This window comes from Balaenoptera ricei, chromosome 15, assembly GCF_028023285.1.
Source record: "Balaenoptera ricei isolate mBalRic1 chromosome 15, mBalRic1.hap2, whole genome shotgun sequence".
NCBI classification, from domain to species: domain Eukaryota; kingdom Metazoa; phylum Chordata; class Mammalia; order Artiodactyla; family Balaenopteridae; genus Balaenoptera; species Balaenoptera ricei.
Window position 1 is genome coordinate 65,293,954 of NC_082653.1, and position 144,179 is coordinate 65,438,132.

A 144,179-nucleotide genomic window follows, 5' to 3' on the forward strand; every position below is an offset into this window, starting at 1 on the left:
GAGATGGTGATACTCTTACCCAGGCATAAAAAAAAAGCAGGAAAAGTGCAATAAACCCTTCGGGTTCATAATACAGTGAATTTCCTTCCCCAGTGTTTGGAAAATTTATAATGCTAGCTCTTCCCCATAGGAGGAATATTTCTAATACAACCCAAATAATGAAAAAATCTGTCACTTCTTTAAATGACCCTTACATTAACATAGTCTACCTCCTAGATTTAAGGGGAGGGGGAAAGTCCTAGCTCTAAATTACTGGCATTTTACAATCTCAAGATACAGAATGGAAGGTCATTGGTTTTCATATTTATCTGGTTTTATGTAAAACAAAGGTACTTAAATGTGCTAACAGAAAAGCGTTCGCTGATTTTTGATGTATACGAACAGAAGCTAACAAGGCTAATTGTAGATGCTTTCTTTAATATGAAAAGAATTGGGAGAAAAGAAGAACCAGCTTCTTTGATTTTAGTACTGCCAAAACAAGTAAGCCCCCAGAGTAATCACAAATATGTGGAGGAAAATAGGCCAGGAAGACTTTTCAATTCAAAGTACTGCCTATATCACCCCAAATTTAAAAGGACCTAAGATTGCACATCAACTCTAATATTTGGCTGCACTTGCATTGCCCTGCTTGGAATTTTTTAATGGCTCTTTCCTTAAATTTCACACATCAGAACCACCACAGTTAAAAACAAAAGCAATGCAGATAACATCAAACACTGGACAATATAAAGAACACTACATACTAAGTTTAGGTAATAGAGGCAAGTGTTAAGGGCAGAAGTGATGGAAGTTTTTCTTTGTATTATAAACCCTCACCCTGAACCTGGGGTTTGGGCTCTAAGAAAGCAATTTAGGGAAGCAGATCAAGAGCTTGATTCTCAGTTCTCACACAGAAACCTCACATATCTCAAACAACTCACAAGTGTCAGACACAAAAGAATCTTAATAATCATCTAGCAAACTATGTGAAGAATTCATGACCAGAAATAATGAAATACTGCAAGACACACCAAAGAAACGGAGTAAAAGAGAAATACAGACAGCACCATAAACTACTAAGCCTCCACAGCTTTACAGATAAATCAACTAAAACTCAGGCAATTCTAGAAAATTAAAGACAGCAAAACACTTAAGATAAACTTCAATTTCCAAGGGTCATAAGTTATTGTGTACCCCCTGAATCTTAGAGAGGGGAAAAGAGAGAGAGCGCACAAGAGAGACAGGGGAAGGGCGTGGGGCGGGAGGGAGAGAGAGCAAGAGGAAGGGGAAGGGGAGGGAGAGGGTGAGAGGGAGGGAGAGAAAGAGAGGAGCAGAGCCCTGGTTTTCCACAGGTGTTTTTGTATAATCAAAAATGCATGACTTCATAACCACAGCACTCTGAACTTTACATTATTTTACAAGATAATCACCAAAATATAGCCTTGTCTTCTCAATTTGCTGTTATCACCAAGGCCTTTTACCTCTGATTAAATCTGACTGTTGAGTTCTCTTACAACAGGTCAAAATGATAAGGCTACTTGCCAAATGACCGCCCAGAAGAAGCCAAACTGTACAGACTGGGGGTCTTGCTGTCCAGAGTGCGGTGAAGAGCAAGCTTTGAAGTCACCAGTTATTCCTATCTGCCCTACAACCAAGCATGGATATGCCACACTATTCTCTGAGGGACCATTTTAAAGTAAAAGTGATGGATAATTTAGCAGAGACACATGTTTTTTACGTAAAGCTGTTTTATTTTCGCTAGGATAAGGTGCCAGGTACCTCTGAAGCCTGAAATTCACAGGCAATAAAATTAACCTATTTCATTTCTCTTCTTTACCAAAGAAGAAGCAATTTCTGAATACTACCTATGGGGACAAACTAGTGTGAACTGGTTTTATCACTGTGATAAAAGTTTTTCCTTGTGACAAAGAATGTTGTTGAAAGACTGTTTAATCTTGAGAGAGAGTAGAGGTAATCAAGTGATGAGTGCAATAGCCTCTAGGAAATAAAGCAGTGTGCAAAACACAATATGGCATTATTATTCCAGATAGGTTGTTTTGATTGTGAAAATAAGGTTCAAGATAAATGAAGAAAATAAAATTTGATGCACTAGGTTCCTTAACTTGCTATTAGACACATGGGGGTATTCAAAGATACCACCTTTCTTGTAATACCTGTCAAAGTATTAAAAGAGCACTGATACTGAAATGCATTCTCCCATGAGTATTTAAAGATTATATATTAACGTGGCAATGAAAATACAGGAAAGGCCAGAGCTATGTGGAATTTTTCCTTAATACCTTTCAAGTTTGTCTGTGAAGACTGGCAACTAGAAAGTGATCACAGTGCTAATCTCTAAAATGCAGGAAAAATGTACTCAAGATTTTAATCATGTTCTACTTTGTGTTGATATGTGATTTTAGGAATCCTATTCTAGTCTGTATTTTGGATCAACTATTGAGCTTACACAGTCAGTCAGTACTGAAATGCAATGCTAAATTTAAGGAAACCCTGATCATGAATTCACTACTGAACAGGAAACTTAAAATTGTGGAAAAAGTAAAGTACTTCACACATTAATAACTGAACTTAATAAAAGATGTTGGTGGTTCTCACTTTTGCTGATGTTTCATGTATATGTCCTAAAATGCCAGGTAAACTAAAGCACTTTTAATTTACATCTTGTAAATTGTAAATTAAAAGTATCAAATGAGAAAACTGAATTAAAAAAACATTTCACTCTACCTCCACCAGAACATCACTTTATTGTTAATCTGTCATCAACAATGTAAAACTCTAATAGGTACTCTATCCTGGTTTTTAAAAAGGTAAAAGATTACATTGGATTAGCTACTTTCTATGAAAGAAACTACAGCAATCACAGAAGAGGGAAAATTTGAACGACCTCCCAAAAATGTACACTATAAGCGAAGGGGAGTGTACATTAAATCAAATGTCTGTTAGATTCATTACTTTTGAATGCACAGTGACAATTCTAGAAACTGTACATGATAGAATCACAGAAATGACTTAAATTATCAGAATTACATTTTGTATGTGATCACCAGACCTTTAAACAATCCTTGCATTTTCCATGTTATTGGTGGTTTTGGAAAAATTTGTTTATCACTCCAAATATTAAGTTGTTAACAGCACTGAGATGGAAGAATATGAAATATAAGGATTGAAATAAAAGTGAATGTGAAAGATGGCTGGCTAATCTACTAGATCAAGTAAAGGGGGATGGGCAGATGGTGAGGGTTGGGGAGGAGGAGGATGGGGTGGGTTTTTTTCCCTTCATTTCAGAAGTTCTTCCAATGTAGTGTTATCTGTTACATAGCTCTCCTTCTTCAGTCCATTTCTGAAATTCATATCGCATACCCTTTTTGTACTTACTGGTCAACCCAACCAGTACTGTTGCCAAGCAACAAGTGTTATGCAAGAATCTGAACGCATCAAATCTTCCTTGGCTGTGTCGCGGCCCCAGTTTTCTCTGTTTCTGAGCGGGGTTTGATTTTTCCTGGATTGTGCACACAGGGTCAGGTGGAATGGAGTTCCAAATCACTCTGTGCTCCGCGGCATCCCGATTTCTTTCTGCAGCTAACCTCCTGACACGTTTGCAGCTGTTCTGTGGCAGAAAGACAATCTCCGTGTTCAGGCGGTGAGCTTTCTTTCTTTCACCCTTGACCCTGGGGTTGCAGGCCATGGTGTTGGGCGTATCCCTGAGTGCAGCTGTCCTGCAGGATTCACTTCCTAGCGCACCGAGATTTCCTAGGTTTCCTCAGAATAAGCCCCCAGTTGCATCACCACCGACTGTGGTGTGGCTTTGGATGCCTGAGGCTGAGTTGATTCTGGTGGATGTCTGACCTCGCTTAACCAGACTCATCTACTGTCTTGCCATTCATACCCAGGCTGTCCAACCTTCATACAGCTGAGCCAAGTTATCTAGATTAGTTGCTTCCTTAATGACATAGTCAACCTGTAAAAATAGGCAGGATAGAATTAAAGCCATTTAAAACTTGAAAGAACATGGCTCATATATGAGTTATATGAACTGTTTAGGAATAAGTTCCCAAATTAATTACCCAAAGATGTGTAGTTGTCATGGTGGGAAGAGAAGTTAAGTAATCTGAGCTTCCTTCATAATTCCATAACTTACAAATGTGTGTCTTGGGAAAGTCACAATCCCCTTTGAGCCTTATGAATCCTTAGATGAAGAGAGAGCGCCACTGACCCCACAGGTGCCCTTGGGATTAAACATGTGAATTCACTGGGCAAATGCTTAGGTGTATTAAAAAGTGCCCAGCAGATTCTGAAACAGTTTGGTACTCAGCAAATATCTATTGATTCTTCTTTTTTTTTTTTTTTTGGTGGGGCCGCACTGTGCGGCATGTGGGATCTTAGTTCCCCAACCAGGGATCGAACCCACAGCCCCTGCAGTGGAAGCACAGAGCCTTAACCACTGGACTGCCAGGGAAGTCCCCATATCTGTTGATTCTGACTCAGCTAAATTTTCTTTTATAGTAAGAGATATAATCGTTATCTCTATCCAGAGCACCCATCAGGGTCCAATTATATCATAAATGCGCAATATAAGGCTGCTGAATTGTAACCTACACCAAAAGTTGTATGCAAAGAACTCTATACTTACCCCACTCCTGTGAGCCCCTTAACTTTTGCATATAACATTTAATAACTATCAGAATAAAAAGCACAATAGCCAAGCATTCTTTAAAAAGATGGACAGAGACCTAAGATGCACAGTCATGAAAGCACACAACCCATTAACCTACCAAAAAGTTTCTGAAGTAAGGATACCCATGGATCCAGAACACCATCCATGGTTTTTGACAAACTTGACAAACTCTCTCTAAAGAATGAGTCTTAACCAAGAAGAGCTTAAGCTTAGATCCTATACAGAGATGTAACAGTGTTTAAAAAAAAAAAAAAAAAAAAACTTTCCTTGCTGATATTAAATTTGAATTGTGGATGCCCAACCATTAAAAAATAGGACATTCACAAGTCTCAAATTTTTACCCCACAGAAGAAAAGGCATATGTGTAATGGAGAATTCAGGAGAACACTACCCTTGACCAAGTGATCTAACTTAACAACAAAGATAACACAAACAGACACATGCCCCTTGATGTAAGATTCTAAGAACACATCATTGGCAAAGTATTCTTGCGAAAAATGTTGATTCTGAATCTAATTATGAAGAAAATATCAGACAAATGCAAACTGAGACACATTCTGCAAACCAAGTAGTCTGGACACATCAAAAATATAAGTGTCATAAAAAAAAAGAAAGAAAAAGCTCTGGGAACTGTTCTAGACATTAAAGGAGACTAAAAGTAGAACAAGTATATGAAATTCAAGATAAGCCTTGACTAAATCTTGTATGAGTTGGCTGGGGGAGTTGGGTTGGTGGTTAAGGAGAGGCGGGCTAAGTAATAAAGGACATTTGAAGATAACTGGAGAAATCTGAATATGGACTCAATGTTGGATAGAAGTCAATGTTAACATCAATGTTAAGTTTCCTGAGTTGATAATTACATAATTATATCATAGCTATATATTATTAAAATGTTTTGGTTAGGAGACAAAGTATTTAGGCATGAAGTGTTACAATGTCTGCAACTAACTCTCAAATGTGGTTCTGAATATCTGTGTGTATGAACACACATACACAGAAAGATAAGGCAAATGTTAAGAAAGCATCAACAATTGGTCTACCAATTCTAGGTAAAGAGTATATGAGCATTCCTATATTTCTATATGTTTGAAACTTTTCAAAATAAACAGCTATAGGGAAAAGAATTCATTCTTGAATTTATATATACAATTTTAGAAAGACTAATGATAAAATTTCAGAGTAATAACTTCAGACAAACTGACACCCAAGAACACTTTATAGATACTACTTATTTATACATACTATGACACCCAAAATGTCATCCTCATTTCATTCAAAACCTTCACACAGCCCTCTCTAAAATGCAAATTAACTGTCTTCTGTTGGAGGAGAGAGGGTCAAGCCACACCCCAAATTTTTGTTAAAAGAGAACTGGGAAGAAAGGAAAGTGCTAATAGGGTAGAGTCAGAGTCAAATGCTGAATGTTTGACAATCCTAGAACTGTGTCACTCAAAATCTTCTGAAGCCTATAAAATCGATTTAAGTTCCTTATTTCTTGATATATCACCAAAGGATAGGGGTGAGAGGATCTTTAAACCTATACTGTTTCAGCAGCATTAAAATGTGTAGCTCAAGTTTAAAAAAATGGTCACCTGTTCAGCAACTGACATCCTCCTATTCGGATCAACATCTCGGCCCTCTAACTTGGCTTTCACTCTCTTCCACACGCTCACTGCATATGAGTTTCTCTCCTGCACAGCTATGAAGCAATGGAAACGTGTAAGTCAAACCACCACTTGGTATTAATATTTAAGGTATCCTTATTCTGACTAATTACCTTTTCCAGTTTTAGGGTCTCTGACAGCCTTTTTAGGACTACAAGCAACACTCTTGCCAGTTCCTGGAACAGTGCTTGGTGGAGTATCTGCTGATGTAGCTAGATTTTTCTGAACCAGCTTTCTAGCATTCTGTGACATGACATCAGGCTGAGTCTTCTGGCCAGTGTTGCTCCGGACTGCTACAGAGAGAGAATTGGTAGCTCAATTTACATGTACACAGAAAATGAAGGAGCAGGGCAGTGCTCTCTCAATCATCACCTACAAATGGACAGCCCTGATACCAGATGTGATTTTACAACCTTAAAGTCCTTATCCCTTAAAATAAAAACTCTCCTCCTAAAAATACAGCCTAAACAGCTAGATATTCAGATATAAATTTGTACAATGATGCTCACGAGTTTGTTGTGGCATTAAAAAACTACAAATATCTTAACTGTCCAACAATTAATACGGTAAAGTCATAGAATGGCACATTAAATCTTGCCATTAAGTCATTTTTTAAAAGATTACTTAATGATAGGGAAATTATCAATTTAATATTAAGTGGGAAAAGGCAACAAAAGTTGCATTTACAGAATGATCCAACTTGTATATGTGTGTGCATGCATATAGAGAATTCAACAAATACATAGTGGTTTTACCTCTAATTGTAATGGAACTATAGATTTTCCTATTAATTATTTTTCTGTATTTTCCTAACAGAATATATTTTATAATCATAAAATAAATTATTTAGAGAGTATCTGAACACATGATATTTTTACTCTCCAACAATAAGTACTTTTAAAATTAAGCCAGAATTTGTTCAGTTTGAGATATGGCAAGAGTTTAGGGAAACACTTTATTTATTTATTTTAAATAATTAATTTTTTTAAATTGGAGTATAGTTATTTATAATGTTGTGTTAGTTTCTGTTGTACAGCAAAGTGAATCAGTTACACATATACATATATCCACTCTTTTTTAGATTCTATTCCCATATAGGTCATTACGGAGTACTGAGTAGCGTTCCCTGTGCTATACAGTAGGTCCCCATTAGTTATCTATTTTGTATACAGTATTATGTATATGTCTATCCCAGTCTCCCAATTTACCCTTCCTCCCGCTCTCCCCCTTTCTACATCTGTGACTCAATTTGTTTTGTAAATAGGTTCATTAGGGAAACCCTTTAAAAAGGTGATGACTAGAAACATATTAGACACTCATTAAACATCTTAGCATCTATGTGTAGATTATTAACAGGTCAAGATTCAGGTTCTTCTGAAGTAGGGGACTCTTACCTGCAGCAAAGGATGGCTGATAAGTAGCAGATGACGTTGGACTCGAACATTCATTTGTTGCATCGGTGACTAAGGGTGATGCAAAACTCACTAAATTATTATAGACACTGAAATATAAAATAAAATGGCTCATTTATGAAATGCTTTAGCAAATAGCTACTTATAAATATGAACAAAACTGAAAAAAAATTAAATGAATTAAATAAACAAAACTTACTCTACCAGATGTTTTGCTTATATTTTAAATTCAGGCCGGAAGGCATTCTTACCTCTGACTTTGTGTTTTCAGTTCTTTCAAGGTGGGAGTTATTTCCTGGAGCATTTCAACATGTTCTTGACTTCGAACCTGACCCATAGCTTGGACTAATGTAAACAGCACTGTCTGAATGTTGTCTTGCCATGATTTATATTCACCCAAGAACTGCCTAACACTGTTCTCATAGGGAACATCTTCACCATCTGCCAGAGCAGCTTCTTCATCCTAGAATCAGTATGTTAATGATCAAGAAAAACGGTATTTGCTTCAGCAATTACTCTTAAGACCATCACCTTTTGGATAACAGGTAATAAGTGTTTTTCAAATACCAATGTGTTTATAATATGCTTATTACAATTTAACTCCTTTTCTACAGGAATCTTGTTTCCAGCACAAATAAAAACTCCAATTAAAAACAAATCCAGGGAATGCCTTGGCGGTCCAGTGGTTAGGACTACACACTTCCACTGCAGGGGGCACGGGTTCGATCCCTGGTGGAGATCCCGCAAGCCACGTGATGTGGGCAAAAAAAAAAAAGAAATCCAAAAAGTAAATGATTTACTGTTTTGTGATGATGAAGTAATGCAGCATTTTCTGGGGATTCAGTTTCCTTACTGTCTAGATTCTGTACGATACTGGAGGGAAGATATTTCATTTATTTTGGAAGCAAGCTATACAAGTTTGGGCAGGGAGGCGGAAGAGAGGTCGGAAATCTAAATACCCTGTGAGACTAGGCTCAAGTTTCAGCTCTACTATAAATTATATGACTTTGGATAAATCAATTTCTCTAAGCCCCGGTTTCTCTGTGAACAAAATGAGAATACTATTTATACTTACTACCTGCTTAAAAAAAAATAGTTGATGAAAATACAAATTAACTCAGTGACAAACAAACTGGAAATATGACCTGAGAGAAATTAGGGTTTTTTCTCATAAATAAAACTATTTGTAATTTTATAAAAGGGGGGAGTAATTATGTGTCAACAGTATTAGTCTTACCTTGGCCATTGCTTTCAGGAGATGTTTGACGTCTCCAAGCTGCCGGTTATGACCAGTGAGCACAGTCTTTATATTATCAACCAAATTCTGAATTGTTTCACAGACCGTTTCTATCTGTTGCTCTTTCTCTGTCTGAATTGCTCTCTGAGTAGACATATCCTGGGTCAGTTGTTTGTGTGCTGACAAAAGCCATTCAGAGCTGCCAATAGGATGTTCAAGACTCGTGTCCTAAATAGAATAAGCATTTGTTTGATTTTAAGTATCAGCCAGAATAATATAAGGTTCTTTTCTTCATCATCATCTCAGAAGACATTCGCAACTCAAGCCTCGACACAAAGAACCTCAGTTGCTGAGTCATGAATTAATTATCTACAAAAGAGTACTTGACGATAATTTAAACAATCTATAAAATACAGACTAAGATTTTTATCTTTTCTGCATAATCATACAGGGCATAAATGTTTAAAGTTTAAAACCTAAGACAATGTATCTGGAATAACAAAGGTGATCCATATCCAGGAACCTAAACCCACTGTAAACCACTCTTTAAAATGAAACCAGAGTCTCCTAATACATAGTCTAAAGCCTTCCCACAAAGTAGAAATGCCGAATTTATCAACTTGATAATCCAGCATTCATCTTCCACTAGCCCTCTGTCTGCTACCCTACTTTCAGTGCATCTAAGTCATTTGCTACACACTGTCTTTCTCCTCCCCTCCGAACCTCCACAGTACTTCCAGTTGTAACTGAGAGTTCTTTTCACTTCTTCATTCAGTGTATTATTTGTGTAAATCAGTTCCTTGGGGGCTAAAAGCAAGATTTAATCATCACGGTATCCCTCATAACATCTCATATACAGTACATGCTCAATAAATGTAAACTAGTGAGTGAATGTATTAAATTGATTTTAATCACCCAATCTCTTCAGTCCCACCAAGATTCAAGACTTACCACTCTCTGTAATAAACGAAGCTCTAACTCAGAGACCGAACTGTTAAACTGTGATGCAAATGAACACATTTGCTGACACCGTTTGATTAGTTCAAATAATGAGGCATCCAGGTTTAAGGCTTCTGCAGTTCTAGTTCGTAAACTTTCAAAATGAATGATATTGCTGCAGAGGAAAGTGACCTGTGAAGATGAAAAAGAAGAGTGGAACCATCACAATGAGGAAAAAATTTGCAATTAATGAAACAAAAAAATACGACCTATTGATTTCCAGAATTCAGGACCAGGTCCTGAAAACGTATGAATGTATGACTCTTGTGGGAAACAGACCTACTCCTTATAAAAGCTAAATAAATGAACATTTTTTGGTTGATGCTGTTAAGACTGAGATGGCCAAAAGCACCTGAGTACAATTAGGTAAACATTATCTTCTGCACGATGGTTTTTTAACAGAAATTTTACTCCATAATAAAACTGTTATCATATTCAGCTGCAATTTGTTCGTGCTGTGTCTGAATTCCAATCTGAAATGGTCGCCTTCTGCTTCTACTCCTGCCTAACTTTACCATAAAGATCAGAAAACACTAACTGGATATTTGACAATATTAAGCACATCTTTAAAGGTACAATAATAGTATTGTGACTGTGTTCCTAAATAGTTCTCATTTTTTTAAAAAAATAAATTTATTTATTTTTGGCTGCATTGGGTCTTCGTTGCTGAGTATGGGCTTTCTCTAGCTGCGGTGAGCGGGGGCTACTCTTCGTTGCGGTGCACGGGCTTCTCACTGCAGTGGCTTCTCTTGTTGTGGAGCACGGGCTGGTTCTAGGCGTGCAGGCTTCAGTAGTTGTGGCTCACGGGCTCTAGAGCATAGGCTCAGCAGTTGTGGCGCATGGACTTAGTTGCTCCGCAGCATGTGGGATCTTCCCGGACCAGGGCTCAAACCCATGTCCCCTGCACTGGCAGGCAGATTCTTAACCACTGCGCCACCAGGGAAGTCCCAATAGTTCTCATTTTTATAGATACCTATTGAAATACTTACAGATAAAATGATATAATATTTGGGATTTCCTTAAATATGGGATGTGAAGGAGGAGTAGGAAGTATAGAGAAAATAAAGTAGGACTTAAGTTGATAATTATTAAATTTTGGTAATGGGTATATGGGAATCATATTAGTCCAATTTTGCACCTGATTAAAAAGTACATAGTAGTTTCTGTTTGTTTGTTTTTTGCTCCCAATCACAACAAAGTTAATCCACAACCTCTTGGCAGTACCCAAGGTCCTAAGACATTTTATTGCCATGTGGAAAAAATAACATTCAAATCTTTATAGTTGCATATAAAGAAAATCTTAGATAAATATGGAATTAAACTCTTTATTTTCCAAGAGGCTGGATCCACCTTCTATTTAACTGGGAGGTAATAAGGGTCTAGGGAAATAACTGGCTGTGAGCTCAGCCTAAGGACGCCCCCTCTTTCTCCCTCAAGGCCTATCAGTCCTTCTTCCCAGTGCTGTGAACTAGACGGTGGCTCTCAAGCTACTCCTAATTATCCCACATGTAACTTCCAATCAGTTATATAACCCTGTAACAGAAAACAAAATGGCGCACATGAGTGCCTATACCTGACTTGCTCTTTGGCTCTCTTTAAGGACAAGATTTCTTCTTTCAGCTATTGTTGCTTCAAAATCTTGTAGTACAGGTGTCAGTGCAGGGTTGGCACCACCTGCCCACTTGAGTCGCTGTTCAATACTTGCTTCAAGTGCTGCCAGTTTCTCCTATAAAAGCCAGCAGAATCTCAGTGAAAACGACACTCTTCACTTCCTGTCTGTTGAGCATTTTATATAAATACAAGAGATTCAAAAGAAGTAGGATGGGGCATAAGTAAATTAGAAAACATCTTTAACAAACTGTCACCTTTTGGAATTAATCTTGATTTCACGCTGAATATTTAAGGCTAACATGTTTCGGATAGGTAAGGATTGGCTTTCAGTTTATTGTCTTAAAATTTGCAGAAAGAAGTTTCATTTTCATATAAAACAGTCCTTAAAACAAAACACCTGCTACACCACTGCACTATATGTGCTATCTACAAGAAAATCCATTTATACTTTTGATTGTGAAAGATGAAAATCAGATTCCCACAAATGCAAAAATTTATGAATAATGGTAAAAATACAGCCAGGTTATCATGACGAGGAAGATTTTATATAACAAAGTTGCTTCATTATTTATTCAACGTTTTGAGCGGAGGAATTCACATTCATAGTCTCTCTCTCGCTCTCGCTCTCCCCTCCCTCCCCTATTTCTTTCTCTCACACATATACACTCTAAAATCAGAAAGGGCATGAGTTCATTCTCCTAAATTGAAAACTAGGACTAACATGCTGTAGAGAAAAGGTATTTCAATCCTCAAAGAAGTGAGCTCCAGAAAAGTTTTATAAAAAAATTTTAAAATATTATAAAAGTGATTATACTTGATTTTATACTAATATTAATCTATAAAAAGAACAGAAATATGTCAGTTACTACTGAGTGTATGAGATATAGGAATACTCAACTATAGAGAGATACATAAAGCCATCATCAAACCAGTTTCTCTTATTTAAAAAAGGAAAGCGAGATTAAATATTTTGCTGAAATGACCAAAAAATAGTCAATAAAAATGGTTTGGAAAAATGTTCTGCTGCCTTTGACATCACAAAATTCCATTAACTAACTGCACAATAGAAGTAAGAAATGCCTAAGCTTCTTGGATATTAATAATAAGCCAAATATAACTGCTTTATATACATTTCAGAAAACAAATTTGGTATTCAAGTTTTTCCCATTACCAAGGTCCCCTTAATGTGTAAAAGCATGGTAATATCAAATTCATTAAAAACTTGAAATATTTAGTATGTCTCTATTCTTGGTTCAAAATATACTGCTAAGATTCAGTTACTTTGGAGGGTAAGAAAAAAAGATATAAATTAAAAATAAAAGTGAAAAGGTATTATGTTCCTGTGGCTTAGAAGCCAAGGACAGAATGAACAACAGAGCACTAACACTTCACCACAGTGGAGGTCATTTCTAAAAGTAAGATGTGCCAGAAGGAGGATCCGACAAAACACACCTGAACTGTTGCAATTGAAGTTTCAATCTGGCTCAGAGTATGGAGTTTCTTTTTCATGCTGGTTAAGATGGCAGAACGAGGGGGAGGAGTGACCGACATGGCTTGTGGTCTGTTGATAAGGAGATCTTCATGCTGCCACTGTTCAAAGAAAAAGAAATGTAATAAAATAAGCAGGAAAAAGGCCTTTAGATAAACAAGGGAGGGGAGGTGTGATTTAGGACTGGGGGAAGAGGGAAAAAACCCAGCTGCAGCAAGGTGGGGTGAGCAGGGAAGAATAACAGAAACACAATAAAAGAATCAACCAGGTGGAAAATTTCCTGAGGTAGAGAATGGCTGATAAATTTCTTGGATCACTGATATGCAAGATTTAAATAGTAATTCTGAAGATGTTTCCTAGTCTAAGTAAAAATCTGCTATACAATCCCCCTAAAATATAATCTCCAGTTAAGAGGTTGGAACAGGCATGGTAGGGGAAGAGTTCCCCAGCACGGAATTAAGCAAGTAACTGAAAGAAGCAATGGCAGCAGTCACAGAAGAAAGAATTCTCCAGAGAACCTACAAGCGACAGAAAGGCATAGGTAACTACTGACAGAGGATCAAGCCATCCTGTATGCTGTAAGGTGGCCCCAGAAGGCCCAAGGGACATTTGGGTTAAAATTTAAAAGTTACATTGTGCTTACAGCTTAAAATATGTTCAGATGAACAAAACTGGAAGGATTTTGATAATGTTTTCCATATAGTTGTCAATTTTTTAAGGGAATAAACTCTAAAATGTATTAAATAATAAACCTTTTCAACATTGTATTTTTTAGAAGTAAAATAAATACCAAAAAATCCCAATGTGCTAGAAGGACTGTTAATATATAATAAAGCAACTTCAGAATTTGAATAAATTACTTTTCTTGTGAGGTAAGAAAACAGCTAATGATAAAACTGCAAAGAGAAGGAAATACACTGGTTCCATGCCCCACCAATTCCACTCTTGGGAAGTAGCTTCAATATAAATGATACAAAGTAACCAGAGTTTGTGCCAAAACAGATCCCAGGATGATGTAGTCCCCCAATATTACTCCACGAGTTACAACTTGTCTGAAGCTACTGACAATATTGAAGCCTATATTTGAAATAAAGAAGAAAAATAGCTATAATTTATACTGTGCTTAGTGTCTTACACAAATCATCATTTTTAACCCGCATAGTCATCAACATTTTAGAGAGCATACTGTCCCCATTCTACAAGTAAGGAAATCAGATCTTAAGGGAAGTTAAACTTAAGTTCATATACCTGAATCCAAATCCATCTCACTCCCCCAAAGCCTGTCATACTGCCTCTAAACAAACAAGGACAAAAACAGGCTTCTAAAAAACAGTTCCCAAGTGATGACCAATGTATGCACAGAGCTTAGAGAATCAGGGAAACAGAAGTCACTTTAGAAATAATTATGTTAGACAGTACAGAAGGCATATCCACCTAACGAATAAATTCAACTGTTAGAAATTACATTTACAAGTAATACTTAATGATAACACTAACCATACAACTCTGTTGGAAACTAATTCAAAGGACACAAACCATGAACACAAAATGATCTCAACTACGTAAAAGAGAAACAAGGAATAATTGGAAAGACAGCACCGAAATGCTAAAGCATTTCGGTGTTTGATCTGGGCTGGCACAATTCAGGAAGTTTAAAATTTTCTCTTCTTTATACTGTTCTGTATTAATTCCCCCAGTTTTTCAAATTCCTACATTGAGGAAAAACCCCTTTATAAAGAGAAATACTAACTTGAAACATGGCGATATGCAGCTGAACGCGCTGTAGGCTTGTCTTACAGGAGGAGATGCTGGTCTCCAGCCTGCGCACCAAGTCGTGCTTCTTCCAGGCAGTGTCGTAGGAGCTCGCCAGCACGGTCGCCCTGTTCATGACCAGCTGAGAGAACTTCCCGATCTGGATGTTGTGCTCCACTGCTTTTTTACACAGATCATCAACTGAAACTTTGCTTTCAGCACCAAAATCCTTTGCCTCCACTTGAGCAATAATGTCTACCCCTAGAGCACTGATGAAGCTGCAGAGCGTGAGGCCCAAGGCTTGGTTCGGGAGTCCAATCAGGAGCTGCCGCACAAAGTCAGCTGTGAATGCTTTTATCGGTTTGGCCATCTGGTCTTCACTGAAACAAGAGTTTCTAAAAAGGGTTTTCACATTGACAATCTGTACAGGCCCATTTACAGTACTCGGATCTTCAAGTGAACTTGATCCTAAAAAAGGAAATTTTTCTTTCAGTATTTCATGCAACACTAAAATAAGGTAATAATGCTGCTTATTTAAAAATCTGAAGATTGCGTGAACTTAGTATTTTAATTTAATTTACAATTAAATTAAGCCTACTCTATCCTGTCCCCCTCCAAAGTACTACACAACTAAACCCAGCTTGTTTAAGAGTGAAATATTTATTACCTGACAAAGTTTTAGAAAAGGTACCACAGAGCCTGAAGAACTCCTTAATTGTCTGTAGTCGTTTTAGAAAGAAAATCTCTTCTAGCACCTGTCGGTGATTATCATCATCAAAAAAATTGACTTGGGTGCTCCTGGCTTCCCTTATAATGTCAATCTTTCGCCAAGCTATAGGGATTTCCATCTTATTTAGCTATGTAAATGAAAGAAAAGCAAGTTCACTTCTCCACACACTGAACAACTACTTTCCTACACTTGCATTATTCATAAAACCAGGTCAATATTTACCTTTTCAACTAATAAGCCAAAAGCAGTCTCAACTTGGGCAAACATGCCATCAAATGCTACCAAAAGCATCTGGCCAGCTGACATTTTTGGTGTTTCATCAACTGAACCATTTCTTGGTTGGATTAATTCACCATATTGAGCGTGAAGTATTCTAGTGGAAAAGAAAAGGGAGTTAAAACCCTTGCTGAAGAGTATTAAATTTTGGGGAAAACGTAATATCAACAAGTCTTACAGCTAGTGTGTGGAGTCTAGAGAAAAAGTCTCTGTATGAAGGAAGGAGTGTTATTAGCCATCATTAATGTGAGTAAATTTTATGCAAATTTGAACTACCACATTTTTAAAAGAACTATATAAAATATTACAGTCTCACTTTATACACAGAATGTAAAATAATATAAAATGCCAATATTTTTTTAAAAACGTCGAGAATCACACAATTCTAAAGCTGGTGGACCTAGCAAAAGTTGTCAAGTATGTTCACACTACTGTCACATGGCAGAGCCAGCTACAGACAGTAAATGAAAATACCTATCAGTTTTGGCATGCTGAGTTTCGAATAATGCACAGTTTGAAGGTAGGTCTTCAGAAATTTGCCTTTCACATTATCATTAAATTAAGAACTTGCGTAGTGTTTACATATCAAAGCACTATTCTAAACATTTTATATAAAAAAGCAAAAATACAATTCCCAGTACCTATGACTACTATCAGTAAAACTAATGTTAACTAGATTTTCAACTTTATCACACACACATAAATAGCTATAAAACTATTAGGAATTATTAAGAGAATTTAAAATTTAGGCTACCCGAGAAATTTCTAATGGAAAAAGAGCTGCATGATGGTGTAAAGTTTTCCTTGAGATTACCAAAAAGTTTCTCTAACACAAGATACACACAGGCTGTAACAGAATCAAACATGAAGTCTGTAACCCAATGCATACATGGAAGTAAACATTCCTCCATTTGACAGTAAAGGGAATCTAGATTAGATATTAAGGGAAAATAAGGGCTAAAATTTTGTGAGGAAGAAAAGTGTATAGATTTAGCATCTAAGTTTTAAAATAATGTTAGAAATTTTATGATAAAGCTCTTGTGCAAACAATCTAAATCACTATTTAGCTTACATTTATGTTTATGCTATACTGATTACAGTTATTTTTTAAATTTTATGGTAAAACAACTACAAAGAAACAAGAAAATAGGAAAATTCTGAATGCAACATAAAAGAAAACATTAAGGAGTTGTTACCTTTTTTGGTGAAATAAGGGCACCATAAATTAAGAAAAATAAGTTTACATTTTAGATATATACTTCCTGCAGTTTAAGAATGAAAAGGTATTTGCTTCAAAATAACTGGAGCAGTACAATTTAAACAAGATTAAACAGGTGCAAAAAAAAAGAGAGAGAGATTAACCAGGTACAGATAATTACTGAAGTTGGTAAAATGGAGGTTCATTATATACTATTCTCTCTACTTTCTTGTATCTTGGAATTTTCCCATGGGAGGAAGTATGGTGGGTCAATTCATTTCTACTCTCTCAATTATACCTTCTGAAGGGAACTGGACATCAGAATGCCAAAGAAAGAGGTCTTGAGTCATGAAGCACAAAGGGTAGGGCTTAGCTTTGGGTACAGTGCATGGCTGGAGAAACTGCCCAACCTCTACAGGTTCCAAAGTCAAATTGTTACCCTAGATTTTAAGAGTCGAGAAATACAATGTTCAATACCTAAAACAAACTTATAAAACTTAAGCTAACTTAAAAGTGTTCATCTGAAATGAGGTGTATACTCCAGATGTTTCCATGGAGTTCCAAGGGCTGGCTTAAAAAATACCACACTCTACTTTGTGTGTGTGCACATGTATGGTGAAACTACAGCCCTAAAATAATACATATATGTATGTGATAAAACTACACACACAGACACACAAACAAGTGCATGTGTAACTGGTGAAATCTGAGTAAGCTCTGTGGGCTGTACCGATGCCAATTTCACAGTGTTGCTACTGTGCCATAGGTATGCAAGATGCTACACTGAAGGAGGAATGAAGGCTACACAAGACCTCCCTGCACACTTTTTTTTTTAACACAACTTCCTATGAGTCTGTAATTATTTCCAAATAAAAGGGTTTTTTGTTTTTTGTTTGTTTGTTTTGGCCATGCCTCAAGGCTCGCAGGGTCTTAGCTCCCAACCAGGGATTGAACCCGTGCCCTCAGCACTGAAAGCGCAGAGTCCTAACCACTGGATCACCAGGGAATTCCCCCAAATAAAAGGTTTTTTTTAAAAAGACATTACTTATAAATGCTTATATATATATATCTGCTCTGAAAATTAAAAGTAAGCTTACAGGGCTTCCCTGGTGGCGCAGTAGTTGAGAATCTGCCTGCCAATGCAGGGCACACGGGTTCGAGCCCTGGTCTGGGAAGATCCCACATGCCGCAGAGCAACTAGGCCCGTGAGACACAATTACTGAGCCTGTGCGTCTGGAGCCTGTGCTCCGCAAGAAGAGAGGCCGCGATAGTGAGAGGCCCGCGCACCGCGATGAGGAGTGTCCCCCGCTTGCCGCAACTAGAGAAAGCCCATGCACAGCAATGAAGACCCAACACAGCTATAAATAAATAAATAAAATAAAATAAATAAAAATTAAAAAAAAAAAAAAAGTAAGCTTACAGTAAAATAAGAACTCAGAAAACTTTTATCTGGCTACCCATCTCTTTCACAAGAAAAGAGAACACAGCTTAGCATTCACTTGCCTGGCAACATCGATGTAATGAGCATGTGTTTCTTCCTCAAGTCCCATAGCTGCATTTCTTAAATAGGCTTGAAGAGATTCAACTAGAGTCTGCAGAGGAACACCATCAGTTGTCTGCTCAATAAGACTGTCCAGTTCATGAAGCATACTTTCTAAGGTGTATTCTCCTTTCATTAAACATCTCAGTGCTTCTGGAAATATGATTTGCCGGAAATTTGAATTCAATTCCTATAAATATGTGAGAAACATATTTTAATGCTTTCTGAGTTTAGAGAAAGCAGCATTAAAAGGGAGGAAGTCAAATCACTTTTTGGACCCAGAGATGAAAAATAAAACGTTCAATATCTAAAACAAACTTCTAAAATTTAAGCTAATTTAGAAGTACTCACCTGAAGTGAGGTGTATACACCATTAGCTAAGTGAACTGCCTCAGATGCTTCCATGGGGTTAGGAATGTCTAAGTCTTGTGGCACTAGGTGACACTGCTTCAGTAACTGAACAAGGCACGTGACATTTCCACTCATACTGCAGAGCTCCTCCAAGAACCAGGCTCCATCCCGAGAAGTCAGATCAACCAGCTGCTCTCCAGCACTCGAAGCTGCACCTTCCATCATTAGGTTACGCCTAAAAAACGAGATAAATATTTGTACAGTGAAACTGACTTAGCTAAACACACATAAATGGGATACCTCAAAATCTGAAAGGAAATAAAGCAGTCTTACACCGAGCAAGACTAATGAAAGAAAAAGGATATCTTAAGTTTGGGATCAAACAAAAGACACATGAACTCTCCATAAGCATCAATGTTCGCAAGACAATGAAATGGTCTCACTATGTGGTCAGCTAACTCACCTTGTGAGGGTACAAAGGGCAGAAATAATAACACTTGCTAGACTCAAAGATCCTTCCTCTCCATTCTCGTGAAGGAAAACTTTGATACAACGTTCAATTTCTTTCAACTGATCTTCACAAACAGGTACGGTGACAGCTTCCTGTTTCAAGCGTTCCACCTGTCTAATTAGACGGCTGTTTATGTCTGTTGCGTACCGCTGCAGGGTCATCTCAGTGGCAGTGATGAACTGACACACTGTTGGGGGTGGCTGGGGCGCATACTGCACTTCGTATCTGTAAACAGAGAAAGAGGTGCTTGTAAAGAAAGTTCACGCCTTACAAAATACGAAAAAAGACAATATGGAATACTGCATTTGATCTTCAAACCTTGAAGAGTAGAAATCATTATTTCCATTTTACAGAAAAGGTCTCGAAAGCGAAAGTAACTTCCTAAGGAAAGTAACTTCCTAAGGTAACTTGTTAGTGAGCGATAGAATCAGTATTTGACTTCAGCTCTCTTTACCCTGATCCGACCATGCTTACACTGGGATACATTTTAATCAATTAGGAAAAATACTGTCTTTTAAAGGAAAACATGAGCTCAAACCCTCTTAAAACCAAGAGAAAAGTGACTCCATTCAAATTCCATCAACCATTTCTTTCAGAAAAATAAAATACTATGCAATTAAAAACATGAACACAACTTTGCTTCTAGTCCCAATGAGAAGTAAAGAAAATTGAGAGTGATCAAACTTACTTCCTGTAGAGTTCCTGACAGCGCTCTACTGTAGTGTTACAGATGAGCTCTTCCATCCAGGTTTTCCATTGCTCAATTCGATGTTTCTGAAATATAGCCTTTGGATACTGCAGAGCTACGGTTGCGTAGTGATGCAGCTGCTCCAGACAGCCTCGCAGCACCGAGCGCCTCTGCTGCAGGAGGGTACCGACTTCCCCCTCCAGCTGCTCACACTGGCTAATCAAGTGGGCCTGGCCAGCATTCTGCAGAAAGGCTGTTGCTGGCACATAGCTTGGAGGACCTTTGGGTAAAAGATAATTATTGATCACAATGAAACCATTTCAAATCAGCAGTCACTGAAAGGGAGTACAAACCAGAACTCCACACATGAAAACAACAACAACAAAACCCACATGCTCACATGTATATCTAAAATAAGTCAACCCATACCAAGGTCCATTTGTGTGCTTATCTCCTGAAGCAAACTTGCCAGCTGTGTTGCTTCTAAATTACTGAATGCAGCCTGATAATGTGTTATCCACTGTTCAAATTCATTCAGCTTCACCTGGATTGCTTCCTGAACAGCTCTTTGCTGAGTCTGTAGTTGAGTGTGTTCAGAATACCTAATGGAAGGAAAAATTTTTGATTGCTCTTCTTTCTTCTGTGTACTTTTCATCACCCTGAAAGTACATTTTGCTTATACTTGGACTGGCTGGTAAGCTCCTTTTCAATCTTGAGGGCACTGCTCAAATGTCCTTTCCTTCTCTGGTTTTTCCTGACCCTACAGAGTTCCCTAACTACACTCACAACATTTTAAATAAAATTCTACCACATTTGCCAGGGTTACAAGTTATTTGAAGTATGGAAGACTGAGACTTGATAGGTCTTCGTTATCTCAGCGTCTCCGGCAGTGTTTGGCACTTGTACATTTAACCACCCTTCACTGAGCTGGGCAGCCACTCTGTGCAAGGTTCATTCACTTAGATCACTTTTAGTTTAAGCTCAAAAAATGCCAAGTAGACAAGATCCACTGTACAAATGAATAAGGATTCAGATACAAACTGTAGAGAGAAAACCAAACCCCAGGTTTTCTGAATCCAAGTTCAGTGTTCTAACCCCCATGTCCACCATCTCCCATAGTTACTCAAACATTTAAATTAAATATAATAAAGCAGAAAATTTAACTGAATTCTGCTTTATTAACACTTTGAAACTGCAGTTCTTGGGAGAGCTTTATTTATCTAAGTTGCTGCAATAATTCTAATTCAAGTTGACAATGTTTACACAAAAATACAAAAATTATCCTTAATGGCATGTCTTTAGAAATAAGAGTTCAACATTTGTTTTAAACCTGTGTTGCAGAGTATGAGAAGGATGATCCACTCCTTCAGCTCCTTCTAGAAACTCTATTTCTTCCAACAGTTTGCCCTGCAGTTTTTCCACATCTGTTAGTTGCTCTTGCAAGCTCAGGTATTCATCTAAACTGCTGTCCAGCTTGGGAAGTACAACCAGCATCTCGTCCCTATTCTTAAACCAGTTCACCTGTAAAAAAACATTATTAGGAAGATTCTTATATAGGGCCGACTGTGAGATATGATGATGTCTGTCAGAAGGATCATGTTAGAAGGACATTCTGAACATGTTACTCTACTTAAATCTCAACAAAGCCGGGGTGTGTGTGTGTGATGGCATCAGCCATATTTTTACAAAGATAACTAATGTGGTCAATTCAAACAGCCATAAATGAAGACTCAATTCCACAATAACATGCAGTTACCACCACGCCACACAAAACAAGATGAGCATCACTGGCTACCACGATATTAAAATCAAGAAGGAGGGAGGCTATCCAAGTAAAGAACACTTAAAATCGTCATTGGTAAACACTTTTCAGTCTATTAAAAAAGGTATAATTTTTTCAAATCATTAACCCACCTCCCATGTATGAGAGTGACTGTGTGTCTTTGCATGGGAGTATTTCTTAGTGAAAGATCACAGCAAACTGCGCCTTACTTTGCTGCCATTTCAGTATTATACACTACAGTCGTATAAAACCAATTTTTAGAAAAAGTTTCACTCTTGGACTTCCCTGGGGGCACAGTGGTTAAGAATCCGCCTGCCAATGCAGGGGACACAGGTTCGAGCCCTGGTCTGGGAAGATCCCACATGCCACGGAGCAACTAAGCCCGTGCGCCACAACTACTGAGTCCATGTGCCACAACTACTGAGGCCCATGTGCCTAGAGCCCGTGCTCTGCAACAAGAGAAGCCACCACAATGAGAAGCCCACGCACTGCAACGAAGAGTAGCCCTGTTCGCCGCAACTAGAGAAAGCCCATGCACAGCAACGAAGACCCAATGCAGCCAAAAATTAATTAATTAATTAATTTAAAAAAAAAAAAGAAAAAGTTCCACTCAACTTTTTTATGGACATGTTAACTTTTTTTTTTTTGGCTGTGCCACACAACTTGCAGGATCTTAGTTCCCCGACCAGGGCTGGAACCTAGGCCCCGGCAGTGAAAGCGCCCAGTCTTAACCACTGCACTGCCAGGGAATTCCCTGGACATGTTAACTACTTTTTTTTTTTTTAATTTGGTTGCATCAGGTCTTAGTTGTGGCAGGCGGGCTCCTTATTTGCGGCATGCATGTGGGATCTAGTTCCCGGACCAGGGGTCGAACCTGGGCCCCCTGCATTGGGAGGGCAGAGCCTTAACCACTGTGCCGCCAGGGAAGTCCTGGACACGTTAACTATTAACCAAAAGATGATGATGAATTATTATCATTGGCCTCACCTTAATTTCAGCTACTCTCGAAGAAAAAAGGCTGCGAGTGATCTCTCGTTCCATCTCTCTCTTGCTCTGCTTGCTCTCGGCCTGCTGGCCCCCTCCACCATAGACGGCACCAGCAAACCCGGCCTCACCCCCAGCTGTCCAGTCCACCAGGGGGTCATACACAAAGGCCTCTAGCAGCGTCAGCAGAGTCTCTCTGCCACGCCGCATAATGTGTAGAACCTGTTTTCAGAAGACTTTTAATTAAGTTTTGCCACAAGTTTCCTCATTAAAATGTAGTTTTTCATTCCAAAGGATTTGTTGATTTAAACAAGTACACTAAGAGGTGTAAGAGAAAAAAAACCACATACCTGCTCACATGAAAGCCTAAAAACACCTTCTACTCCAGTTACACCCAGTGCTGTTTCAATGTTCTGTGTCATTCGAAAAGGTACTTTCTCAGGAACTCTAAGGCTTTTTCCTTGAAAAGATAAATCATTATATTTTTGTCCTTTCACCAAAATAAATTCGACCCTCATATAAAAAGTCCACTTTAATTTTACCTTTTTCAAAGCAAACATTGTAATCTATGTGAACAACCTCTCCAGTCGTCATATCTATGAGAACATTATCCAGATGTCTATCTCCAAGGCCAATTATGTATCCGACCATAGACATGACTGCAGTAGATCTGGCATAAGACTGAAGAAGAGGGGATGGGGGAGCAAGTTAAGCATCATTAGCAAATTTCCTTCCAACATGGACTTGATTCTCTAAAATTTACAAACCTCCATAATCCTACTCCCTTATTTCTAAATAAATAGCTAGCACTCTTCAGGGATGCTGCATGTGGTCACAGAAACTCTGCACTGAGCAGCAGCATACGACACTGGTCAGTCCTACTTAATCATTATCAGAATGCAGGATTTAAAAAAACAAAACAACTATTCTTCAGCCTCTCTAGTTTTTCCCTTTCTAAAGTTTTTATTCTCCTTTTCATTTCATCCATAATCCCCTCCATTCTGCCTTCATACAGTCATGGCCATGCCTCATAAAAATAAATGTAATATAAGATTCAAATGCAGGTCTCAAACTACCAAGTCTGGAGGGAGGCAGGAGGAGGGTGAACAAGACAAGACAGGAAGCAGGCAAAGAAACAATAATACTGATGATAGTCTAAAACAAAACACATACCTGTGTGACTCTCCACCATTCATCAGGGGTGGTGCAAGATGACCAAAGCTCTTTAGCAAGGAGATTTGGGGGCGTGGCCTCCATTAACTCTTCTAATACTGCCTTCATCACATGAAGAGGCCAATCCCGTCGGGACACATCCAGACTAAGTCCAACTGCTTTCAAAGCAGGACTAATTTTACTATAATAAAGTTCACTAGGACGGGGTACAATTCCAGGATTCTGAGGAGTTTGGTAGGAATCTTGGGCCTTTAAAAAAATTTTTTTAAAGAAAAGATCAACTTTGTTTAAATAAGGATAAAGATTACCTTGAATATAAAGCAGTATTTTAAAAACTGGTTTTTCAGCGGAACTCTCTACTTAGCTAGCTAAATCTCATCCATCAAATAGCCAAGTTGTCTGGACGAGGCATCTTTCTTACAATCTACATATCATTTTCTTAATTCGGTATTACTACTTTATTGAAAACTGTCTACTGTTATATTTTCTTGAGGTTCAATTCAAGCTCAACATCCAAGTTACATTCTTCTTTGTAACATATAATTCTGTTTAAAATTTATCACTCATTTATTGCACGTATTTTATTCTTCACCAATATGACTTAATCAATGTAAAATTAACAACAGATATTCAGAAACACCTTAGACAAAAATTTAAATAGCCCTTCTCTAATTACATCTCCAATTTACCCCCTCAGTAATTGTTCTGTAGTCTCCTATGCCTACCTAAAAAAATTTGAAGCCTTTCAAACTCTTGCTCCTTCCCATACCTACCCTACTTAGATTCATTTTATTTGTCTAGATGTTGGAACCTGAAGTTGTGACTGTTTAAAAATTTATCTTCTTATCTGTAGTACTTAGTACTACTCCTGTCATATACACTAAGCACTCAGATACTTAGCTAAAATGAATTCTAAAAAACTGTTCTAAATCATAATAAATTTCACGGGTACAAAATAGGATGCCACAGTGATTAACTCCAAATTGAAAGTTGTGTCTACTCCTTCTTTAACTCTTATAAACTTGGAAAAATCCTCAAGGGCAGTAAGACTAGAAATATGTCACATATATCAGAGAACAGACTAATACATATACCTGTTTATTAACATTCAAATAAAAGCACATATTTTAATTTTAATCAACCTTTTGTGCTTGTAAGGCAGCTTCCCGTTGTTGCCATCGTTTGTAAAGACCAAATAAGGGTGTGGCTCCATCCACCCACTGGATTAGGCCTGATCGAGTTCCTAGTGGTGTTACAGAATAGTGTCGAGCATGGAAACGGGGTGTTTCCTGGCGATTGATTGTAGCAAACATAGTATTTACAATAGACAGAAATTGCATTATTCTCTCATCCAGATGTAAATCCTCCAATCCTATGGAAACAAAATTAAAGTAGCTAGAGTAGGTGACCAGATGGGGTGAAGTGCAATGGGATAGGACCGGAAACATACCACTTTTTTGTGTCCCTCTCAATTAGCAACAGCAGTCAAGAACTGACAGCCAAAGAAGCACAATGAGAGCATTAGAGAACATTCTATTCAGTCACAAGGTATTAGATACTAGCATTATTAGCTGTACCTCAGTTGCCCTGCTTGTATAAGTTCATAAGCAAGAAGAGAGGAAGCAATGGAAAATCACACTACACAGCCTCCAACCACTTCTATCAAAATACAGGATACTCCGGGCTATTCACGACATACAGATATTCACCTAAAACAATCCTAACACACACACACACACACACACACACACACACACACAAACACACACACAGTGTTAATAATCAGACTAATGTTCTTCTTTTAAATCCCACCTTTAAAAAGATAAGGATAGCTCTTCCCATCTGATCCGAGAAAGAGAAGTTTCTTTGGCTTCGTTTTGGTAGGTAAGATTGTGATGGTTCCACCCACACTGTGGATTGTGACAGTGTCTCTGGCTGAGACTTCTCCAGGAAGAGCAATTTCAGTGTTAGTCATGGCAGCCAGCCACGGGCTGATTTCTTCAAGACGCAAGATGTAACTTGCACGTTTCTGTGCTCTCTGTTGCAAACTCAGCATTATCTATATTTAAGATAGGAAAAGTTTACAGTACCATTACAACACTTATTTTCTTCTACATTCAATCTGGCTTAAAGATAAATTTAAAATACAAACACCTCTTGTCTAGTTCTTACATTTAATTTGATGTTACATATTTGGGCCATCCTGGGAGGGGAAACACTGGTGTGCTGATATGCTCTAGGTGATTTCTACTTTGTTCAGACCTCTCCCACCTCCTCTGTACAAATATGCAATGAAATCATAGCAGATGGAAAGAAATCACTACTGTGATCACAAAATTCAAGGCTTGTAGCATATTCCCCACTGTTAAGTTATGTCCAATCAATGCCCAAACAAGTCACTTCAGTCCTTGCAATAGAGCAAAAGATATAGCCAGCTATTGGCTGTCAGGTAGACACACCCTTAAGGAAGCCATCTGAAAATGTGGTAACAATTTAGAGCTCTGACTACTTTAAGTATGCAGAAAAACACACAATCTCTTCTAATAACTCACAGGAGTGGATCATGTATAGCTGTATCTCTACTTGTAGCTAACTCAATAATCTATACCTGATTTAATGAACTCTGGGCTCTGCTTTCATGTGAAAATTTTTAAATCAATCTTTAGCAACATTTGTTCATAAAAGGAAAAAGACAACTGGAAACACCTCAAGTATCCACTGACAGGACAAAGGATAAACTGTGGTATTGTCCCATAATCTATCAATGTTCAGCTGTATACAAAATATGGATGACATTAAAAAAAAACAAAAACAAAAACCTAATGCTGATCCATCAATTATGGAAGTGGTAAACACATGCATGTACATACAATATAATCTCATTTATATGAAGCTCAAAAACAGGAGAAGCTAAACAATATACCATTTAGAAATGTATCAATAAAAACTGTTTTTTTAAAGTAAGTAATGATTAATTCAAAATTCAGAGCAGTGGTTGTGGAAAGGGAGATATAATTATGGAGGGACATAGGACTTCTAAAATTTTTCTCTATGACTTATTTCACACACACACACACGGGGTTTTTAAAAAGTATTCCCCCTGGGAAGGGGGTGGGGGTGGGGGAAAGACTGGGATCAGCAGATACAAACTAGTATACATAGGATGGATGAACAAGGCCCTACTGTAGAGCACCGGGAACTGTATTCAGTATCCTGGGATAAACCATAATGGAAAAGAATATGAAAAAGAATGTAAATCTATATATATAAAAGAGTCACTTTGCTGTACAGCAGAAAGTAACGCCACATTATAAATCAACTATACTTCAATTAAAAAAAAAAAAGTATTCTCCCTGTCTCCTCCTCTGGATTTCTTGGTTGATTTACTGAGAAGAACACAAAGAAGCAAGAAACTACTGCTGGAACACGAGGAAACAAGTTTTGGCTAGGCCACACATAATAAACTTCATCCTTCATGTTAGTGCTCTTATCTTGTGCTTCTAAGGCATTTCCCCTGAATTTAGCATTTCCTCTAGTTTCCTCTACTTTGCATTTACTAGTTAAAGTCAGGTGTACTTTTTGTCTCTACACTGTATCTTTTAATAGTTTTTTCATTACTAAAGCTAAGGAAATCAGTTAAGAGCAATATAGGAAAGGGATAGGGAAAGAAGGGATAAGAAAAAAAGCTACAAGGTAGCTTAAATAGGCTCCCCCGGGCTTCCCTGGTGGCGCAGTGGTTAAGAATCCTCCTGCCAATGCAGGGGACACGGGTTCGAGCCCTGGTCCGGGGAGATCCCACGTGCCGCAGATCAACTAAGCCCGTGTGCCACAACTACTGAGCCTGCGCTCTAGAGCCCGCGAGCCACAACTACTGAGCCCACGTGCCACAGCTACTGAGCCCACGTGCCACAACTACTGAAGCCCTCGTGCCTAGAGCCCGTGCTCTGCAACAAGAGAAGCCACTGCAATGAGTAGCCCGCACACCGCAACAAAGACCCAACACAGTGAAAAATAAAATAAATAAATTTAAAATAAATAAATAAACAGGCTCCCCCAACTAGTGGTGCTATTGCTGAAACAGATGAAAACCAAAGAACATACAGAATTAAGGGGACCAAAACATAAAAGATTAAGGATTCCCAAGTATTTAAATACACTAATCATCTCTCAAACAGGCTATGCAGAACTGCTGTCAAAGAATTCCTTATAAAAAATGATGTTGTTACATGTGAATATTTTGTCTGTTAGAAATACTGAATACCACTCCACCAAGAAAAACTACATAGGTCCAAGATTAAATTTCTTAATCTTTTATGAGAAGAATATAGCAGGCAGTCAATATTTAGCTCAAGGCCACAGCTCCTTCCTTGTCTAATTTCTTACAGTATATTCTTCCCTGGAGTGAACCCTCAGTAGATTTAAGTTTGCCACCCTAGGCCCACTCACCCTCAAATTCTCAAAAATGAAGAAAACACCTTTCTCTATATTCTTTACAAGCAACTGACCACTGACTGCCTTCCATGGGCTTAGAAAGTTCTCTTGTGTTCTAAGTAAAAAGAGTCCCCTTACTTAAATTTTTTATCTCAGGGAATTTCCTATTTCAGTAGCATTCTTGAGATTTTTCTGTACCTCTTTAAATGGAATCCAGCTGCTTCCAGGCTTTGCAGGGTTTGATGGTGTCTTCAGTTTTTCTAGGGCATTTTCTATTGCATCACCGTAGTTATCCTGAAACCACTTTTCATGAGGCGTTTCTGCAGGGGCTGCCGTGATGCTCCTCACATGCTCCAAAGCAAACACAATGGGCTTCATCAAAGCCGTGTGCTTCTCCCGCATGATTGCAATTTTCTCTTCTCTGACCAGAAAGATGTAAAGAGTTCAATACAAACAAGGAACAATTTAATTGTCAAGTGTAAGTAAACAGTATCAAAGAATAGTCAAAATAAAGTAATAAAATATTAGCAAAGTAACTGACTAAAAACAGCATTGCAAAAAATCCAGCATATAAAAGGGGCGCCTTCTCTTTTCTACAAGTGGTGCCGGGAAAGCTGGATATCTGCTTACAAAAGAATGAAGCTGAACTCTTACCTTTTACTATGTGTCAAAAAATAAGCCAAAATGGATCAAAGACCTTAACATAAAAGCTAAGGCTTTATTTAAAACTCTTAGAAGAAAACAAAAGAAAAAATTGATAAACTGGGCTACATCAATACTAAAAAATCATGTGCATCAAAAGACATTTTTTTGGACTTCCCTGGTGGCGCAGTGGTTAAGAATCCGCCTGCCAATGCAGGGCACACGGGTTCGATCCCTGGTCCAGGAAGATCCCACATGCCACAGAGCAACTAACCTCGTGTGCCACAACTACTGAGCCCACGTGCCACAACTACTGAAGCCCACGCTCCGCAACAAGACAAGCCACCGTAATGAGAAGCCCGCGCACCACAACGAAGAGTAGCCCCTGCTCTCTGCAACTAGAGAAAGCCCGCGTGCAGCAAAGACCCAACACAGCCAGAAATAGATTTTTTTTTAAAAAAAGACATTTTTTTTCACTCAAGAGAGTGAAAAAGACAATGCATAAAACAGGGGTAAAATATTTGCAAATCATGTGTATGATAAGGGATTAATATCCAGAATATTTAGAGAGCCCCTAAAACTCAACAACAATAAAACAACCCAGTTCAAAAATGGGCAAAGGATTCAAATAGACACTTCTCCAAAGGAGGTATACAAATGCTCAATAAGCACATGAAAATACGCTCAACATTATTAGTCATTAGAGAAATGCAAATCAAAGCCACAAGATACCATTTCACACACAGTAGGATGTTACTATCAAAAAGACAGAAAATAACAAATGTTGGCAAGGATATGGAGAAATTGGAACCCAGTTTACCAGTTCATCTACAAGTTAAACATAGAATTACTATCTGACCCAGCAAATCCATTGGCTCACACACAATTAAAAGCAGGGACTCAAACAGATATTTGTAAAGCAATGCTGACAGAAGCATTGTTTACAACAGCCAAAAGACAAGAGCAACTCAAGTGTCCATTGACAGACGAGTGCATCTCATGCACTCATGAGTGAGCAACTCAAGTGTCCAATGACAGATGAGTGCATAAATAAAACGTGGTATATCCATACGATGGAATGTTATTCAGCAATAAAAAGGAAGGAAATTCTGATACATGCTACAACATGGAATGAACCTTCAAAACATTATGATAAGTGAAATAAACCAGACACAAAAGGACAAATACTGTATGATACCAGTCACACGAGGTACTTAGAATAGTCAAATTCATAAAGACAGAAAGCAAAATAGTGGTAACCAGGGGCTGGGGATAGGGGAGAAGGGAAGTACTATTAAATGGGTACGGAGCTGTTTGGGATGATGGATAAGTTCCAGAATTTGACATAACACTGTGAATGTACTTACTGCAACTGAATTGTACACTTAAAATTAGTTAAAACAGCAAACTTTATATGTATTTTACATTAAAAAAAAAAAAGAGGCAGCTATGTTTTTGGAGTGTAAGTATATGAAAACATACTTGCGTAAGGTATTGTTGTTCTGGACTCTCTTCACCTCATCTTCCAGCTGCTGAATTCGTCTCAGGACATACATGTGTTGCTGTAACAGAACTCCCAACCAGAGCTCATCCCAGAGAACAGTGACCCTGCGCAGCTCAGCCACGAGCATCTGAACCTGCACACACGGCACATCCAAATATGCTCATCTACAAATCTACACACAGCACAGTTCTGCAAACACTGGATATTGCAAGTGAAATGTGTGCATCTTGTTCATTATCCAATTAGAGAACCCTGATCAGTGATTCTATCAGTAAAGATTTATAAAACCAATTTTGGTTATTTTAAAAGCTTTACTCCTTGAATAATATTTCCGTAACAGTTTTATGGGTTTAGTTTTTAGGTGAGTTTTTTTGGGTTTTTTTGGGTAGGGGGGGTGGTTACAATAAAAATTTATTTTAAAACATATGAGTTGGTTTTTTTGTACCTGTAACACCATAGTTGGGTTTGCAGAGGACAGTTTATCTACAATTTTGCTGTAGCAATCCTGCATCATGGCTTGGTCTTCATTCAATCCACTTTTAGGCTCATCCTTATTGCTATCTTGAGAAGCAGGAGGACTTCCTCCCTCACATTCAGAAACCAGCAATTCTTCTCCTTGAATATTGCCAAGTAAAGTTGGAATTGCAGAGGAAAATTTATTTCCTAAAGTGAAATGGGAGAATAAGGTATAATTTGGATACTTCTCCCATGTGCATATGTTGAGTTAGGGAAAACATCAATAATGTATTTGATCCCAGAGCACTCATTTAACTAATTTTGCCTTCTGTGCACTAAGTTGACCAAAGATCATGGATATTCTGCCTTTTTACAAGTTCAGCTTCTAAATTTATTAATATTATAAGCTAATAAAAGATAAATGGGGGAAAATATAATAAATGAGTCTCAACAAATAAAGTGTTCCCCCAGCCAGAGTCCAGAACTTATTTTCAATCCTTGTCTGCCAGTTAATTCAGCTCGGTGAACCTGAGATTTCTCCAAGCCTTGGTGGGTTACTGTGAGACTGAAGATATCGTGTAAAGCACACATCCTACTGCCAGACACGGTAGTTACTCAATAAATGGTGTTATTATTTTTACTATTATTATTATGGAAAAATTACAAACTCTATCAACTCTGGAACATAAAGCTCAAAAAATTTTACCTAACAAACGTTGTTTGCAAACTCATTTATACTTAAAGTAGCAGTATTTAAAATTCCTTACCTGAAGCCTGTGATTCACTACTAAGCGATATGGTGCCCACTATTGCAGGATACAATATGAGATGTGGGGAATCTTGAGCCACACGGCAGAGAAGGTTACAAATACTTTGGCGCACATACACTTCAGGGTGGTTTAAGCGTGAGAAAAGTTGTGGAATAATTCCTTCAGGATAAGAAAGAAAAATACTTTAAAGTTATTAAAAACAGTCAACATGGTGGAGGCAAAAGGATAAAACTTGATATATGTCAGCATTAGTTCTAAGAACCTCCAATTTCTCCCTGTGATAGCAAAGAACCATACACAATAGTTCTTGATTTGCAAGTTTAGTTGGGGTACAGAGCTATAATCAAAATCCTAAGCAATTCAAAAATGTTATAGAGAAATACATTTTCGTGAGTGCCTGTAAAAGAAGGCAGAAACAGACAATATTTTCAAAGGGTATATGAAAGTTTTTGAAACTTATTCTTACCACTCTCTCCAAAATTCCTTTTGTATATAAAAAGCTTCCGCCTCTCAGCCTTCCATTTCTCTGAAAGGTGGGAGGGAAGTGGTATAACAAGCAGTCCAGAGTGTCCTATGAACTAATATAGCTATTTGATAACACATTCAAATAGTAAACATAGAGGAACTTTTTTTTTTTGGCCACACCACTTGGCATGTGTGATCTTAGTTCCCCGACCAGCGATTGAACCCGTGCCCCTCTGCAGTGGAAGCACAGAGTCTTAACCACTGGACCTCCAGGGAAGTCCAAGGAACTATTATTTTTCAACAGTCTTATTATATTCTACCCAGAAATAATTTTTCCTGAAACATTTTATTTAGACTATCACCTCTCCATGGCGCAGTCGGTGTTGTTTCCAAGCCATGTTCCAGATACTGCCTAAGCTCTCCAGCATGCTTCACAAGCAATCTGAGCAATCGCAACGTGGCCATCACAATCACGTCGTCCGTGCTCTGCTCTGCTCTGTGACTTAAATGTAGCCGAGGGTCATCTTCATCTAAAGGAATCTAAGGATGAAAAACAAAAGGGAAAAATAAGACAATTCAGAATACTGTTTTCATCTACTAGAAAAGAAATTTCAAATAAACTTTCCTAACAGAACACTGTGCTACCTACCTGACCAGCATTGAGTTTAAGGAAAGTAAAATATGCACTGCAAGATAGTTTGTACAGGCTGAAGATTCTATCTACAACTTTCCTCCACACTTTAATAACTCCTTCTGTTGCACTTTCATCGAGTTCTGAAAGCCATGGGCAGCTTGATATTAACTGACGCCAGATAACATCAACCATGTCATCTTCCTCATTATCTTCACTTTCTGTTATCTGAAGTGTTATATCTTCATCCTGAAGAAAAATAGGGCAAAAAAATTTGCTATTTCTGGGCACAAATTAAAAAAGGGAAAAAGGTACGTGATTTTCTTAATATATGCAAGCATTTTCTCATTTATGACCAAAATACTCCACATAGTGTTATACATATTAAATCAATGTTACTATGCTTCTCTTTATGATATATTCACTAATGTAGCTAATGATGAAGGATATAAGCATTTAGCAAAGATCAAAGATTTTGATTTGGGGAATTTAAATGCTTCAGAGTTACAACATAATACTCTGCCTGCAGAGAATTACCTTACTCTCTCTACAGTACTGCACATGTACTTAACACCAGCTTTGACAGACACTGATATATGCTGAAGTCTAGAGCAAGAATTAAGTCAACACAGTTTTATCTCAGCAAATAAAATGCAAACTTCTAAAGTCTACAACTAAATACTTAATAGTTATAACATTCTAGAATTCATAGAACTTTGAGAAGGGAGGGAGTAAATCCTACAGACCATCTAGTCTGCTGGTTTTCAGCTATGGCTGTATAATTTAGAATCACCTAGTAAAACTTCAATAAACCCTCCCATCCCCAACACATACACAAACGTTCCATCCAGAATATGTGGAGAAGGGCTTAGACACTGGCATATTTTAAAAGATTCCAAGCCAGTATTAAGAATTTCTGATCAGAAGAGCAATTAAAAGAGAAATCTACATAAAACAAACTTCACCTTTTTTAACAGGACCCTAAGGAAATGACTTGATTTCTCAAGAAATCACATTCTTCTTATTAGAAAAATACTTTAACTCACCTTCATCTTATCAAAGTTTCATTTGAAACAAAACATTTAATCAAGTATATGTGATTTAGAACAGTGAACTTGACACTATTTCCCCCAAACACTGTATCATGTTTTCCTTGCCTGAATCCCCGCTGGCCGACAAACAGCTTGACCAAGAATACCATATATTCTCTCTTTTTCTTCTTCGGTTATAGTGTCTGGGAGCAGATTCTGAACTTCAGATTTTTCTCTAGGCAGCAGACGAACACCTTCTCCCTGACTATAAAAATAAAACAAATCATCAGTATTTCAGCTACCGAAACTTCGCCGTGTCAGCAGAGATTTTAAATCTCTAGTTTGTGGGCTTCCCTGGTGGCGCAGTGGTTAAGAATCCGCCTGCCAATGCAGCGGACATGGGTTCGATCCCTGGTCCAGGAAGATCTCACATGCCGCGGAGCAACTAAGCCCGTGTGCCACAACTACTGAGCCTGCACTCTAGAGCCCACAAGCCACAACTACTAAGCCCATGTGCCACAATTACTGAAGCCCACGCCTAGAGCCCGTGCTCCACAACAAGAGAAGCCACTGCAATGAGAAGCCCGCTCACCGCAACTAGAGAAAGCCCACGCGTAGCAACGAAGACCCAATGCAGCCAAAAATAAATAAATAAAATAAATAAATTTATAAAAAAAAAAATCTCTATTTTGCAATGCATTAAATAAATTACACATTTCAACGTACATACCTAGCATTGTCAACCACCTTTCTGCCCCACCTGTAAGCCCAACTAGCCAACGCTGCCCAAGATTTGGCTACTTCAGGCGCCTGTACTGAAGATAGGTGATACAACTGTCCCAAAATGAAGTCAGGTTCTCCAACTCCAATATGTACTGCCATAGCGGAGAAAAAAATAACAATGTCACATTCATAAATTTCTAATGGCATTCCCATTAACATTTTAGGATTTTACTATCTGCAAATAATAAGTTCTATAACATTATATAGCACATAATTTGATAAAGCACACATTTGTATTATGCTTTTCTAAAAGGCTAATATGTTGAAATGAATCACTCAGCTTCCCAAGTAAGCTTAAATTATCACCCTGTAAAACACATCAATGTCTTTCATGATACTGAACTTTACGAACAGTTCAGGTGTCAGATGTGTTCTAGAATGTCTTGTATTTTGGATTTGACTGGCCATTTCCTCAAAATTAGATTCAGCTTAAACATTCTGGCAAAAATAATAGATAGGTGATGAGTATACAATTTCATTCAATCAAAGATTCATGAGGTAAATATCTTTATTTCCAGTTTAGAAGTGAAGAAATCTCCTGCTATAGTGCCACTTGCCAATATGAAGATTTATAATGATCACAAGACATACCCCTTGTGAATAAAGACCCCTATAGTACATAGATTAGAATTACTTAGTAAGACCAATGTAAGTAACTACAATTCTAGGCTTCACAACAACAAAATGAACGACATGAACAAAATTCTCATGTTTCAGCAAAAAGGTTAGTTATCTCCCAATCTGTAAAACCTGGACAATGGTGCCTACCATAACAGGCACTCAAACACTGCATGAATTAACCACCCTATTTGTCGAGCACCCTTCTGTTACTAGCACTAGTGTCAGGATGTGAAACGTGAACCTTTCTGTAGTTTCTGTGCCCCACCAGTCAACGGGACCAGAGGCCACTATTCTGTATCTTTGTTGTTCCTCCTAGCATGAGGTAGAATTTTAGATATCATGGGCAGGACCTTACTGCCGGGAAAAACATCAAGGTCCATAAAAGCACCATGAACTGGGGAGGTGGGAAGTAAGGACTGGGAGGCGGAGTTCAGTGACTTCCACAGTGGCATCAGATGCTAAAGAAATGTGCTTTAGTCACTTCTGGGCAATATAATATACTAAATTTCCACAGAGACAGTTTTTGTGGCCAATTATAGCCAGCCTAACACTGTAAACTTTAAAATAGGGGGAAATAACTTCTAAAATTAGTATTTTAAAGCTAACCAAACAAATCCTACCTGTAGATTCGCTCTCAATCCGAGGATACTCTTCTTCCATTGTATTAACAGATGGTAGTTCAATTAGAGTGAGTATGTTTTTAGATAAAGTAGAAAGACCTGTCAAGTTCTGCTGCTGCTGAGCTCTGTAAACCTGTTTCAGCTGCCCTGAAATTTCCTTCCATTCTGCCTGGATCCATTTAGCCAATGTCAGAATTGACTTGGCAACAGCATGTTCAGCCTTGGCAGACTTGCAGAAAGATATGGCACAGGAACTCAACATCTCCATTGCATGTGTTGACTGGCCTATAAAAAATCAAAACACCAGCCCTTAGAAGCAAACAAATGACATTCTTTCAGGATAAAGTAATATTGTAAATTCAGTGATAATCAATGATCTCTGCAAACATTTCCTACTTTAATAAATAACAAAATTACCTCTTTTAAAAGCACCAAATTACAGAGGTAAGTCAATTACACATAACTTACTCTTCAGGACCCAAATTTTCTGCAACAGTTGAAAAAAATCAACTTTTCTATTATTGCCTTACACCATACACAGTAACATTCACACACATGATTTTTATTATAGTCGTGTATTAATCATAATTCATTTTACTAACCTGCTGTATATAGCAATTTGGTTTTTTCAATGTCAAGTTCAGGCCCCCATTTTTCATCCATTTGACCTTGAATTGATAGTTTTTTAAAATGCTGGACCAAATCCTGGGCAGTGGTGGTCTTTCCCAGCTGAACCTCACTACACTGTGCCAGCAGTCTTGTTGCAAGTGACACATTCCCCCGTTTTCTAGCAAATTTTGCTGCTGTTAGACCTAATTCCATGAGATGGCTTCTAATTGGAATTGTTTGTTCTGGAGAGAAGAAAATGTTTTATTAGTCCTTGCCTGGTCTAATCCCAGATTGCACAGAAACATGGCCAAAAAATTTCTTCCCCAACTATTCCCTTCCCCACTACCTCCCTAAATAAAGATAATTCGTTTTTCATCATCTTTTAATCCCTAACAGCTAGCATAGTGCTTGGCATACAATAAACAATAAATGTTTGTTAAAATAAATGTATACAATGGAGTAGACAAAAGTAAAAATCGTTCAGTATAAGAAATTTAACTTTTTAGCTTCTGAATTGTTTTAGTAAAGAGCCTAAGCCAAAGGGTGGGGAATGAGGGTAAGGCCAGACCATCCCCCCTTCTTGAGTAAGTACCCTCTGCCCTTCTACCATGCCATTCTCTCCTGGTTTACTCCTACCTTTCTGAAGAACCTTTCTCAGTCTCCTTCTCGTCCACTACCCATCCATTATAATTGGTGTTCCTTGGGGTCAGTCCTAGGCTCTCTACTCTTCTCACTCTGCATACTCTCCCTGGACAGTATCATCTGCTCCTGTGGCTTCCATTACCATACAAATGCTGATGACTCTTGAATCTTTATCTCTAGCCCAGACCTGACATCTGAGTCCCACCTGCCTACCAGTCACCTATACTCAGGTATTTCAAAGGCACTTTAACCTGTGTTACATGGAATCAGTTTTCCACCACCCTCCAAACCTACTTCCGTCTCTGTTTTCTCTTTCTCAGGTAAAGGCACACGATCAACTTGGCTACCTGAGCAGGTGCCTGGCAGTCATCTTAGCCTTTACTTTCAATCCTCATATCACATCTGCTTTTTTCTGTCCCTACTGCTACTACCTTGGTTATCTTTAGCAGGGACTTCAGCCTAACTGGTCCCTCTGCCCCCAGCCTTAGCCTCTTCTAATTCATTCTCCCATCTGCAACTGAACTGATCTTACACAAAGGTAAATCTGAACACTTAACTTCCCTTTCATGCCTTCCCACTGTCCTTCCGATAAAGCCCCAACTCCGAAATTTGGCTTACGAGGCACTGATGCTTACACTGCATTCTAATCTCAATCTCATCCAGCTTCATCTCTTCCCATTCTCCCTTAGGCGAGAATTGAGAATTGAGTCATCTAAAAATCTTTTACTACTGTTGCTGGACTTCGCACGTGATATTTTCTCTAACTAAATTAGTCTGCCTTCTTTCTCATCTCTACCCACCCTTGGTCTCAGCTTAAATGTTACTTCCTCCCCAAGTCCTTTTCTGATTCCTAGGATTAAATCGGTGCCCTTGTGCTATTTTAAGCACCATGCATGTGCACTTCCATTTAGCACACCATATTGCTGCTCCTTGCTTGATGACAATTTTCCCTGCTAGACTCCAGAATCCCTCTGGTCCTAGGAATGCAGAAAAAAGGCTTGTCTTGTTCACCATTACATCCCAACTTATAGCACAGTACCTGGCACAAAGCACATATTTTGATAAACACTTGCTGAATAAAGAAAGAAAAGTAAGGAGGAGTGAAGTTCTGTCTCCAAATGTAACTACTGGGTTACTGACTTTTTCTTCTCAGTTTTAGAACTTATTCAATATGGGAAGGATGGGAAAGGAGATGATATTTGTATTCCTATTATATGCCATGCTCTGTGCTAGGGCTTTTATATACCTTGTCTCATTTCCTATAATCCTTACAAGAATCTCATGAGTGGGGCAACCCCCATAACTGAAAAGCAAAGCGACTCAGGAGTTTAATGACTTGCCCTAAGGTCCCTCAGTTTGCAAGTGTTGGGCTAAGGATCCAAACCCAGGTCTATCTGGCACTGAGGGTCCAAGTGAGTCACAGTTGCCAGTAATCACCCTGCACTACAAGTCCATATCCCAGCATTGGCTTACTTAAAATTTAATACTCAAATTTACTCGGTAACCCTAGCGACCACATTATTGACTAATTCTACAGAATTCTGGCAACTTTTCTGTATTAGAGCGAAAAGGAAATTGCTAACATCCCTTTAACATGACATTTCTTTCTTAAAAATGAGACCTACGAATATTGATACAAATACTAATTCTCTAACTATTCAATTGAAGCATTTAAAACATTCACGGTACATTGTATCTGACAAAGAATTTGAATCCAGAATATTTAAGTCTTATGACTTCATTAAAAATGGGTAAGAGTTGAACACTTATAAAATAAGATATACAATGGCCACTATTCAAATGAAAAGATGCTCAATATCATTAATCATCAGGAAAATACAAATAAAACCACAATGAGATACTACTATACATTCACTCCAGTGACTAAAATTAAAGACCCACTATAGCAAGTATGTAGATGTCAGAAGGAGTGTAAAATGTACAATCACTTTATAAGAAACTGTCGAACTATTTCAAAAGTTAAACCATATGACCCAACAATTCCAATCCTAGGCATTTACTTAAGAGAAAGGCAAATATATATCCACCCAAAGACCTGTACATGAATTTCACAGCAGCTTTAGACATAACAGCCCAAATTTGAAAACAACTCAAATATCCATCAAAGGATCAACAGATAAACAAATTGTGGTATAGTCATACAATGTATATTCATACGATGTATATTCACACAATGGATGCTACTCAACTATAGGAAGGATGGCACTACTGACACATGGAACACAGGGAACCTTAAAAAATAAAATGCTGAGCAAGAGAAGCCAGACACAGAGCATACTGTACCATTTATAAAAAAAACTTTAGTAAAGATGAGTCTAATCTATAGTGATTGGAAGCAAATCAGCAGCTGCCCAAGACAGGACAGATGGGAGAAATGACTGGCAAGAAGCATAAGGAAACCTTTGGGGGTGAGATAAGTATGCTACATCTTGACTGTATTGGTGGCTACACAGGTGAAGAAATGTCAAAAATCATGAACTACACACTCAAAATGCGTAATTATATCTCAACAAAGCCATTTTTTAAAAAAAGCTAATTACCTTTTATTTTCTCCAACAAATGACTCTGATACATGGTATATCTTAATGCCTGCATCCACGGCCTGACATCATGCTGTTTACATGAACGCAAAGCTTCACTGAAGAGTGGGATAAGACAGTCCTGCCAGAGAAAAACCAAAACTACTTAATGTAAACAGGCTCCTTATATGACCCCACAGGTCAGCTACTTCAGATCTACTACAGATTTATCTATTAAACGCTCCCCTTTCTTCACTGTATCTTCTAATCACAAGAGAAAACAACACGCTAAAGAGAAAAACCTTTGTTTTGCCAAAAGAAAAAACTTTTTTCAGAATATTAAGTCCAATTTATCATTGTACTTACCAATAAAGCAGCCACATTTTTATAAAAAAATAAACAGCTCATTTACTATAAAGCAGAAGCTAAGTTACAGAAAAACATAAAACTACTGCTTCATAAACAGATTCTCAAAGATTATTTCCCTTGGGAAGGGCCCATCTTTGGTTAAACTTTACCCTATTTGGAAGGAGGAGGCACAGTCGCTTCTTTTCAGTCAAATCTGAAATTTATATAATCTGGTATACATTTACATAACCAACTCCTCTTCCAAAAATAAGGGAGGGAGGGAGAGAGGGAGGGAGGGAAGGAGGGAGGGAGAGAGGGAGGGAGGGAGGGAGGGAGAAAAAAACCTAAGCAACCAGCCATCCTTGAGATTATATGTCTTAGGCTCCATCTTCCTCACATACTTCTCCAATAAAAATTTGCCTGAAAATGGAATTTTAGATTTCTGGATTTACTTACTAGCTTGTCCAAAAAATGCTACAAATGCTATTTTAAAAATGTGAAAAACAGCCTTTGTTCCACAGTAATGCCTATTAATGTTCAGAAGGATATCCTGGTTAAAAATACACATATACACACCTCTGTTGAAAGTCTGCTAGAAACTGTGTTCTCCAAAGCAGAAGAGCAATATAGCTGTAAGGTACTTAGAACTGGCAGAGACTGTGAAACCGTTAAAGTAGAAAGTCTCAGTGGCCCAATAGCTATGCGGCAGGTTTGCTTCAAGTACTTCACCATGTTTCTGAAAGAAAATATTTACTGCTAATTAATACATAAGATTTTCCAACTTATAACCACTAAAGGGATAATAAGCAGTGTGATAAGATGCTACTATACTGGCATCCAAAGTGGGGGAAGAAAAAGGAACTGCCTGCTCTTAAGTAAAATGACACAAGCAAGTCAAGATATCAATATTAGCTTTTGGGGATATAAAACTTTTAATTTTACTTAGTTTCAACCTCTGTATATTAGCAAGCGACATTCACATATCATACGACTTCTACAACTAAAATGAAGCTATCATGACTAGCGCTGCAGTGATCTGGTAACTGTCTCACTCCCACCAATCTACACACATTTACCATATGGTACACATAATGCATATTTACCTTCTTAGGATTACACTTACTCAGTTATAGACTGCCACTTCTGATCTTGTTCTATGTGGTTTAAAGCAGTTGCCAAACAAACAGAACTTCTCAACAACTGAACTTCAATGGACTTCTGAAGTTCCCTTGGATCTGGACTTAACATGTTAGGAAGCAGTTTTTTCATATCTACAGAAATTGAATAAGTTCCACTAAGTTAATTCGCTTTTAATGTACAAGAGTAACAAGATACCTTGACAATATTAAAAAACAATCACCAATGAATACCTCCTTTCATGTTTAAGTTCATATTTAAGTTCAGGCAGTTTCATATTAAGTTCAGACGCTATGATTAAGCATTTCTGATAGCTATATAAAAATACTTCACATAAAATAATACCTCAGACCTCTCAAAATGAGTTCAAAGACTCAAAAATCAGTAAGTCAATCTACTACTTAAAGGGGCAAACACTGAATTTAGCAAGTCAATGTTAACACACAAAATATTCATAATATTAACTTCAGTATTACATTTTACAAAATGCTCCAGTGTGACATAGAATTTAATTAATGAACCACATCAAGATGTCAAGCAAGAAAAATATTTAAACACGACTTGCACTTTTTCAAAGAAAATGGCTAGATAAATCTCTAAGTGTTACAGTAGCCTTTCTTAGTTTGCTTAATTTGAATTAAACTATTTTTCATTTGCTAAATCAAAGGTAAAGGGAACAGCCGTAATTTTTTGCTTCACACTCTGCCCCCAAAAATGTACAGAAAAACTTCCAGATTTTCCACTAAAATATACTAAGCCAAACATTTTAAACAACTTGTTCATTAAAATACTTAATTTTAAAATTATCTCAAATACCTATTTTTTCTTTTGATCCTCCAGCAAATAGATTGATATTTTCTCCTGGTAACAATTCTAATTGCTCAGTACATTCAACAAACTCTCCAGATTCAAAACTGCTTAGTGATCTGTAATTAAAATATTGGTTAGCTTGTTTTACATTCTATCCAGCCTGTGGAGCCATTCAAAAATATAGAACAAATTCTAGAAAAAGAAAGCAGTTATACAGAATTCCTTTGATGAAAGTTCCTTCCACGTAGGCCACCATTTTATTTTTACTTTGAAGATGTGACTACCATCTTAATTAGAGTGGCAAACTGGAAAGTCATAGCTACAGACATTCAGTTTAGCATACTCAACCCTCCATGTTTCCTTCCTCTTTTTGCAGTCTGTTAGCCTTGGAGGCCCGACCAAAACACTAACAGTAGAGCTCTGCAGGGCAACTTCAACACCTAGTTCTCCCCAAGCTACCACTAAATTCCCTGCATGGCCTCATTGCTCACCTAAAGCGTAAGCCCCAGTAGGTCTCCTATTATCTCAATCTGATATCCTACTCCTGCCTTCTTTCATTGTTGGCCTCCCTCCTTCTCTCCCTTTTCCACTGTTTCCTGGAACCCGTTTCTCTTCTTTCAAAGGATTTTTCCTTCCCTTCTCCTCACCTCACCTGAAAATGGTACACCTCTGGAACTCCTTCCGATAGTCTGTAGCTTCAACACCAGGATGAGGGCCTTACCCTCCTAGCAACCCACTGCTACTTCCAGATCTTTCACTCTGTTCCCATTCCTATTACAGCTGTTCTCCGACCAACAAGATGACTTACAGTTTCTCAATTTCCCTCTTTTCCATTAATCTCTCATCTTTTCCTGTCCCTCTCACTATGTCACCTCCCTTACATTTCCAGCACTGAATACAGCACTGGAAATGTACATCACTTGACTGTACCTGCTTCTACCTTAAAAAACCCCAAGCTGGGATCAACGCAACCACCAGCTTCTCAGGTGAGCCATAATCACTTGGCACTAATGAACTGTCTTGGTGTGGTGACCAACACACTTATCATTCCTGCCACCACAGAAACGGCAGGTCTGCTGTGTCCCCACTATGCTCTACAGTGCCCTTGCACTTTCAGCTAATGACTGACACCTCAGAAAAGAAACAAACACAGACTTTCATTTTCTCTACCTTTACCCCCCAATCCACATGCAGTCCCCAAACTGTATGTATCCAACTTTAACTGCTTTCCTTGAGGTACAGGAAAGGTGGAGTCCAGTTAATCCTTCAATCACTGTTCTTTACCCTGCTTCTTCAACCTGTCTTCTTATGGCTCCTTCCCCTAGGCTTAAAAGAACATTTAATCTCTCCAATATTTACAATAAACACACAGTACTCTGTTCCAGCCACAGCGTTCTTTCCTTGACTTCATTACCCAATTAACCTAACTAAAACTTTTCATTTTCAAGCTTCTCCACCACTCCACAGTATTCAACCTGGCTGCTTCTCCTTCTCTCTCTACAAAGCTCTTCTTGCTCAAAGTCTATGAAGTTCCCGACAAGGATGACTATTCCTGTCTGGTTCTTCTGCATCTCCAACATTGCCTTCCTCAGTGTCCTTGTGTTTTCTTCAGCGGCTTCTTCTCCCATCCCTTAACAAAGATGCTCAAAAGGACTCTGACCATGGCCCTCTTTCTTTTTCACTCACTCTTCTCCAGAGCATTATCTGTGGTTTGGTGGTTTATGAAGGCTCTGGAGTATAAAGAGTGAAAAAGAAAGAGGGCCTGTAATTATCACCTATACACTAATGATTCCCCAAATCTCTCTCAAGCTTAGGGTTTTCACCTTAGTTCCAAATCCAACTCTTAACTGCTTACTGAAACAATCTTGTCTGCATGTTTCACGTACCTTAAACATACTTCATTGTTCTCTGTGTTCCTACTTCAATTAATAGCATCTGTTTTCCTCCCTCTACCTTTGCCCCACAGATAGATGGTCTACGTGCGTCCACCCTGGCCCTTTACCTCCAGTCTCCTGACAACCCAGCAGAGTGAGCCAGTAAGTCCAATCATGATATGCCTCTCTTACTCAAATCCCACCTAAGATTTTCCACCTTATTGGGAGTCAAAGTCTTTTTCAGAGTTCCCACCTACTTCTCTACCCTTATCTCCTATTATTCACTCTGCTCCAACCACAGTGGCTTCCCAGGCATTTCCAGAACACTCCAAGCCTATCATCCTTGCATCAGGTCTGTTTCAAGTCTGTGCTCAAATGACATCCTGATGGCATTCCCCTAGTCTGTGTGCCTCCTCCTCACTAGAAGGTCAGCTCCTCAAGGGTTAGAATTTGTGTCTGTCGTACACAGTGCTACACCCCAGTGGCTGGCACTCAGTACGAGCTCAGTGCAGAAACTACCCACTAATTCATTTACTCACTACAAGCTGAGCTCCTTGATGGTGAGGACAGCTAATGACCCTTATCATCCCAGCCAAGTGTCTGGGACACAGCCTGTACTCAAATTTCGAATTAAGAGATTAATAAATGCACAGAGGAATAAGGGAAAAACAAAAAACAAAAAATGGAGTTTAATTTACAAATGTCATAAACTCTGGCCTCTTTATAATAAATGTTTTTGAGATATTCACACCTAATTTAGAAACAAAGTCATCAAACATTATCCTTTCTAAAGCAGTGACAAATTTCTCTTTATCTTCATTATGATTTTAGAACAGGCTCTGAGAATCAATACCAAATGACTGTTTCAACATAGAAATCTGTCTTCCCATTGCATGAATACCCTCCTCACCTCTAATGTTGGTTTTTCATTGTAGTCATTTTTAGAATGGCAGTATTATTAGAACTATAACCATCTTGCCATAGTAAATACGGACAATTTTAATATTTTTCTGCCATAAAAGAAGACTTTAAAGTTACTGAAAATTTGTTTAATGGGGTAAGAAATCCTTACTTTATGTAGTTGAAATCAGCTTTTAGGTTGAGAGAAGTACTGCTGGTACTCTTTTTCAAGTCATGGATAGCATTCTGCCATTCCTGTACAGCAGCCCAATCAGCAATTGAAATGTAGCACTCACACGCTTTATTTCCCAAATAATTTATAACCTCAGGAGAAGAGTCAGTTGGTTTGGACAGCACAGTTTTTCTGGATTCACCTGAGTGAAAGTATTTCATAAAATAGAGAGAGAGAGACCCAAAGCGGTTATAAATATTTCAAAGAGCAGAGAAATCTAAAAATATACAGTAAGATCATGAGCACAAACTATTTGACTACAACTTTTTATTTAAACCCTGAATGCTCACCATTCAAAGAATGTTTGGGGCTGGCACTGTTACGCCCAGCATTAGCCAATGTGAGAACAGATTTGTCGAAGCTGGAGATGCAGCAATCAACACCAGTCATGGCACACAGGTGCTCCTGGTACTCCACAGAGGCCTTTTCAAACCTTCAACACAAGTTCAAACAGTCTTATTTTTTAATTATCCACATATTTCATTTCTAAAAAAACTGGAAAGAATGAGTTAATCAATTGAGCTGAGACAATGAGTTGATTATTCTGTGTGGGGCTGAGCAGGCACAAAATTAGATCTCTTCCTCACAAAAAATGAAAATAAGTTCAAAAATCGTTAAATGTTTAAGAGACAGTATAAAATAACTAACAGAATATATCAGTATTTAATCTCAATGTGTGCAAAGACTAAATAGAAAAATAAACACAAGAAAAAAAATACATAAAGTTAACAGATCTAATGACATCATAATTTGAAACTTCTGGGCATCCAAAAAAAAAAGGGACTTCCCTGGTGGCACAGTGGTTAAGAATCTGCCTGCCAATGCAAGAGACACAGGTTGGAGCCCTGGTCGGGGAAGATCCCACATGCCGCGGAGCAACTAAGCCCGTGCTCTAGAGCCCGTGAGCCACAACTACTGAGCCTGCGTGCCACAACTACTGAAGCCCGCACACCTAGAGCCCGTGCCCCGCAACAAGAGAAGCCACTGCAATGAGAAGCCCGCGCACTGCAGCGAAGAGTAACCCCCGCTCACCGCAACTAGAAAAAGCCCCCACACAGCAACGAAGACCCAACACAGCCAAAAATAAAAATAAATAAATAAATAAATTTATTTTTTTAAAAACATGAACATTAAAAACAAATTACCAATCAAGAAGTTAGATAGCATCAATAATCTTGATGTATGATAAAATCTCACAGATCAATAACGAAAAAACCGAGAGGCCACAAAGACATAATCTATGTTTTTAAAAATCACAAATGGTCAATAACATATGGGGAAAGTTCTATTATTAATAAAGAAATGTAAATTAAACATTTTCACTAATATGGTGGCAGGGTTCTTGTTTCTCAGCAGCCCTCTATTCACAAACGTGCAGGGAAGGTGTTACTCTATTGTTAGAGATACAAATTGGAACCATCTTTTATGTAGGGTAAATTAGCAATAGTCTGTATCATAAGCCTTATGGTCTATAGCCTTTCTTCTAGTAAATCAACTTGTAGGAATGCATTCAAAGAAAACAATCACAAACATGAGCAAAGAATTAAGTGCCATGGTGCATTAAGATTAGTAAAAACATCATAAATAACCTTGCTGTCCAACAATAAGGAACGTTAAATTATGGTGCATTCCCAAAAAAAAGAAGAAAAAAATGTGTTGTTAAAAATCACATCGTAGAATATTTAACACGGCAAAATATTTTTTAAAATATTGCTGAGTAGGAAAAGCAAAATCATGAGACCAGCAGAAACACTGCTATTTCTGTGAAGAGGATAAAAAACTACATACAAGAGAAAAAAGAACTAGAAAGAAGGCATATATGTACACCAAAACTAACAGTTACCACTAAGAGATGGAATTATGAGCCATTCTTTTATTTTCCCTACATTTTCCAGATTTGGTCAAACTTACATAAGCATACACAGAGGCACTGAATGAGTTTACCTAGAGCAATGAGTTTGAACATTTAGTGCACAGAGCTAATGAGCAAGAACTCTGGCCATAAAGGGCAATTTGTATCAGACTCTGACATGAAAGGTTATCAATTAAGAATCAACATTAAGTGTAATCAACATTTAATTACAATGTTAGTCAGTAATACAAAAAAATTTAAATAGAGAAACCCTATCACCCATTTTCTTCCTTCCAACTTACCTCCCTTCAGCCTGTTGGGCCACTGAATTAATCCAGAGAAGATTTTTTCCAACGACCGAAGATGACCAGGCAGCAATTCCCTGTATAGCTTCAGGACAATGAAGTTCACACAGTGCTTCTACCACCATCATGATAGTTACTTCCAATTCATTCCCCTGAGAGTGGCATTCAGAAAAATCAATCACAGACCTCAATACCTTCAAAATTCAAATCTCTACTAAATTTATAACTACCAATCACATTCTAAAGCCTGAAGTCAAATTTATTTAACAATTATTTTTACAACAATGAAACTGCATTATTGGAATTACCTAAAATGTTACACATAATGTAGATACAAAGGAGGGTGGTGGTGATGGACCTTAACAGCACATGCGTGTTAGTCTTTACAAAACAAACTTACTTAAACATTTAAACTGTGGCGTCTTTGGGAGTAACACGTGAAGTAAATATAAAACAAAAATTAAATAACCATGAATTAAAGAATGCTTAATTTTATGTCTTTGAATATTGATTGCCTACTGACATTACCTTAACTAGTAAACATGTGCAATTTTTGGATTCCACTTATTTAGTGACCCTACTTGAAAGCCAGCACATTTCCCTACATTATAACATTATTAGTATTATACTTTTACATCTATTATAAAATTATTACACTTTCCTATACATTATATAATCATTATAAATTATTATAAAAATTCTTTCTTCCATACACAAATTTCTTAGAATTACCTTTAAAGTTCTAACCCTTAAGCATAAGTAATGAATATTTTCATTCTAAGTAAAAAATATGAATAGGTGACCCTGGAAGTTACTGCCTGTATAAAAACACTGGATCAAAAGCTTTAAAAATGAATAGAATCGGGCTTCCCTGGTGGCGCAGTGGTTGGGAATCCACCTGCCAATGCAGGGGACACAGGTTCGAGCCCTGGTCCGGGAGGATCCCCCATGCTGCGGAGCAGCTAAGCCCATGTGCCACAGCTGCTGAGCCTGCGCTCTGGAGCCCACGAGCCACAACTACTGAAGCCCACGTGCCTAGAGCCCATGCTCCGCAACAGGAGAGGCCACCACAGCGAAGAGTGGTCCCAGCTCTCAGCAACTAGAGAGGACCTGCACGCAGCAGCGAAGACCCAATGCAGCCAAAAATTAAATAAATGAATAAATAAATTTATTTTTTTAAAAGTTCATTAAAAAAAAAATGAATAGAACCTTTAACTTCTTTTATCCATAGATTAGATCATAGCAAAGGAATTAGGCCCAAATTTTTCTAATTAACAGATTTAATTAACTCCACACACACACCACTTTACCTGAGATGAATTTGTCTTCATTTCTGTAAGCAAGTCGAAGCCATGTCTCACTGTCACAGCAGGCTGTCCTGCCAACAATCCAACCCTCATGATGGAGAGTCGGATCCGAGTCAGCCAGTCTTGACAAGTTTGGCGATTGGTATAGAAAAAAGTCCTAATGACCTTTAGACGAGAAAGAAGAGCTCAGGACTGGTTCAAATTACAGGCAGAGATGTCTCAAATACATATAAAGCATATACACAAGTCTACTGATTTCAGCTCTGCACGCACACACTGCCAGGTTTGACCACGAAACTGACCAAGCAACATTCAGCCCACTGAAACCAACCTTGGGAGGTGATGTTAATGCATTGGCACATCCCTCATATGCATTATACATTAACTTCTCCAGGTTTTCCAGATACTGCAGAAGAAGCACAAGTCTAAGCTGGTTGCTACTGTGGCCTTCATCATTGTCTGCAGTTGTCCACTGACTAACATCTTGATCGGGGTTTAATGTGTGAGCTGCAAGACTTCTAATGATACCTGAAACCAAAAACAGCATTCCAAATTTAAAAGGAATCTTCAGAGATTCTAGAAGTTCTTAGAGATAATTTCACAAATACACATTTATCAACTATCCTCTGTATATCCATCATTTAAAAACAAAAGTCCCAACAAGATCTTTTCCATTTTTAGAGGAAAAAAACATCTTCTCCACACAAATCCCCTAAATTTGTGAACAAAAACACATACAACATGATTATTTAGTAAAAGCTTATTCTAACAAACATATCTAAAAGATTAACTGATAAAAGTACTAAAGGAAAAAATCGTATACTCTCAAATTTTTGCTTTAACAAGATAAGAAATCCATTATTTCTTAATGTAAGCTTGAAAGTATTTACATCACAAAGTTTGAAACAATGTAGTCAATTACCTTCAATTGTCTGGAAGGTATCCTGAGCTCTGCCCAGTGGGGTTCTCAACTTAGACAGGACAGTGAACTGTGCTGCTTCCCAAATAGCCCACTGCCAAAGGACAGCATCTGTCTTTAGTAGATTGCGGGGAATTGTTGATTGGTCACGTTTATCCAGTCTCTGGCAGCTACAGAACAATCTTTCTAACCAATTGTCCTTCCTGGGAAAAGTAGTTTCATATTTAACAGACAATGACAATTTCATTTCAAAAAAAGACAAAAACAAAAAACAAACTGCAAGGGAAATGGGAGTAGGGGACTACAATCTTCCCTACTTGAAAAAGGCAAACATGTAAAATTGGGAAGCATTATGTCCCCACCTCTCATTTTAAAGAGGTCTTTTACGGTTGAAATAGGATGGGGTATGGTATGGACAGATTATTAGGGTCAAAGGCTCATGACAATTTGGCTATCAGGATAAAACATTAATTGCAACTAAAAATCTCCAGAATGCCTACGCCCCCAGGCCCCTCCCCAAAGCACTGATGACTAGGTCAGATCAGTTAATTGTCAACTACATTTCACCATCACTGCCAGTTGCAAAGCCCATTTTTATTTCTTCAGATGCCATCTTCAAAGCAATTCCTCCTACTACTGAAAACTTAAGACAACCCATTTGAGAAGAATATTACTTTCTACTCTGCCACCCCTGACATATTTTCTCCTCAAAACTGGGCACAGGGTTAAGATATTCATGTATATTTAAATTACTTTTCCCAGATGAAAGAGTCAAAGACATAATCTTACCCTGTTCTATGAGAGTTCCCATACAAAATAAAACTAATAACATCGGAGAAATCTTGTGGGTGGAATGTGTTACTTGGTGCCTTACTCATGTGACTTCTTAATGCTAAAGAAATTTCTTGAATTTCTGTGTGGTTGTTATTGCTGTAGACAGAAAATAAAGTCATTGTTACGCAAAATGTTTTAGTTAAAAAGTTAGTTCATACTGTAAATGAATCATTTCCCTGCTAACTAAATTTGAAAGTAAAAACTGATAAAATTAAGACTTAAAAAAAATACATACAGAAATGTTACAACTTTGAAATTTAAGGTTCTTAAAGCACCAAAATTGACCTAATTTAAAACTATAAAAGAATACAATTTAGTTTTATGAATAATAACTACTGAGAAACATATTTTGGCATTATAAGTATTATTCTGTAGCAATTATCATCTCTTCAGTCACTGAGAAGTGCCATACAAGATGTGATATTAATTCACTAATAGGCAATTTGTCTTTTCCTGAACTAAACATTGTGGGATGTCTTTGCACCAACATACCTCAAGACAACATCTAAAGGAATTGACTTCAATAGCTTTCCAAATGCTTGTCGAATACGAGTTCCACTATGGACTAGCTGAACACGGCAAACATCAACACACCTACAAAAAAATGAAATAGATAATACAAGTGTGGAATATTTCCAAGGATCAAAAGGGCCAGGGTCAAAATAATGGATCTTTAATCCATACCTCTGTAAAAGATCGTCTGGTAAGGAAGAGGACAAAGCATGTAGACTGCTGCATGCTTGTAGACAGATATTCACATCTTCGACAAGAGCTATTAAAAATTTAAAGACACTTTCAGCTTGCCAGAAGAAATTATATGCCACTATGTCATAATTTTCTGAACCCATTCATTTCAATAAACAATGAGTGCCTACTATGGATGAGGGGCTGCTCCTGCCTGGAACCATCACTGGCAGTAACATTTGGGAAAATGATACTCTCAACAAAACCCACTCAGGGTGACTAGTCTTCACCCCAATCTTTCTCTGAAGGAAACTTTAAAAGTACATGGAATGTATAAACAATTACATAAGCTTAAAAATGTGACAATCACTTAAAAACAACTTGTTTTTCACATATTAAGAATGGCAAAATTAAAACAGATTATGCATTTGTCATTAAAATGGGGATGATACATTTCCAGTCATGAAAAGCACTCAAGTGACTATCTTTCTGCCATTAACAAAGATCTCTTTTAAGCACTGATTAACAAAATTAAATAATGTCAGATTCTTACTGTTGGCTAAAAGGCCTTTGCAAAATTTATGGAAAGATGGAAGAGAGAATAAAGGTGCATATGTTTCAGACTTCCTCATTAAAACAGCCACTTCCAAAGCCCAGGTCATTAATAGTTTCCTGAAACACAAAATATACAGTTTATTTCACATTTTAAAAAAATAGAAAAACAACTTGAAAAACCTATTCTTTTTACATTAGTTTTCTTTTGGTCTTTTAAATACCTCAAGCGATAAGAAACAAATATTAAAACTATGGAAATTCCTTTGGCAAAACTGTCTTTTAAGAAAATCTCCCCAAACTAGCATAAATTGTAGCAAAAATTATTTTTAAATCTCTATAAATACATTCATCTATAAAATATTGCAGGAGGGGGAGGTTTCATGTAATTCTTTCAGGAAAGAACAAGAAATTCTAGATTAAATAATAAAACAAAAATTTAAAGTGTTTCAATAATGAAGAAGTTGCTCTACCCATTCAAATGACAGTCTTCATTTCTTTTTCTCAAATTACGAAGCCAAATTAACAAAAGTTAGAAACAGTATTATAAGTATTAGTTACCTTGTGTCCTGGTTAAGATTATCTTTCTTAAGCAATATTCCCAGGAGATTTAATATAATTGAGAAATGTTTTTTTGTAGCTGTAGTTACAGTACTAATCACCGCTCCATCAAACAAGGATGGGGACGAGGAACTAAGACTACTAGATATAAAGTGGTCATGCCTGGAAGACAAAATTTGGATCATCTTTTCATCTCTCATTTAAAAAAAAAAAAGGCAATTCCAAAGTTAAGTCAATACATATTTTTTAAAATGTACTCTAGGGACTTCCTTGGTGGCGCAGTGGTTAAGAATCCGCCTGCCAATGCAGGGGACACGGGTTCTATCCCTGGTTGGGGAAGATCCCACATGCCACAGAGCAACTAAGCCCTTGCGCCACAACTACTGAGCCTGCACTCTAGAGCCCGCGAGCCGCAACTACTGAGCCCGAGTGCCACAACTTCTGAAGCCCGTGCTCCACAACAAGAGAAGCCACCGCAATAAGAAGCCCACTCACAACAAAGAGTAGCCCCCGCTCGGCACTAGAGAAAGCCCGCACACAGCAACGAAGACACAACACAGCCGAAAATAAATAAATAAATTTATAAAATAAATGTATACTCTAAAGGGCCCATCTTCCCTTTTAAAAAAAAAATTTTTGTTTTCTTAAGAAGTATATGTAAATACATTACCTGGTACAATGAGAATACAATGTGTAGAGCACTGCGTACTGAATGGCAGGGAAGTGAACAGCCAGGTCGCCATGCACAATCATCAGATTCTTACTAAGGAGTGCAAAGACAGTTGGAGACAGCGCCCACATCTGATGACGTACAAAAGAAAGTAAATGTATGGCTCCTCCAAGACATACATGAGCATACAAAAAGTTTATCCTTCAAAATATGTCTACACATTTTTAAAAATTAAAATTGACAGATTTAAATTTGGAAACAAGCTAGTACACTAAACCTGGGATCAGCAAATATTTCTTGTGAAGATGAGAGTTAAATATCTCAGCCTTTGCAGGCCACATGACACCTCTGGTACAACGTCCAACTCCTCAACTCTGCCACTGCAGAGAGAAAAGTTACAGACAAAAAAACAGGAATGAAAGTGGCTATGTTTCAATAAAAATTCTTTACAAAAGAGGTGATGTTTGGTGATGGTTGCACAATTCTGTGAGTATACTAAAAATCATTGAATTGCATACTTTAAATGAGTATAATGTACGTGAATTATATCTCAATATTTTTTTTAAAAAAGAAAGAAAAAAAAAAAACACGTAGTAGGCTAGATTTGGTCCATGGACTGTAATTTGCTGATCCTTGGTCTAAACAAAGCCCTTGCACCCTTCAGTGTAGTAGATCATATTTCCTCAGTTTTCCATGTACTTCAAATGGCAAGTTGCCCTGTCCAGTGAGAAAAAACGCACACCCTGCCACTCTAAGCCTTTTCCATCCTTCCCTTTCTTTCCATTGCTAAGATACTCCTTTCCACCTGACTGCCCTGTCCCCACTCCCTCTCGTTTCCAGAGTGCAGGATGTAAACCTCAAATCTGAGCACAATGCGAATTTCTCAACAACCAAATTTTAGAATGCAAAGAAAGGAAGAATCTACCGTAGCCTAGCAGTGAGGCAAAGAGCAGCTATGGAGGGACACAGGGCAATCTGATCTAACAATATGGAAAGCATGCAAATATAAACATCAAATCTTGACTCTTCCCTCCCTTCTCTCTTAGACTACATTATCCCCTTAATTATATCCCATTACTTTTCATTATAAATGTTTTTCAATCCTGCGAGGTCCAATAGGAGGGAGAAATATACTAACCACAGCAATAATTATAAATGAAAAGCATGGTCACTTCAAATTTCTTACAGGAATAAAATCTTTATTCTTTTTCCAAAAGAATATATGAATGTTCCTAGACAAAAGTAGGTAGTCAAAAAATAAGGACCATATGCAAGCACTAACTCTAGTGGGAAGAAGGAAAAGAGTACCAGGGGAAGAAGGGGTTGCATACTAAAAGAACTATACAAACTTGCCCTGTGGAAAATGTTGACAAATTTTTCTAAAAGCATGCTAGAGTAAATAGGAGAAAGCATTAAAATACATTTTGTAAAAAATAAAACAAATATAAGAAACTTATCAAGGAAAGCAAGAGCTAAACATAATGGCAAGAAAATATTCCTGTCAATTTTAATTATCCAGGCATGTCCAAAATATGGCCGTTTGATCTATGTGATTCTGTAGACACACTGCCTTGATAGGTAAATGAAATATGTAAACATGCAATAAGAAGAGGCTGAAATGGGATAAAACAAAGTCATTACAAGTAAATACTCACCCCAATCAGTGAGTTTTTAGCATTTCCAATTGTAGTCAGAGCACTGAGGTCAAATATAACTACAAATTTTGCATTGTCTACATTGAATACATGATTCTTAAAAGCCTCATGTTTTATTTCGGAACAGGCATCAGGAAGTTGTAGACTATGTAACAGGTTGTTTAGGGCACAAGTCATTTCTCCCAAAATTAATTTATAGGCAGTCTCCAGAACAGGAATATTCTTCAGGCCGAGCACTGCTTGATAAACAGCATGGGCTACAGCAACAACCTTAAAAAAAGAATTCAGGAAAGTGATAATTAAATGGAAAGTATATTACTATCTGCATAATGATGATGATGCAAATCAGTTTAAGACTGATAAATTCACTGTCCAAAACATCAAAGACCTTAATTTTTAAAAAAGCAATTTAGGAAACCTACATAGTATCAGTAAGCATTTAAAATCTATAAAGCTTTATTAAAAAAAAGGGTCCTCTAAATTAAAAATGACAATGTGAAATTTCTTAAAAGTCCTTTTTTTAAAATCTAGGAACAATAAATGCTGGAGAGGGTGTGGAGGAAAGGGAACACTCTTGCACTGTTGGTGGGAATGTAAATTGATACAGCCACTATGGAGAACAGTATGGAGGTTCCTTAAAAAACTACAAATAGAACTACCATACGACCCAGCAATCCCACTACTGGGCATATACCCTGAGAAAACCATAGTTCAAAAAGAGTCATGTACCAAAATGTTCATTGCAGCTCTATTTACAATAGCCAGGACATGGAAGCAACCTAAGTGTCCATCATCGGATGAATGGATAAAGAAGATGTGGCACATATATACAATGGAATATTACTCAGCCATAAAAAGAAATGAAATGGAGGTATTTGTAATGAGGTGGATGGAGTTAGAGTCTGTCATACAGAGTGAAGTAAGTCAGAAAGAGAAAAACAATTACAGTATGCTAACACATATATATGGAATCTAAGGGAAAAAAAAGGCCATGAAGAACCTAGTGGCAAGACAGGAATAAAGACACAGACCTACTAGAGAATGGACTTGAGGATATGGGGAGGGGGAGGGGTGAGAAGTGACAGGGTGAGAGAGTGTCATGGACATATATACACTACCAAATGTAAAATAGATAGCTAGTGGGAAGCAGCCGCATAGCACAGGGAGATCAGCTCGGTGCTTTGTGACCACCTAGAGGGGTGGGATGGGGAGGGTGGGAGGGAGGAAGATGCAAGAGGGAAGAGATATGGGAACATATGTATATGTATAACTGATTCACTTTGTTATAAAGCAGAAACTAACACACCATTGTAAAGCAATTACACTTCAATAAAGATGTATAAAAAAAAAAAGTCCTTTTTTTTTTTCAAGCCAGTATCAAAACACATACAAACAGCATTTTATTAAGATAGGTTTTCCTACATCTACTTAGAAAGTCTGTAGTGGCTTTGACTGGGAGTCGGTTAAGAAGCTAACGATGAAGTTTTATTTACAACATATACACGACATTTTGATAAAACAAATTTAATAAAATCTGAAAAAACTATCTGCATATCACTCATCAAGGTATACAGTATGAAAATCAAATATTAAGTTAAGTGAATCATTATAATTTCTATATTCTAAATCAAATATTTATCATTCTGATTTCATTTATGTAGCTTACTAAGGAACATGAGTCAAACTCTTCAATGATCTAAGTTTATCAAAAGTCTGATCAATGAATCACTTACCTCTTTTTCTTTATGGTAACGCAAAAATAGTAGTTTAGATGATGGTATAAATAGTTTTTCTACAAATGATGATGGCAGTTTTGTATTTATCTGTTCAACAATCTAAAAGAATAAAATAAGAAATGAGCTATCAATTCACAAAAGAACATGGAGGAATCTTAAATGCATATTTCTAAGGGAAAAAAAAAAACAATATGAAAAGGCTGCGTACTGTATGATTCTAACTATATGACACTCTGGAAAAGGCAAAACTATAGGGGCTTCCCTGGTGGCACAGTGGTTAAGAATCCACCTGCCAATGCAGGGGACATGGGTTCGAGCCCTGGTCCGGGAAGATCCCACATGCCGCAGAGCAACTAAGCCCGTGCGTCACAACTACTGAGCCTGCACTCTAGAGCCCGCAAGTCACAACTATTGAGTCCACGTGCCACAACTACTGAAGCCCGCGTGCCTAGAGCCCATGCTCCACAACAGGACAAGTCACCACAATGAGAAGCCCGCGCACAACAACGAAGACCCAGTGCAGCCAAAAATAAATAAATTAAATTTAAAAAAAACAAAAACAAAAAAACTATAGAGACAGTAAAAAGATCAGTGGTTGCCAGCCAGAGAGGGGAGAGAATAGATGGAACACAAGGGATTTTTAGGGCACTGAAACCCTTCTGCATGATACTGTAATGGTGAATACATGGCATTATACATTTGTCAAAACCCATAGAATGTACAATACGGAGAGTGAACCCTAAAGTAAACTATGGACTTTAATTAATAATGATGTGTCAATTTGGCTCATCAGTCGTAATAAAAGTACCACACTAAAACAAGATATTAATAATAGTAATAGAGGAAACTATTGGGGGAAGAGGTTATATGGGAACTCTGTACATTCTGCTTAATTTTTCTGTAAACCTAAAAACTGCTCTGAAAAATAATCTATTAAAGAAAAAAGTAATATATCTAAGCTATATGTTTAGGCCTTAACAGTGACATTAAAATGTTTAGATACCGAAATAGGATACATGTATTTACACTTAAACATGGGGTTTTTTTTCACATTGGCAAAGGGAAGTGTAACTATGGCAGAAATGTTTAGCAGAATGTCATCTAGAATTTGCTTTGAAATAATCCAGTTGGGGATGCAGGGATGGCAAGGAGGAGGCAGAGAGTAGGAGGCTTAGGTGAAACCAGATGGGCCATGTGCTTCTAATTACAGAAACTGAGTATTAAGTATGCAGAGATTCATTATACTACTCTACTTTTTTTTTTAATATACTTCAAAAGGTCCATAATAAAAGGTGGACAGAGGGGGGATATTTATGATTAAGAAAAGAATAAAAACTATCAAAGAAGTTTTCATGTTTCAGAAACAAAACATAACAGGGTCTTTCAAAATAGCTATCAAGTACCTTCTCTACATAGTATTTATCAGGAGTGCTAGATAGTCTCGTGTGAAGGATGGTATTTCATCCAAAAAAAAAGTAAAACTACACTGAGATGAGCTCTCAAATACTAAAAGTACACAGATACTAGAGCAAAAACAAACTAGATTATATAGATAAGACTAATTAATGCAAAAAACCACAAACAAACAAGGGCTTCATTTCTTCCCCATCAATTTAAATTTAAGGGCCTGAATAAACATATTAAACAAAAAAGAATTCACATACCAATGTGAGTAAATTCAAGACTGAGATGATATAATCTGTACCACAAGTCTGGCAATTCTCCAGTTGATCTAGTCCATATGCAATAACCATGTCACAATGTACAGTCATGCTAGGGTCCAAGCTGCCGAGCAAAACACCAACACACTCATTAGCAGCTGTCAACACAGCCTCAGAAAAAAACACCTGGTTTGCAGCCGTCACACATCTCATTACTCTGTACAGAACCTGCAATGGGGAAAACAAGCAGCTTTAAAAAAAACTCATATTCTTTCACAGAACAAGAAATATTTTCTATTTAATGCAGTTTCAATTGAAAATTAACTGCCTGCCTTATCAGTAGTCTCTTAATATTCTAGTTCTCAGTGGCTGAAAAATAAGGGTATCTCTGGTACAATACACAAAAAGGATATTGCCTAAGTATTCTAAAGTACTATTGTGACAGGAATGGAATTTGACATACTCTTGTTTCCCTTATACCCAATTCCTATCCCCCCACCAAAGTCACTAAATGGTTGAAGTTCAGAATCTTCATAATAATCATGAAATACACCAGAACTTAGAACAGTAACAGTATTAACAACATGGGAATAACCTGCCGTGAGAATAACTTTCCGTAATCTAGCACTTGGACTTTTAATCAATCTTTTAAAACTAAATATCCAAGATAGCTTTAGCTTATGAAAGTTCATGTACTGATGGTCTCTATGTAAAGATAAATATAAATATTCTCATTCATGACATATAATACCTATTTGAGGATTATGAAAATCTTATCATTTCCAGCCCCAAAAAACCCCAGTAAACTATAGTAGTCAATGTACTACATTTCTAATAAAAATAACTTAGGAAAAAACAAGTACAGAAAAACAGATACAGAAAAGATTGATACAGAAAAATATTTCTCAAATTTTTCTGTAATATTCAACAACCACTACGTATAGGGTTTTTTTGTAAGCCTGCATATAGATTTAAAAGGCCTAAAAGACCATTTTTGGCAAAGACCTAAAAGACCTTCATAAAAGAGTACATTTAATATAGAACTGTCCTGGAAAATGATACATTCCTGTCCTTTTGTTTTATATCTGAGTTAACTGCTTTTATTTCAACACTGACAAAGTCATCAACCACCCATCTTTTAGACAGTAAAAATAAAGATATTAAACCACTTGGATCAGTTTTAAAATATTAACATGCTGGTTTTAATTATCTTCAGGACATTTCTGCTCAAATACACAATTAACTTACCAAGAATTACATATATAATTAATGTCCTATTTTATCTAGCAAAGTGTTCAACAAAAGTAAATGCTCATAAAAGCTAGAATTTTATACTAGCAGTAAAATTTTAATCATTTAGGTTAAATCTTTTATGACTTTATCACACAGGTTTCTTCTCCCTTCTTATTCAAGCAGAATATAATGATGGGGGTTCATTTCTCACATCCATTACACTGAACCACTCACTGGACTGTAATACAGTGCAGCTGATGTCTGGGGCTGCTGAAATGTGGTAATCTAGCTACCTCTTACAATTGGTCTCAGGCTATTACATAGTTTAAGTTCTTATATCTTTATATCCTTTGATGTCAGGCTATCAAGTTGTTTCATCCTGTCACGCTTACAGAAAATTACTTTTCGAGGCCTTCTCTGTTAAGAGTTACTCTTAGTATGTTGAAAAACTAAAAGGAGACACAATAATTTTAAAGCAAAACTCAGTATTATTAAAAAACTAAAGAATAAGATTTTAAAATTCATATTAAAAACAAGAATAAATGAACCTACAGAGAATTTCCTAAAAGAAAAGTTCATAGGCATTTAAAAATTCAGAGTGGACTTTTTTTCATCAGGTTGGGGGGTGAGGGGAGTGCGATATAGAATTCCCTACTTTTCTGGCTATTTAAGAAAGTGGCCAGACATCTACACACATGCTAAACAAATGAGGGATTAATAACATAGCTCACTAGGTAAACAGAAGCATTTAAAAGAAAAGGCAATTTTTGTTGAATGATACTAAAGACTACTAAAACTTACATCTGTTACGTATGCCTCAGTAATTGGAGGACCCCGAATTGGGCTGAAACGTTCCCCAATGCTCCTCACCACAGTACTGAATACCCGGAGAAGCGCTGCCAACTTTGGTAAGGACACGGATGGAGGTGGAACATCTTCATCCACTGACTCCCCAGAGGCCACATGGCTGAGGTCCTAGATGTGAATTCAACAGCATTCTTATTTAAGTAAGACATTGTTTAAAAAACAAAAAACAACTCCCAATTTTTAAATCAATTAACTTTATAATACATTTTTACAAATAAAGAGGAATTTTGGCTTATGAGAAAAGGAAACATGAATCTAAATATAAAAGTAGATTTTGCTTCTCTAATTATTTAAATAAGCAAATATTAACCTCAATAGATTCTTTGAGCCACTCAAGTCAACAGTATACTAAGCCAATATTATTCACATGAAGAACAAGGGGGATTGGGGGAGTTTAGAGGAGGTTGGTTTAAAAAATTATAAGACCTTAGAAGACCTAGCCTACAGATTCATAAGCTAGCTGAGGAAATTAGACATACTCAAAGGAAAAGATTAGCAAAAAATGGGGTACTAGAACCAACATATACCTACACATAATTAAGCACCAAAATCATCAAAGAGAATTAAATCTTAGGGATAGCAAAGGGAAGTCTCTACAAACTAGAATGGGTGGCTTATCAGAAGCAGATCAACTTTAAAGGCGTGCTAGGAACCAAGACATCCTAGGCGTAGGGGTAAAGAAACACGTGGAAGCAAAATATTCCCTCACTTTTCTCTGAAAAGGGAGCAGATAGATTGGTACAGTTAAAAGTAGTGAAGTAACTGTTTGCTTGAAGTAGAAAAAGTATAAAGAAAAGATGAAGCTAAATCTTTATGGAAGCCTTGACCACCAAACAAGAATCTTGGTAATTACCAACTGAGTAGGGAAGAAACACTAAGATGGCAGGTTTAAGTCAGGACAGTGGCCAGGAAATCCAAGAACCAGTAATAGACACTTCAACAGCAGTATTAAAGGTACCATACTCAAAGGTGGCTGAAGCCAAGCCTTGTCTTCCAAAGCATGATCCAAGATTGCCAATACAAGTAAGAGAAAAGCCTTTAGGGGCTTTTATACAATATCAATTCACCTTTTTCATAACAAAAAAATAAGAAACAACTGAAGAAAATGTCTTCAGGAAACTACCAGCCACCAAGATTATTTCAAGCTTTGGGAAATTAGGCCTGCAATTTTTCTATCTTTCTGGTAATTCTGCTGGCAACTTAAAAACATCTAAAAATAATTAAAATATTGCAATGGTCTCATAATTTTTGCTTAAATGTCAGGTGATCTGAATTGTTTTCAAATAAATCTAGCACTGCTTTAGATTTCTGTTTTTGCTTTTTTCTTACCTGAAATTTTAGGAAATAACTTCATTTTTTTATATACTCACCTCAGCATATGCCTCCATATCCTCTAGAAACTGACCAAGAAGAGTGGTAGAAAATGCAAGATCAGCTACCCAGAATGGCTCCAAACTCTGCAACCACCCTAGGAATCATACAAGAAATTTTGGAAGAGTAAAAAAAAATTTTAAGTCCAAGTTAAAAAAATATTTAAGAGAATTCTTTTAAAAGGTATCTGGTTTTCAAGTTGGCCACTCTTGAAACATGCCCTATATCATAAAATTAGGACTGTAAACTGTTTTTTGTTTGTTTTTGGCCGTGCTGCGTGCTGCGCGGCTTGCGGGATATTATTTCCCCGACCAGGAACTGAACCCGGGCCCCTGCAGTGGAAGCGCAGAGTCCTACGCACTGGACCACCAGGGAATTCCCTGTAAACTGTTTTAACCACTACCTCTTTTAATGCTACAGAAATGAAAATTCTCCAGAAATTAAAATATAAGCTCATGTCCTTTTTTTTTAGTAAGTAGATTCAGCAGTATCCATACTGTCACTACACACAGGACTTAGACTAAAATGTGCCAATCTACGGCCACCTTGGCTTTCTTCTCCAGGGCCACACCTGGCCACCACAAGTGTACACTCATCTCCCCAGGGGAAATGGGACCACTTGCCAGTGGAACTGAGAGAACTACTCTCACCTGTATATCTTAATTTCAGAAGTTTATTTCACCACATAAGCTATGAGAAACTACAGCACCTGGAACAAGCTGAAATGTCCAAGTGAGTCATATTAGTCATTCATTTAACTCAGAAAAAAAATATTTTTTCTTTATCATTTATGACAGTCCTCCAAATTAATCCATTTGTTTATTTGTTTAATCACTAGAAAAACAATAAATCATGAATATCCAGGATCTTCCTTTCTACCCTTCAGGGTACTGCCACTGTGGTATCTCCTACCAGCAGCAAATGACTTGAGATAAAGTCCTTACTCACAGGTGCAACACTACAATCTGTATTTACTCTCCCTACCTACTACGAAAGTACACATTTTTCCTTTTAAAAGATAAATTTAGCTAACAAGTACTCTTCACCAAAATATCCTCTAAAGCAATTATTTTTCTTGCATTATCAAAAAAGTAGTGTTAACAGCTGGTCTTTGAGAAACGAACACTCCTTCCCACAATATTTAAATGACTGGTATATGCTGAGCGACTCACCAGACACCTGCTGTGTAAGCGAAGGTTTCTGAGTATGATCTATATGCCATCCGACTAATATGTCAACTGTATCCTGGATGGAGACAGAGAGAAGGGGACTAATCATTTTAAGGTCTTATTGCTATTCCAACCTGCGGACCATTTCAGAGTAAGAGAACCTAGAACATCTTACGTCCTACCTTCTTGACATTATACATTAAATGGGGGTTGGGAGGGGCAGGGCAGGAGAATAATGGAACTTTCTTTATGACACTGATGAAATATTCCTTTCTTTAAGTATCTTAAGGTATTAGTGTTAGCAAGTACAGATGGTATTTTTTATAAAACTACATTATTGTATCATTCAATCCTGGACCTTAAAACCAATTATACTCGAAGGAGCAGAAACTTTGTTTTCTAATTCCCCAGGTCCTCATACATGCAGCCAATCCCTTACCCCATCATCTGAAAAGAGGGGGCGGGGAACTCACCCTAAAATTAGTGCTGAAAATATGAGGGTAACATCGAGCTACCAAAAGAATGCACTTAACACATTTGCAAAGTAATTCTGGTGTATCCACATTTTCAAGAATGGACTGCAGGCTGGTCATTACAAGCTAAAAAATAAAAGTTACAAACCATGAACATTTAATAAAACAGGGAGAAAACAAACAAATTAGGTTTATTATTTAATAGTGACTATAGCCGAAACTGACTATATCAAAGAAAATAAATTCTATAGTTTTAGTTCCCAAAAAAGTTGAAAACATTTCAATCCACTGTTCTCCCCTCATTTAACGTCTGTTAACATTATTCCTAAGTAACATGTTTACATTGTTCCTAAGTGCTCTCTTCAAAACCATGGGTGTGATTAAAATTTCAAGTACAAAAACTAAGATGTGCTTGGGAAACTTGTCTTTAAAGTACCAGAATTATTTTCCAATTCAAAACATAGAGCAGATGTTGTACGATTTATACTTTAAGATATCAGTACTTGCTTCAAACTGGAATGATTTAAAGAAGGTTAACATGGTCCCAACACAAGACTGACACACAGGCTCATGTTACCACTATATATATTTTTAAAATAAATATATGGCATACTACCTATAGAATATTTTGCAGCTAAAATTTTTTTTTGTTAAAACCAATTTTTTCCCCAAAAGGAAAGCTCTTCTCTACAAAAGAATGATGTTATGAGTATAGAAGAAATGCTAGCATTAGAAAACCACTATTTTGCAACAGCCAATGCTATAATCTATACAATGCACAGAATATGAATGAATGCTAAAAATCAAGTGAAATACTATGAAAAAAACAGGATATTCAGGAGGTCTCACAGTATCATGCCCACATTACTCACTAATTACAAAGGGAGAAAAATAAGCCTTCACAATGGAAAGATCTGGTTGGTCATCACCTTAACCAAGTGATGAAACTCTTCATCTAAGAGTTATGTGAACCTGAAGCTTTATGCCTGCTAGTGTGATACAACACTAAGTATGAACCCATGAAGTATTCGTGACCAAAATATTTGAACTGACTCTAATCAGGAAGGAATAATCAGACAAGCCCAAAACGTAGAACATTCTACAAAATAAGGGGGACAAAAAAGGGTGCAGAGAATTGTTCTATTTAAGAGGTTAAAGAGGCACATCACCACCTTCAAGAGATTAAAGATTCATCAATACATGAACCTTGATGGGATCCTGGGTAAGACAAAAGTTATAGACATCTTAGTGGCAGCTGGAAAATTTGAACATGGATTGTCTTATGTGACAAAATTAATTTTCTTAGGTATGATTATAATGTTGTTATATATGAGATTAGCCTTAATCTTAGGAGAGGCATGCTGAAGTATCACAGGATAAACCATCATTATGTGTGGAATTTATTTTCAAAGAGTTCAACAAAAAATCGTGTCTCTGTGTGTGTCTGTGTCCGTGTCTGTGTGTGTGTAGAAACAAAACAACTGCAGCAAAATGTTAATAAGTGACAGATCTAGGTAAAAGATATAGGGGTGTTTAATATACCAGTCCATCTGTTTTCCTGTGGATTTAAAATTTTTCAAAATAAATACTTGGGGAAATGTTCATAATATGAAAACTGTATGCAGAATAAGCCAAATTTGGTGTTATGCTGGGTAGTTACAAATTATTTTCTGAATCTTTTCCAAAATTTTTTCACAACCTCTATAATCAAATAAAAATAAAAATTTTAAAGACAGAATAGATTTCTCATGTTTTTTAAAAATTATTAACCAAAATAAAACATATCATGAATTGTTTAATAAAAAAAGCAAAATAAATAAAGATATCAAATATTCTAAAGACACCACATCCTAAATTTTTAAAAACATTAGCTCAACAAAAATTGAATTACTTATAACTTTGCTCAAAATTAAATTGGGAATGATCTTTCAATAATTCAGATACAGGGACTTCCCTAGTGGTGTAGTGGTTAAGAATCCGCCTGCCAATGCAGGGAACACAGGTTCGATCCCTGATCCGGGAAATTCCCACGTGCCGCAGAACAACTAAGCCCAGTGCCACAACTACTGAGCTTGCGCTCTAGAGCCCACGCACCACAACTACTGAAGCCCGCGCACCTAGAGCTGGTGCTCCGCAACAAGAGAAGCCACCTCAATGAGAAGCCCGCGCACAGTAACGAAGAGTAGCCCCCGCTCGCCGCAGCTAGAGAAAGCCCGCGTGCAGCAACGAAGACCCAACGCAGCCAAAAAAATAATAATAATAGTAATTCAGACACACAATTATTTATTTTATATCACTAGGAGTAAGAATTTTTGACATATTATCAAAACTTCAGGCCCAAAATAAGTTGTGGTGTTTTAGTTTTTATCTCCCTCAAAAAATGTGAAGCCCCCTTCTACGTGGCTTTCCTCATGGAGCTCCTATTTTCAAATCTGTAAATGATTCTAGTACTACACAAATTCAAAAGAAAGCTTCTAAAAAGCAAAAAGACAAAATTTTTAAAATAACTTATTTTAAATCTACCTTTAATGTGTATCATTTACTCAAATTCAGAAAGAGGAGTTTTATTTACATCATATATCAATCAGTAGATAACTCCTATTCTAAGTTTCCTTTCTTCAAGCTCCCCTTCAAGGATGTGTGTTAAGGACAACTTTCTTCCCAAGCACATCATCATTCCCCCCAACCCTCCATTCTTACCTGCATTACGGATGAAAAGGCTTTCTTTTCTCCTACAGTCTCTAGTGCTTTGTAGGTGGCACATAAGTAGAGGAGTTTAACTTCATCTTTTGCAGATGAGCTAAATTTGCTAAAAATCCATTTGAAGATCTTCTCAGCCTCATAGCTCAGAGAAGCGCAAAGAAGGCCAAGACAGCAAGCTCCCTCCTGTCTCAACTCCTGAAGCAATTTGCTACTGTGTTTATTTTAATGCAAACAAAACAAAATACACAAAAAGCTTAAGCTTTCAAAGATGACAAGAATGACACATCTTACAATAGAATGCCTTAAATAATTTTATAATTTTTATTCAAACTACACAAAAGGTTGAAATTTTATCCACTTTAAATATTCTCTCTATTCTGTCTCCTGCAATGCCAAAAGTATCTTTGTTAAGACTTTAGATTTTCTTTTATAGAATCAATTATTTACAAACAGTAAGGAAAGGCTTAGAAATACTAAAATTCAGACTTCAAATTCCATCTCAAACTACATTAATTGATTCGCAGAAAAGGGCAGCAACAAGTGATCAGATAAAACACACTATATAATTATATACTTGGTAATATTCAATATGTAAGGGCTATAAAATAGGAAATGGTAATAGTTAAATACAGTAAACTTGAAGGACAACACTGATTTAAGTATTATATTAATGAGAAACTATATAAAATAAAACCATCAAAAAGCAGTAAGGTTTGTGACCTGCTGAGATGAGTTTTGGATGCTTTCCAACACTGCAATTCTTTGGGAATCACCATATGAAGAGATGACTGCACACCTTTGGAGAACCCCAGTAGCCTCAGAGAATAGATGGCCTGAATCCACTGTTGCCCAAAGAAGGAAGCTCCCTTTCACATCTACTCTCTAAGCAGTTTCCAAATGCTCTAGTTTACAAAAGTTAATCGCATTCATTCACACTTGCATTAAGAGTTTGTCATTCTACAAGTCAATGCTCAATTATTCAGTCATGTTGACAAATTTAAAAAAAAGAAAAAAAAAGAATGGCTCTCCCTTTCAAGTGGATTCCAATTGTATTCAGTGGTAATTAATGTTTAAATACTTTTACACAAATAAAGATGACAAGAGAACCCACTGAAACATTAAGTAGATGTTCATAAATGAAGCCAATGGGTTTATCTTCTTGTACACTTTTTAATAGTTTCTAAAAATATATTTTAGTCTTTTAGTTACTTACCTTTCATTAAGCACATCATGTACAGCAACCAAGATATTATCCAATTGTTTAACTAGTACCTTAAAAAAAAATTAATAAAAACTTCAGATTCCTATACTTTTAAGAATAACACTGGGTACTTTTTTTTTTTTTTAAACTTGTGTTTCCCTCCAAATTATAACTGGACCACACCTTACTTTTCTTATTATTCCCAGGTCCCAATTGTATCATAAGTTAAGAGTGTCATAAGTTTCCTTTCAGACTCTGAAAGAAATTTACCCATAGGAAATATACAGCCATGATCATCAATGGGGGAAAAAAAAAAAACTCAAAAAGCTTGTTTTATTTACTCTGAAATGCATTTTTAAAACAAAAGATGGACTGATGGATAGAGGAAGAGGTAGAGAGATATATGATAAAGTCATACGATAAAGTGTTAATGACAGAACTTAGACACTATGATATTCACTGTAAAATTCTCTCAATTTGCTGTGTATTTGAAATTTTTCATAATAAAATGGGGAGGGGGGTTGGAGGAAGCTTGCTTTGAACCAAATGTTATTTGACTCACTATACCATTTCATTAATTTTCTCCTGTTCTATATCAAGTTCTTTTTTTAACTATGTATTTATTTATGGCTGTGTTGGGGCTTTGTTGCTGCGTGCGGGCTTTCTCTAGTTGCGGCAAGCGGGGGCTACTTGTCTTTGCTGTGCGCGGGCTTCTCATTGTGGTGGCTTCTCTTGTTGCAAAGCACGGGCTCTAGGCACTCGGGCTTCAGTAGTTGTGGCACACAGGCTCAGTAGTTGTGGCTCGGAGGCTCTAGAGCGCAGGTTCAGTAGCTGTGGCGCATGGGTTTAGTTGCTCCACGGCATGTGGGATGTTCCCGGACCAGGGCTCGAACCCGTGTCCCCTGCATTGGCAGGCAGATTCTTAACCACTGCGCCACCAGGGAAGCCCTATAGCAAGTTCTTAATTTAACATTAGGAGACTTACCTGGAGGGTAAAGAAATTTGTAACTGCTCCTGTACTTTATTATTTTTGTTGGCCGGGCCACACGGCTTGCAGAATCTCAGCTCCATGATCAGGGATTGAACCCGGGCCACGGCAGTGAAAGCCCGGAATCCTAACCACTAGGCAACCAGGGAACTTCCTCTTGTACTTTACTCTTTAAAGCGTTTTTCCATTTATTTAGCCCTGGCCACCAGACCAAACTTACCCATAAACAGAATATGTACCTCCTACCCCAATTTCACATATGAAAAACAAAGAGATATTCTGTCCTGGAACACAGAAAAAAAGTTCCAAGGACAACAGAATAAATGTGTAAAAGGTCAAAAGCACTTTATTGCAGAAGGAACCAATGTGGTTCTAACATTTGTATAGATAAATTACAGATTAAGGGCATTAAGTTCTAGACCATCATAATATAGGCCAAATCAATCTGGAATAAGGAATCCCTATTATTTTTCCTTGGAAGCAAAACTTTTCCCTTCTTAAACCACTCTAGGTAACATTATCTACTGAACTATGGAAAAATGAAACTTATCAACATTTCCAAACATACTATACTGACCAGCTTATTTTCTGGTTGCTGAATAAATTCTTTCAACTGCTTTACAGTAGCCAGTCTTCGGTCTCTGTCGTCTTCCCGGGTGATCCTCCGAAGAAGATTCGACAGTCGAGACTCATCAGAATAAGACATCGATCGCTCTGTGAATATAAACATTGAGTATGAATCAGCACAGAAACTTTACAGCCCAAATATTTTAAAGTATACTAAAAATCACAGTCCACCAGACAATAAAAGCTCAATGAATGTAGGTCCTGTAACACTTCTGTTCATCACTATAAACCCAGCCCCAGCAGACTGCGGGCACACAGCAGACCCTCAAAAAAGATATGCAAACACCTCATTCCAGAGGACCAACTGACAGAGAAAAAAGAAAGGCTTAGAAATTATTCTCTTCAAAACTGTTCCAAACTGTTTTCAACATCTAGGTAAAGAGCATAGGTAAGAAACTTCAACAGGTTACGGATAAAGTCTCTATCAGGCAGAAACAGGTTACATGCTTCTATTTCTCACCTAGGTCTCCCACTGGAGGGGAGCCTCTTGTTCACATCATCATCATTTTCCTAGGACAAAGTTTTGGTGAATTGCAATCACATATTCAGTTCAACAAATGTCTAATTACCACCTACCATGTGCAAGCATGCTGCCACAAGTGGCAAATCAAAACTCTTCTTCCCTTTTTTAATGACAAGAACAAGCAGGAATGCTCAAAATGCTGAACACTACTAATAAAGATGGCTTTAAGTACTAAATTTTTCTTTTTAAGTTTTCAGCTGTGCAATTCATCATAATTAACCCATGTACATTAACACAAACCACATTAAAGGGTCTGACAGTTTCATTTCTAATGAATGAAAGGAAAATTGATCATAAAAGAAATTACAACATCTGAGAGAAGGAATAAGATTTTTAAAAATCCCTAGCCTGTAGAGTATTTTCAGTAAGGATGACTGCTAAAAATGTATTTAGGTTACTAGTCAGGAAATCTAGGTTCTATTTACAATTATGCCCCTAGCAAGCTGCATAACTCTGAGCTTGCAAGGGGGATCTAGACTAAATTAGCTTTAGAGTCACTTTCTAACTCTATCATACCTAAATCTAAGACTTCAAACACGGGTGTTTTTTTTTTTTTTTTTTTTTGGCCACACCACTCGGCATGCAGGATCTTAGTTCCCTGGCCAGGGATTGAACCCGTGCCCCCTGCAATGAAAGCGCAGAGTCCCAACCACTTGACCACGAAGGAAGTCCCTTCAAACACTTTTATGAGACGGTATAGCCTTTGACTAGTCATTTCACTTTAGAAAATTTATCGAAATCATTTTTTTAAAACTGCATGCAAAAAAAAGCTATATACACAAAGATGTTCACCAAGATACACACAACACACACACAAAGCCCTCACTGGGAAAAAATGGTCATAAACTAAATGTCCAAAGAGTAATTATATCCAACAAAGTGTATAAATCAGAAATCTTGATTTCTTAAGCAGCTTTACCAATACAATAAATTTCTCTTTTAGAAAAAAAAAAATGATCATTACCTCTAATCCTATGAATTTTTGAGACACTTTACCTATAGAGTGAGGCTTGTGTTATAAAGCAAGAAGCAGTAACTGTGTATTTAACTTTAGAAAAGGGCCCAGTCCATGTACACCCCTACCCTCACCCTAGAGTTCAAGGACTCGCTGCAGTAAGAGCCCACTATACATTCAGTATCCACTATAATCAGGAAAATCCTTTCTTTAAAATCTTACCCAGTCTTCTAATCTTATTTTAAGAGAATTCTCCTTTAAAAAGTATTAAAAACCTTCTTGTGGGAATTCATGGTAGGGAACAGTTCACAGGAAAAGGAATGCAAACAATTATCACCTGCACATGTTTCTCAACTCAGTAAGCTAACCAACTCACACAGGTGCAAGGCACTGGTACAGAAAGAGGCATTTAGGAGATGTCTCAGCGGAGGCTTGTGTGATTGTCCCCAGTTTACCCAGCCTTACCCTGTGATTTCCTCATGTCTTTGATGGCTAACGCACGACTGCCATGCTGAATACTGGTGAACTCAGGGCTGGTCACATTGTTAACCCTCAGCTCTTGCCCCAACGACTTCCGACCATAAGTATTTTCCCCAGATCCTCCATTGACACTGTAGCCACCTAAAAACAGCAACATTTACATTATTTCAATAGGGCTCTTTGTTTCACTCAATCAATCCTGATAGTTCAGGTTCTTCTGACCCAATCTGCAGGTTCAACCAGCCTTGGCTTCTACTCTTTCCCTGTGATGCATGCATTGATTTCATTTTGTTATCTTCAGTGGAAGATAAGAAGAGAAATGGAAACTAAATTAACTCAGATTTTGCACTTGAAAACTTTTTAGAAGTCTAGAGGAGAGACAGTAGTCAGGAAAGCCTTAGTGATAATATTGTATTTTGGGGGCAAGGAAACTGCATTTATGTATTGTGTGTGTGAAAAGTACATTAAAAATTTTTTTTAATTAAGGGGGTAAACTTAAGAAGTTTCAAGAACAGCACTGTGTGTAACATTTATATTTTAAACATATTAGAAAAGAGAGGTGAGGGAGCGAGAGAGAGGGAGGAGGAAGAAAGGGAGAGGCAGCTAGGTTAAAAAAAACAAACGCACATAAAACATGCCTCTAGCAGCAAGGAAATATATATACCCTTTTCGTCATTGTGTATGTCAGCGTGGATTCTGGTATCATCGTGCCTTTGCCGAGACACCACAGCTGCATTTGAAGGTTGCAGTCCATAAGAGGAAGACCCACCCCTATCTCTGGATGAAGAATATTTTAAATTATCTGGGTCGGCTGATGCACTATCAGTTCTGCAAAGAGAGAAGAGTATAAGGTTACAACTTTAAACAAACATTTTGATAACCCAAATCATAAATTTTTCTTTCATACATGCCTCTCTCTTCTCATTACTATTATACGTAAGCACTCCAATGTGTAATAAGAAGTCTTTCAACTGGGAAAGGATTGTCAATGGATGAAACACCAGCTTTTCAGCCCCTTCTGCTATCTAAAGACCCATACAGAAATATGAGTAACTACCAGGACTAGGTGCTCAACGCAAAACTTAACAGGTTTTAGCGCTGAAAGTTCCACGTCCTAAGAACTCCCTCAGTCCCAGGCAAACTGAGATAGTTGGTCACCCTGGTCCCAGGATTCTTTTCACATGACTTAATAAAAGGAATAGTTCTTCTTAAATCTCCTCCTCCCAGAAGAGGGTTTTAACCAGTGGAAAAATTACAATCTTCCCAGTCATAAAAATAAAAAACACTGGCAACATATCAGGCAGGGGCAATGTGTTACCAAATTATTTTTAAAGTACTGCCTCATGGCAATGTGGCTCTCTCTCTCTCTCACCTAAATTTGTAACTTGACTATTTGGTGGGAAAATAAATTATAGAATGAAATTTGAAAGCAAGCTCAATAGGATATTAGGAAAGAACACATTAGCTGCAAAATTATTTTAATGTATGGCAACACTGAGGACTTCACTGAAGATTCCTCATATAAAGGATATCTATTAAAATTATAAAAAGTGAGGAAAATAAAAGCAAGGTATCAGGAATCCAATAAAGCTGAAGGTTGCAGTCCATAATCTCTTTAAAATTCAAGTACCGCCTAGAATAATCCAAGATACCTGGATATTAACAAGTTGCTCAGCCCCAGGATAAAATTAGTACCCTTATCTAAGGATCATCTCTATGCCTCAATGTCCCCATCAGTAAAATAGGGAGCTAAACTTTATAATTTCTCATGAGCCGTATTCTTCCATCAACCATATGGTATCAAGAAATAAGAAAACAAAACAAAAAAAAAAAAAAAAAAGAAATAAGAAAACACTAACTACCCTATGGCAGCATATGAAAAATACCAAGAAAAAGGTTCCTCTGCTTTGATATTTCTTCTGAGAGGAACAACCTTCTGGAAAAAAATCACTTTCATGATACTTACTAAAACACCTTCTGCACCCATAATTATTTGGAAAAGTTAAGGACGCTGGCAAGAGCAGAAACTAAGTTATTCCTCAACCCCCATGGCCCTCCCCTATGTGTAAAAAAAAGCATCTGTGTATTTCATTTCGAGTTTATCATCCTTTCGTTGCCCCCCCCAAGAACACTAAATATGAAAAGGTGCATAGGCTCAGACACCCTGATCTGTACCTACTGCAACCACTGTTAATATAGAATGTAGACAAATAGGTTCAATTAAACTTGGATACCTACGTGGCACCAATCTAAATTATTCCTAAAGGCTCTCAATCTGAAACTTGATAAAAATCCATAACCCTAGCATACTATGCATATAACTAAGGCTCCATAGTGAAGTATCTTCTTCAAACATTCAGAGTTCATTTGTTGACAAAGCTCAGAACTTCCAACATATGAAAAATAAAATCTATGGAATTTCAAAAAAAAAATGTATTAGGATATTTTCTAAGTATACTAAGTATAAGCATTTAAATACCTTTACCACTAAATGGAGCGTGACAACTTTTTAAAACTAACATAATGATCTACCCCCATGTATCTAAAATAGCACACTAAATGAGCACCTATAATAAACCATAACATACCATTAATTTCTAAAAGGGAACTGAAAAATAAAAGAGAACTGATGAGCTTTTCTGGCAGATTTTGAACCTGTCTATATGTATAGCACCTAACACAACCTAGAAAAGGAAGTTGTTAGTAAATGAATGAATAAAATAATTCTAAAACATCAAGATAACTGAAGTCTACCAATATTTAAATATTTAAATAATCTGAACTTCTAATTTTCATTATGCTTATGTATCACATATACTACTCTTACCACTGAGAGTTAAATGTTTGTATCTTTTTCTGGTGACATACCAGTAAACACAAGGCAATAGAGAATATGGGTTAAAAAAAGATCTGGGCTCAAATCCCAGCTCTAGCACTGAAAAGGTATGTGTGACTTTGCACAAGGAACTTAATTTCCAAGCCTCAGTTGTCTTTTGCATAAAATGGGGATAATACCTATCTATGATGTAATGTTATTGTGAGGCTTAAGAAAGATAAGTTCTTAAGAAATACTTAGCTTACAAGGTACACTTGAAGTTATTATGACCATAATAGTAAATATACTCAAGGTTTTCAGTCTAAACAAATAAATATAAATAGTTCATAAACATATGAATATGATCAAAACAAGTTTTTATACTCAATATACAATAGCTGATTTTAACTTCTTCACTGAAGAAATTAAGCAATCTACTGCTACCAACAAATCCATTTCTAACTAGGAAGCACTGATTTCAAACTAAACTGAAAAAAAAACAGGAACAACCTCCCAATTTGTTAGAAATACACGTTTTTAAATCTCATTAGTTATAAATACCAAGTTTTTTTTCAGAATTTGAGTTTTCAGAAATATAGCAAAAAATTCACTAGGGTAGAACTACTGTCTCAGAACTGTCTAAAAACTCCCTGGTTGCTAAGTTCTTCTAATACAAACTGATCAGAATATTTCTAACCAGAATTCAAGTTACAGGTATTCTGAACCCAAAAGCACAAAATAGTTCAGCATTTACATGAAATCTCTATTTTTATAATATCTAGACAGCTTAGTTCTCAAAAAGTCAATATCAGGCAGTTAGCACCAACAAGATCATCCCGGTCCAATAAACAGAAAACTGTTAAGAACGGAAATGAGCACTTAAAATGAGGCAATCAAAGGCACAAAATAGAAAATGCAGATTTGAACTCAAAGAGGCAGGCATAAATGTTAAGCTAGTTATAAGGGCTGAAAAAGCTATCATCTGCCAGAATTAGTGTCTCAATTTAGTGATAAAAAGAAAATGTATCTGTTAAGACTAAGTATCCTAGCAAGAATCCAAAAATACCTCCACAGCCCCTTTAATACTCTAAAAATATTATGGAGAGAGAGAGGAAAAAAAGAAATGCATAAATTCCCCAAAATGATTAAACTGAAGTTAAAGCCTGATGTACATGCCACATGAGAGGTAAGTTTCTAAAGCTCATACCTCAAAAATCGCATACTGTATAATATGGAGCCTTTGTGATGTTTTTGCATCAAGTCAATCTGTAAGACAGTAGTTACAATATTAGTGAAGACAGTGGATTAAAACATTTGTTGTTCAAACATGAAGCAAATATCATTTATGGGTTAGGTGCTTTTAATTGCACGATGGCCCTCTAGGGTTCATATGTTGAAGCAAAAACTGAGATGGCATGCCACTCTGTGCCTTAGAGAATAGAGGCTTAAGGTGGCAACAAAAAAATTTTTAGTACAAAAGAATTTAAATGTTAACTATAACATACAAATCACATGCAAATATAGTTACCGCTCATTTTAGTCACCTATTCTCAATATACAGAAAATGTAATAAATCTGAGAGGTTATCCATTTTCAATGACCCAAGCCCTCAGACCTCACATCAACAATCTACCACGTGTTAGGGGATAGTTAAGTATCTCCTGGCTAAATGTGGTCTTGTGGTCCAGTTCTTGAGGGGGAAAAGTCAGCCTGGAAATGTGAAGTCAGGGAATTCCCTATCAGAAAACATTTCCATAAAGCACCCCAAAATGACTTGATGCAAACACCACACCTAGTGGTGCCACCGGAATAAGCATCATATTGCTTCAAGTTGTTTTTAACTAGGCTTATTAAAGGATTTCGTTCTCATGGTGAGATCTAATTTGTAATGGATATCAACTAGGAAATGATATTTGCACTAAAGCCAATGAGGTGGGAAAGCATTTATTCTCTAAAGCAATGGTACTCAAAGATAGCATCACTGTCACAAAGCAGTTGTAGGATATGCTGTGAGTTTTTCATACTAACAGTTAATACCACTAAAACTGATTTACTTTTTAAAAATAAATTCAAGGTTATCTCTGTGATATCTCTTACTCACCTGAATTCAGACATACTTTCAAAAAAGTACAAGAGAAAAGGTGAAACTATGCATAACTCTGAGGCTCGTGTACATCACACTTTCACATTAGAGACATTGCTCTAAAGTATGAGTCTATGGCTAAAAAATTCACTTGGGAGGCTCAGGGACTTCATTATATGAAACTGTTTCCACAGGAGAAAACAGTAAGTTCAAACTTAATATAACAGAATTGAACCATCATGCCAAAATTATAAGCTTACCTCAATTTTACTATAAATATTAATGGTTAATATTTCTTAATGAAACTTCCTTAGCTACTTAAGTATTAAGTGTCTACAATACCAAACCCATACAATTTATGGGTTCTTTATTACCAACTTTTAATCATCAATCAAACATCAACTAATTAGTTTCTGCAGCCTCAAAATATAAAAATATATTTAACTATTGTTGTAAAACTGTAAAGAATTTTACCTTGCCCAAAGAGAGATCTGGCCTTAACCCTTGGCTTCTGGAAGGTAATCTCTAAACTCTTGGAATATAATGCCTAATAAGAGTGTCCTTGGGCTTCCCTGGTGGCACAGTGGTTAAGAATCTGCCTGCCAATGCAGGGAACACGGGTTCGAGCCCTGGTCCGGGGAGATCCCATATGCCATGGAGCAACTAAGCCCGTGCGCCACAACTACTGAGCCTGCACTCCAGAGCCCGTGAGCCACAACTACTGAAGCCCGTGCACCTAGAGCCCGTGCTCCGCAGCTAGAGAAACCACTGCAAAGAGAAGCCCGTGCACCCCAACGAAGAGTAGCCCCCATTCGCTGCAACTAGAGAAAGCCCGCGGGCAGCAATGAAGACCCAAAAGAGCCAAAAATAAATAAATAATTTAAAAAGAAAAAAAGAAAAAAAGAGTGCCCTTGTCCACCTGGGAACTTTGGGTCACACTAGAAAGTATAACAATGTGATCTATGTATGGTGGGGCCTTTGAATCACACGGATCAACTCAACCTCTAGTAGGGCTGGAAACTAAGTTCATGCATGTGGGCAGTCAACCATGGAGCCCAAATAAGAACTCTGGACAGGCTGGGCTGGGCGTCCATGGCTGGTAATACTCCATATGTATTATCACACATCAATACCAGGAAAGTAACACTGCTCACTACTCCACGGGGAGAAGCTCCACATTTGGAACTGTCGTAGACTCTGCCCTATGCACCTTTACCCTTGGTTGATTTTAATCTGTATCCTATAGCTGTAATAAACTGTAACCATGAGTATAACAGCTTTCAATGAGTCCTATAAGTCCTTCCAGTGAATTATCCAACCCAGGAATGGTCTTGGGGACCCCCAAACTTGCAACTGCTATCAGTAGTAAGGGTGGTCTTAACAGACATGCTCCCTCTAACTCTGCACCTATATGACTGAATATACTCTAACCCAAAATTTAAAAGGTTGTAAATTTTGTTTTTATGTAATATCTTTAAGCAAAACATAGAAAAGATTCAACTTCAGTATAGTTTATATCCCTCCCAAAGAATCTCAAACAGCCTCTATTGACAGACCTCTAATCATATTAGCCACAAAGGACAAACAAAGTAACTAGGAGGGTACTACATTAGATTTTAACCTTTGCTTCATGTGCACAAGTGTCTTCAGTGTAAAGGCTGGTGAATACACCACTCCCGTGTAGTTCCCTATCACTGAGTCTTCAATGCTGCCCGTGACTCCCTAGCCAGGGTTTTCTGCTTTCCAAAACAGCTTTCAAACTTTCTGCACTTTTCTCCTTTCCCCAGCACTACCACTGATAACCTTACAGATTCTTGCTATATAAGAAATACAAGTTTTTCTACAGCACTCTGAATAGTAAGAGCTAAATTTTGAGCTCATTTTAATAAAGTCTGGTAGGCAACCTCCCCAAGCAGTTTACATACATTTATCACCTCATTTAATCTTCAACATAATCCTATTGTGATTATTGAAGATGGTAAGTTACCTTCTTACAGATGAGGTAACAAAGATTCCATAACTTACCTAAAGCAGCACAGCTAATTAAAGGCAGAGCAAGAACTCAAACTCAGTTCTAACTTTCAAGTTCTTCAACACTCCACCACTGCCTGCCAACCTCCTTCCAGCAATCTACAAATTTACCTATGTCTGCACACAGAACATTTCTTCCCATCACACTCACATAATGGAACAAGTAAACCTCCTATCTGCAGTAACCCTTTGGATTCGTACATGCCCCTACCTTCTGAGGTAAGCCTTGCATCTCTGACTTTCCCACTGCTCATCACAACATCAACATATGAACACATTCAGGTCTTTCCTTTAAGAAAACAAAAACAAAAACCTTAATTCTCTTTCTCCTTCTAAAGTTAATTGTCTAGATAGATTCTTCACAGCCAAACCTCTTGAAAATTTATTTTCCTTGCCTTCACTCACTTTCCAACTCACTGTAACCAGGGTCCCACCCTCAGCACTCCACAGAAACTGCTCCTGCCCAAGTAGCAACTGCCACTGGTGGCCTACTTGTCTCTAAAATCCCACAAGCCCTTTTCAGTTCTTCTTGCTCAATGCCCCCAATGACTTGCTTTGCTTTTGACAACTCTCTACTACTCACACTTTCTCAATACCAATCTAAAGGTTTTTTTTAGTAATTTTAATTCCAGTGATTCTCTCTACTTTTTTCCAGTCCAAGTACTTTCTTTCTTCTTAACTCCCTTCTTTAACCAGTTTAGATTTCATGGTTTATCATTTCAATAACTCTTGCCAATTCCCTTAACCTGCCTTAACATTTCCCTCACACCAATCTGGCAAAATCCCAACCCTGCATAAACCCAATTATCAATTCCATCATCCATCAGTAAGCACCACATTCCCAGGTCCTCCAATGTTCATCTCCCACATGCACTATCCAGACATTCCCCATTCTCTTCAGATTCCAAAATACTCTCCTGAATCCCTGACAAATTCTCTCTCTTTCTTCTTAACCAAGAGGAAAAAAAAAAAAAAAGATACCATAACACACCTGCACCCAACTCTAGGCCTTGATTAGGATTCTATCTATGTCTACCCTCTCGTAACTTTTCACAGTCTTTCTCCTAGGGAGTCTACCTTTCCCACCAAACTGAATGCTCTCCTTAAACATGTAAAATTTTCTAATATCTCCAATGTAAAAATACAAAAACATATTTAAAAAAAACACACAAAAAACAGAAAAACTCCATCAATTCCACGTCCCTCCAACCAACCAATCTGCCTTTGCTCTTTGCAGTCAAACTAAGAATTGTCTCTACTCGCCGTATCATTTCTTTACCTCCACTAGCTCCTCCAGCTACACCAATCCAACTTCTGCCCTATCACTTTTGGCAAAACCAACTAAGACCTCCAGGTTGATAAAAGCAAGATATATTCCAGGCTGCTTCTTACTCATCCTCTCATAGCAGGTTTTCACAGGGCTGCTGAGCAGGGTTGAGCAGGCTGTGGCCTACACAAAGGTGCCTTACAGAGGAATGAGGTGGGCTGAATGAAAACTTCTTTTTAAAATCCTTACAATAACTTGGGCTCAGATCCTGAGAATTCAAAGTAACCAGATTCTTCCCTTCCTTTGGCTTATAGTATGTTATAGTCTGTATTTCTTGCTGCCTCTCCGGTTCTGCTTTTTCAGGAAACTTTGAAGGCTTGCTCAGCCTCCTCTACCAAATCACTAAATCTTGGAGTTTCTCAAAGATTGACCACAGGCCCTCTATGCATCTCACTTTGTACTCTCTCCCGCAATCCATGCCGATGGCAGTACTTACCACCTATGTGACATCGACTCCCAAATCCAGGCCTCCATCATAGATGTCCACTCTGAGGTCCAGACCTATATACCCAACTGTTTAAAAAAACAATCTTAATGTTCTAATGCCTCAAACACAACTGGCTCCTTTCTTCCTGGAACCCCCATTTTAATAAATGGTGCCATCATCAGGTATTTTCCAATAAATGGCACTATTTGGCCAGTCAGACACAGTATGTTTCCCACCTCCAATTCTCACCTCTCTCCCACTTCTCCTCCACAGTGCAACAAAAATAATTCTTATAAAACACAAATCTGATGTCCTCCCACTGCCCTTTATCATCTTATGTACCTTACTTCCCTTTTCAGCTAACTCTCCACACTCTTGTAATCCTTTTACATTCTATGCCCCATCCATCCCAATCTTTCAGTCACCTTGCTCAGCTCGTCTGCCTGAACAGCCTTGTCCTCAGCACTCGCCGACCCTAGCTAATTTTTCAATGTCCTTCAAGCTTCAGCTTTCCTTCGCAAAGTTTCTGATTCCCCTGAGGGTGACTAGGAGTCCCTGCTATATAAGTGCTTCCAGAGAACCTAATAGTTCCCTTAGCTCTTACACCATTTGAGAAGCTTATTTAACTGTGTTCTGCCAGGAGACTGTAAATTCCAAAAGGGCAAGAGCCTGTCAGTGTTGCTTATCATTGTACCCTTATTGCCTTGATGGCACACAAATTACCTGTTGATTAAATGATTACCTATTCTCACAATTGAGGCCTTTCTCTTGACACTGGAATGCAGTCCCCTAACCTAACCCAACACTAATTTTTCTTCAACATTCAACCTAGAACCCATACTCCCTAATCAACAATATTTTCTTGGTTATCTTCTACAACAAGAGCACTAATTAGGAGTAATGACTCCAAAAGGCGAACTAAGTAAAATAGTTCCAACCCTCTAAGAATTTACAATCTAGAAAAAAAAGAACTGTTAGTATAAGTTCCAATTAGGAGTATAAAATGCTCTGTGCTTTCAGAAAAAAAATAAAATAAAAATCCCATCATTCAGCCCCTTCTTCAAACTCTTATAGCACTCAAAGAGAGAACCACACTAGCTTGCACTTTAGTAGTTATATACTAGCTTCAATTTGCCCACTAATTTGAAAAGATGATAGTATTGAAGGCAGAGGTACTGTATTATCTAATACCACACACCTTTCAAAGGGAAAGGAAAACAGTATAGTGGTTGCTGCATGGAGAGGGGTGGGGAACTGACTAGAAGATGACCTTGGATCAAAATCCATTGTGATTATTTAAGTAAAAATTTTGTCTTCTAAGGTAAAACTTTATATAACTAAAATATGGTCTATGCATATGATCTTAAGAATAACTTTTCTGAACACAAAAAAGAAGCCAGTAATAGAAAGGGATGGCTTCAGTAATATATTTAAATGATTCTGAATTTTTAAATTCTACTTAATATGCATTTTAAAAGTCTTATTTATTTTTGTGCAAAGGACACTATCAAGTGAAAAGACCACTCATAAAACCAGAGAAAATACTTGCGAATCATATATCTCATAAGAGAAGAGTCTAGTATCCAAAATATACAAAGAACTCCTATAACTCAACAAAAAGACAAACAATCCAATTTAAAAATGGGCAAAAGACCTGAATTGATACATCTCTCCGAAGACATACAAATGGCCAATTAACACATGAAAAGTTGCTCAACTTCATTAGTGAATAGGAAAATGCAAATCAAAACCACAAACAGAAACCACACCCACTAGAATAGCCAAAAAAAAATTTTTTAATGGAAAATGTTGAGAGAGGTGGAGAATTTGGAACCCTTGTACATCACTGATAAGAATGTAAAATGGTACAAAGGACTTCAGAAAACAGTTTGGCAGTTCCTCAAAAAGTTAAACATAGAATTACCACATGATCCTGCAAATCCACTCCCAGGTATATGCCCAAAAGAACTGAAAACAAATGTTCAAACAAAAACTTATAGGTGAATGTTCACCACAATACTATTCACAATAGCCAAAAGATAGAAACTCAAATGCCCATCAAAGGATGAATGGATAAACAAAATGTGGCACACAACGGATGATTATTCAGCCATACCTACTATAACATGGATGACCCTTGAAAAATGTTATACTAAGTCAAAGAGGTCTGACACAAAAGGCTACATATTACATGATTCCATTTATATGAAATATCCAGAATAGGCAAATCCAGAGAAAATAGATTTGTGGTTGCCAGGTGCTGGGAAGAGGGGAAAATGGGGAGTGACCGCTTAATTGATACTGGGTTTCCACTTGGGGTGATAAAAAGTTCTGGAACTAGATTGTGGTCACCGTTGCACACGTTATGAATGTACGTAATACCACTGAATTGTAAAATGGTAAATTTTACGTGTATTTTACAACAATTTTTTAAAACCTTATTTATGACATTCTTGAAAAGACAAAATTATAGGGGAAAAAAGACCAGTGGTTACCAAGGGCTGGGAGAAGTTGACTACAAAAGGGAGCAAGGAAACTTGGGGTGCGGGGAGGGAAGATATGATGGAACTATTTACAGCTTGATTGTGGTGCTCATGGTTACAATACTATCTGCATTCCTCAAAACTCAAAGAACTCTACAGCATATAAACTAAACCTCAATAAATCTGACATAAAGAAAAGAGTATACTTCTTTACAGTAAAGGTATAAAAGTAAGTAAAAGACCATTGATTTATTTTTTAATAATTCGATATTTCATGTCTTATACTGCCTGCCATATTTTGTAGCCATCCTCAATGGAAAAGCAAAAATGTAGCACTGGATGCTCTCCAATGAAACCAAAGACTGTCAGTGTCTGAATTAATCAGGCATGAGAGCTGGAACTTTTAAGCTAGGGAAGGATCAACCTAGCCAAGGTACAGAAAGAAACAAAACAGTGCACTCATACCAGTAAAAGACAACTGTTACCTAGACTAACAGTAAAAAAGTTCCAAATTTCCAGCAAGATAGTAATTTTACTCTTTAGCAATGCTTGAGAAATGCCTGAGGTAAGTCCTTATAGCACTTTATTTTTTAAAAAAAGAAACACCCTGTAAATTTCTAATATTTTATTGCCTACCCATTTTGATAGCTTTCAAAAAAAATTTAAAGAGTCAAAGCACTGTGGCTGGCAAAATCAGAAGAATCATTGCCTGAGAGAGAGACAGGCAGTCCACTTCTAATTTATTTCACGTATTTAAGTATTATGAGGTTCTGTACCTCATCTGGCATAAATTCATTTCTTACTAGGCATTAAGAATATTGATAGTTATAAAAGGTGGTATGCTTTTAATCTCCAATACGGACGTGAATTCAATTTTCAGCAGTTAACAAAAAAGCCAATTTTGTTAATGCTAAATAATCGTTCACCTGAAGGCTTCCGAATCTAAGGCACCACGTTAACTGGACTCACTTTCTTCTGACCTTTATTTTTAACCCAAGCTAGTTTACAGCCTTAAATAAAACCCGGCTTCAGCTAGCTACCATTTGCATCGCTTATCTTCCTCTTTTGTCAGCAAGTCCTGGAAGTACTTTAGAAACATCCCATTCAGCCTGGGAAATTGCCAAGATTGAAAGGAAATCTCTTACTGCATGACCTCCCTAGCAGAGGAAGGACAGAAAGACTGAAAGTCTACCAAGAAACATGTCCCACCCCCTCCCCTCCACCCAGACTCTCCAGTTATATGCCAAACACAGCCCCTCAGGACAGAGAAGATTAAGAATCACTAAGAGTTAAACACTAAAGAAATCCTAAAACGAAGTCTTCAGACCAGAGGGGGACTCTAATCAAGGATAGGGCAGAGTGTTTTATAATATAAGAAATGTGTGCGACCATCTTTTAAAAAGTCCTGGGGACTTCCCTGATGGTCCAGTGACTAAAGCTCTGCACTCCCAATGCAGGGGGCCAGGGTTCGATCCCTGGTCAGGGAACTAGATTCCACATTCCGCAACTAAGAGCTTGCATGCCGCAACTGAAGATCCTGCATGCCGCAACTAAAAGATTCTGCATGCCGCATCTAAAAGATCCCACACGCTGCAACAAAGATCCCGCCACAACCAAATAAATAAATAAATAAATATTTTTAAAAATAAAAAGTCCAGAAAACTGGGGTGGGGGGGGCCAAAACAAACAAATAAGTAAATAAAAATCAAAAGTCCTGAAAACAGGCAAATAACGACTGTAGAGTTATTCTGATAAAGTTCCTCTAACTAATAGACTCAAGCATATACCCAAGGGACTAACATGCTTGTGAGATTCTCTAACAATTACATATTTAAAATTTTCCCTTTAAAAATAATGCAGAAAAGCACTGTGGTACAAAAATGTACTGTGTAACAGATAACATCATTAACACTTTTTTTTTTACAGGTCAAGAAAAATGATGTGGTTGCCAAAAATCACTTGTAACACATCAAGAAAAAGTAAGTACTAGGCAATTTAGACACAGGTATTTTTAAAGAAAACTATTACCAAGTTAGGCTCTACTGCCACAATGGTATGGTATACCCTACAAATCCTGGGCAGAGTCAAGGATGTGGGCATCGAAAGAGCAATATTCTAACATACACCCCTTAACATGTAACACATCTTAAATATAATGGCAAGTATGGAAAAGACACTGAATTTCATATTCCACATGATTCTCAACAGAGGAAGACATTACCAGAAATATCTTTAGGTCATTCTCAAATCAGACACATGACCCCCAACCCCAACCCTCTTAAAAAAATAAATACACCTTAGAGAGAAATCTAAAACACCTTGGTTCTATCTAACTTTACCAACATAATTATACGAAGACAGCAAGTGGATTTTTAAATGGACTCTGACTCCTTTCAACATGCCCAGTAACTCCTTTAGGACCTATCTCCTTAGGTATCCTGGGGTAGGAAATACACTATTAAACACCAAACTGGTAAAGAAACATACTACCTGTAATCAGTGGTAGCATGGTAAAGTATGTATGGTAAACCCTCCTACTTAAGCATTGGAACCTCTTTTTCAGAGGTGATCTTGAACAGCCATATCCTCCCCTACTTAAACATAAACAAATAAAAATGTCTCATAGATAAATCTCAAAAGACATGGGCTCCTAAATCAAATAGCTGGGAAAGGAAGATACTTTTCACAAAAACCAGATTACTCTTCTAACTGAAGAAGTATTTATTAAATGAAGACAGTCTGGGGTAGTTATTGAAACATACTAGTAAGCAGCAATCCAGAGCCAAGAAACAGTGCTCTCACTGTGCTCAGCAGTGGCCAGAAATACACTGAGGTATTTAAAGTATTTAGCCATAAGTTTGAGAAAGCTATGAAACAGTTCAAAATCATCACTTAAGCCACTTTAAACTCAAAAGGCCTATACAAACTCAAAAGGCCTATACAAACCCTATCTCTTTCTTTTGTTACATTTTACACTGAACACACTTGTATCAGATTGATTTAAGTGGTATAAAATAAGAACTTTACAACGAAAGACAAAAATCAATGTTTCTAGATATGAAGTTCCTTAGGAGACAGCACTTACCCATTCTGAGTAAATTTATACTGCTACAATTTAAAATAGTACCAAAATCTCATGAAAGCTTAATACTGTATATACACTACATAATGATACAAAATTTCATTAATTCCTATCTGTTTAGAAGATACATGTGGTTCTTCTTTTTTTTATGTATTTCAAACTATTACATTGCCAGAGTCTATCCTTTCCATGATTCCATGATTTCCCTACTCCCTTTAAAACAAACATACATACGTACTACAGTAGGGGAGAAAACGCAAAGCAGCATTCAACTGATGTTCTTATAAGAATCGGTTCTTAAATTCCAACTGTATAATGAAAGTTAAGCAAGGTACAAGCTACCTTTTAACCTACCCTGTCTCTATTTAATTCCGTTTGCACCTGCCCTACAATAAGTGCAGTCAGAAAGATTAGATTATTTTTGCTGTCTCACAATTTCAACTAGTATCAAGTTCTTAAAGTGTGAATTATAAGATATACAGAAAAAATAATAAAGAATGATGCAGACCTACAGTCAAATTCCTCTTTGGCCAACTTGAAACAGGATGATAGCCTAATGGAAATTTTCATTCTAGAAGCCTGTAAGTAGAAAATGTAAAAAGAAAAGCCACTACTATACTAAGTATGGCAAATGTCATACCTAACAGAAATTTAACAATTATATGAGCTTCCAGTCATATATCCTCTAAGACACTTGACATAAATGCCCTTCATGAAACTTTTAGAAGTTACCACACACACATACACATACACACACTCTAGTACTTAGAGCACTAGAAGAGAAAAATGAAATTTGAACTAGAGTGTGGGTGCATGTGTGTAGTAAATTCTAACTTTTTGAGGAAGAGATAAAAGAGGGAGGTTCTTTAAAATTCCAAATTTGATTCAGATGTGGCAACATAAATATCATTTGTATAGCATTTTACAGTTTTGAAAGTAATCTCCCAAACTTTATCTTTAACCCTCACAATGCTGCATCTTAGGGAAAGCAAGAATTACCTCCTCAGAGGGACAGCTGGTAACGTCAGTACAAAAGACCTTTGTCTTCCCATTCTTAGTCCATTGCTATTTTCATGACACCAGCCTCTCCTAAGACAAATATTTGTAAAGGATCAAAACTAAAAATGCACACATTCTTAAAAATAAATATACCTTAGAGAAGAATCTAAAACACTCTGGTTCTACTTGTAACTTCTCCAATGTAATTATACTAAGACAACAAGTGGATTTTTAAATGGACTACAAGAGCGGGGAGAAGAGCACTGCAGTGTAATTTTCACATCTTCAATAAGATTACAATAAAAACACAGGGAATACTAGCATTATAGTAATTATACAAGATAGGCCACTTTAATTAAATAAAAGGCTGCTTTTACAAAACTTTGTCTTATAGTCAGTCAATTGATTACCACCCCCCCAACACACTTTCATTAAGCATAAGTTCATCTTTAGTTTCAGTATTTTCAAAAAAGGAACAAGATACCACCTATGAAAATTACATCAATATTTCAAATAATGACAATTAATCACTTATAACAGTCAGAATTCTAACTCAAGTCCTTCAAAAACAATACAAACTGTATCTCAAGGTAGATTCCTCTAAACCAGACTAATGAATAGACACTAAATCTCAAGTTTCATTGTCTTACTTCTGGAAAACCATTTTCATTTTTCTTCACATTTATCAAAAGAATATAAGGACAGGAAGACAAACAATCAATCTTTTTAGGAAAGAAAATCCAGGATGTGTTTTCTTTCCAATTAAATATGCATTAATTCATCTGTACAATACTATGTGATACTGGTGATCATCTTTGGATCTTTTTAATCATCAACTCAGAAGAGAGTCCCATTCTATAGAGGACAAAAAGTCCGACATTTTTCCTCAAATTAATAGATTTTTCTGCCTAATTTCTGGCAAACTGCAGGAAGTCAATATACACTCTGTCATTAGGGCAATGAGTCTGAATTTCCAGTGTCAGAATCAAAGCAAAGAGACTGGAAATAAAGTGATATATTTCAGACAAGGATTCCAGGGTTCATATTACTAGGAATATAAACTAGGGAGACCCTTAAGAGGCAGGATAGCAAGAGTCATGGGTTGCTTCAAAGAACGAAATATTCCAAGACGAAAGTTAAAATTTCAAACACACACACTGACACACACACACCATATACACACATCTTTTTAAATCAGAAGATGAAAATGCTAAAGAGGAGACAGTAAAGATAATTTTTCAATTAAATTTAAATAAGAGGGAAAATTTTAATTCAAAGAACTTCAGTAAAAAACAAGATTGTTGCCAAAGCTGTCATACACAGAGGAAAAACTAATACATGTCACTATATAGTCCAAGACATGCTTATTAGTGAAGTCTTTTGCCTAATCAGCAGAAAAGGTATTAATATATTAGATGCCACCCAAAAATAAAAATCTAGTAAATACTAAGTTCAACAATTTTTTAAAAAAATCTGCAGACATATACATATAATTACCTTAGGCCACTGCAGAGCCTGTAATAATTTTCTGTGGACCTATAAGAGCACTGCTGAGGTGCTTTATTGATGATAAAAAGGGTAAAGGAAAAAAGTAGTGCCTTTCCTTATAAACAAAGAAATAGCATAATTTAGTAAGTTCCATACCAAAAAGCAATCTACAATTCTGATACCAGAAACTCCTCTTTTTTTTTAAATTAATTTATTTTATTTTATTTATTTTTGGCTGCATTGGGGTTTCGTTGCCGTGCGCGGGTTTTTGTCTAGTTGCAGCACGCGGGACTCTCATTGCGGTGGTTTCTCTTGTTGCGGAGCATCGGCTCTAGGCACCACGGCTTCAGTAGTTGTGGCTCACGAGCTCTAGAGCGCAGGCTCAGTAGTTGTGGCACACGGGCTCAGCTGCTCCGCGGCATGTGGGATCTTCCGGGACTGGGCTCGAACCCGTGTCCCCTGCACTGGCAGGCGGATTCTTAACCCACTGTGCCACCAGGGAAGCCCGAAACTCCTCTTTTTTATTGGAGGGGGAGGCAGGGGGGCTGTGTGGTTTGTAGGATCTTAGTTCCCCCACCAGGGATCGAACCCGGGCCCTGGCAGTGAAGCGCCAAGCCCTAACCACTGGCCTGCCAGGGAATTCCCCAGAAACTCCTCTTTTGAAAAAGATTTTAAAGTAATAAACACAAAAAGTCTGTAACAGGTTTTTAAATAATAAACATGAGATCCTACACATACTATGAATAGCAACATTAACTTCCAAAGGAATGATTTCTAACAGGAATACAATCTCCTTTTTTCAAAGGGTATGAAGATTAATATGAAAGAAGTAATTCACTATGAAAGAAACCTGTTGATTCTGGAAAATTTGGATTTCAGTCATTCCCCAATCAGCAGGCATACAACTGGCAAGAGGTTTGTTTCCTCAGGCATTCTAATGGAATGTCAAAAGAGGCTCAACCCACCCAGTGCTTAACTTTTTGGTGATTAGACTGTTTAAATAACGTACAAATAGATACAACAGATATGGGATAAACTGTCAATGTGTAAATTAACTTTATGTGAGCAAAGTATTTCTTCAAGATGGATAAAACCTATGAATCTTAAATGGCCATAGTCTGATCTGGCCACCTCAGTCCACTAGAACATTGTCCCTTTGAACCTGTACAATCACCTTACTTAAGTTGCTGCCTCCGGCTAACCAAGCTGCTGTACAAGGAACAGTTCCTCTCAAAATGCCTCCTACAGTAACAGTGTTCTAAGCCCTGCAGTTAACTCTAAACACAAAAACAAACTTGCAGAATTCCATTTTCATGTATCTACTTGAGAAAGGACACTCAAATTTAGAGTGTTTACTATTTATTGATGCACTGGTAGGGAAGAAGGGATACAGAAGTAAAACCATTATACAAGATGCATGCACACATAAAGGTTATGTCTTACTGGGGAAGACACACACAAAAAAACTCAGATAGTGAGTGTTATTAGAGAAGGCTGGTGCTTCTCACTGAGGGGGTGCACTTAGGCTGAGACAGCATGAAAACACCCAGGTCAAGCACTCTGACAAGAACAATCTATGCAGTAGCTACACAGCAAGAACAGGACTTGCAAAGGCCCTAAGACAGAAATGAGTTTGGGGAGTGCTTTAGGGCAAGTACACAGAACAGCGGAGAAAATGACTCAGGCTCAGCCTTCAGGGACAAACTAGTTGGGAGAACAAAAAAAGGTTGAAGTGATAAGCACAGTTAGCTTTCACTGTAGACCTGTACCAAGATTTGGAAAGGATCACAGAGGGCAGAGGTAGGGTAAAGATCTTAAGGGAAGCGCAATGTTTAGGTTGGGGAGAGGACGAAAAACAGAGCTACCAACGGTAGGTTCAAGAGGGAAGAGAAAAGTCCATGAACCTGTAGCTCACAGGAATAAATTTAGCCAACAAACTTAGAAGAGCTCCTCTGTGTTCCAGGACTCAAATGCCTGAAAAGGTTAACAGTGGATCCACCATCTGAAACTGTTTTCACAAGGATCTTCAGATATCCCAAGTCTGTTTATAGCAAAAGAGGAATAACAGAACTATGTTGAAGATGACGAGGTTATCAATCTTCAGAAACCATAAGTTGGTAATAAATCATAAGATAATATTCAAAAATTTCCTGTCTATAATAACTTTTAAGGTAAGATCCACATGTGCACTCTGCCAGGGTTTTTGTGTTTTTGGGGGGGAGGGTGCAGTGGGAAGGGAAGTTATCCAACTGCAAAGTCATTGTGTATCTGTATCTTGATCAGGGTCATGGTTACACAGGTGTATACATTTGTCAAAAATCACTCAACTTAAGACCTATACATGGATAAATTTTATCTCAAAAGAGTAACAAGTTCAAAAAAGAATTCAACTAAGAGAGAAAAAGTACAGTCAACTAATACAAGATGGAGCAGAACATAATAAAAACATATCCATACACCTGAAACTAATATGTTGTATGTCAATTATACCTCAAGTTAAAAAAAAGAAAAAGAACACAAATGTCTCCATAAAAATTTAATAGGTTACATTCTACATTAAAAAAAAGTAATAAGCTGGAGTATTTCATACAGGAATTAAACCACAAAATGTCTGCAACCTTCACTGTTAGACCTCTAAACAAGAGGGGATGTGTTTTATTTTCTAGTCCCCAAAATAAAATGGATTCTGAGAAAACTTTAAGATAACTAAAGACAGGTAACCAAAAAACAATATGAAGAGACACCAAACAAATGACAGCTTGTGTGAATCTATAAAGGGAGGTCCACTGAAAGCCGCCTCAGGGATTTATTTTAGGTGATTAGGATTGGGAAAGAAAAAGCAAGTAAGCAAGTGCCAAGCAGTGAAAGCAGGAAAGCCTAAATTTAAAAGTTGTGAGAACTCAGTGTTCACACACACACAAAAAAAACCATCAACCACACTCCATTTTGTGTATATGATCATCCTATATAATGTAAGTGTCCTAACCTGAATTGAAGTGTGAGCAGATAAAAAGTATCACTTTAGTGATCACCATCAATCAACACCAGATAACAAATAAGGGGCTCTGGCTTATGGAAATTCCATATATTGAGCTAAATACTTTTGTCTGAATTTAAACCATGAATTATAAACAGAATATTCAGGTCCTCAACAGTCTCTTGTCTAGACTGTTCCAACTGCCTCCTACTGTGGTTACACACACACACACACACACCCCCAACTAATTTTAATCTTCCTCAATTATGCCACGTCCATGCTGGTAAAACTTCAGTAGCTCCCTAAAGTCATTCCAAACACACGTCCAGTATGATTCAAGACCTACAATACAGCCCCACTCCAGCTCTTAAGCTTCATCTCTTATTTGTATCACACCTCACAAATACCCCATCCTTCTAACCAAACTGGTAACATTTTACCAAGGACAACTTGCATTTTGCCATTTCCCAGCTTTCTTCTATTTTTTGAGAGATTCCCCCCCCGAAATTTACTGTCAAAATAGAACAGATCAATTTCATGGTCCCACTGGCCCCTACTCAACTGTACAGCTTTCCCTCCTCTGACTCTCCAAGTTTTAAACTGTAAATCACATATAAAAATAATTTTACCAAGAATTATATCACAATTAATATCCATATACTGCTTTACCTTTTACAAAGCCCTTTCTTATCCCCCATACTAACCGATAATCTCCTTAAAGACAGTAGCTCTATTAGTCATAAAAATCCCTACAGCATCACTATTTCCTGAATTAGAATATTTTCATTGAATTAGAATATTTCACAATCTCCTATTATTTAAAAAACCCTTCAGTTATACTCCCAACTTAAAAAGGAACCACAACAGAAGGGGAAAAAGGGTTCAATTTAAAGATAAAATTGCCAAATGTTTCATAAGGAATATATTTTATTCTATAATGGAAAAAATAAACTTTCCCCCCAAATTAAACACCCATACACAATTATCTGGAACTCCTTAATGTACATGAAAATCTGTGGTACAGAATTGGCAACCATTAAATTGTTTAACTAAAGCTCTATTTATAGTTATAAAATATGTAACTCCACTTAATTTCACCCTTTATGTATTTCACTATATTATGCACCTCTGGACATCAGACAGTACAGACTCATAAAAGGCTGAATAGACAACTCTAGTTTCAAAAATCCAGCTTCTCACAATGTCAGACATACTAGTTTTTGGCTTTTCTATCTTCACAGCCCTCTTCCCCATCTTTTGGTCTGTGACAATGGAGAATGAAGGTATTGTGAGAACTTCAATCTGTCTACATTTTACCAAAAATAGAAGCTGTCTTTAATATACAGTTTCATCCTTTTAGAACTGTATGAAGATCTTAACACTGGGCACAGTAAGATACCCAAGATATATCTGTTAAACGAATAAAGTCTTAAGATGCCCAAGTGTGGAAGTAAAATTATGTGTTTTCATTTGACAACTCTCCCTCTTGCTTGTTGAACTAATCTATATTTGACTCCAATGTCAAATCAGTCTTGTCAGTTTGGAGAATTAAAATGAACAATATAACAAATTACACACTTTTTTTTTTTTTTTTTTTGCTTCACTGCCTGGCATGCAGGGTCTTAGTTCGCCAAACAGGGATCAAACCCGCGCTCCCTGCAGTGGAAGCCCAGGAGTCTTAACCACTAGACCACCAGGGAAGTCCCATATACACTTAATTTTAAAACAAATCATTCTGATCTCTATCTTGATTGGTGCACCCAGAAGATTACTCCCCAAAATAAAGTCAAGAAAAGGAGAGACTGGTTAGTGCCAATAATAAAACCACTCATTTGCCTAATCATTCTTAAATGTTAATGGAGGGGCTGTGCTGGTGGCGCAGCAGTTAAGAATCTGCCTGCCAATGCAGGGGACACAGGTTCGAGCCCTGGTCCAGGAAGATCCCACATACCGCAGAGCAACTAAGCCCGTGCGCCACAACTACTGAGCCTGCACTCTGGAGCCTGCGAGCCACAACAACTGAGCCCACGTGCCACAACTACTTAAGCCCGCGCGCCTAGAGCCTGTGCTGTGCAACAAGAGAAGCCACTGCAATGAGAAGCCCACGCACCGCAACGAAGGGTAGCCCCCCTCGCCGCAACTAGAGAAAGCCCGCGCATAGCAATGAAGACCCAACGCAGCCAAAAATACATAAATAAAATAAAATTATTTAAAAAAAAGTTAATGGAGAGTACAATGAATGAAAACGAAGAGTATAAGCCAGTGCTATAAAAATGCTTTCTGCTACAGGTATGCTTTTAGCAAAGGTGGGCTTGCTCTGTTGCCACATGACACTAGTCTATTCAGCCACCTGGAACACTTCCTGTCAATATGTGTGAAGTATCAGGTGTGGCCATCATTGACTCAACAGTCGGTTTCCAGACTAACTGACAAACTAACACTAAAAGAAACCAACCAAAAATTGCTTTTTTAAATCCTACTTTTCAAAAAGCCTAAATCTAGTAAAATAGAACCAAAAAAATCAGACAAGGACTGGTACAGAAAGGCAAATAATTTTTTTTTAAACCAAAATGACTCTGATGAACCATAAGCAATCTGCCTGCATTTGAAGATGTTTAGAAAAATAAACCCCCATTTAAGCAAGGGGAAAAATCGAGCTCCATTCTGTCAGTTAACTGGAGTCTGTCACCTTTCTAAAGTGAAGAGGGTACAGAATAACAACCTCAAATTTAACTCATGAAAATTTATGACTTGGCAAACACCTGAAGTTTTTTATTGGCTATTTAACAAAACAACTAGGTAACTGTGCAAAGAAATCAAGTTTTGCTATGGCGTATTGTCCATACTTTTCTATTCCCTCCTCTACAAAAAAGTCAAGTATTTCCAACATCCTAATCAACTGTTACTCCATGTAACCAAGCGCATCTCACAGTATCTGTCTACCTAGGCAATAAGTTCTGAGACTTTGTTAAACAGCTTCCAAGAATGCATACATCCTCCCCGCCACACAGCCAAGAAATAAAGTACTTGAAGAAAAACAGACAATACTAATAACCCATGTACATATTCCACAACTATATAAGCCATTCTGCTTCATACCTGTCAAATTAAACCAGGTGATCTCAACCCAGAGCTGCAACTGTGCTACTCCATTTATTTAGAAACACAAGCTACAACTTATTCTTTTCCAGAAGCTCCAGGACTATTTGTGAAGGGCACTTTATTCAGCCCTCTAAAGGGATACTGTGTACATTATTTTACATATGCTGACCACAGCACTGAAAAATAATGGAAAATCTACTGTCAAAGAGCTCTCAAATGTCAAATTCAAGCTTATTTATCATCTAATTCATTAGATGCAAAAAAAAATCAAATTTCACACATTTCAATGAACATACAAAAGAATGTCAATTACAGATAAAAATACCAAAACTAGTTAACTGATTTTATGTAAAGCAGGCATAAACCCTAAGTGGTAAAGGACAAGTAAAACTATGCTTTCAAAACATTTTTTCTTAACTACTTATCTCAATTCTAGGCTCAGGCATTAACTTTTAAAGTCACCTAGTTATATACACCCGATCTCAACAGACACAGGATTTGGGAAGGCATATTAAACAGAATGAGATGTGTACCACTCATTAGCCAAAAGAGTATTTTGATTTTTCTATCAAGTATTAAAGTGTTACCTTTGAACATCTTACCAAATTATTTCCAAACACTGCTGGTATTACATGAAACCATCAAGAAGCAAAAGCCGTCCCAACAACGTGTGTTTGTCTAACATTTATTTGGCCAGTTCCTGGACAATCATAAGGCAAGTGTGTTTCAAAGTATGAGAGCTCCATGAATCAACTAACCCTAAAATATTATATACGTTTAGGAAGTTCTTCTAGGCACTGGGCTAAATTCCAAGATAGTCTGAGTATTACAAGCACTTACTCAGTAAGAGAGATAAGAATAAATTAGTCCTAAATTAGATACAACTGCCCCATGATTAATCAGAAAGACACGAAAATTAATTTTTTTTAAGAAGTCGATGCTCCGCAGGGAGTTTCCTGGTGGCCTAGTGGTTAGGATTCCGTGCTTCCACTACCGAGGCCCAGGTTCCATTCCTGGATGGGCAACTGAGATCCTGCAATCGGCCCGGGGTGGCCAAAAAGAGGTGGGGGGGTGGGGGGAAACTCGATCCTCCTCATATACTCATTTCCAACTAGGCCCCAAACCTGTCTGAAATCAAATCAAATTCTCTACTCCTCTAAGCAACTGTCCGCACAAGTGTCCAGGTATGAATTGCTCTCCGCCAGAGTAACTGCCCCTGCACTTGGGGAAAACTTCATTTCCTAGTACCAGGGTCGGTCGGCCCCATTAACACAGTCACAATCTAGTCTCATGCTCCACAACTACGCTGTTGTCAGAGTAAGGCCTTGGAGTGCTGGGTTTTGTTTTGTTTTTTTAATATTAACACGTGGGGGTCACAGAAAGGATCCCAGTTAAGGAAATCTTTCACGTGGGGACTCAAAGGGTTAAAGATCAGGGAAGTTAATGGGTAACAGAGAGGGTCCCGTACTCTCAGGATCCCCCAACTCATATCCCAACTTGAGGGCAAGGTAGCAAGTAAAAAGTGCCCCACCGCCAGGTCCCCTTCCTTCACCCAACTCCTAGGCCAGTGCCTTCTCCCGGCGCCCTGGCTCTCGGCTCCAGCCCCCGAGCTGAAATGCAGGGAGAGGGGAGGCATTTAGGCCTCGCCTCCCAGCGGCCTTCCTCCCCTGGCCGGGGCGGGAGGGGACCCAGGAAGCCGCGCCTGGTTCCCCGGGGCGGGGGGTGGGGTGGGGTGGGGTGGAGGAGGGTGGAGAGCCTAGGCCGCGCCTCCCACCCCGGCGGTCCTAGGCCTCGGCCCGCCCGAGGCGGGGCCCGGGGTCGGATCGGCGGGCTGGGCGCCGGCTCACCCACCTGGGTTGCCAGTCATTCCAGCTCCGCGGGTACTTGGTGCCGCCGCCGCCGCTGTTCAGCCGAGACCCCGGGGCTCTGCGGCTCATTACCTTCCCCGACACGACATGGCCAAGCGCCGCCGCCCGAAGAAGCGCGAGTCGCCGCCCGAACCGGCCGCCGCCGACACTCCGCTCCGGCCCGGGGCTGAGGAGGAAGCCGAGCAGGAGGAGGAGGAGGCGGCGGAGGGCGGGGGAGGCGGACGGCCGTTCCGGGTTCCGCCTGAGCCCGCAGCGCAGGACTGGGAGGCGGGAGCGGCGCGGTGAGAGGGAGGCGGAGGAAGGGGAGGCGACGTCTCTTACAGGGCCGTACGCGGCCCGCGACGCCGGGGCGCAGGAGGAGGAGAACAGCTAGGAGGCGGTGGCGGCGGCTCCTCAAGCTCACACAGCCACGGCTACCCCACCTCCCGGCTCCGCCCGCCGCACCGCCGCTGCCGCACGGCATGCTGGGAGCGAGGGGCGGGGCCGGCGCCCGCCGGGCCAGGGGGAGAGGGGCGGGACCGAATCAGAAGGGCGGGGCCTGGGCCGGGGCTGGGGGCGGGGCCTGGGCCGGGGCTGGGGGCGGGGCCGGGCTCAGCGAGAGGACGATCCTCCCGCGCCCTGCGGTAGTCTCCACTCTCCGCGGACCACGCCGAGGTCCGGCCCCGCCGCAGGGGATCACGGGAGAGGGGAATCTCCGCCAGCACTCCCACACGCACACCCTCGCATATAAGCCCGGGAAAACACCTGACCCCCTGAGGGCCGGGCAGTAAGGTGTAAACAAGCATCCAATTAAGAACCCGGGGTGCCCTTGCGGGGAGAGGGGGGGTGCGCGCGCGCGCGCACACACACACACACACACACACACACGGAGGCGTGCCTTTAGGGTTCACGTGCCTCCACGTTCCTCACCTTCTACGGTAAAAAGTGGAAATTAAAAAAAAAAAGAGAGAGGGTGGATATCTATTTACCCAGCCTCCACCTGAAATGCCCATGGAGTCCTGACACCTTGACCATTTCTTCACATTGCAAAAAACTAAATTAAATAGAGAAAGCGGAGTACTCTCGAGCACCAGACCCGATTCCCTGCAATGTGAAATATGCTCTGAAGTCCTCTCACCGTTACACTTGCCCACCTTCCCCTCCAAAAAGAGTCGGGAGGCTGGGGGGCAAACCTGAGCACTCTCTCCCCCACAGCGACAGTCCCCCAGAAAGACTTCACTAAAGCATCTGATACATGATGTGAATGCCATCCATATACATTGAGAAAAGGTCAGCAAGATGCACATGGAACAGGTAACAGGAGTTACCTTTGGGGAGGATAGTCAAAATGATCTTACCCTTGTCTGCACAGAGGGTCTTAACCTATTTTATGTTGCAAGAAGAAGGTCTTTATATGTTGCTTGTATGATTAAAAATGGTTACCAAAAGTACTTGAGATTATGAGGTGTTACACACTCATCCCGCTTCAACCCTGGGTTTCTTGTGCCCACCAACCCCTCATAAAGGTATGATCCTGCCAGTTCCAAAGGATGGAAAGTTAGATTTTCAAAAGCACTTTTCTCCCCTCTCCCCTCCACCTATTCAGGAAAAAAGAAACTCCTCTGAACTGGGGCTATTTGACTCAACATAGAAATTCCCACTAGGTCAGACCCAAGCATGGTCACCCACATGTGTAAAAAAAAATTTTTTTTAATAAAATACCTGAGTGAAGAGAGATACATCTGGAAGGTACACACTCTACCCTGAAATTTGCCCTGGGTTCCCCTGCACTTGCTGTGAGGAAGGATCCCACCAGTTGTAAACGGGGCCCTACAAGAGGTATCCTTTCTTCTCTACTCTCTGATGAAGAGAAAAAGTCCCTCTTGAATCGAGTCCCAAGATTAGGGTCCCCTCACTCAGTATCATTCTCTCTGGAAAACTGTTAATCCTGCCCCAAGGTATTTTGGTTTGTTTGTAGTTAATGTCTAATTACATAAGCAACAGTGAACATATTGTCCTCACGTATGTTTTTAATGTGCAGCCTAATCATGATTTATTCTTTCATTCAACATTCAGCAAAATTTATTGAGCATCTACTAACCAAGCAGTTGGGGACAGGGACAGAGATCCAGACTCCATCCCTGTCCTCAAGCAACTCTGGGAGTAGGGGTCAGAGAGATAGATCTATAATTAGAAATGTCTGGAATTGTTATGTTTGCTCAATCTCCCCTCTCTCCACCGTCCTGCAAGCCTGTCTTGCAATCTGACTAAAAAGGCCCCTTCCCCCAAAGCCTTTTCTTAATTCTAACTTTTGACGATTCCTGGACCTGTCTTCCTCAGATCCTTTTCTTTTTGTGCTCCGGGTAAGTTGATGCTCTCTTCCTCTTTGGGACCCTCAGACCCATGAGCAAATGGCTGATGTAGCCAATTAATCATTTTGACTTGCTTCAACAGTTGATGGCAACAAAGGTGCAGTGACCAAATTATGTCAGTTGTTTAGATTCCAAAAGGATTCCCAACAGAATAATCAGAACCTTAGACCCCTGAAAAAAATGTCAGGAGTCCTTTAACCTTTTCAAATTACAGAACAACAGCAGAGTACTTCAAGGAAGGGCTCTGGGTTCAAATTCCAACTCCACCTAAGAGCTGAGGGAGCATCAGCAAAGCTCCTGACTCTCACAGTGCCCCAGGTTCTCATCTGTAAAACGAAGATGATGATATTAGCACTGACCTCTTGAGGATGTTGAGAGGATTAATAGCGATCTTGCATGTAAAGTGTTTTTCACAGTGCCTTCCACATGGTAAGCAATCAAAAAAAATTACCTAAAGATCAGATTCAGCACTTCTCTGAAGCACGTGGCTATTTGGATAATATTTGACCAATGAAGAACAAGAAAGAAAAAAAAAAAGTAGCTGGCAGGGGTTGTGCCCAGTTGCTCAAACAATTCCTTCTTATTTATCATTGTTTTTTTCTACTTCTTTCATGGAAATGATTAACCCTCAAAAACAGTGTTGGCACAAGGGAGGTGTGAGGACATAGGAGGTGGGTGAGTGTCATTTGGCAGCAACTTCCTGGAAAGCAATTTAAGAATGTATCCAAAGACTTAAAATTAACCCCCTTTCTCCCACTAATTCTTCTCCTGGGAAACTATCCTAAGGAAATGTGCCACATTGCAGACAAAGTGATTTTCTTAAAATAAAAATCAGATCATGCGAACATCCTACTTAAAATGCATCAATGGCTTCCCATTCTTAGGATAAAATCCAGACTCATCATTACTAAGAGCCTGTAAAAGCTGGCTTCTCCTGCATTGCAAACATCCCAGGGCTGCTCATACCCAAAACAGGATCTTAGCAATGGTTCTAAAGTTTGTCCTCATAGTAAAATGCCCTCATGTAGGCTGTACCCCAATTAAATCAGGATCTCTCAGTGTAGACTCAGGCATCAATACTTTTGACTTCCCCAGGGGATTCTAATATGCAGCCAAGATTGAGTAACACCACTTTTGAGCACCTAAGCACTGAAAGAGTTATTGCGGACCCCACCACATCCTCACTTCCCAATACATGTGGACGATAAAGACAATTCTAAACCACTGAGAAGAAAGAATTAAAAGCCCGGTTTTTCCCATGATGACTACTTGGATACTTAAAAATATATACACAGCAAATATGATCAACTCTGAAAACTTTCCAAAATTTTTTCTCACTTCTTTTAGTAGTTTTGCTTCACTGGTTCCATTAGCACTTTTCCATTCCACTCCAATAATAGAGACAGAATTTCAGTTCCTGAAACACACTTAGCCTCTCCAGGCCCTGCACTTTTTTGTACTTGCTGTTCCCTCTGCCTGGAATGCCTTTCCTACCTTTACTCCCATCAAGGCTGGTACTGGGGTAAAGAGTGGAGTGCCTCTGGGGCCAAATTTAAGGAGGCACTCACTCTTGAGGTTGTCCAAGGTCCAACCCTGCACTTGCACCAGCCTGCGAGTGAGTGCCTCCTTAGGACCTCTAGGCACCTCTTTTGTCTCACCCTAGTCCTGGCCCTCTTTTCCTGGCCCATCTCAAGTCTTTTCTTTTTTTTTTTAACATCTTTACTGGAGTATAATTACTTTACAATGGTGTGTTAGTTTCTCCTGTATAACAAAGTGAATCAGCTATATGTATACATATATCCCCTCCCCCTTGCGTCTCCCTCCCACCCTCCCTAGCCCACCCCTCTAGGTGGTCACAGAGCACCGAGCTGATCTCCCTGTGCTATGCAGCTGCTTCCCACTAGCTATCTATTTTACATTTGGTAGTGTATATATGTCCATGCCACTCTCTCACTTCGTCCCAGCTTACCCTTCCTCCTCCCTGTGTCCTCAAGTCCATTCTCTACGTCTACATCTTTATTCCTGTCCTGAGCCTAGGTTCTTCAGAAACTTTTTTTTGTCAGATTCCATATATATGTGTTAGCATACGATATTTGTTTTTCTCTTTCTGACTTACTTCGTTCTGTATGACAGTCTCTAGGTCCATCCACCTGACTACAAATAACTCAATTTTGTTTCTTTTTATGGCTGAGTAATATTCCATTGTATATATGTACCACATCTTCGTTATCCATTCATCTGTCGATGGACACTTAGGTTGCTTCCATGTCCTGGCTATTGTAAACAGAGCTTCAATGAACATTGTAGTACATGACTCTTTTTGAATGTTGGTTTCTCAGGGTATACCATCTCAGGCCTTCTGAGAGGTTTTCCCTGACCTCCCTGCTCAAAAAAGCTGGCCAGTGCCCTTTCCAGGTGTGTTCTATCACACACCCTATTTCTTTCCTTGGTAACACCCATCACCATCTGCAAGTATTGGGTCTCTTTGCATATTTATTATCTGTCTCACCCTTAGGATATGAGCTCTGTGAGATTCAAGTCCATACCTGTCTCACCTTTACCGCCTCCATCCCCAGCACACAGCACAGCACCTGACTCAGAGTAAGCACTCAAAAAATAGTTGTTAGTGGAAGGAATGAAATGGAAATTAACTAAGATATGGACCAAGATTGATACAGAAGTATTGGTCTCAGTTTTACTTATAAATAGCACACACAAAAAAAGAGGAGGCATTATTTCAGTGTCCAACAGTAGGAAACATTAGGAGACACTCTATTCGTACTTGTAATTTTCTTCAGATTATTACAAATTATAATTATGAAGATTTTAATGGAATTGGGAAGATATTATGCTTACATGTTTAAAAAAGAGCATGAAATAGAGAAATGCAAATCAAAACTGAAATGAGGTATCACCTCACACCAGTCAGAATGGCCATCATCAAAAAGTCTACAAACAGGGGGACTTCCCTGGTGGCTCAGTGGTTAAGACTCCGTGATCCCAGTGCAGGGGGCCCAGGTTCGATCCCTGGTCAGGGAACTAGATGCCACATGCATGCTGCAACCAATAGTTCACATGTCGCAACCAAGGAGCCAGCAAGCTGCAACTAACGAGCCCGCCTGCTGCAACTAAGACCCGGTGCAACCAAATAAATTAAATAAATAAATATATTTTTTTTAAGTCTATAAACAGGGGCTTCTCTGGCAGTTCACTGGTTAAGAATCTGTGCTTCCACTGCAATGGGCATGGGCACGGGTTCGATCCCTGGTCAGGGAACTGGGGTCCCACATGCCACGCGGCATGGCCAAAAAAAAAGTCTACAAACAATGAATGCTGGAGAGGGTGTGGAGAAAAGGGAACCTTCCTACACTGTTGGTGGGAATGTAAATTGGTACAACCATTATGGAGTACAGTTCAGAGGTTCCTTAAAAAACTAAAAATAGAACTACCATATGATCCAGCTGTCCCATGTCCCATTCCTGGGCGTATATCTGGAGAAAACCATAATTCAAAAAGATACATGCACCCCAATGTTCATAGCAGCACTATTTATAATAGCCAAGACATGGAAGCAACCTAAATGTCCATCAACAGAGGAATGGAGGGGACTTCCCTGGTAGCACAGTGGTTAAGAATCCACCTGCCAATGCAGGGGACACAGGTTCGAGCCCTGGCCTGGGAATATCCCACATGCTGCGGAGCAACTAAGCCTGTGTGCCACAACTACTGAGCCCGTGTGCCTAGGAGCCTGTGCTGCACAACAAGAGAAGCCACCTCACTGAGAAGCCTGCACACCACAACGAAGAGTAGCCCCCCACTCACTCACTAGAGAAAGCTCGCGCACAGCAACAAAGGCCCAACGCAGCCAAAAATAAAATATAAATAAATTAATTAATTTAAAAAAGGAAAAAAAACAGAGGAATGGATAAAGAAGATGAGGTATATATATACAATGGAATGTTACTAAGCCATTAAAAAGAATGAAATAATGCCAATTGCAGCAACATGGATGGACTTAGAGATTGTCATACTAAGTGAGGTAAGTCAGACAGAGAAAGAGAAATATTGTATGATATCACTTATATACGGAATCTAAAAAGAAATGATACAAGTGAACTTATTTACAAAACGGAGACAGACTCACAGACTTAGAGAAGGAACTTCTGGTTACTGGGGGGAAGGGTAGGGGAAAGGAATAGTTAGGAAGTTTGGGATTGACATGTACACATTGCTGTATTTAAAATGGATAACCAACAAGGACCTACTGTATAGCACAGGGAACACTATTCAATATTCTGTAATAACCTATATGGGAAAAGAATCTGAAAAATAATGGATACATGTATATGTGTAACTGAACCACTTTGCTGTACACCTGAAACTACCATAATATTGTAAATCAACTATACTCTAATGTAAAATAAAAATTAAATTAAAAAGTAAAAAATAAATTTAAAAGAGCATGAGATCCAAATGTGAACATGTGCTATGACCTCAGCTCAGTTAAAAAAAAGAGGGGAAGCTTTTGTAGAAAAAAGATTAGAAAAAAATGTATTAAATTTACCTAATATTGATATCCTGTGATAAGTGGGATCACGGGTGATTTTTTTCCCCTGCTTATTGCTCATTTTCTAATTAAAATATAGAAGTAGTATTTGAAAATACAATTTTAAGGGACTTCCCTGGTGGCAAGTGGTTAAGAATCTGCCTGCCAATGCAGGGGACACGGGTTCGGGCCCTGGTCCAGGAAGATCCCACATGCCACGGAGCAACTAAGCCCTTGCGCCACAACTACTGAGCCTGCGCTCCAGAACCACAACTACTGAGCCCGCGTGCCACAACTACTGAGACTGCGAGCTGCAACTACTGAAGCCCGCGCGCCTAGAGCCCGTGCTCTGCAACAAGAGAAGCCACCGCAATGAGAAGCCTGCGCACTGCAGCGAAGAGTAGCCCCCGCTCACCACAACTAGAGAAAGCCCGCACGCAGCAACGAAGACCCAACGCAGCCAAAAATAAATAAATTAATTAAAAAGAAAAACACAATTTTAAAAAAGCTAAAGCATTTGATAAATATGTGTTGAATGAACGAACAGAGAAACAATACTCTTATGTGGCAGTGACAGACATAGAACAATTAAATAAACTTTGGCCAAGGCATAGAGTCTTAGCTCTAATAATGGTGACCAACTCTAGCTAATATTTATTGAGCATTTACTAATGCCTATTTTACTAATTTACTTCATGGAATTCTCCAGAACCACGCTATGCGGTAGGTATCTCTGATGCCAAGAGTAACTGAGCAGCCTGTCCAAAATCACCCAGCTGGTAGCAGGCAGGGGACTGTCATAGGCAGGAACAGAAGGGACATTTTGTCCCGCGCCTGACTTCACATTCGTCAAGGTTTCAGATTTAGACCTTTGACGTTATTGCCTAATGAGGTTATACACAAAGTCCCAAAAACACACTGACAAGGAAGTAGCCTGGATTTTTAAAAATTGTGTCCGCTTACCAGCCCACACACCTGGAGGGGCTGTGCATTTACCCTTTATAATTGTATTACATTATTCACCTGTTGAATAGGTAATCCTTTTGCATTGTAGTTTCTTCCCTCTTGCGTTAAAAGTGGTCAGTTGTAAAAAGAAAACTTTTAAAATATACCATAAATGCTGTGCCCTGTTCGCTATTTCTTAATTTTTTAATATCCTCAGAAACTCCAAAACTATAAGTTGACCTGAGCCTTTAACTTCTGAAAGAACCTGGCATCAGGATTTGAACACAGGCACCAGGATTTTCCTAGATAGATCTTCCAAGTTTCCTAGACAGATACTCAAATGTATATCCTGAGTAAACAAATCTGGGGATCTATAATCCCCAGATCTGGTGCAGAATTTACCCCAATTCGTCTCCAAAAATCAAGGGACATCATTCTCAAACAGGAGACTGGAGTACAAGAGCGATTTTTAAAAAGTAAATCCACATGATAGAGACATTAAAGCAGATTTTTTGAAAAGAAAAACAGCAGCCCTCATATTCCTGCTCCCAGCTAGGAAAGCTTTGTCACAGGTCAGGCTCCCTCAGTAAGGGCTATTTTTATAGCCAGTTTTCAAGTTGGTGCTGAAGGAATTTGGCTGGGAAACCTCTTGACACATTTGAAATCTCCACTCAGGCTGCCTCAGCTTGAGACAAGGCCAAGCTTCTGTGAATCAGGGCACAAGATGTGCTGCCCAGTGACTCGTGCACACTCCAGACAATAAAATAGGAGGACAACGATGCCCAGCCAAAGCTGTTTGTGACTTACAAAGTGCCGGAAACACGACGGTGAGATTCCCCCGTGCTTGGCTCTGAGGTGCCCAGGAATTTATATGATGATTCTAAAGGAGTCAGCTCCTTTGTTTTTTAAGATTTAAGCAATATCAGGCACATATGTAAATAAAATGCAGATTATGTAAATAAAATTTCCCCAGCAAGTCATTGCCATCTATTGTTTGTAAAATCATCTTTTAACATTTTAAAAAGATGTTCTGTGGCGGACTTCCCTGGTAGCGCAGTGGTTAAGGATCTGCCTGCCAATGCAGGGGACACGGGTTCGAGCCCTGGTCAGGGAAGATCCCACATGCCGCGCAGCAACTAAGCCCACGCACCACAACTACTAAGCCTGTGTTCTAGAGCCCGCGAGCCGCAGCTACTGAAGCCCACGTGCCTAGAGCCCGTGCTCCGCAACAAAAGAAGTCACTGCAATGAGAAGTCCGTGCACCGCAACGGAGAGTAGCCCCCGCTCGCCGCAACTAGAGAAAGCCCGTGCGCAGCAACCAAGACCCAGTGCAGCCAAAAATAAATAAAAAAATAAAAAGATGTCCTGTGTATATCTCTTTCCTGTACCTAGTATATGTCTTTCTGAAGAACTGGATTGTAGGGGAGCAAAACTTTTTTTTCAGATGCTAATTGTTAAGTATTATCCGGCCAAAGATAGTTTATCTTCCTTTCTCACAGGCCTTTAGTAGAAGCTCCTACCAGTGTAGACTTTGGTTTTTCCTCATCTTTTAATCTGTGACTTCTAGTGTCGTTTCCTGGTCTCTTATCCACCTCAGCCTTCTGAAACATTTTGCCTGAAGTCAGGACCCACCAGGATTGGGTTGAAGAGAAAGGATATTAATGTGTTGGGGGTGGGAAAAGGAGGTGTACAGATGGAAGTTAACCCAGGGCAAAGAAGAGTGGTGCCTTTAGTACTTGTTGTCACTGCCTGGAAGTCACCCAGGTCTGATATGATGATGATGATACAGTTGATAATAACAATAGCTGACATTTATTGGGCTCTTGCTCCTCCCCAGTCATGGTACAAAGGCTCTACAATAACTAGCTCATCGTTCATGGAACCCTCAAGATGATCACATAAGGTTGATTGCTCTTCTTATTCCCCTTTTACAGATGATGCAGAGGCTTACAGTGGACACAACTTGCCCAAGGTGACATAGGTAGCATACAGTAGAGCTGAAGCTTAAATTCACATGCCTGTCCCCATGTTGCCCCAATAATTTACTATACCCAACAATCAACTTAATGTATCAATTTGTATAAGTAGCCATTTTTTAAAAAAATGTATTTATTTATTTTTGACTGCATTGGGTCTTTGTTGCTGCGCACGGGCTTTCTCTAGTTGCAGCGAGCAGGGGCTACTCTTCGTTGCAGTGCGCGGGCTTCCCATTACGGTGGCTTCTCTTGTGGCGGAGCACGGACTCTAGGCGCGTGGGCTTCAGTAGTTGCGGCATGTGGGCTCAGTAGTTGTGGCTCGCGGGCTCTAGAGCACAGACTCAGTAGTTGTGGCTCACGGGCTCAGTTGCTCTGTGGCATGTGGGATCTTCCCGGACCAGGGATCGAACCTGTGTCCCCTGCATTGACAGGCAGATTCTTAACCACTGCGCCACCAGGGAAGTCCCTGAGTAGCCATTTTTAAAAAAGGAAACAGGTGTTGCAAATTTAATTCACTATAGTTAAAGAGCTAAAGAGCCTACCAAATAAGGGAGGGATAAATATTTCCCTGCAGAGCTTCTTGCTGAAATAGAACTCTTTGACCTCTTTAGTGCACTGCTATATGCGTTACTGAAACTGAAACGATCCCTTCATCCCATGCCAAGGAGGCGAACGCAGGCTTATTCTGGAAGGTCTTCTGTGCTACAATGATTTGAAGGTCACTCTGCTTGGCCTGGGTGTTTGGAACATCCCCCAGGCATACCACCTCTCAGGGGACCCTCCTGCTGGGCCCCGGAAGAAGCTTCTCAGTAAAAGCATGACTTGGGGTGGCTTTTGGATGCAGGGGAAGCAGATGGCCGAGTATGACATCACCTGGGGTAAGGGAAACAGAAATATGAAAATAATAGGATTGTAGGAAAAAGCCTAATCTCCAAATCACTGGCTAGTGTTTGGGAAGTGTTTATTCCTAGCAAATACCAGGGATGGAAGAGAGCTAATAAAAGACAAAGCCTGAGGAAAAAAAAAAAGACAAAGCCTGGCCTTGAGCTCCCCAATTTAAACTCAGAAACCACCTTTTTCACCATTTTGTTAAAATAATAGTGACTACTTACTGAGAATTTTAATTATATTTATTTCTAACTGCCACCATTCCTCAAACGCTGAGAAGTAAATATTATCAAATCCTGATTTTTACATAGGAGGAAACTGTACTCAGAAAGTTTAGTGAGTAACTTGCCCCAGGCCACCCAGCTGGTAAGTAGCAGAACCTGGTTTTGAACCCTGGGCTATCTGATGTCAAAGAAAACCTGAAAACCACTTGAGGGGCATGTAATGGAGGAATATTTTTTCTGGTCAGTCCATAAAGTACCAAAATGATGTGCCTCTAAGGACACTATCAACAGAGTGAAAAGGGAGGAAATATCTGCAAATCATATATCTGAAAAGGAGTTAATATCCAGAACATATAAAGACCTCCTACAACTCAACACCGGCAACAGCAAAACAAACAAGTCAATTAAAAAACGGGCAAAGGACTTGAAGAGACACTTCTCTGAAGAAGATACACAAATGGCCAATAAGCACATGAAAAGATGCTCAACATCACTAATCATTAAGAAAGTTCAAAACAAAATCACAATAAGATACCACTTTACACCAATTAAGACAGCTGTTATAAACAAACAAACAGAAACTAACAAGTGTTGGTGAGGAGGTGGAGAAAATAGAACCCTTGTATGTTGCTGGTGGGCATGTAAAATAGTGCAGACACTGTGAAAAACAGTATGGAGGGTCCTCAAAAAATTAAAAAATAGAATTACCATATGATTCAGCCATTCCACTTCTGGGTATATGCCCAAAAGAATTGAAAGCAGGAACTCAAACAGGTATTTGCGCACCCATGTTCACAGTAGCATTACTCACATAGTCAAAGATAGAAGCAATCCAAGTGTCCGTTGATGGATGAATGGATAAATAAAATGTGGTAAATCCATACAATGGCATATTATTCACCCTTAAAAAGAAAGGAAATTCTGATGTATGCTACAATAGAGATGAACTTTGCAGACATTATACTAAGTGAAAGAAACTATACACAAAAAACAAATACTGTATGATTCTACTTATAGGAGGAACTTAGAGTAATCAAATTCATAGGGACAGAAAGTAGAATGGTGGTTGCCAGGGCCTAGGAGGAGGGGAGAATGGGGAGTTACTGTTTAATAGGTGCAGGAAAATAAAACAGGTGTAGAGTCTCAGTTTGGGAGGGTGATGAGTTTCTGGAGATGGATGGCGGTGATGGTAGAACAACAATGTGAATGTACTTAATGCCACTGAACTATACACATAAATGGTAAATTTTATGTTATGTATATTTTACATCAATTTAAGAATGGTAAAAAAAAAGTAGAGAAAGAACAAGCCATAGGAACTATTACTGTTCTCTACCCAATAACTCTGCCTTCCTAATGTTAACACGAAGCAAAAATAACAATCTCTAACTTTAAAAAAATAATAATTTAAATTATTTTTAAAGTAATGAATAATGGATTTTTCTTATGTGCTATTTATAGAAATACTTTTTAGATTAAAAAATATTGCTAACACCAGCATCAGAATAGAGTTTGGGAAAACTGCTGGAACCAAATTAACTGTATTCAAACTTTCTGGAAGACAGAACATATGAATAAGAGTGGTAGTTTATACTGACATTGTCCAACATGGTAGCCACTAGCCACTTGGGGCTATTGAGCGCTTGAAATGTGGCTGGTTCCCATTGAGATATGATGTAAGTAAAATATATGCCAGCTTTCAAAGACTTATTACCAAAAATAGAGTGTAAACTATCTCATTAATAATTTTTACATTGATTGTATGAAGTGATAATATTTTGGATATATTGGGTTAAATAAACTATATTATTAAAATTAATTTCACCTGCTTCTCTTTACTTTTTCTCTTTTTTTTTTTTTGGCCACACTGTGTAGCTTGTGGGATCTTAGTTCCCCGACCAGAGACTGAACCCAGGCCTTGGGCAGTGAAAGCATGGATTCCTATCCACTGGACCACCAGAGAATTCTCTCTACTTTTTAAATGTGGTTATTTTCTCTTTACTTTTTAAAAGTTTCAATTTATATATGTGGCTCAAATTATATTTCTATTGGACAGAGCTGTGCTAGATAAAGGATAAGAATGAACCTTTATTAAGCACTGTCTAAGGGATGCTGACACTGTATCTGGGCAGCTCTAGAGATACAAGCTATCCCTGGGGCCTTGGCAGCTCATCTGCAATCTCTGCTGAGAATTACCTCCCAGGGTCTCCTCACAAGACCCAACCTTTCTAACCTTCAAGGCCCAAATGAGATCTTGCATTCAATTTATCTTTACCTTAAGACCTGACCCTATAGAATTATCTTAACCACTCCTTTTGACACCTAAGTGTATTAAGTCTTAACTCCCCTATCAAGCCAATGTGGGTAGTTAGTAAGATTTTTGGTGAGGAAACACACAACAAGCATCCTATGTCTTCTACTAGTCTATACACACAACAGACATCAACAATCACTCACAGCACTATACCCACAACAGACATTAAGAATCAATCACATGGACTTCCCTGGTGGCACAGTGGTTAAGAATCCACCAGCCAATGCAGGGGACACGGGTTCAATCCCTGGTCCAGGAAGATTCCACATGCTGCGGAGCAACTAAGCCCGTGCACCACAACTACTGAGCCCTCGTGCCACAACTACTGAAGCTCATGTGCTCTAGGGCCTGCGTGCTGCAACTACTGAAGCCCTTGCGCCTAGAGCCCGTGCTCCGCCACAAGAGAAGCCACCGTGATGAGAAGCCCGTGCGCCGCGACTAGAGAAAGCCCTTGTGCAGCAATGAAGACCCAATGAAGCCAAAAGTAAACACATTAAAAAAAAAAAATCAATCACAGCACATTTTCCCTCCAAGCCCATTCAAGGTCTTATTATTGTTTTTAGTACAGAGCTCAAGGCAGCCACTACCCATTGATCAAAATTGTCATGAGAGAAAAAACCTATTTGTCAACCCTGTAGTAGAGTCTTAGTGAATAAGATTGGCAGAGTAAATTCAGCAAAGAAGCATATGTTTAAAGTTTTCTCTCTTTGCATCATAGGCTATATAACAAAAAAATGAGACCAATAAGTGGATTTTATTAATAGTGTGTCTTTAGCATGCTATTGTTGCCTGACACCAGGTATATGGGTAATGCCCATGTGTCTACCGAAGACCGGGGAAGTTGTAAAACATGTTGTCTGTCTTCTTTGGGATTCTTTTTAGCAGGTCCATCATTCCCTCTCCAAGTAGGTACTGAACAAAAGGTATTGGCATTATATACCAAGTCAGGGTCTCCAAAAGTGAGTTTCACAGAACACTAGTTCTGTAATTCTGTAGGATGCTAATAAATATTCAATGAAGAATGAATTCTCCAGTCAAATAAGTGAGAAGCATTGGGTTTATAAAACGTTAAAATGATTTATTGTTACTCTCCAAAAAGAGGATCTAGTATGCTCCCCAATTTTTCTGATGTAGAGTCCCATTTTCACATCTTGAGGAGCTACGTTCTAAGAAACATATTTTAGGAAATACTGTTCCAAAGATTAGCGCTGATGCTTTGTTTTTGAAATGGCTCAGGAGAGGGTGGGAGGGAGGAACACTGATGCTAGGAATCACTGTAGTCTTTACTTTATTTTCAAATTTATTTCTTCGAACCCGGGCATTTGTTGCCATCATTTAACTGATGGTTAACTGGTGATAGATGAATCATTATGGTTATTTAGGGTGGAAGACAAATAAGCCATGGCCTGATCCACCCCCTTGAGTTTGCTGATGAGGAAACTGAGGCTCAGGGAGATTAAGTGCCCTAGCCAAAGTCACAAAGCGTATCAGTGTCTAACAAGTTAGAAAGCTAAAAAGAAAAGGGGGGGGGGAATTTAAAATATAAAGTGGCCCAGAACTATCACCTCCATAATCTCCTGTCCCTTAGACTACCCTCATCTTTCATTTGTTTACTTGGTTTACCTGCAAGAGAAAATTACATTTTGTGGGAGGGCCATGAATGTGGACACACTCCTTTCACCTAACAGAAATAAAGAAGAGATTTATTACATCAGAAAGTGGGAGAGAGACTCAGAGCTCTGTCAGCCTTCCTGGGGAAAGCGGGCAAAGTGAGTATTCATGTTAGAGTTCTTTCTACTCATGACGATACCATTCAAAGAGCTTCTCTGGCTTGGTTTCTAGAGCTCTGGACATAACTTTACTGTTCTGAATGCACAGTGTCCTCCAAACGTGGGCCCAGTGGCAAGTAATGGTTAATGGTTGGAGCTGGCCTCTCAGCGGAGAGCTTTGCAGAATTTGACAACTCAGCCGACCTCGACAACTCAGCCGACCTCGACAACTCAGCCATCCCACACGTTTCATGGCTTCTACTCTTGTGCAGCCCAAACAATTTTCCCCCTGGCAAATCTAATCAGCACTGACCTTGACTAGGTCAGGGTTTCTCAACCTTAGCACTGTTGGCATTTGGGGCCAGATAATTACCTGCTGCGGGGGGCTGTCCTTTGCAGGACGTTTAGCAGCGTCCCTGGCCTCTACTCACCGGATGCCAGTGGCATCCCCTAACTTGTAACAATCAAATATAGGTCCAGACATCAACAAATGCCCCTTGGGGAGCAAAACCGCCCCTGGCTGAGAACCATGGTTAGATGAACCCTAGGAGGATGACCGCCACTTCCAACAGACAGTGAGCTTCTCAGACAAGGGACTCAGGAAACATATGTTAATCATCTTTGTATCTCTCTCCTTGGCACGTAGTAGGTGTTCACTCACCAATTCATTCCACAAATATTTGTTAAGCACCTATTATGTCCTAGGCACTCTTGCAGGAGATAGGGATATAGCACTGAACATCAGGTAATCCCTGGCTTCAAGGAGTTTATATTCCAGAGGGGGCAAGATATTAACAATATAAATAAAAGTATAAATAAATATAGAGGGTAATTTTAGGCACTAAGGGCTTTGAAGAAAAAATGCAGATAAATATGAAAGAGGGCTGCCTTAGCCAGAGTAGTCTATCAGTTGGAATTAAGTTGGTAACAGGAGCCAAAATAACTGTGACTTCAACAAAATAAAAGTTTGTTTCTCTCTCAAGTAGAAGTCCAAAAGCAAGTAATCCAGGGCTGTTATGGCAGTTCTGCTCCATGAAGTCCTCAGTGATCTGGCTCCTTCCATTCTGTTGCTTTGCCGTGCTTGGCCTCCATTTCCAAAGTTACCTCATGGTCTAAGGTGGCTGCTCCAGTTCCAGCCATCAGGTCACATTCCAGCCAGCAGAATGAATAAATGGGGAGAAGAAGCTAAAGGCATGTACCAATGATCTTTTAAGGTTGGTTCTTGGATACTGCCACATGATATTTCTGTTTATATTGCATTGGACAGAACTTGGTCATGTAGCCATAACCAGTTTAAGGGAGACTGGCCAATTATGGACTCAGCTAAAAATAGGAGGTTCCATTTCTTTGGAAAAGGGGAAGAGTGGATATTGGGGGACAGCTAGAAGTCTGTGAAAGTGATGGTCAGGGAAGGCCTTTCTAAGGAAGAGACGATGAGAAGAAGGAAGGCTGCCATGAAAGAACTTACTGGCAGGAGATGCAGATGTGCAAGCGCCCTCAGTTGCCAGTAAGGCCAGTCTGGGGGAAAACAGGTGGAGGCTAGATCACATAAGACTTCTGGGGCATGGTAACAGGTCTGGATTTTTATTCCACTTGCAATGAAAAGCCTTTGGAGGGTTTTGAGCCAAAAAGAGATGTTATTTATGGTTTCAGAAGATCACCCTGGCTGCTGTGTTAGGTCAGAAGTGGGAGAGGCAGAGAGATGGGTTAGCAGGCTGTTGGAGTAGAGAAAATGGTGGCTTGAATTGACCTATACAGTGCACATATCCCATTTTTCATATAATGCCATGGAATATCAGAGTCAAAGTGCACAGGGCTACCTGAGGGATTGGATATAGGGTGTGATAGGAATAAGAAAAAATTAGAATGTTTTCCAGGATTTGACATATGGCATTGTCATTTATTGATATAGGAAAGGCTTGGGAGGAGGCAAATTTGGGTCAAGCGTTCTGTTTTGACCAAGTCAAATCTAAGATACGTATGAGATCTCCAACTAGAGATGCCAAGCCAAGAGCTAGAGATGCAAATTTGAGAGTCATCAGCCTAACGATGGTGCTTTAAGGGTAAGTGTGAATACAATGTTAGAGATAATTGGCTCAAACAAAAGGAAAATTATATGTTTTTAAGTGCAATCAAACAAATTAGAAAACCTAGAATCATCCATCTTAAAGGCCCTCCCTACAAGCCCACTTCGGAATCACCAAGTATGCAACTCTTTGCTCTTGGTCTTCTAGTTAAACCTGGCTTAGCATGTTTAACTAGAAGCACCACTCACAATAAGCCAAAAGCCTTTAACATTGTTAAAAATAACCCTAAAGGGCTTCTTCTGTTGTATTTGCATCACATCAATGGGGTTTTCTGATTTTTAAAAAAATTGCAGTTGTGCAATATTTAGGCCATCCTATAGTTTATTATTTTTTTTAATTTTTATATATTTATTTATTTGGCTGTGCTGGGTCTTAGCTGCAGCACGCGGGATCTTCATTGCTGCTTGCAGGATCTTTGTTGAGGTGCGTGGGATCTTGTGGCATGCGGGATCTGGTTCCCTGACCAGGGATTGAACCTGGGCCCCCTGCATTGGGAGCGCAGAGTCTTAACCTCTGGACCACCAGGGAAGTCCCCATCCTATACTTTAAATAGGCTTTTTTGGGTTTGCTTGGAGAAGTAACCAATTGATGCCATCTCTACAGGAAAACAAACTTGAAGGTATACACTTTGGGGACACAACCAGCTGCTTCCAAGTTAAGAACTGCCGTCACATGATTTTCATCAGACCCAATGCCTAACACCTAGGAGTTTATAATGTAACAATAAAAGTAGTAGCGCTAGATAGCATTATTTATTGAGCATCATCTATATGCCAAGTATGTTACAGACAGAATTCTAATCTTCACGCAGGCTTGATGGGGAGGTATTATTCTCCTCCATTTTACAGATGAAAATACCAAGCCTCAAAAAGATTGTGTGTCTGACTAAAGAACCAGATCTGCCTTTCCTTAGACTTTTCAAAACGCCTAATTATTCACTGAGTCTTGTTATTTATTGGAGTATCTCACTTAGCTTTCCCACTTGCTCACCTAAAAGTAGAAGCCCCATCTCATTCCTTTTTTTTTGCCAGTCAACTATGGTTTCTGGCTTATAATGGGTAATCAAATATTTATTGAAAGAATAAACTGGAGACAAAAATATGACTACACAAAAAACAACAAATTCATTAAAGGGGTAGAATTGGAATTCTTAAAGAGTGCTGAGATATCACTGAGTCTAGAGGACATTACTTAGCTAGCCCCGGTGGACTATGGCCTCAGGAGTGTTTGGTGTGGTTTCCAAATTCTGGGGAAAAAGTTATATTAGTTACCAATATTCAAAAACTGAGAAATTGCAAACAAAAAAATCCAGATTTTTTTTTCTTGCTTCCTTTGAAATCTGGCAGCATTGGACCCACATTTTCACAGGTCAATAAGGAGAGAGAGGGCTTCCCTGGTGGCGCAGTGGTTGGGAATCCGCCTGCCAATGCAGGAGACACATGTTCGAGCCCCGGTCCGGGAAGATCCCACATGCCACGGAGCAACTAAGCCCGTGCGCCACAACTACTGAGCCTGTGCTCTAGAGCCTTTGAGCCACAGCTACTGAAGCCCGTGCGGCTGGAGCCTGTGCTCCACAACAAGAGAAGCCACAGCAATGAGAAGCCCACGCAATGAAGCGTAGCCCCCGCTCGCCGCAACTAGAGAAAAGCCTGCACGCAGCAATGAAGACCCAATGCAGCCAAAAATAAATAAATAAATTTAAAAAAATAAATAAATAAGGAGAGAGAGGGGCTGCCCTTGCCCCATTTAGATTTCTACCTAGGCCCCTGGAGGTATCTGAATCTGCAATCACAACTGTAAACTCCCTTACTGTAGAAGCAAAAAAACTGAGGCCCAGCACAGCAAAGTGACTTGCTGTGAAGGACACTTGCTTCCAGCCAAAGGCTCTTTCTACACCCTGCTGCCCAAGATACACAGGCATCCTGAAAATTCATATTCGTCATGACTACACACAAACACACATATACAGAGATGAGGAAAAAAGCTGAATATGTGGATTGGGTTAATAAAAAAGATCTTATAGGTTAAAAACATTGCAAGGCAATAAAATTTCTATTGCCTTTGGTCACAGTGTCGGCCTATTTTAATCTGGACCTCCTTCCACTTCTTTAAGGAAATAGTAAGTCGTGGTTAATATTTATCCCAATTCTGAGTCAGCCTTGGTTTCACTTTCTAAATCATTCAGTAGTGGTCTGGTAAGATGTTGAGAAATAATGAAATAAGAAATTGGAGGGTGGGGTGGAGAGAGAGAGAAAGAAACAGCTGGTTTATGGGGAGGCCTCCTGGGAGTTGCTATTCGACAAAGTGGTGATTAATAATATGGTGAACAGAATATGGCCAGAATACACCCAAATGGTAATTAAAGTGTTTCTTCCTCCTTTATTCACTCTGTAGGGCCCCCTTGAGGTGCTCTTTGAATTTATTACCTTTCCCCCAGGTGCTCTCCCCTCCCCCATTGAAGGGGGGAGGGGGAGTGTCACCAGAGAACCAGAAAAACAAAATCAGCAACCTCTGGACCCGGTTCAGTAAATCATTGATCTATAAGTCAGAAAGTTTGAGACACGCACTTCAGATTGCGTTTTTTGTACCCCGGGCCAGTGCTTGTCACATTTTAACGTGCTTATGAGTCACTTGTGATCTTGTTAAAGCGCAGACTGATTCAGCAGGTCTGGGCTGGGGCCTGAGATCTGACATTTCTAACAAGCCCCCAGGTGATGCCAATGGATGCTGCAGGTCCGGAGACCACACTATTGAGCAGTGAGGCCCTAGATAGAGCAGTGGTTTTCAAACTCGCTTGCCCATTTTGAATTACCTGGGGGATCTTTAAGAACTCCTGATGCCCAAGTCTCATTGCCAGATTCTGACTGAATTAGTGTGGGTGAAGCCTGGGCATTAGGATTTTCAAAGCTTCCCAAGAGAGTGTAGTATGAAGCACAGCTGGGGAAGCACTGCCCTAGACTAGAGCCGTAGTTCTCAAACTTTAGTGCACATCAGGGTCACCTGGAGGGTTTGTTAAGACATTCAGATTGCTGGACCCCACCCTGAAGGGTTTCAGTTGGTCTGGGTGGGGACTGACTGAGAATCTGCTTTTCTAACAAAGTGCTATTGATGCTGTTGGTCTGGGGATTACACTTTGAGAGCCACTGTCTGTGGGCTAGGGAAGAGAAGGAGCACAGAGCTGTGTCACTAAGGGGAGGCATTAATCTTCACTTAAGTAAGCACTTAAGGAAGCATAAATTACCAGTGCTTGGAAGGTGCATTGACTGTCCTTCTCTTGCCACCTGGAGAGGACTGTCCACCCATTACAGCCAGCCTATGGCCCCTGCTTCATGGCACAAGACTTGCCAGCTGTCCAATCTGTCCACTGCATGTGGACGACCCCCTTTGCCATAGTTCAGGCCAGTTGTAACCCTCTAGAATAGAGGGTGGTGGCGTCATCCTCAGAGAGGTTATGTTGATGTGGAGGATGAATGCTGCACCTGTGCAAGCTGCAGATCGCCCACCAAGGCCAGACAGTGGTAGAACATCCACCTTTGCCTCAGAAAAGCCCATGATCCCATTCCACAGAGATGGTTTAGCTAGCCTGGTTCTTATGCAAAGAGTGGAAGAGCTCAGTTATAACCACAGAGATGCTGAGATGTGGCGGAAGAAGAGAGAATTCTCCTATGGGGACCAGATGGAAGAATGTTCAACGTCCAGGACTGTCCCCGAAAACACTGAGCTCCTTACTCCAAAGAGTTATTTTCCAAATTTAATGTTTTCTCCAGCTTTTTAAATTAAAAAAGGAAGAAAGAAAGAAGCATGCTATAGATTTATAGCTAAGCTTCAAGATAGAGCAGAGGTAAGGCCCAGCAGCTCTTTTTAAATATTCACTTTTATCTTCCCCAAAGAAAATTCCTTTACTTACCTATCTATTTTCTTTCAGGGACATTTTCATAATCAGTAGTCTGAGTTAAGTAGCACTTTAAAAAAAAATTAAGATATATTTGATATATAACATTATGTACACTTAAGATGTAAAACATGTTGATTTGATACATTTATGTATTGTGATATGATTGCTATTGTAGCAGTAATTAGCACATCACATAGTTATCATTTCCTTTTAGTGGTTGGAACAATTAAGATCTAGTCTCTTAGCCAGTTTGGTGATCATAATACAATGTTGTTGTCTACATTCACTATACTATGCATTAGATCTCTAGGATTTATTTACTACTTATTGCAAGTTTGTTTAATCCTTAGAAGAAAATATCCCTAGAGATGTGGGAAGGAAAGTATCATTTATTAAGCATGCACTATGTCTCAGGGATTCCACAAACCTCTTTGTGTTTGTGAGCTCATGTACTATAGTAGAAAGCTCTGCTATCACTGGGATTATGATTGTCTGGAATTTTTGGAAAAAAATTTTTAAGCAAACTAAAGATAAAGCATTCTTTCTCACCGAGAAAATGATGTAGACATTAAAGAAGCACGTAGAGCTCTGAATGTATGTGGGCCATTATGCCACAGAAACTTTCTGGACCTCGTACGGTGAGCATTAAAATTCCTTCTGAGAGCTAGTTATTTAATCACATCACAAACAAAGTTTTAGCAGTTGCTTCCAATGGTTTTTCCAAGTCTATGGGGTCCCCCAGAGTTAGTGGGTGGTATGGCTAATTTTTGCCTCCTGGCAGGAACTTTAAGTATTGTATTTTTTGTTGCTCTGTGCCGACCATAAATTATATAGCAAAATGAAGCCATGTATTAGGCAAGGGACCTTTTTTTTTCTCCAAAATACTGTATCAAACATTGGCCTTGAAAATGACTATGTTCTTTCATTTAATAGGTATGTTTTGGGAGCTACTACACACCAGGCACTGGGTTTACAGTGAAGAACAAAATAGACACGATCCCTGTCCTTAAAGAGCTTCAGAGCTGGCACAAGAAAGAGATGTTACAAGTAAATATACACCCCAAGCTGTGTGTTGAGACTTGTCTCTTTGTTGTATATATACATCCTCAAGTTGAATATAAGAGAAAAATAATGGGAAGATAATTTATATTGGAAGTCTAGGGAAAATGACTTTAGCTTGACTCTAAAGGATGAGGAAAAAGGAGCTAGGCAAGGAGGTGGTGAGGGGAATAATATTTCAGCTAGAAGTAAAAGGTCCTTGAGGTGGGAAAGAACTTGGAGACTTCTGGGAACTGAAAGAACAGTGATATAGAAAAGAGGATGTATTAGGGTCCTCCAGAGAAAGAGAACAAATAATATATATATATGAAGAGAGAGAGATAGAAAGAGAGATTTATTATAAGGAATTGGCTCATGCAATTATGGAGGCTGAGAAGTCCCACAATCTGCTGGAAGCCCATGAAAGCTGGTGGTGTGGTCCCAGTCCATCCCGAAGGCCTGAGAACCAGTAGAGTCAACGGTGTAAGTCCCAGGTGAAGGGCAGGAGAAGATTGATGCCTCAGATTAAGCAGCCAGGTAGGGATCAAAATTCTCCCTTCTTCCGGGACTTCCTTGGTGGTCCAGTGGGTAAGACTCCACGCTCCCAATGCAGGCGGCCTGGGTTCAATCCCTGGTCAAGGAACCAGATCCCACATACCTCAACTAAGAGTCCTCATGCTGTAACTAAAAGATCCCACATGCCACAACTAAAGATCCTGCATGCTGCAATGAAGATTGAAGATCACACATGCTGCAACTAAGACCTGGTGCAGCCCAATAAATAAATACTAAAAAAAATAAAGGATCGTTTAAAAACAAAAGAAATTCTCCCTTCTTCCATCTTTTGTTCTATTCAAGCCCTCAACTGATTAGATGAGGCCCACCCACACTGGGGAGGGCCATCTGCTTTACTCAGTCTACCCATTCAAATGCTAATCTCTCCCAGAAACACCCTCACAGATACAGACAAAATAATGTCTAACAAGGTATCTGGGCATCTTGTGGCCCAGTCAACACTTAAAATGAACCATCACAGAGGATGATGGCAAGAAGAGGCACGAGAGGTGGGCAGGGATGTGTGGTTTGTACTGTGTCAACTTGACTCAGCTGGAAATGTTTCCTAGACTCCTCTTCCCTTTAAGACTTGGCAGAAAGAGGCAAGTGCAAGTGCAGCAGTCACCATCACTGAAAGTCACTATGGTCAGATGCAGTGGCTGATGAGATGCAGAGATGCCCAGAGGTTCCATCTGAGCTTGCTCTCCTCTGCTCTGCCTCCTGCTCTGTACCAGCAGGTGCTTGGTGGTGGCACTGACAGAGGCACAACTTGCCAGAGGGCCTTCCCTTGGCTGTCCTATTTTGGTCACTGAATGTGCTTGGCTTCCCAGAGGGACTGGCTAGTGCCTCCTTTGATCCAGCATTTTCCCTCCTGGACTGTCCGCCCCCCCACCCCCAGCTCCTCCTATAGCCCTGTAAGGTCTAATCCCTAGGATGAATCTCCTATCCCATGACCCATTGTGTTTCTGTGTTGAACCCTGACTGATACAGTGGACCAGACCACCTAGGCCAAGGTGAAGAACAAAGGAAGCTAACAAAGGCCTCTGAGACAGGCAGTGGCCTACATCTGTGAGTGGGGCTCCTGTGACTGTAGCCAGGGCTCAAGGCCCCTGGGCTTCTAAACGGAGCAGGGCACTGTGCAGAAAAAATTGCCATCAGACTACTTCCCAAGTCAGCCCCACGCCTGGTGCCCTGTGCCCTCCTGCTTCACTGGCCGGGGGTCACTATCACTTGACCCCTCAGTCCTGACAAGAAGAGCTGGTGTTTGTATCTAACAAGTAGAAGGATTAACGTGCAAGGGATAAGAACTCCGGTCCTTTATGGCAGTGATGTTTATATGCAGCAACTTTGGGGCAACCACAGGAGTAGGTTAAATGAGGCGACTTTTCACCAAGAGCAGCTGTAAATCTGCCTTCCTCCAGGATGTATGTACAGTGCTCTGGGGAGGAGTACGTGTATGTAATTGGCAGAAGGAGGCATTAGTGGCGACATTTCAGAATCAGCTGGGGTGCTTTAAAAATATCCAGTTGCCCCACTGCAGACCATTTAAATCCGATTTCTGGGGGTGAGGCCCAGACATCTTGGTGGTGGTTTTTTTAGTCCAAAGTGATTCCCAAGCGTAGCCAGTGTGGAGAATCCATTCAATCACAGTGAAGAGGTTGCAATGAAGGGGACCTGTGGGCCATACCTTTATTTATTTGTTTGTTTGTTTATTTATTTACTTTGGCTTCACTGGGTCTTAGTTGTGGCACACGGGACCTTTAGTTGTGGCCTGCAGGATCTTTTTTTTTTTAGTTGCAGCATGTGGACTCTTAGTTGTGGTGTGTGGACTTCTTAGTTGCAACATGTGGACCCTTAGTTGCGGCATGCATGTGGGATCTAGCGCCCTGACCAGGGACTGAACCCAGGCTGCCTGCATTGGGAGTGTGGAGTCTTACGCACTGGACCACCAGGAGTCTTACCCACTGGACCACCAAGTCCTGTGGGCCATATCTGATTGAAGACAGTATTTTCTTTCAGAAATTTGAATTTACTGCTAATATTGAAACAAGGAGACTGCAAATACAAACCTAAATTTCTAGCTTATTTCCTTTGAAAACTCGGAAGCAATGGCAATACTGGGCCACAGTCACCTCTAACCCCTAATGTCTTGCCCAGCCTTTTTCACTCACTTTATTATCTCCCTGTCCACTGCAGACATTGGATTTGGGGACCTCGCAGGGATTAAGAGCAGGTGTCAGTGACCTATAGCTCTTGGGCCAAATCTGGCTCGCTGCCTGTATTTGTATGGCCTGTAAGCTAAGAATGGTTTTTACATTTTGAAACTGGCGGGGGAAAAGTGAAAGAAGAGTATTTCATGACACATGAAAAATTAAATAAAATTCAAATTTCAGTGCCATATTGGAACACGGATCATGGCCATGCTTATTTGCTTATGTGCTGTATGTGGCTACGTTTGTGCCACAACAGCAGACTGTGTGGTCCCAAAGCCTCAGATATTTACTACCTGTCACTTGTTACAAGTTTGTTGATTAAGAGAATAAGATTTAGAATCAAAGAAAGCTAGGTTTGAACCCTGTATCTATTATTAGCTATCAGAGAGAATTTGGGCAAATTCCATCACCTCTCTGTAAAATGCAGAGAAGAAATCTTACCCTGCAGGGGGCTGTGATGATGTCTGCTAGGTGACTATGTTCAGCCTACAGCCTAGTGCTGAGAAAGTGCACAATACATTGTACCCAACAGAAGAGGGAGACTGAAAATCACCCTCTTTGAGATTGATAGCGTTTTTCAATGAATAACAGAAAAAGAGCCAGGGGTCCTTAACTATAAAAAAAAAAAGTTCATTGCTCTTCTCCTGAAGAGGTTACATTACTATGTCATTAAAATCACTTTGCGGCAATTCAAATGGAGTTATTGTTCTACATTAGATATCTTTTAAGTGTAAAAACTGGAATATTTATCAAATACAAAATCACCTTTTTACTCGACACTATTAATTATTGGCTTTGTTATCATATAGAAGCCTTGGAAATAATTACCCATTTAGCATTAATAATAATTTAGTTTGTTTAGAAAATGAACTGTCCATACAGAGTGAAAACTGTCTTTTCTATGATATCACTTTATATTTTACATTGGAAGTTTATTAATTATCTAGAAGCTGATATTGTCAATTTCCCCCCAAAATGAATTTTCCTCTGTTTGATCAAAGTTGACCAAATAAAAGACTTGGCTGTACATATTTATAATCTAATTAAATCATCAGAACTGATCATACACTTAAAATACACATAACTTAACATTTACCATTTTAACCATTTTAAAGTGTACAGTTGTGTGGCATTAAGTACCATTCACAATGTTGTACAGCCATAACCACTATCTAGTTCCAGAACTTTTTCATCATCCCCAAAAGAAACCTGGTACCCACTAAGCACTCATTTCCAATTCTCCCTCTCACCCCATTCCCTAGCAACCACTAATCTGCTTTTTCTCTCCATGAATTTGCCTATTCTGGATATTTCATTCAAGTGACATCATATAGTATGTGGCCTTGTGTACCTGGCTTCTTTCACTTAGCATAGTGTTTTCAAGGTTCATCTGTGTTGTACTGTAGCATGTATCAGTACTTTATTTTTTTTTGTGGCTGAATAATATTTCATTGTATGGATATCCCATGTTTTGTTTATTCATTCATCCACCGATAGACATTTGGGTTGTTTCCATTTTAGGGCTAGTGTGAATAGTGTGGTGATGAACACTCATGCACATGTTTTTGTTTGAAAATCTGTCAGGAGTTCTAATATCAAGACGCTTTCAGACAGTGCTAAGTGTCTGAAAAAAAATGAGCTGGATGGACAGTAAAAGGACTGAGACCTGGATGAAAAGGGTCTTGATAATGCATTTGCTTGCTTGCATGATACCTGACTTACCTCCTCAAATGCAAGGGCCATGAGGGCCAGGACTGTAGGTATGTTCACTGCTGTACCTTGAGAGATTGAATATACAAACAGACAATGCCCAGACCACATATAAAAATAGAACTCTGACTCACAATCTGCAGCAACCAGCCCAGGAAACCAACCCATTATCACAAGTAACCAGCCTAGGAAGCCAGCCTGCTCTCTCTAAGTCGGACTTGGAGGACCACTGTCTTCAGCAGCCAGCCCAGAAGCCAAATAATAACCCACGTACAATCAGCCCCAAATGACCAGGACTTGATTCATAACTGACAGCTTCCCTAATTTTTGTCCCCTCTTCTAACTAGAGGGACCAACCAGAGAAAGCCAAACATTCATGCTTAACCAATCACACAGGATGCCCTGCTTCTAGTTAGCCTACCTCCAACTTCCCTGTGCCTACAGCCTCCAATCGGACACACCTGGCTCCTTCTCTCATCTCCCTTTCTTTAACTATAAAGCTTTCCCACTCTTCTGCCTGCCTCTGAGTCTCTGCCAAAAGGCAAATGATGAGGGCTGACTCCCTTGCTCTAGCAAGCTCTGAATACGTAGCTTCATTATGTTCTCCTTTGGATGGTCTTTGTCTATTTCCACAACCTCCATCTCCTGGACAGGGCCTGGCACACAGAGGGGGCCTGGTCAGTAGCTGTTGATGGTGTGAACACACATTGCTGAGGAAGAGCCTGTGTGGTCCTATCCCAGTCCCCTGCCTGGGCACTCAAGCCCACAGCACACTCTCTGGTCTTATCCCAGCCCCACTCTCTCTTTAGAACTCCAGACCTGCACACACAGCAGCTGACATGCCATCTCTGTCTGGACATCCACATACCCCTGGGACTCAATGTGTCCCACATCTACTGGCTACCTCCCCCCCTTCCTTCTACAGCTCTTCACCTGGTTTCATCACCCAGGGTCCCCCCAGTGCCCAGCCTGGAACGTGGGAGTCAGCCTACCTCCTTCTCATTCTCCCCAACCAATAATCTGTCAGTAAGTCCTGTTGGTTCTACTCCAGAATGCCTGGTGAATCCACCCCTTCTTCTGGCTCCATTCCTGGGACAGGCCCTCGTTGCAGCAACAGCCCAGAACTGGTCTAGCTGCCTTCAGTCTGGTCTCCTCCAAAACAGCCCGGGGACACTCCCCTGAATAACCCATTTCTGACCAGGAGATGCCCCTGCAGAGTGGCCTTCCAGCCACCCTCAGATTAGAGTCTAAACCTAAGAGAAGGGAATTCCCTGGCTATCCAGGGGTTAAGACTCTGCGCTCCCAATGCAGGGGGCACAGGGTTCCATCCCTGGTTGGGGAAATAAGATCCCGCTCACCACATCACGCGGCCAAAATAAATAAAGAAATAAGTAATAAACCTAAGAGAAGAGTTTTTCTGGAGCCTCCCAGACCTGGTCCCTGCCCACATTCCCAGCTTTAAATCTGGTCCAGCCTATACTCTAACCATGAACACGCCAGGCAACTGCACTCTCTGCCCTCCCTCCCTCCCCTCGCTTAACTTGGCAGGTAGCTCCTCTTCTTCAAGCCTCAGTGAGTCACTGCCTCGGTGGAGAAGCCTCGTCCTGACTGCCATGATCTCCTCCTCTTACCCGATCAATTATTCTGGGCTCCTTACACTAAGGTGAGATTTGCTGGTCAGTTCCCCACCCCCTGCCCCATTGTGTAAATTCCTTGAGGGCAGAAATTTTAGTTTTTAACCTTTGTCATCTCAGAACCAAATACAATGCCTGGCACTTGGCAGATATCAAAATGTCAATATTTGTTGAGCAAATAAATGTTTGCGCAAGAAAAGAATCATAACAGGGCTGGATTACCCAACAGACTTTAGGGCTGGTACTGAAAGAGGGGAACCCTCCGAAATTATTTGGAAAGATTTTGATATGTGATAGTTGAATAAAAGCAATGAGATCATCATTCTGAGAAAATAGAGGAAATGAGGATTTTGTTGGACTTCCTTACATTCCTCTTGCTGTCTAGGTTTTTTATTTCCTATTTTATTTTATTTATTTATTTATTTTTTAGAAGAATTTTTTAAAAACATTTTTTATTTCTTTAATGTTGTATTTATTTTATTTATTTACTTTTGGCTGCATTGGGTCTCTGTTGCTGTGCGCAGACTTTCTCTAGTTGCGGCGAGCGGGAGTCACTCTTTGTTTTGGTGCATGGGCCTCTCATTGTGGTGGCTTCTCTTGTTGTGGAGCACGGGCTCTAGGCACGTGGGCTTCAGTAGTTGTGGCACACAGGCTCAGTAGTTGTGGCGCACAGAATTAGTTGCTCTGCGGCATGTGGGATCTTCCCGGACCAGGGCTTGAACCCGTGTCCCCTGCATTGGCAGGCGGATTCTTAACCACTGGGCCACCAGGGAAGCCCGTATTGTCAATTTTATTTATTTTTTTATTTCATTTCATTTTCTTCCAGTTTTATTGAGATGTAATTGACATACAGCACTGTACAAGTTAAAGGTGTACAGCATAATGATTCGACTAATGTACATCATGAAGCAATTATCACAGTAAGCTTAGTGAACATCGCTTATGTCATATAGATACAAAAGTAAAGAAATAGAAAAAAAATATCTTTTCCTTGTGATGAGAACTCGAGATTTACTCTCTTAACTTTCATACATAACACACAACAATGTTCATCATATTTATCATGTTGTACATTACACCGCTAGTGCTCATTTATCTTATAACCGTCTAGGTTTATTATTATTATTATTATTATTATGTTCTCAATTGTATTTGTAATACTTGACACATGAAACTTGCTTTTGAAGAAATTTTAGGAATACTGAGGATATGAACAATTATATAACTTGTTATTAGCTTTTTAAAAAATTTTATTTATTTTTGACTGCAATGGGTCTTCGCTGCTGTGCGCGGGCTTTCTCTCGTTGCAGAGAGCGTGGGCCACTCTTCTTTGCGGTGTGTGGGCTTCTCATTGCGGTGGCTTCTCTTGTTGTGGAGCACGGGCTCTAGGCTTGCAGGCTTCAGTAGTTGTCGTCCGTGGGCTCTAAAGCGCAGGCCCAGTAGTTGTGGCATATGGGCTTAGTTGCTCTGCGGCATGTGGGATCTTCCCAGACCAGGGCTTGAACCCGTGTCCCCTGCATTGGCAGGCGGATTCTTAACCACTGCACTACCAGGGAAGCCCTCATTATTAACTTTTTAAAAATTAGGATCTGCAGGAAAGATTTCTTTCATAGTTCTTCCCTTCCTTCCAAATACAATCTTAACCTCTGTTGATCAGATGTATGTTTTTAAGTTTTGTGTCTCCCTCTGTGCCTAGCTTCCATGGAGGTCTGCACTGAACCTGTGGCCCATATTTTATAATTATGCAATACTTTTCTGACTACTAACTTCTCAGATTATTATTTAACCTTCATTTTTCTTTTTTATTACTTTACTTTTCAAGCTTAACTGTACCATGGTTGTTGCTGCTTTTTTAGTTAACAGACTTTATTTTTTATAGCAGTTTTACAGAAACAGCAGGTTTATAGAAAAATTGAGCAGAAAGCACAGAGAGTTTCCATATATTCTCTCTTCCTTAAGTTTCTCCTGTTATTAAAAACTGGCATCGGGTGCTCGCTTCGGCAGCACATATACTAAAATTGGAACGATACAGAGAAGATTAGCATGGCCCCTGCGCAAGGATGACACGCAAATTCGTGAAACGTTCCATATTTTTAAGAGAAATGAGTTTCAAGCATTTTTGTTGGAAACATTTTTGCTAAAGACATTAAAGCCGACTCTGGGTCTTACACAACTAAATTAGCTGGAGAAGATAGAATGCTCTTTTCGTATTTTTATTTGTTGTTAAGTATTAACCAGCAAGCAAATTTTAAGACCAGAAATTATTGACCCCATAATTCTATCTTTTTAATAAAATTTAATTCAATAAAAATTTTAATTTTTGCAAAAAAAAAAAACTGGCATTTGTGTAATACATTTGATACAGCTGATGACCCCATATAGGTACGTTATTATTAACTAAAGTTCATAACTCATTTTAGGGTTCACTCTTTGAGGTGTACAGTTCTATCGGTTTTGACAAATGTATAACATCATGTATCCATCATTTCAGTATCACACAGAAGAGTTTCACTGCCCTAAAAATCCCTGGTACTTCCCGCTGCCCCCCATCCCCACCTCCACACTTTGCTGTCTTTGCTGTTAGTTTTGTTTCTGTTTTGAATTACATAAGAAAAAGGACAGAGAGGAATCACAATCATTTTATACTATCATCTTATTATGGAAACTTTCAAACATCCCTAAAGGTGCAATGAATGATCACCAGTATACCTTCCACCTGGATTCAACAATCATTAACATTTTGTCATTTTTATTCTCTATTATTTATTTATTTTCCTTTATTTTACATATTTTTCTGAACCATTTGCAAGTAAGTTGCAGACACTGTGGACAGTTGATCTCTAAATACTTCAGCATACATCTGTAAGAATAAAGACATTCGCCTATACAATGTCGATGCCATTATCATAGCCAAGGAAATTAACTGTAATTCTATACTGTCGTCTAATATTCAGTCCACATTCAAATTTCCCCAGGTGTCTTCAGAATGCCTTTTATGACTGTTTTGTTTTCTCAAACCAGGATGCCATTAAAATTCATGTTTGGCCTGTATTGTCTTTTTAGTCCATTTTTATTCAGAACTGTCCATTCATCTCTTTCCATCTTTTTTTTTTTTTAAATTAATTAATTAATTTATTTATTTATTTTTGGTTGTGTTGGGTCTTCGTTTCTGTGCGAGGGCTTTCTCTAGTTGCGGCGAGCGGGGGCCACTCTTCATCGCGGTGTGCGGGCCTCTCACTATCGTGGCCTCTCTTGTTGCGGAGCACAGGCTCCAGACACGCAGGCCCAGTAGTTGTGGCTCACGGGCCCAGTTGCTCCGCGGCATGTGGGATCTTCCCAGACCAGGGCTCGAACCCGTGTCCCCTGCATTGGCAGGCGGATTCTCAACCACTGCACCACCAGGGAAGCCCTCCATCTTTTTTTTTAATTGACATTCACTTTAAAAAATTTGTGTAGAATATACATAGCATAAAATTTTCCATCTTAACCTTTTTTTTTTTTTTTTTTTTGGCCATGTCTTGCAGCATGCAGGGTCTTAGTTCCCTGACCAGGGGTCGAACACATGCCCCCTGCAGTGGAAGCGTGGAGTCTTAACCACTGGACCACCAGGGAAGTCCCTTAACCATTTTTAACTGTACTGTTCTTGATCCTATATGAAGAAAATCTTAAAGACTTCACCAAAAAACTATTAGAATTAATAGGCAAATTCAGTAAAGCTGCAGGATAGAACATAAAAGACCAGTAGGGTTTCTTTACACTAACAATGAACTTTCTGAACTGAATGACATTAACGTTTTTTATATTTATTTACTTATTTGTTTGTTTGTTTATTTATTTATTTATTTAGGCTGTGCTGGGTCTTAGTTGAGGCACGCAGGATCTTCGTTGCAGCATGTGGACTTCTTAGTTACAGCATGCGGGATCTTTAGTTGCAGATGCAAACTCTTAGTTGCGGCATGCATGTGGGATCTAGTTCCCCGATCAGGGATTGAACCCAGGCCCCCTGCATTGGGAGCTCCGAGTCTTACCCACTGGACCACCAGGGAAGTCCCAGTGACATTGACTTTTAAAAGCCTCAGGCCAGTTGTCTTCAAATATGTCCCACCTTCTGAATTTTCTTGCTTCTTCCTGATGGTAACTTCCTCCCCTGTCTTTCTGACAAACTGGAAGTTAGTTCTAGAGGCTTGATTGGATTCAGGCTAATTGTTTTGGGGCAAGAACCCTTCAGAGGTGGTATGCCCATCAGAGTGCATCACCTCAGGAGGACACACAGCACTGCATGTTGCAGTATAGGAAGGGCTTAATCCAGCTTTGAGTTGGATGAAATCTCTGCTCCTCTGGTCCCACTTAAGTGTCTTCAAGTTGATGTCCCTACACTCTCTATAGCTGTCTCCAGCAAACTTCATGCTGAATTTTCTCCCAGCCACTGTGTCCTGTCTTTAAAAAACAACTTTAATCTTTAGCAGCCAAGGATGGGAAGGAAATATTCAAGTAAATTAGCTGCAAATGTTCTCCCCCACCCCACTCTCCTCTTCCATATTCAGGAGACTGCTTTAATCTCAAGATGCATTTTTATCCTTTACTTTTTTTTTAATCAATAAATGGATATGAATTTCTTTGCTTTGATTTTTATCATTTTGGTGCATTTTCCTTCCAAAGGTGTTGAAGTAGGCAATTTCAGAAAAGTTCAAAGAGCCATCTTAAGATCTGGCTCCGGTTTCAATCATTATCTCTGGTTCATTAATCAGAAATATAGATGTCTAAATTGACTTAAAATTGCAGAAGGCAAGACAAATGGAAAACACTCAGATACTTCTGAAGAAGTTTGCAAAGGTTGGAGTAGGGGACTGGTAATAATGATTATAAAAATAGCTACTATTTACCGAACACCTGTCACATGTCTGGCTGCCTGGTGTTCTTTCCAACACGTTTTCTGATTCTCTGACATGAGCTGGGTGTCCAACAATTCAATTCCCTTTGAACACTACCTGCGTCACATCCCACAACTTAAAGGGCTCAGTCCCACAAGACTGCCCCCACTTCAGATGGCAGCCACAAGGCCTGGGCCACCCATACTTCTGACCAACAGCTACAAATTTGGGGGTTCTCACAACTCCCTCCTCAAGTTCAGTAATTTGCTAGGATGGCTCACAGAACATGAAACCGTGTAACTCAGGTTGGACTTGAACCCACATGCCGGGACTCGAACCCAGCCAAAACCCAGACTGGGACTTGAACCCATGGTCTTTTAACTGAGATCACACACTTGGTCTCAGGACTTAATGAAGCTCAGGTTCTTGATGCCTCATCGCAGAAAGAATTCAGTGAGAGACAAAGTGATAGGTAAGAAGTGGATTTATTTAGAGAGAAACACATTGCACAGACAGAGCGTGGGCCATCTCAGAAGGTGAGAGCGGCACCAGGAGTTGTCAGCTTTCAGAGCAGTGGGTAATTTCATAGGCTAATGAGGGGGAAGATTATTCCAACTATTTTGTGGGAGGGGTGGAGATTTCCAGGAATTGGGCCACTGCCCACTTTTTGATCTTTGATGGTCAGCCTCAGAACTGTCATGGCACTGGTGGGTGTGTCACTTAGCTTATGCTAATGTATTACAATGAGTGTAGAAAGAGGCTCAAGGTCCACTGGAAGTCAAATCTTCTGCCATCTTGAATCTAGTTAGTTCTTACCAGTTCTTGTCATGTCCTATACATATGTCATTCTTTTAAAGGTTGTGCCCTGCCCTCTTCCCTCCTGTTTCAAACTCAGGAATACACTTCATTATATTTACCAATTTACTGTAAAAGATAAAACTCAGGAACAGACACATGGAAGAGAAGCATAGGCAAGGTTTGAGGGGAGGGCAGCACAGAGCTTCCATGCCCTCTCTGGGCGAATCACCCTCCCAGCACCTCGGTGTGTTCACCAACCCAGAAACTCATGGAATCTCAAACTTATTGTAAAAGTCTTTATATTGTTCATCTCCAGCTCCTCCTCCCCTCCCTGGAGGTCAGTAGGTGGGGCTGAAAGTTCTCACCCTCTAATCACAGATAGTCAGTCCTCGTCCTTGGGTTCAGAATGCTTGGATTCAACCAACTGAGGATCAAAAATATTTTTTAAAAAAATCTAGAAGGTTCCAAGAAGCAAAACTTGAATTCGCTGTGTTCTGGCAACTATTTACATATCATTTACATTGTATTTACAACTATTTATATAGCATTGCATTGTATTAGGTATTATAAGTAATCTAGAGATGATTTAAAGCATATGGGAGGATGTGCATAGGTTATATGCAAATACTACACCATTTTATATAAGGGGCTTGAGCATCTGTGGATTTTGGTATCTGAAGGGGTCCTCGAACCAATCCCCCGTGGATACCATGGGATGACTGTGTTTGGTCTTTTGGGTAACAAGTCCCACCCTGAGGCTATCTAAAGACCCCACCCTAATTCATCTCATTAGCATACACTCAGATGTGAGGAAATGGGCTTGTTAACGAATAGCAAAAGATTCCTATCACTCAGGAGATTCCAAGGATTTTAGGAATCTAGGACAAAGATCCAATATATTTCTTATTATTATGTCACACTAGTACATATTTTCTGATTGTCTACTCTATGCCAGAGACTGGGTCAAAGGCTGGAGGTGCAGTGGACACTGGAGGGTGGGGTGGGAGGGGAGGGGGGGACAAGAAATGCATGGTTCCCGTCTTCACTGAGCTTGAAATTTAGTTGGGGAGACAGATAACTAAACAGGCAATTACAATTTGAGTTTATAAGTGGTATTGAGACAGGAGGAAAGAGGGTGAGGCACAACCATTAAAAGAAAGACACAGCCATTGAAGATACAACAAAAATTGGTTAGAACCTACTAGGCCCAAGATGGTAGACGATTCGGCTTCCAGTAGACCTTGAGGTTCATTATATGCTCATTGTACTACGTTAGCATGTAATACACAGGCGCCATGACAGTTCCAAGGCTGACCGTAAAAGGTCAAAAAGTGGGCTGTGGCCCAATTTCTGAAAATGCCCACCCTTTCCCCCAAATAGTTGGAATAATCCTCCCACTATTAAATTACCCAGCCCATAAAAACTAATCACCCCAGCACCCCAGGGCTGCTCTTGCCTTCTGAGATCGACTGCATTCTGCCTATGAATGGGTATTTCTCTAAATAAACCTGCTTTCACTTTACCATGGCTCACTCTTGAATTCTTTCCTGTGCGAAGCCAAGGACTCTCACTTGGGGGGCCACCTCAGGGACTCACCCCAGACCTGAGGCATGACCATCCTCTTGCACCCCATTTTCCTGCAACAGTATGAAGGAGATATAAAAAGAGTGTTGGAGTGCAGAGGAAGGTACTGAATGTGGAGAGTGGGCGTAAGGGTAAGGACAGAACACTTTGTACAATACTGACTCTGAAAACAGAATTTCACATGCAGAAGAATGAGGTTGAATCCTTATTTAATATCATAAAAAGATTAACACAAGATGCATTAAAGTTCTAAATATAAGAACTAAAATTATAAAACTCTTAGAAGAAAACATAGGACAAAAGCTTCATGACATCAGATTGATTTCTTGGATGTGACACCAAGAAAGCACAGACAAAAAAAGAAAACAGGCAAATTGGACTTAATGAAAATTAAAAATTTTTGTATATCAAAAGGCACTATTGGGCTTCCCTGGTGGCGCAGTGGTTGAGAATCTGCCTGCCAATGCAGGGGACACGGGTTCGAGCCCTGGTCTGGGAAGATCCCACATGCCGCGGAGCAACTGGGCCCGTGAGCCACAATTACTGAGCCTGCGCGTCTGGAGCCTGTGCTCCGCAACAAGAGAGGCCGCGACAGTGAGAGGCCCGCGCACCGCGATGAAGAGTGGCCCCCGCGTGCCACAACTAGAGAAAGCCCTTGCACAGAAACGAAGACCCAACACAGCCAAAATAAATAAATAAATAAATAAATAAAACTTAAAAAAAAAAAAGGCACTATCAACAGAGTGAAAAGATAATTCACAGAATGGGAGAAAATATTGGCAAATATATATTTGATAAGGGATTCATATGCAGAATATGTAGAGAACTCCTATAACTCAATAATAACAAAACAACCCAATTCAAAAATGGACAAAGGACTTGAATAGAAATTTCTCTAAAGAAGATATACACATGGCCAATAAGCACATGAAAAGATGCTCAACATCACTAATCATTAGGGAAATGCAAATCAAACCTCAATGAGATACCACCTCATTACAATTGCTATTACTGGAAAACAAACAAAAACCGAAAAAAACAAGGGTTGGTGGGGATGTAGAGAAATTGTTACGTTTGTGCATTGATGGCGGGAATGTAAAATGGTGCAGTGATTATGGAAAAAAGTATGGTGGTTCCTTAAAAAAATTAAACATAGAATTACCATAAGAGCCAGAAATTCCACTTTTGAACTTCTGAATTTCAATTCCTTCAAAGAATGGACAGCAAGGTCTCTAAGAGACATTTGTACACCCATGTTTAGCTATCACAATAGCTAAAACGTGGACACAGCCCAAGTGGCTGTCCATGGATGAATGGATAAACACAATGTGGTATATGCACACAATGGAATATTATTCAGCCTTAAAAAGGAAGGAGATTCTGACACATACTACAACATGGTTGAACCTTGAATTCAGTATGCTAAATGAAATGTCAGACACACACACAAAAAAACAAATACTATATGATTCCACTGATATGAGGTACCTAGAGTAGTCAAAATCATAGAGACAAAATGTAGATTGGTGGTTGCCAGTGGTCGGGCAGAGGGAAATGGGGAGTTATTGATTCATGGGCATGGAATTTCAGTTTTGCAAGATGAAAACATCCAGGGATGGATGGTGGTGATGGTTGCATAACAATATAAATGTACTTAATACCACTGAACTGTACACTGAAAAAGAGTTAAAATGGTAAATTTTATGTTATATATATATTTACCCACAATTAAAAAAAAAAGACAATAAGAAGTGTTGGCGAGGATGCGGAGAAACCCTCAAACACTGCTGTGGGATTGTAAAATGACGCAGCTAGTTTGGGAACAGTCTGGTAATTGTACAGAAGTTTAAATATACAGTCACCATGTGATCCAGAAAATCCACTCCTAGATATATGCTCCGAAGAAGTGGAAACATATGTCTACATAAAAACTTGTACACAACGTTATTCATAATAACCAAGATGTGGAAACAACCCCAATGTCCATCAACTGATGAATGGATGAAAAAATGTGATACATACAATGGAATATCATTCATCCATAAAAAAGAATGAAGTATTGATTTATGCTACAACATGGAAGAACCTTGAAAAGATTCATGTAACCTTTCTAACCCTTCAAAGGGTTAGAAGCCAGACAAAAAAGGCCACAGAATGTTTGACTCCATGTTTGTGACATGTCCAGAGTAGGCAAATCCATAGAGTAGTTGACAGGGACTGGGAGAGGGGGCAGTGGGGAATGACTGCTAATGCGAATGACGTTTGTTTGGGGGCAATGAAAACATTCTGGAATTAGATAGTGGAGATGGATGCACATCTTTTCGAATATACTAAAAACCACAGAATTGTACATTTTAAAAGTGTGAATTTGGGCTTCCCTGGTGGTGCAGTGGTTGAGAGTCTGCCTGCCAATGCAGGGGACACGGGTTTGAGCCCTGGTCTGGGAGGATCCCACGTGCCGCGGAGCGACTGGGCCCGTGAGCCACAATTACTGAGCCTGCGCTTCTGGAGCCTGTGCTCCGCAACAAGAGAGGCCGCGACAGTGAGAGGCCTGCGCACCGCGATGAAGAGTGGCCCCCGCTTGTCGCAACTAGAGAAAGCCCTCGCACAGAAACGAAGACCCAACACAGCCAAAAATAAATAAATAAATAAATAAGTTTATTTAAAAAAAATAAAAAATAAAAAATAAAAGTGTGAACTTATGTGAATTATATCTCAATTTTTAAAACTAAAAAAAAAAAAAAAAAAGACTCACTTGGAGATCTTGTTAAAATGCAGATTCTGAGTCAGTAGGGCTGGGGTTGCTCCTGTGATTCTGCATTTCTAACCTGTTCCCAGGTCATGCAGATGCTGCTGGTCCTTGGACCATACTAAGTAGCAAGTTGACACTCTAGCCTGCTTTTGACTTAGCAGTTCAGCTTACACAAACACAATAGCTCTATCTCTGGAGCTCCTGAAAGGGCAGCTGCCCAGGAACAGGACCCTGAAGTCAAGTGTACTTCAGCCCCCTCAGTCACCTAGTATAATATGCACAGTCACTGTAACTGGACAGTGTCAAGAGATCAATGTCTCCTGCTATGAGAATAATCTCTGTGGCTTGGCCTGGGCATTCACAAGCAGCAAGAGACCATTACATAGCAGTCACCTTGTATTATGGTCTCAGTACACACATAAAAGTTACAAATAAAATAAAATAAATGAGAAAGTTCACAGGCTGATTTAAGTTATTGCTTCTCATGACTGAAAAAAAGTCAGCATTTTGATGCTTTCCATAAATCTTCTGGCTGTAGTTATTAATCCCATCCCAGAAATCTTGGTTCTTTGAATTTTAAGTCCATAGCCCATGTTGCTGAGTGCTTGTTTTAATTTATTTTTTGAAGTCTGGAATAATGTTATATTGGAAAAATAAACACAATAGAAATGGTTGAATCTGAGGTGAAAACCCACTGAAAGAGCCACAGACCAAAACTAAAGGCCAACTAACACTCAAAGAAATTTCTTCCATTTCCAGAAATGATACTGTGTGGAGAGTAAAAAGAAAGCAACTGATATTTATTAAACATCCAATAGGTACCGGGCATTCTTTATGTATTGCCTTGTTTATATTTGTTAAGAATGCTTTTGGGTATGAGTAAGAGAATACTTGACTGGAATGTATTCATCAGCTATTGCTGGATAACAAACAATCCCTGAATCTCAGTGGCCTATGATAGTAAACATTTTTTTTTCTTGCTCATACATCTGTGGATTGGCTGGAGGTGACTGTTCTAGGTTGGGCTTAGCACCAGGTCATGAGTTTGGTTAAATCTTGCTTCCCACATCTCTTCTGAGACCAGCAGGTTTCTTTTTTTTTTTTTTTTTTTTAAATTTTATTTATTTATTTATTTATTTATGGCTGTGCTGGGTCCCCGCTTCTGTGTGAGGGCTTTCTCTAGTTGTGGCAAGTGGGGGCCACTCTTCATCGCGGTGCGCGGGCCCCTCACCATCACGGCCCTCTTGTTGTGGAGCATAGGCTCCAGACGCACAGGCTCAGTAATTGTGGCTCACGGGCCCAGCCGCTCCACAGCACGTGGGATCTTCCCAGACCAGGGCTCGAACCCGCGTCCCCTGCATCGGCAGGCAGATTCTCAACCACTGCGCCACCAGGGAAGCCCCAGCAGGTTTCTTGAGGCACATTCTTCCATGGAGATGTCAGAGGTTTAAGAGGGCAAGCCCAGTTACATAAGCATGCATTTCATTGGTCAATATCTCAATAGCCTATTCAAGTCACCTGACGAAGCCCAAAGTTAAGAAATGGGGAAGGATACCCTGCCCTTCATGAGGCCAAGAGTGTAGATGGTTAATTTCACCACAGAACAGGAAATAACTGGGACCAACCTGCCAATATACCTCTATAGCTTAGCTAAATGGGGATTTTTTTTTTTCTCCCATAGGAAGTCTAGAAGCAGGCAGCCCATGGCTGGTGAGGCTGTTCAATGACAGTGCCATCCCAGGCCTTTTCTCATTCCTCTTCGCCATCTTCAGCATGTTGGAGTCTGCCTGCGTGCATAAGTTTCCCTGACTGGGACATGGCTGCTCACTTCCAGCCCTACATCTGCATCGTCTGCAGGAACAAGCGGGAAGCAGGAAGGGACAGAGCCTGATTCCATAAGGCAAAAGCTTTCCCAGAAACCCTCAGCTTATTAGTCATTGACAGAAACTGGGTCACTTCCATCATAGAGATGGGCATGCTTCCAAAGGCCCATTGCTGCCCCAAACAAAATCGGGGTCCTTTGAGGAAGGAGAAGTAATGGACATTGGGTAGGCAGCCTGCAGTGTCTGCCATGCTGTTGAAATCTCACAAAAATTCTCTGTGATAAGCAATATTCCCATTTTAAAGATGAGGAAATCCTGGCTCCAAAAAGTTAAATTAACTCATCCAAGTTGCCTCAGCCGGGATATAAGGATATAACAGGATTGAGATTTGGACATAATACATTCATTTCACAACAACTCACTCCTTCCCACTAAGCTGGGACCCAAGACACCTGGGTTCTTGTCTTTCTCTCTGCCACTAATGCAAATGTGTGACTTTGGATGTATCAACCAACATGAGTCTCGATTTCTGCATTTTTCCAATGTCCAGGTGGCAGTAGAATAACTTTATGAGTTCTTTTTCAAGCTTGAATATTCTGTGACTTTATGTGCTACTTCTAATATAAACTATGAAGATATACACCCTTCCTTCCTGCAGTGTTTTCAGTCATTTATTATACATTTGAGGTTGAAGAGTAAGTTGATCCACCAGGTTTGTTAATTTCATATTTCAAGTTTATTAACTTTCAAGAGTGTTTCTTCCAACTCTATTCAATTACTTGGTAATCTACTGAAAACTAATACTATAGAAAAATTGGTGTTTAGATCAATACAGACATCATATTTTCCCCCAGAGCATATAAACCTAGTGAATTACTTCCCTCTAGTCTTAAAAAAAACCCCCCAAAACTAAGGTTCTTTTTAGCTAAACCAAAAGAAATTAAAATTTACCCATGGTTCCAATCACTCAAAGATAATAAATGCTTCTAGAATATTTTCTATACATGTATAAAAATAAATACATGAAATATGTATAATATATATCTATATATGCAAATGGAATAACATTATTTTAGATCTGCTTTGCTTTCAATTTATATTTTATCATAAGGATTTTCCCACGACAATAAATATACATTATATCATCACTTGCAATGCCTGCTAACATTCCTTTGATTCATACAAATATACTACAGTTTGTTTAATTGTTGCTGTTGTTTCCAATTTTTTGATGTTAAAAAGCAGTAATTTCCCATAGTGTGATACAAGTAACTGGAGTAATGCAATGTGATTTTGGATAGTACATTGATGAATTCTTTTTTTTTTTTTTTTTTTTTTAAATTAATTAATTTATTTATTTATTTTTGGCTGTGTTGGGTCTTCGTTTCTGTGCGAGGGCTTTCTCTAGTCGCGGCGAGCGGGGGCCACTCTTCATCGCGGTGCGCGGGCCTCTCACTATCGCGGCCTCTCTTGTTGCGGAGCACAGGCTCCAGATGCGCAGGCTCAGTAGTTGTGGCTCACAGGCCCAGTTGCTCTGCGGTATGTGGGATCTTCCCAGACCAGGGCTCGAACCCGTGTCCCCTGCATTGGCAGGCAGATTCTCAACCACTGCGCCACCAGGGAAGCCCTCTTAAACACTTAAATAGTTATATATTTATTTGTATACATATTATTATATATTATATATTTATTAGAAACAGTGTAACTAGCCTTTTGGTAGTCATATAATGTTTAATTTTAAAATAAAATTAATTTAACTAAATGTCCTGGGTCAGTTAGAAGAATAAGAAAAGAGTAGGATGGTATGGTATGTGGATATAACACAGACCATGAGCACAGTGCTTGAATGAGACAAGTTTAGAAAACTCTTTCACAAGCAGTGCTACGATAAATATCCCTGGGTACATATCTCTGTGTGTACTTGTCTGATGCTTTCCTTAGGATGAATGCTTACAATTGCTCAACAGGTGGGCACATTTTTAAGTTTTTAAATATGTTCTGCCAAACTGCTCTGCATTAAGGATGCCCAATTTACTCTCCCACATTCCATCCCATTGGAATAGAAGCTTCAGGAAGATAGACACTTTCTCCATTTCTGTAGACCCAATATTTACAATAGTACTTAGAAAATAGTAGGTTCTCAATAAAAAATATGCTAGATGGATTTGTCAAGGACTTTGAAGGGCCTGAGACCTTATTCTACTTGCAAGTGAACAAGGTGGCCTGCCACAGCTTCATGGATGCTGGCAGAGCAAACAAGACTCCCGGCTCAGAGACAAAGGACCTTACCACTCACTGCAATAGCAGTGGTTGGTGTACAGTATTTGTGCTAGTTCCCCAAGCCCCAATTTCCCAAGGGTGATGCAAAAGGGAGAGGGGATACCGGCACACACAATAGGATGTGTTGCAGGTAAAGGAGCTTGAGCTTAGAGACCCCTTATCTTTTATAATGGGCAATAAGCCTGTCTGAACTTTGCCCAGAGGGAGACATTACTTTCTTTTTCTTCTCCTTTTTTCTCCTTCTCTTTCTTCCCCTTCTCCTCCTTCCCCTTCTCCTCCTCCTCCTTCTCTTTCTTCTTCTTTTTTGAGACATTTTCTTCTTATACTGGACAGTAAACTAATTTGCTCTTTGCTCCAGAGAGAGACACTATCTCAATCTTCCAAGGCTGTTTGTTATACAAACATTCTTAAAAAGACAGTCTTGAAAAGTTCTGTTCATAAAACATGCAGAAACACAAGACTCATGGAGAATTGTCTCCCAACAACATCCATCCTTCATTTCTATATTGTCTTGGTTTTTGGCAAATTCTCCCATGAGTATGCCACTCCATTGGCCACATCAGTTCATCTAACTGACAGAGGCTAGGACCAAATCCATTCACTTTGTCTCATACAGCACTTAATTAAGGCTACTCTCAATAGGACTCCAACCAATAGTATTGTCCTTGGCAATTCCTCCACCCATGGTCCTGGACTCAGTCGGCTGAACAAATCCCATAAGCCATCTGGGTCACCCTTAGAAAGCCAGGTGGCTTTCTCCTTAAATTGTTGTGCTGACCTTTCCTCTTGGCCCAAGGAATTGGTTCAGATACAGCAGGAGGTACTAGAGGTTGCACAGATTCCACTGTGACCTGCAGAAAAGAAGCCTATGGCAATCACGTCATCCATAACAACCCTGGCCAGTGAGATGAGGCTGACCTGAATGTCTTCCAGGGATGAGGAGGGATCACCGATCAGTTTAGCTAAAGTCAGGGACTGCTTTCATACCATCTATTCCAATTGGATGACTTCCTTCTTGGGGATAATTGTGAAAAATAATAAGTGTGAAGAACAATGAGCCAGGTATCATTCTGGAAATAGCCTCATTTTGGAGAGATCCCTGCAGTTGTGCCAGATATCATGGCATTTGCTTAAATACCTGAAGATCTTTTATGACCACCCCTATGGTGCAAGTCATGGTGTTTTCAGGAGGGAGACAAGTCAATGCCTGACTTACACACAAGAAGTACAGTCCCAGGGTTGCCCATGGTGCTCTTGGAAAGAGAGTGTTGTTTACAATTGTTGGGGCCTCTCAAGTGGGACGTACACCAGTCAGAGGGGGCAGGTGACAAACTGGTAGGCCTAAAGATGCCAGTTCAGTTTGAGTAATTAAGCAACTGCCTGAGGACAACCTGTCTTGTCCATCCGTGCCACCAACTGGGGCATTCGCCCAAATTACTGAGCAATGGCTATGGGAATGGAGATAGATAAGAGGTTGACCCTGGGAGGTACAGGAGCTGGGGCCAACCCCTGCTGTTCCCAATAGACTTCTCTGTAAGGTTAAGGAGACCGGTGATCAAATCACAGTTAGAGCCAGCTAGTGGGGGATGGCAGACCAGTTGACAGTTAGATTGAAGGCATCTGTATCAGTTTGAGATCAGGGCATTTTCCTTTGTAAGGAAAGCTCTAGAGGTGGCTCTGAAAGACAAAAGATTGCTAATGTCCTTTCCTTCTCCATACCTTCTGGAGACCAAGGTGTTCCCTCCCTGGTGCCTGGGCTGACGCTCTTCCTCCACTGCCACAAATCACTGTGCACCTTCCAGGAGCTATAACCTCACCTTTTCCAGTCACCCCCTGCTCACACCCAGACCTCTGTCTGAAAGGCTGGTGCAAGGACAAGGATGGTTTTATAAAACTTATAGAGAACCATTATGGCCCTCGCTTTAGGGGGCTACTAGCGGGGGACTCAGTGAGTAGGGTACTCAATGAAGCATTCATTAACCTTATGATCTAGGACCATATTAATCCAACAAGAGAGTACAGGTGGCTGAAGCAGAATTAAGTTTGAATCTCCTAGGCCCCCTTTAGCCAGGTTTCTATCCTGTAATGATTAATTTTATATGTCAGCTTGACCGGGCCACTGGGGTACCCAGACAATTGATCCAACATTATTCTGGTGTGTCTGTGCTGGTGTCTCTGGATGAGACTGCCTGACTGTCTTCCAGCTGGGACATCAGTCTTCTGTCTTTGGACTTGGACCCGGACTGGAGCTCACATCATTGGCCCTCCTGGTTCTCAGGCCTTCAGACTCAGACTAGAACACCACCATCACCAGCGGCTCTCCTGGGTCTCCAGCTTCATGACTGCAGATCTTGGACCTCAGCCTCCATAGTAATGTGAGCCATTTCCTTACAGCGATCTCTCTTGTATATATCATACATCAGCTATATCTATATATCTGTATCTATCTATCTATCTATGTTTGCATGTATGTATTTCCTGCTGTTTCTGTTTCTCTGGAGAAGCCTCACTAATATATTCCAGGAGAAGATAACCTGGGTTGCAATTAGCCCAAAAACTGTTAAGATGAGTTTCTGATTTTTAAAACAAATCACCCCTACCCCTTTCATGTTGAACATTACCCAAGGAGTGGCCAAGAGGAGATGATCCCTTTCCAGGAATATCTGTGTTCAGTGGCCAGTCTGCCTAACTAAGGTGCTTGGACCAGGAGGAGGTGAGAGAGGGAGAGGCAGAAATCTTTCTGAGTTGGTTTTTTAGGACTTAATTCTACCAGATGCTTACGGATGGTAGGGAGGGTTATGGGCAGAATTGTGTCTCTCCAAAATTCATATGTTGAAGTCCTAACTCCTAGTATCTCACTCAGAGTGTGACATTATTTGGAGATAGGACCTTTAAAGAGGTAATTATGGGACTTCCCTGGTGGCGCAGCGGTTGAGAATCCGCCTGCCAGTGCAGGGGACACGGGTTTGAGCCCTGGTCCAGGAAGATCCCACATGCCACGGAGCAACTAAGCCCATGCGCCACAACTACTGAGCCCGCGTGCCACAACTACTGAAGCCTGTGTGCCTAGAGCCCGTGCTCCACAACAAGAGAAGCCCCCGCTCGTTGCAACTAGAGAAAGCTCGCGCACAGCAACAAAGACCCAAAGCAGCCAAAAATAAATAAATAAATAAATAAATAATTTTTAAAAAAGAGGTAATATGGTAAAATGAGGTCATGAGGGTGAGCCCTAAATCAGCTTATATATAACATATATTTATACACACATATAACCTACCCCTATGCCACAACAGCCACGGAGTTTCAGCAGGAGCAGCCACTGTTTATTGTCGCCCCATCCCCTAGAATAAACCAGGGTGAAGGTTGCAGCAGGGTTGGACTTGCACATCTTCTGTGTCACTACCGACTAGCAGGTTGCTCTCCAGCGGGTCCTGCCCAGGGTCCTTCACTGGCTTCTGAACATCAGCTGTGGCTTGAGATTCACAGTCAAGTCACTCAAACCAATGCCTCCAAGTCCCGTAAAAAAGCAGAGACCAGGAAGGTGAGAATTCTCAGGGTCCATCCAAATGAGTTCCCTTTCTGTTTTCTCTCTCTGCATCCTGCAGATAAAAGAGCTCTACTGCTTCTCACAAACCCCAGTGCCCTCTGACTCCCCGAGTAACATCACTCAACAGAGGTATCAGATTGTGACTGGTTAAAACAGGACTTAAGACTTTGGAAATGGACAGAGAGGATGGATGCATCCAGAAAGGACAGAATGACTTGGGAGCTTCCAGCATCTCTGTAGATTCAATGTATCTCATGTGAGTGAATAAATTAATAAAGACACATGACCTGCCCAAGGTCACACAGCCAGTTGGCCAGGGCTGGGACTCAACCCCAGGGTGACGGCTGAGGCCGCTGGAAACTTCTGCAGAACAGTATTGTCACTTGGAATTTCTTCCTTCCCTTAGCTTGTATCTGCCAGGGCATTGCTCACACTAGAATGAAAGTATTTGTTGTGTGTCTCTCCCACATGACTCCAAGCTCATGTGACATATTATCTATTTACCTGTTGGTTTCTTTTCAATCAACTCCCATTAGGATGCAAACGCTATAAGGGCTGGGCTTTTTTCTTTTCAAATGACATGAAATTCACATAACATAAAGTTAACCTTTATAAAGTGTATACAATTCAGTGGCATTAAGTACATTCACAGTGTTGTGCAACCATCACCTCTCTCCAGTTCCAAAACATTGTAATCATCTTAAAGGAGACCCTGTACCCATTAAGCAGTCCCTCCCCATCAATCCCTCTAGCCAGCCCCTGGCAACCACTAATCTACTTTCTGTCTCTAAGGATTTGCCTGTTGTAGACATTTCATATTAATGAAGTTATACAATACGTGTCTGGCCTCTTTCACTTAGCGTGATGTTTTCGAGATTTATCTGCAATGTAGCATGTATCAGTACTTCATTTCTTTTTATGGCTGAATAATATTCCATTGTATGGATAGGCTGCATTTTGTTTATCCATTCATTTGTTAACAGTTTTTGGTGATTGTGAACAGGTAGGGTTTTTTTTGTTTTGTTTTTTGTTTTTGTTCACTCCTGTCCCCCAATGCCTAGAACTGAGGAATAAAGGGTGGGCCAGGTGTTATTCATTCTATGCTCCCCAGTAGATAATGATAATGGGCATTACTAGAAGGCTTGTAGATCTGAGATCTAAGAATAAATGACCAGAGAGGCAGTAACAGTGGAAGCCACTGTGAGGGAGGAAGGGAGGGGCCCAACTGGAGAAAAGCTTTCTATTTTCTACCTTTTGAACTTGAAAAAGTGAATCATGATGGCCACAGAGAGACATCTTTATATGCCCAGTTCTGAGGAAGGAGGTTATTTATCATCAGACAGCAAAAGCAAAATGATGCATTAAGATGTTGGCAGATTCACAGTAAGTCAACAAGTAGGCAGAGAAGGCAGATTCTACCTACCAGGCCAGCTCTAGGGAGAAAGTCATTGAAATCCAATTGTCTGCCCACAAAGGACTTCATTAAATTGCTGAAATTACCAGGAGCCTATTGCAAAAAAAAAAAAAAAAAAAAAAATAGGGCGAGGGGAGTAATTTCTCTTTAATTGTTGATGCAATTAAGAAGAAATTAAATTGCAATTATGTTCGTTTACTTAGGAGGAGACCGACTGTGAACACCCGGTGGGGACCCCTATCAGCCTTTTGAAAATAAGATGGCTTTTTGTTCGTGATGGTTCCCAGGGGCCCGCCCGGTTCCTTAGAGAGTTTGGCTACTTCGGCGCGCCCTCTCGTGGCCATGTGTGGAAGGTTCGGCAATTGCCCTCCGTTCTCCAGCGTAGTGTGCAAGAACAAGGGGCCAATTTCAGCCACCCTTAAATTGTCACACTTAAACGGGAAAGTCCGTCTCAGCACGTGCCACTTGGGGGGGGGGAGGAAGGGCTGTAGGAAGGGCTGTCTAGATCAACTGACTTCGAAAAATTGTAATTATAAAGTTAATTATGTTTATGGTTATAATTTCAAATAGTTTCGAAGATCATAATGTAAAAGGCCAGTTTCCCCGACCAACTTTCTCACATCCCAAATGGTATCACATGTTATTTCAGAAAATTCCAGAATTTTCCTCTGTATATACACGCGTGTCAAGTGTGTCCCCATCTTCCCTTCTCCCCCATAAATGGGATCACATTATACACACTGTTTGGCACTTTGCTTCTTCTTCAAGCCTTCCTCTTAACAGTATACGTTGGAGAGAGTCTCATGTGAGCACATACAGCTGCAGTTTATATTTTCTAAAGGCTGTATCGTCTTACATGTCATGGATGTACCATACTTTTTTAACCAGTCCCCTACTGATGAACACATAGATTGTTGCAGCTGCTTCTCTTTAATTACAACAGAGCAGCACTGGATATCTTTGTATTTTTGCATATCTGTGCACATATTCCTGGCAGTGGGCACATTACTGTTGAAATGATAAAGCTGAAATGGCTGTTGAGGACCTTGCTGTTACCTCTCCCCCGCTCACCGCCCCCTCCCCCCACGCCCCAATCCCCTTCCTTTCACAAGCATTCATTCACTGAGCACCTCCTGATTGCTGGACTGGGAACTGAGGATACATAGACCCATAAGCCATGCCCCTCCCTAAGCTGTCCACAGTGTATTTGGGCAGATGGACCAGTCAGCAAACAAACATCTGTAATATAATAAGCACCTGTATAATACAGTCCACGGTCTACGTAATAGGTAGAATGGAATGTACTGTGGACACAAAAAAAGGCTGTGATCAAGCTTGGGAGAAGTCAGGAAGGCATCCTAGCAGAGGCGATAACACTTACGTGTCATAAGAACTTTCTAGGATGGGGCGCGGAGGGGCGATACGGGTTGGAGGAGAAGAGAGAAAAGAGGAAAAAATTCTTTGCACATGCGCAGAGGTGAGATGCCCCTGGAGTCCTACATCAATATGGCTGAGCGATGGGAGGAGCTAGTCAGGAAAGGGGCGGGGCCAGGTAATCAGGGGCTTTGTCAATCACTCCAGGGAGCCTGGGTGTCATCTTGTAGAAAAGGTTTCTCGGAGTGAGCTCTGGAGACCACCAATTTTAGAATCCTTTATGGGAGGAGGATGTCTTTATTTAAAAATGGAGATTCCCAGGACCCACCTAGATCTGCTGACGCATGCTCTCTGGAGACAGATCTTTGGAATCCATGTTTTTTAAATCAACTCTCCGGGCCATTTTTAGATTTACTAAAACCTGAGAACCTTGCTGTTGGCAGTCATAAATACACAATTGTTCA

General features: G+C 39.4%; 1 protein-coding gene and 1 non-coding gene across 3 annotated transcripts; one reads left to right on the forward strand and one right to left on the reverse strand.

The window, feature by feature from the left end:
- Positions 1–265: 265 nt before the first annotated feature.
- On the reverse strand, positions 266–95,576 carry SMG1 (SMG1 nonsense mediated mRNA decay associated PI3K related kinase). 2 transcript variants are annotated; one of them, XM_059898194.1, is made up of 64 exons: positions 95,111–95,201; positions 74,468–74,526; positions 71,110–71,273; positions 70,431–70,586; positions 68,438–68,574; positions 66,885–66,943; positions 65,669–65,882; positions 62,969–63,094; positions 62,499–62,571; positions 61,326–61,423; positions 59,890–60,063; positions 57,859–58,083; positions 56,192–56,293; positions 54,459–54,728; positions 52,804–52,934; positions 52,134–52,295; positions 51,574–51,692; positions 51,021–51,108; positions 50,829–50,930; positions 50,292–50,432; positions 49,506–49,705; positions 48,915–49,111; positions 48,587–48,748; positions 47,274–47,428; positions 45,410–45,552; positions 45,060–45,261; positions 42,120–42,229; positions 41,290–41,437; positions 40,743–40,902; positions 39,840–39,960; positions 36,630–36,878; positions 36,028–36,312; positions 34,734–34,878; positions 34,130–34,268; positions 32,991–33,221; positions 32,704–32,881; positions 31,874–32,035; positions 31,096–31,313; positions 30,629–30,783; positions 28,703–28,925; positions 25,886–26,132; positions 25,216–25,445; positions 24,074–24,322; positions 23,443–23,581; positions 23,251–23,360; positions 22,904–23,122; positions 21,464–21,654; positions 20,563–20,735; positions 20,134–20,413; positions 19,398–19,670; positions 18,935–19,169; positions 18,547–18,773; positions 15,792–15,942; positions 15,507–15,696; positions 14,838–15,307; positions 13,051–13,188; positions 11,561–11,713; positions 9,940–10,119; positions 8,989–9,216; positions 8,003–8,214; positions 7,734–7,840; positions 6,453–6,632; positions 6,268–6,374; positions 266–3,958 (listed from the first exon to the last, which is right to left on the reverse strand). In XM_059898194.1, exons 2-64 carry the CDS (start codon positions 74,515–74,517, stop codon positions 3,881–3,883), a joined length of 10,941 nt encoding a protein of 3,646 aa, XP_059754177.1. In that variant the 5' UTR covers positions 74,518–74,526; positions 95,111–95,201; the 3' UTR covers positions 266–3,880. The 2 variants fall into 2 exon arrangements, with proteins under 2 accessions (XP_059754177.1, XP_059754176.1); XM_059898193.1 differs by lacking the exon at positions 74,468–74,526 and having other exon boundaries at positions 95,111–95,576.
- Positions 95,577–125,260: 29,684 nt separating this feature from the next.
- Positions 125,261–125,367, forward strand: LOC132350069 (U6 spliceosomal RNA). Its single transcript, XR_009497823.1, has one exon. It is a non-coding gene; the product is annotated as a U6 spliceosomal RNA (small nuclear RNA).
- The last annotated feature ends 18,812 nt before the right edge of the window (positions 125,368–144,179 follow it).

What these genes read in the sequence shown, in the direction of transcription:
- SMG1 (XM_059898193.1), bottom strand. Translation starts at nt 95,196, where the DNA reads ATGAGCCGCAGAGCCCCGGGGTCTCGGCTGAACAGCGGCGGCGGCGGC. An exon ending in AATCTTAACCAGGACACAAG is followed by an intron (nt 51,693 to 52,133) that starts GTAACTAATACT and finishes TTTGTGTTTCAG; the next exon opens with GAAACTATTAATGACCTGGG. An exon ending in TTAAACTCAATGCTGGTCAG is followed by an intron (nt 32,882 to 32,990) that starts GTAGGTAGCACA and finishes TTTCATCCTTAG; the next exon opens with ATTCCTTTAGATGAAGATGA.